This window comes from Cyclopterus lumpus, chromosome 15 (assembly GCF_009769545.1).
Source record: "Cyclopterus lumpus isolate fCycLum1 chromosome 15, fCycLum1.pri, whole genome shotgun sequence".
In the NCBI taxonomy this organism is placed as follows: domain Eukaryota; kingdom Metazoa; phylum Chordata; class Actinopteri; order Perciformes; family Cyclopteridae; genus Cyclopterus; species Cyclopterus lumpus.
This window is the reverse complement of record NC_046980.1, coordinates 13,373,779-13,516,857: the sequence shown is the minus strand read 5'-3', so window position 1 is coordinate 13,516,857 and position 143,079 is coordinate 13,373,779. Positions and strand designations below refer to the sequence as shown.

At 42.3% G+C, this 143,079-nt stretch overlaps 9 protein-coding genes across 10 annotated transcripts; 2 read left to right on the top strand and 7 right to left on the bottom strand.

The window, feature by feature from the left end:
* Nucleotides 1-6,506: 6,506 nt before the first annotated feature.
* crtac1b (cartilage acidic protein 1b) lies at nt 6,507-23,420 on the bottom strand. Its single transcript, XM_034552270.1, has 14 exons — nt 23,236-23,420; nt 20,760-20,956; nt 20,284-20,420; nt 17,716-17,872; nt 15,537-15,671; nt 15,268-15,410; nt 11,905-12,041; nt 10,614-10,696; nt 10,268-10,368; nt 10,005-10,173; nt 8,060-8,205; nt 7,191-7,233; nt 6,916-7,059; nt 6,507-6,634 (listed from the first exon to the last, which is right to left on the bottom strand). Exons 1-14 carry the CDS (start codon nt 23,418-23,420, stop codon nt 6,507-6,509), a joined length of 1,905 nt encoding a protein of 634 aa, XP_034408161.1.
* Nucleotides 23,421-38,505: 15,085 nt separating this feature from the next.
* On the bottom strand, nt 38,506-62,062 carry loxl4 (lysyl oxidase-like 4). Its single transcript, XM_034552794.1, has 15 exons — nt 62,037-62,062; nt 60,478-60,807; nt 59,244-59,542; nt 58,946-59,160; nt 52,129-52,167; nt 51,455-51,668; nt 51,196-51,373; nt 46,438-46,592; nt 46,180-46,347; nt 45,606-45,768; nt 45,266-45,509; nt 44,520-44,635; nt 44,068-44,204; nt 41,300-41,411; nt 38,506-41,207 (listed from the first exon to the last, which is right to left on the bottom strand). Exons 2-15 carry the CDS (start codon nt 60,785-60,787, stop codon nt 41,137-41,139), a joined length of 2,421 nt encoding a protein of 806 aa, XP_034408685.1. The 5' UTR covers nt 60,788-60,807; nt 62,037-62,062; the 3' UTR covers nt 38,506-41,136.
* Nucleotides 62,063-65,028: 2,966 nt separating this feature from the next.
* Nucleotides 65,029-73,100, bottom strand: zgc:123010 (uncharacterized protein LOC641500 homolog). Its single transcript, XM_034552559.1, has 16 exons — nt 72,894-73,100; nt 70,611-70,693; nt 70,449-70,529; nt 70,268-70,324; nt 69,973-70,179; nt 69,646-69,759; nt 69,377-69,422; nt 69,080-69,170; nt 68,850-68,991; nt 68,646-68,750; nt 68,404-68,497; nt 68,197-68,230; nt 67,999-68,076; nt 67,561-67,663; nt 67,344-67,465; nt 65,029-67,249 (listed from the first exon to the last, which is right to left on the bottom strand). Exons 1-16 carry the CDS (start codon nt 72,949-72,951, stop codon nt 67,114-67,116), a joined length of 1,551 nt encoding a protein of 516 aa, XP_034408450.1. The 5' UTR covers nt 72,952-73,100; the 3' UTR covers nt 65,029-67,113.
* A 537-nt stretch (nt 73,101-73,637) lies between these two features.
* On the bottom strand, nt 73,638-80,271 carry pyroxd2 (pyridine nucleotide-disulphide oxidoreductase domain 2). The gene is made up of 16 exons (XM_034552188.1): nt 80,008-80,271; nt 79,784-79,803; nt 79,497-79,590; nt 79,125-79,198; nt 78,857-79,012; nt 78,592-78,745; nt 78,402-78,463; nt 78,220-78,317; nt 77,988-78,129; nt 77,759-77,893; nt 77,608-77,680; nt 76,110-76,263; nt 75,616-75,767; nt 75,290-75,396; nt 74,830-74,950; nt 73,638-74,548 (listed from the first exon to the last, which is right to left on the bottom strand). Exons 1-16 carry the CDS (start codon nt 80,117-80,119, stop codon nt 74,478-74,480), a joined length of 1,725 nt encoding a protein of 574 aa, XP_034408079.1. The 5' UTR covers nt 80,120-80,271; the 3' UTR covers nt 73,638-74,477.
* Nucleotides 80,272-83,896: 3,625 nt separating this feature from the next.
* slc25a28 (solute carrier family 25 member 28) lies at nt 83,897-89,622 on the top strand. Its single transcript, XM_034552323.1, has 4 exons — nt 83,897-84,426; nt 86,138-86,366; nt 87,037-87,093; nt 87,560-89,622. Exons 1-4 carry the CDS (start codon nt 84,082-84,084, stop codon nt 88,126-88,128), a joined length of 1,200 nt encoding a protein of 399 aa, XP_034408214.1. The 5' UTR covers nt 83,897-84,081; the 3' UTR covers nt 88,129-89,622.
* Nucleotides 89,623-107,453: 17,831 nt separating this feature from the next.
* nkx3.3 (NK3 homeobox 3) lies at nt 107,454-109,355 on the bottom strand. 2 transcript variants are annotated; one of them, XM_034552326.1, is made up of 3 exons: nt 109,278-109,355; nt 108,926-109,150; nt 107,454-108,360 (listed from the first exon to the last, which is right to left on the bottom strand). In XM_034552326.1, the coding sequence occupies exons 2-3, from the start codon at nt 109,119-109,121 to the stop codon at nt 107,834-107,836; spliced, it is 723 nt and encodes a 240-aa protein (XP_034408217.1). In that variant the 5' UTR covers nt 109,122-109,150; nt 109,278-109,355; the 3' UTR covers nt 107,454-107,833. The 2 variants fall into 2 exon arrangements, with proteins under 2 accessions (XP_034408217.1, XP_034408216.1); XM_034552325.1 differs by having other exon boundaries at nt 108,926-109,340.
* Nucleotides 109,356-111,855: 2,500 nt separating this feature from the next.
* On the bottom strand, nt 111,856-114,825 carry nkx2.3 (NK2 homeobox 3). Its single transcript, XM_034552248.1, has 2 exons — nt 114,191-114,825; nt 111,856-113,182 (listed from the first exon to the last, which is right to left on the bottom strand). Exons 1-2 carry the CDS (start codon nt 114,582-114,584, stop codon nt 112,533-112,535), a joined length of 1,044 nt encoding a protein of 347 aa, XP_034408139.1. The 5' UTR covers nt 114,585-114,825; the 3' UTR covers nt 111,856-112,532.
* A 7,861-nt stretch (nt 114,826-122,686) lies between these two features.
* got1 (glutamic-oxaloacetic transaminase 1, soluble) lies at nt 122,687-128,125 on the top strand. The gene is made up of 9 exons (XM_034552707.1): nt 122,687-122,991; nt 124,092-124,273; nt 124,368-124,491; nt 124,773-124,885; nt 124,979-125,083; nt 125,213-125,363; nt 125,697-125,862; nt 125,967-126,109; nt 127,022-128,125. Exons 1-9 carry the CDS (start codon nt 122,883-122,885, stop codon nt 127,159-127,161), a joined length of 1,233 nt encoding a protein of 410 aa, XP_034408598.1. The 5' UTR covers nt 122,687-122,882; the 3' UTR covers nt 127,162-128,125.
* A 2,194-nt stretch (nt 128,126-130,319) lies between these two features.
* Nucleotides 130,320-141,650, bottom strand: LOC117744116 (metal transporter CNNM1). The gene is made up of 10 exons (XM_034552234.1): nt 140,186-141,650; nt 136,430-136,573; nt 135,222-135,362; nt 134,916-135,085; nt 134,595-134,694; nt 133,286-133,431; nt 132,617-132,860; nt 131,506-131,610; nt 130,795-130,896; nt 130,320-130,399 (listed from the first exon to the last, which is right to left on the bottom strand). The coding sequence occupies exons 1-10, from the start codon at nt 141,648-141,650 to the stop codon at nt 130,320-130,322; spliced, it is 2,697 nt and encodes an 898-aa protein (XP_034408125.1).
* Nucleotides 141,651-143,079: the final 1,429 nt, after the last annotated feature.

The following is a 143,079-nucleotide window of genomic DNA, read 5'->3' as shown; positions in this document are numbered from 1 at the left end:
TTTACAAATAAATACACAGCGATCAAAACATAACCTCCGCAAAAGTATTTTGCGAAGGTAATGAATTTGTATTATTACAAGCTACCAGCAGTATATATCTATATATATATAGAATATACAAGATAGCTTGTTTGTAATTTACTTTAATGCTGGAGAAAACCTAAAAACATGATGATTCTTTTTTTTCTGAGATTTCTGAGCACATATTTGGACGTATATTCAGGGGTCAATATTCTCGGAAAGTGACACATTGAATCTAAAAGTATGTGTAGGAGGTTTGTGTGTTCAGATTTGTCCGAGTTATGACTGAGACAAGTAGGATTTTTTATACTTATTGTGGCCCATACACCACATGTGGTCCTCCGCACTGCCTCACAGTTGGAGACCTCTGCTCTTTACGAGCAGCTCAGCACCAAACAGCAGACACACACAGTCACACACTAGCTGGTCAACGTAGCAGCTTATGAGCCACAAATGTCCCTCAAGAAATACGTATGCAGTTGGTGATATAGGCAAAATCTGACCAAGAATACAGTTTGCCACATTATTTATTTTTGGCCTGTATGCTGCCACTAATATTCACACCTTAAATGTTTCACAGCATTTCATCAATACACTAAATTAATGATGAAGGCAAGACAACTGCATCCTTCCCCTTTGGATTATGTGTTTATGCTGAAGTCCATTTTACCCCACTGGTATTGCAGCTAGTATAGCACACAGATTAGTCAATTGGTATTTATCACAGATAATGTTCAATCAATACAATTTCTGTTTCATTTGGCCAACAAACTGCAGTAATTTCCAAATGTACTTCATTGTGGGACAGTGTCAGGTAAAAGCCCAGCTATGTTGAACTTTCTTTGTAGTACACAACTCAGGTGGACAGAAACACAACTCAAAGTAAATAGTAATGTTGTTCCATATTTGCTCAATGTGTAATTGCAAATAACCCTACCACCCTATCAACTTTATAAGGTGATGATATGTTAATGTCACTGGCAGCACGTGGCCAACACATTATTTAATGTAGTTTGAGGTTAGACTCAGTTCATTGAAAAAATGTTTACAGCGGCAACCATCCAAACTGCTCCTTGTACATGTGTGCATGTATGAGCATGTGTGGATAAGAGGTGTACAGTCGATCCATCAGAGCCTGCTCATAAGGCCAAAAATTAGCGATAACATTCTGGCAGATATTGAAGCTTAGTGTTGATCACAGGAGTGGAGAGAGCAAAGTGATATTTTCTCAGCAGAGGAGTGAAGAAACACCTCAACACCTGTGGGGAAAAGGTCACTCTCACGCTAGGCTACTCTCTCCGTCTACACAGACCTCTTTTGTTGCTTAAAATATCCCCCCCCCCCCCCCCACACCTTCTGCTGCAGGTTGTTGCTGCAATTGTTTTGAGTTTCCAAGTTTGAAAAGTCCTAATTTCTTGGCCACACGGCACTTTCTCTGTCCATTCTACTTCCTCTACTCCCTCCCTGCTCTTTCATTCCTTGTTCTCAGGAAAAAAAGTGACCTGCTTTACCTTTTCCACAATTTCTTTTCAGTCTGAGTCACGGACACCCGGTAGGGAAAAAAATTCACTTTCTGTTATTGATTGATTCAAATGTTTATTCCTGCAAATGACAGAAAATCCGTATCCCACCGCTGCCTCTGTGTTCCTGAAATATTTTGACTGGCAGCGGTGCCTGGCAAACATAGAGCAGTCATTATAGGGAAATTTGCAATTGTGTGCTTGCATGTGATGCATTAAACAGGAAGGTCCGAGGGAGAAGCAGTTGGCCTCAGAGAAAGGTCAGGCCTGGAGTGGCCTCAGAGGAGGATGTTTACTCTCATATTCTGCTCTTGACACTCACCTGTGACTGGAATCACACTCGAATACGCATTTAGTTCACTGCCCTCAACAAACGCTAACAAAACAACAGCAATTCAGTCACATAGAGTGATTTGTTAACTACCGCAGAGTCTCATGAGGCATCGGCTCCGACTGCGCTCACTCAGGCCCACCAAACATTTATCAACATCTGCCCAAATTCGAGATCACGTTGAGTTATGATTGTGCATTAAACCACTGCTGTGCAACAAACAGAGAAATTCAGTGTCGCTGCTCCCTTTCAAACACACACACAACCCCCCCACCCCCACACACACAGGCATGTATATTTGTTGTATCGGATTTTCAGCATTTACAAAAAAAATCTTGGTGGAAACTGCATGATTTGTCTCCCATGTTTTGACCACACTTAATTTATTGTGCTAAGCTAAGTTTTGAGACTCCTTTAAACCACATTTTTCCGCTGCTTTACCGCTGCCCTGCCTATTGGCTTTGGCATTAAAATCCGCTCATTTTATTCAACCACTGTGTGACTGACAGCCCTTGTGTTTGCCACTGGACCTACTCAGTGCAGCCCAGAAATGTGCTCCATTAAAACACAATGTTAAGCATCCAGGGCTGGGAATGTGTGGTTCCAGTTCAAATGTCACTTCTGATCACCTTGTTAATTGTGAAACTGAGGTCATTGTGTGCCCTTCGTCTTAGATCTGTTGCTGAAGGCAAATAAATGGTGCTGTATCCCATCCGGACTGACCCATGTGCTCCATCTTGTGCAGAGTTTGCATGTTCATGGCTTTGTCAATCAGGTGGATTGGAGACTTCTTATTTTGTAGTTTAAAAAAGTAATAATCAGTAATAATAACATTAGAGTCACCCAGTTCATTGCTTCTATCTGGAAACACTGGAACATCTCTTAAGGGGCAGAAATATGAGGGCTCAGACAATACAGGTTTAAAACAATGACTTCCTGGTTTGACTCTGACTTTGCCACATTTGTGCTTACTCACAGCTTTTTTTGCAATAAGTAAGTGTTACCAACTTTTGAATGGTTTAGGTAAACGGCCAAACTGTTGGCTCGCATACATCTCTTGTTTCTAGCTCCTTTAAACTTTGTTAATTCAGACGATAATTTTCTTGTGTACAAAGTTGTTATAAGGGAAATAAATTATAGCTAGCAACAAAAATAAATTATACAAATCTGTATGCCTTCTGCTCATGCCATACTGAGATTTGTTCCCGCCTCTTGTGACCCCGGTAAAGAAAGGGAATAAATAGCAATGCATTTAATAATGCACTTTGACATGGAGAAAAAAAGGCTTGAAATTAGCAACAATTACAATAACCTAGAAACTACTTACCAGCCAACTGTTGTGTGGGATGCCTTTCATGCTCAAGTGAAGTGGCTTAATCTGTAATGTCATTGATTTGTTTCAGTTCTTGGGCACAATTAAATGAGTCAAATATAAATTGAAATCAAATTACTTGAGATGTGCTCAGGCAATTATAGGAAGCGTTCATTTGATCACAGGCTACAACAAAGCCCAATGCATCACCAGGACTATGCCTGCACTGGCCTGAAGGCACAGGAGAGTTTGCACACTGCACCACTCACGCCACTCATGAAGCTCAGAAAAGCCTGCTCGCTAGTTTGCATCAGGGACAAGCTCGTTTTCACAAAACTAAAGAGAAAGCAAACGTGCATACTCTTTGGCTGCAGTTAAAAGAAATGGCCACTACGGTGTATACATACAGATTTATACCGCTTTTTTTTCTCGTCTCCTTCCGCTCCTTTTATTCTGGTAATTTCCGTACAGGACACACATTTTCTTAACATGTATATCTGATCTTCTGCCATTTTCTGTGAACGCTTTGTGGCGTGTGTACATTGTGCAATTGCTGCTTGTGGGATATTTTGTGATTAGTGGTGTGAAGCATTTGGGTGATTTTTCCACATGGAGCACATGCTCACTTACAAACAGACTGCGTACACACACACACACACACACACACACACACACACACAGACACACACACACACACACACACACACACACACATACACACACACTAGTCCAAACCCCCCTGATGCACATTGAGCATTGTGTTCCAGCTTCATTTCAGCAGAAAGAAACACAGCTGGAGCCCTGTGGGACACACACATACACACACACACACACACACACACACACACACACACACACACACACACACACACACGCACGCCCACACAGATCATCCATCCTGCAGGGCGTTGGGCATCATCCAGTGACACTGTTCAGGTAAAAGTTATCTTTCTCTTAGTGATGTCTATTCTGTTATTGTAGTTTATAATAAACGTGTTTTTCTGCCTTTTTGTATTCACATACTACCACTCTATCCCAAACACATGGAACTCTACTTCTAGGCATGTCTAAAGTGGTTGAGCAAAATAATCCATCACTGAATATTGTTTTTTTCATTTATTTTCTTCAGCTTTGCTTCATATTTTTGAATAAACTGAATAAATTCACTGGACACAGAAAAGCTTCATATCTTGAATTGTATAATGGCCTGCGACTTCAGAGACCCCACGTTTGATTAGCCAGACAGTAAATACTGTAAACAGGTTGCATATGGCATGAACATGTACTTAAGAATTGTCTCCTTTTTCTGCTGGACGAACTTCAAATTAGCTGAAATGACTCAACCCATTTCAACACATGTATAGAAAAATGTACAAACTGGATTCACAAAACCATGTATTTGACAATAGATGACCACATTGCTATTTTGTTTGTGGAGATTAAGCAGGAGAATGTAAGCAATAGGGTGGAAAACACAGATATGTGCTTATAAAGCGTGCAATTTTGATAAACACTTGTCGATCGTACTGTTCATGCAAACTCAGAGTTTACATATAATAAGTTCAAGTCGGACCCAAGAGTGTGATTCAAACTACAAAAAATGTGCCCTCTCTTTACAGAAACATATTTACAGCCACCCCAGGTCAACCTCTTTGACAATTTTGTAGTGAACATTTCTCCGCAAACATTCAAATGAGAAATATTGGACATGTGATGTTGGTCTCTCTCTCCTTCACAGAGTCTTTGGCACAGAGAGCATGACAACATTGTCCATGTGAATCCAACACAGATCTGTGTTGAGTCATTTATTTGCTGTGACACGTCCATCATTGTTTGCTTATTAGTTTTTTCATGCTCGGATGCCTCTCGGTTTTCGTTAAAAAAACATCTCAGAGAGAATTAAATTCAGTCTCTAAATCTCAACTCTGTGGTTCAGGTCCAGCTCATTAGCAGCCTCGGGGACTGATGTCAGTCTGGTGCTGTTTCCTAAATGGAATGTGTGAGGTTTTTGGCCAAATATTTCCAAAATATATAACACTTGCCTCAGCGAGGGAGAAATCAATAAATCATCACACACAGTCAGTGCTCGGCCAACCCCAAGATGAATCTACACTCTGCTGTGACGGGGCTGCAGTCTAACTCTGGATAGGATGATTGTGTCGTGTAGTTTCTGCAGTGCGGCGAGGAGAGGTAAGGGTTGTCAAGTTAAGATATGTTTCCCTTAAAAATGAAATGAATTGACCCGTATTCCTCTTTGCCTCAGACCTTTGTTGTTGTCCATCAATTATTAAAAAAAATGTGTGACACGTTCCTTCATTACAATGAATTTGGTTACTTTTTCTGTACACTGCCATAAATAGCACACCAAATCTTCAGCAGTGTTTCCCAATTGAGTAACATTTGCACAAAAAAAATATAGTGCCCAGTTATAGGAAATAATGTATAAGACATTAAGGAAACTGGCAATAACCTAAGAGGGAATATCACCTGCCTTATCCTTTAAAGTTATAGTATTTATTTCAGAAAAAATCATGGTCCATTAAAATCCACATTTTCTTGCCCATGTCCCATTATATTTATTTGAATGTGGAAATAAGCAATAATACATTTGATACATGTGGGATTTATATGTGCTGTATATATTGTAAGCTGATGCTCATTTAAAATGTACAGTTGAGAAATGTGCTCACACACACATATTATATTCTTTAGTGTGCTGTATAGACAGATGGTCTGGCATATGTTCCTCTACCGACTGCCTCTTTCGGCACAGTACACTCACTCACGCACACACACAGAGCCTAAAGCTCGGAGTCCTGGTGTTCCTCCACATCCCAGAAAGCCCATCATAAGAAAGAGAGGGACATTGTAAGGATTAACATAATGTTATTGTGCAGATACAGATGAGGCCTCAGCGTGTCTCTAATGAATGTGGTCTGTGAGCCAGTAGGTTTGTCTGCTGTACTGTACATGCAGAGGTTTATACACACTCATTGACTTGGCCTTAGTTCAGGTCCCACTAAGATAAGTGCCAGGTGATGACGTGAGGGCTCTGCCAGTGTGACACAGATAGTTCTGAACCTCGTAGCTCCCAGCGAGCATGCTCCTTGTGTGCTTCTTTATAGTCCAGAGGGGGCCGGGAGCCAAGAGGTGACACATAGCAGCGGTGAGGAGGGGGTCCAGGCTGTAAATAACTGATGAAAAACAATACCAGAGATCCACAAAGGAGAAGAAAGAGTAAAGAGAAAAGTTTGCTCCGAGAGTTTCTGTACATCCCCGTTCAGCATTGGAGAGAGTTAGGAACGGGAGGTGAGAGTGACGGCTACAGTAGTCCAGTCAGGAGGTGGTTAGAGACGAATGGGAGCACAGAGACGGGGAGCATCCAGAAAGAAAGGCCTGAACACTGGCATTCCCCAGAGGACCGTGTCCCCCCAAAGTAAGCCACCTGGGCTGCGGAGAAAGAGGCAAAACAGAGGGCAGGGAAAAGTTAGCCAACATCTGCGTCTTTATAGCTGAAAGAGAGCGCATTCACATGGCGGAGTTAGTCATGCAAGACAGCGGGGTGCAGAGGGGGGGACACAGTCGGAGGAATGCTAGCACCTCTAAGCCTTTACTCAAAACCAGAGTAATTAAGGCAGCTTAAGGCATCTCATTCTCTGGCAGTGCTTGCTTTGTTCTCCTGATCTTTGTAATCCAGCTAAGTCTACCCCGACTCTGCCAGGACCACTCACCCACACAGGCTGACCCATCATCGTTGGGCTCAAAGCCCTGGTTGCATCTCCTCTTGGCGCGGCACTTATAGCTGCCATAGGTGTTGGTGCAGACAGGCCGATCAGAGGGGCACACAGTGGGGAACTGGGTACACTCATCTTTATCTGAGGGACGGGGAGGTGAGGGAGGGAGGGAGGGAGGGAGGGAGGAAGGGAGGGAAGGAAAGATGTTTTTTTGTCTTGATTTAAAATGAGGACACAAGCAAGTGGTCAACAGAAACATCTTTGTGTCTTACCTGTGCAACGGCCATTCTCATTCAGTGCAAACCCATGACCACACTGTAAGACACAGTCAGTCTAATTAGAAACAAGAATGTTTTTGAATAAAAACTAATTTATAAAACGGGTGGCAAATAAAGGGAAAAGCTGAAACATAACTAATGCAAATGCTTTCATTCAGATTAGGTGGCGTGGTTTGGATCCACTTATGCCCTTAAGGAGAAGGGTTATTTCTGATCAACAAAGTTATTCTGAGCGATCAAATTAATCCTACAATAAAATATGTCTGTGGTGAGAGGAGCGCTCGAATCATACAGTACGCCATGGCCTTCACAACTTACATGGACATTTTATATTGTTTTTTTCTTTACTTGTCACCCAACTGTAGCATATTTAAGTTATTGTGATGGCATATTTTTTTGGAGTGGGATAGACACACTGATCCCCATTAACCACGCAATCTCCACACTTTCTGTGCAATGTTTTCTGTCTTTCTATGCAATAATAATAATTCATAAATAAAAAATTGGCATAACACAATTTAATTGTGAAATATGCAACTTACTGTATGAGCACAACACTTAAATAATGAGGGTCTTGAAACTAAATGTTGAATTCTGTTTACTACAAGATTAGTAAATAAAGCAGCTAATGCACCATTTCAGTTAAAATTGTGCTTCAGTGGCGCTCCTGTTCTCAAAGACATTTTCAATATGATTGGCACAAACCAGGCAACGCACTGTAAGCCGGGAGTCTTCGAGTTCCTTTGAGCCCCCTCATCTCAGTGCCAAAGAAGTGTATTCTCTCCTCATCTGCACATCGTGGCTAAACCTACAAAACGATCTTTGAGATGATGAGAATCAGGTACCATGAATCACCGCTGTACCTCTATTTCCACAGTAGGAGTGACTTCTTCCTCATCTCTTGGATAGTGGATCTCCAGCACCGTGTTGGCATCTGAAGGCTCCAGGGGTCGCGCAGCTGAACGACCGTCTGGCCAGTACACCTCGACATTGGTGGCAACATCCTTACCTGGTCCGACAAACAGAACAGACGCAACACACACAGAGGAACATGCACGTGTCCTTAAGTCATTCTCAGGGGCTCATAAAGCCTCCTCTCTTTTTTACTGACACAAACCCAGTGAGAGACAGAGTGGCACTCTTCTCTCTCCATTAACTACTTTAATCAGGTATAGAGGCTCTCTAGAGGGCCTCTGCAGCACTTAATTAAAGTGGCATTTCCAAATATAAACCGATCTTTAGTTACCTTTGCCAGACAGTGATCTACTCAGCGGGTGTTCTGTCTGAGAGCCAAATAATATTTCACCAGTTCTGCACCAGCAGTGTGATACCCTTTAATTTAGTGGTGAGGAGTGTATCTACCAGGAGTGATGGTTTTTAGCACGTGTGGAGTTCTGTCCTGACGTCAAGAAGTGTAGAAAGTTTGCTCATTTGGTGTGTTGTGAGTAATCATCATGGCATTACAACTCCATCCCGTCAGCTCCGCTCCTCTGATGCCAATCTCCTGTCCATCCCACATAGGACCAAGCACCGGACGTGGGGGGACAGAGCCTTCTCCATATCTGCCCCCTCCCTTTGGAACTCTCTCCCCAAACTCATCCGAGACTGCACTGATCTTTCCTTATTCAAATCGCAAATCAAAACCCACCTGTTCAGAACTGCTTTTAATGTGTGATTGTTTGTTTTTGTTTTCTTTCTTATCAGGGTCCGAGCGACTCAAAAGTCCCTATTTGATTTGGTGATATTCCCTATTAGGTTATTGCCAGTCTCCTTAATGTCTTATACATTATTTCCTATAACTGGGCACTATATTTTTTTTGTGCAAATGTTACTCAATTGGGAAACACTGCTGAAGATTTGGTGTGCTATTTATGGCAGTGTACAGAAAAAGTAACCAAATTCATTGTAATGAAGGAACGTGTCACACATGTGTTTTTAATAATGTTTGGACAACAACAAAGGTCTGAGGCACAGAGGAATACGGGTCAATTCATTTCATTTTTAAGGGAAGCATATCTTATCTATTTTTAATGTGTGATTGTTTGTTTTTGTTTTCTTTCTTAATAGGGGCCGAGCGATTCAAAAGTCCCTATTTATTTGTTTTACCTGTATTTTAGCTATTCTTATTTATTTATTTTTAGCTTTTAGGATGTTTTAATCATGTGAAGTGTCTTTGAGTATTATGAAAAGCGCTATATAAATTAAATGCATTATTATTATTATTATTATTACAACTTAGGGCCTCCAATTGGACAGTTGTGATACAGAACAGGGACAGGAGAAAGCAGTGGCGGAGCTCCCAGGCCTGGCAGACTATCAGCTGAATCTTTTATGGGAGCTGAAGGAGACAGGGATCCGGGTTCTCACTAACCAGGGCGGCTTCCAGCTGCAGCACCTGTCCACCATCTCGTTGGTCCTCTGAGCTCGCTCCCACAGACAACTTAGTCTCCCATGGGTGTCCAGTCAGAGTTGAGGTATTAAAACAATGCTTTCCACAAGGTACTCTGTTCATTCTGTCCATTTCCCTTTTCTATCTATCCCAAACCTAGCTAAAACGAAGAGCATTGCTGAAATGGTAAGTTAATTGATCAATTAATCAAATCAACAGAGACCTAATCAACAACATTATGTATGTTGTGCAAACAGGTTCAAGCTGCTCAAATTCAATGTGTTGCTTTTTCCAGATGTATATTATTGTAAAGTGAATATCATTGAGCTTTAGGGTGTTCGTCAATAAGACATCCAATCGGAAGATGTCAGTAATTGGCCACAGTTTTGTGCCCTTTTATGGTTGAAATAAAAACGTACCAAGGCCAAAGTGGGCAACAGGCTCCATCTCACACAGGTACCCCGAGCCACCGTCGATGATCCGAGTGTGTGGACCACTCTTTTTAGTGTACAACACCACTTTAGCTCCTCTGGCGAAAGCACCAAACTTGGTCCTGGGAATCACTCGCAGCCAGGCGTTTGTTGTCCCCTGAGACGCAGACAGAATGAGAACAGGGAGGATTACAACTACGCTGAGAGTCACGCTTATTGTGAGGCTTTTAAAACGTCTCACAAACACTCACCTGGTTGACTTTGTAGACAGAGAGCGGCTGTGCTGCACTTTCACCATGAGAAATCAGCAGTTCCAGACGGCCATCGCCGTCAAAGTCTGTGGCTACAGCTCCTGTAACGATGCAGCTAAAGACTTCAGGAAATAGCCTACATAACATTTAATATCCTCATGGAGGGGAGCATAATGTTTCAAAGTCGTAGAACTAATTATGTGGAACACTTCTTTTTATGAAGCACACAAGGAGGCCCCAGTGGCGCTCTGCTGCCATCTATCGGTGAGATGTTGGAACAGCAGGTATGAGGTTGTTCTTCATTGCTTGTCATTGTTGTAAGACGCCTGTCTGCTCTGGCACTCACCGGTTCCTCGTCCTTCAGGCTCAGATGCATCTCCAATATTCAACTCTTCTATTTGGGGGTCTCCATGTTCTCTCCTGCTCACCCTATCAAATCAATATCACGGCAATTACTCATCAAAACACTTTAAAACATTAATACCAATGTCACTGTATCTTTATAAGCAGTGTTGGAAAGTACCTAAGTTCTGTTACATTTTTAAATACGCGCTTTAACAATGTTTGACAAATGTTGAGCCAATGAGTGCCAGATGTTCATTCAGAAACACCCCTTATTTTATGATTATGTGTTGATACATACTTAATAAAATATGCTATCTTAAATAACTATTGTTTTCGTTGTATTTATTTTTGACTATGTTTGTTGTTTTATTGGATTGTTATTGTCATTTTCCTGAAAAGCATTTGGTCAAAAGTAGTTCTTAAATACGCCCTTGGGCTAAAAGTCTTCAGAAAGACATTTGTTTGAGGAATTCATGCACATTGACTTTAGTAGCTTTACCTTCAGTGACGAAGCATTTCTATATCCAAGTTTCCTCAAGTTCTAATTTAATTTCACAGCGCATTAATGTGCTGATCCTGTCTGTTAAACCCCTCAGCCTGCTAAATATTGATTAGTCATATTGAATTAATTAGCTTTGGCACAATAGTTTGAGCAGCTTTTCAGTGCCAAAGAGCAGAGTTATATTAGCTGATTCATCTTCACACTATAGAGCTGCGGAGCAGTGACCCCTGACGGACATCCTCGTGTCCAGAAAGACAAATTCTCCTCCAGTGACCGGCAGGAATATTAAGATCCAGGAAACCTCTAGGGCTTACACTGATTATTGATATTCAGTATGAATTGACCCACCAGCTTATGGCAACTTTCATCATGACTTCTGCATCCTGTTCAGAAGAATATGCCAGATCAGATTTCTATTTCTCACACAGGATGGGTTTATTCTACTATTAAGACCTAACAATTTATATCTCACACGCGCTATTGCATTTTGAAGGCTGAGTTCATTAATATTATCTAGAGAGGAAGCCAAACCGTGATCCAAAAAGAGACCTAAAACTGTCTTAATGAAAGAGTCATTCATGTGTGCAGGAGGAGGCGGGATGCCAGACTAGATAAGTATCCTTGGCTGGGAATTTTAAAGTCTTCTCAGCTTCCAAGCCATGTTTTAGAATAATAAATCAAGACACAAGAGTAGTCCATTAAGCTCATGATCAACCAGCTATTAAACCTTAGTATCATACTTGTGGACATGTCTATATGTTTGTGTCTTGTGTTGTTTCCATGTGAGGACCTAAAGAGCCTGTTGGCGGAGGGGCCCCTGTAGGCGATGTTATTGAAGAAGACCTCCATCTCGTTGTCATTGTCAAAGTCAGCAACCATGACGGTGCGAACCGGGGACGGCATAGAAAACTTCTGGGATGCAATGTCCTGAGAAAGAAAGAAAAGACATGGTAAATCAGTGAAACACACACACACACACACACACACGTGCATTTACAGAAGCCAAACACATGCATGAAGGTTTTTTCATTCTTAAAATACCGTTTTAACAACCAAATTATAATCACAGACTTGACCATCCAGGTGTATGAATCATCAAAATGTTTCTTTATGGCGATGCTCTTCCCATATTTGTGCATGATAAATACCGACACTTACAGTAAGTCACACCTAAACTGCTTGGTTTCTCTGATTTCGTTTCTTTTTTTTTTTTTTCTTTTTGGATGAATTATTTAATATTATCGCTTTGGGGTTAGAGCAAGCTTTTGGGTTATTTAGTAATAATCCAACACTTTAGTAAAGACACTGTAAATGTCCTTTTTCTTAGCCTATATGCTGATTATTATTATTCTAAAATTCTAAAAAAAAAAAATTAATTTACCGGGGAAGATGAGGTTGACAGACAAAGTGTAGCGCAGGGTAAAGTGTGATTTATGCTTGCCACACATCCGCGAGTGTCGCAAGTGTCCACGCGGCCAACGTAACATCACTCCGTCAGACGCGGCCCTTTGCGAGGGTTCCTGGTGGTCTGTTATCGGCTGTCTTTGCGCATCCACCATTTTCTAACTTTGTGGATGTGGATGGGCAGAGACAAATAAAAACTTTGCGGAGAGGAGAAACCTACATGGAGTATAAAATATCCAAAAGTGTCCTGTTTTGGTTCCACATCAGCACATGTCCGTGTAGAAAATAGAAACCTGTTGTTATTACAGTTTGCGTCCAATACGTGTTCAGGCCAACATGTCATATAGGTGATGCTAGCTGAGAGCTGTGTTCACACCACAAACAACAAAAGCAACTACATCTGCCTGGTGTGAAAAATGGTGCTCAAGCGCTCGTTGATGTAGTTTTGTTGCACTGGGAACAGGCTGAAGGCATTTTTCAGACAGAATGGAACGGGGTGAAACAAAATCATATGATTGGTTGATGCTTCACGGCGTCATTGGAGCGCCAAAGAAAAGTTGAGACCAGCCCAACTTTGTTTTTGAAGCGAGTCACGCCGGTCTCCCGTTGGCTGTCAGCTTGAAGCTTCCATTGAAAATGACTTGTAGCTTGTTGCTATGTCGCCCGCAGTGTGAGCAAAGTAATGGTGGCTAGAGATATTGTTCCATGACATGAAGGTCACTAGTTCAATCTTCACAACATGTAAATCATAACCAGTCCTTGAGTTCGACGTGGACCTGTCATTTGCTCACTCACTCACTGTAAATTACTCTGGCTGATGAGCGTCATCTGAAGCCTAAAGATCAGAACAAAGTAGAGGAGTTTTTGCACAAGAAAGTAACGGATATCTCTCCGCTCCAGTGACACGGTGATAAGTCGGGGAAGAGTTATAGAGCAGCCCTTCACTCCCTCCAGTATTTACTCCCTGTTTTAATTATAAGGCTCATAAAGCCGGGGCTGGGGCGGGCTCACAATGACCTTTTTCTCAGGTGAAGGAGAGGGGATGGCCAGATGAGGGCCACGAGGGAGGCATTTCTACATTTACTATATTACAAGGTGGATGAAGAGATGTGCCATAAGGAATGAGAAAGGTATTCTCACCAAACAAATATAGAGCACAGAAACATGACATTTAAGGGACAAGAGGGGAGATGGTATGAGAAAACAATATTTGTTTTATATTAAATGAATAAATTATATTATAAATGTGTTTATTTGAAAGCATACCTTGTATAATATAGCACTTTATTACTGTTTGGCTATTTGGAATAATCTCTTTAAATACTTACTATATATGTGTGGGTGTGTTTTTGCATGTGTGTTAAACCTGCTGCAAGGAAAACCCCAGCAATAGATTTTAATTAAAGCAAAACAGGCCTAAGCACTTTCTACAGCCCAGGCAAGCTGCTGTTTCAGCCCAATTTAATTAGCGGTTTACTGGAGTGATACAGTAGCTTCATTATATATGCTAAAGGTCAACACGGCTGGTAGGAGTGTCAGCTTGTGTGTGTGTGTGTGTGTGTGTGTGTGTGTGTGTGTGTGTGTGTGTGTGTGTGTGTGTGTGTGTGTGTGTGTGTGTGTGTGGTTTAACAATCTTGGTTTAAAAAAAAAAAAAAAACATTGGCTAAATAATTCAATTAGTCTTTTGTGTGTTTGTGTGTGTATTAGAGTGCATTGTCTTTGAGTGTGTGCGTGTGTGCCATACTGATGGAATTGTCTCTGGGCTAAGCATCACACATTAACCCCTCATTTGACCCCTATAAAGATGTCTTGTGTGACGTTTATCTCTTTGGGAAAAGATGCAGTCGCAGCTGCTGATAGATAAATCCCCGGGCACGAAAACCTTCACAGATTTACACGCAGCAGGGCCCGTCTCCATGTTTGCCGCTATTAACCGTACTGCACGAGCACATGCACACTGCTGGCTGTCTCACAGGAGTTGTCTATAGTCGAGTTGATTGAGTAAATCACCGTCCGTCCGTCTTTAAATCCCACTCGATCTCAAAGTGAGCCAGCACTGACTCATGCTAATTCACGAGCCATCTGTTAGCATTGATAACTCTCGTGAGTCACAGACTTAATAGGTGAGACTTGCTGTCTATGCGCTGCTTGTTCATTCGACATTGATTCTGGACAGAGAAGAAGAGAGAGAACCACAAACTCACTCTAAAATGCTGCTGCCTGATACCCTGAGGGGGGAATCACTCGATGCAAAGACTGTAGACTCTAAATGAGTGCTGTTTAGTCTGAATTATCCACAGACAGACCTGTGAATAGTTTTCATTGGAAATACCTCAGAGCAAAGAAAAGCCCTACAAGGTGTGTAACAACACATTTGGTAATTTGATCCTTTGGGTTAACCGATGATATAGGCTTCAGTATGCTTCAAAAAACGTGCTTGTCAGTTTGTCTGGTTACTTTGAATTTTGTAACGCAAAACCAACAATGAGACAATCATGACTAATCTACTCAGCTACTGGCCTGGTGTCTGGAGGTGTGATAGTTATTACAGTTTTAACTCCCTCTAAACCCCCTCTTGTTCACTCTTCATACAACTACTTCCCTCACTTTTTTGCACAAGCAATTGAAATTGTGTGCCCATATCCTTTTTAATTTGTGTCTTGCCGGCAGCTGATATTGATTCAAGACATTTTTGGTTAACTTTTCACATTTTTGTGCATAACTAGTACCCAGGATTGACTGGACCCACCTTGAACTTCTGTTTGCGGTTATTGAGCTGCATATACAGGCGATGAGGTCCATTCCAGTTTCCATAGACGATGTCTGTCTTGCCGTCACGGTTGAAGTCTGCCAGAGCAACCCCTCTGCCATGCTGCATTGGGTCCTCCACGCCTACAGGGAAATGGTAAGACACACTATCAAACAATAACGCCTACCTTGTGTTCTGTTATTGCAGGATTTGTCTGTGATTAACTGATCCAAGGCCACGATCTGTTAAACTGTACATGTTCCGCTTACCAGCCTGCTGAGCCACATCAGTAAAGGTTCCATCTCCGTTGTTCCTGAACAGGAAGTTTGGACCGTACTCGTTGTCGCAAAACACATCGGACAGGGTTTGACTTACAATGGGTCCCACCACGACACCTCGTCCTCCTGCACCAATGGAGACAATGAGTCAGTTAAAAAAAGTGTGAAGACACAGTTTTAGTAAATTGAGACAGGATCGGTGAAACAATGGTGGGAACAGAGGGAGAGAGTTCAGCGCTACAACAAAAGTGAACGGCGAGAGATCATTACTGTCTTTCCAGGTCATTTCCTCTAAGCATGGCAGGTCTCTGCTGACACAGACACTGCCTCTGATAGGCCCCACACACACAAACACACACACACACACACACACACACACACACACACACACACAATTAAACACATCTAGGCACAAGCAGAAACAAATTAAAAAAATCCAACACACATGCTGAAAATCTTTTGTATTAAAGCTGACAGTAATTTGCTTATGAAAAGATCTTTGTGACTGTTCTGTACACTCAATATCACCCCAGGATTTTCTAATGACATTCTATGAAGTGAAGTGTCTCTCTAAAGTGTCTCATCTTGAGACTGGCGGAGTCTAATTATGGAGTTGAAAGGGCTTTGATTGCCCTTCCAGAGTCTGTGAGTCAGGACTCTCTACTGATTTACTGGCCCGCTCCATCAGCACAGACAAATATCACTCGCCCACTATGGCCATAAAGCACTGATGTCCCTCCAGAGATATGTAACCATTAGATATGCAACTTTGCTGCCTGTCCCTCTGCTCTGATTAACGGGGGTTTGATGACAAAGCCATCTATCGTACATCATTCACAGCAATTCTGGACTGGCTTACCCTGCCCCTGTGGTGACTTAGATGACATCTTGAATGAAGATTGAGTCTGTTATGCTCAAATACGAAGTTGTCTCACATTTCCAAAATTTACGTGAAGGACTTTTCAGGGTTTGGTAAGTATCATAGAGGCAGCGCTATTATCAAAGAAACAATTTGCAGTGAAATCATTAATTTTGGCATTTATTGTTCTCCTCTTTGATAGCAAAACAGGTATACATCACAGAGTTAAGTGAAATGTTAGTCCAAGTGAGCAGAGGTTATACATTTCAGTGCTACTTGTGAAGTAAAATAAAATCTATTTCAACGTCATCCATTCAGTTTCAAAAGGCTTTAAATGACAGTTCAGGTCTTTACTTTCTCACAAAAACAAGAGATTAAAAAACAATTCAAACACATTCAACATTTAAGACAAAAGGTAGCCGTTAGGTTGGTGATGACAATACACACAGTAAAAATACAACAAATGGTCAATGAGATTACAATTTAAGTGCTCGGCTTCGGTAGATGAGAAGCAGTTTATGGTATGTGTGCAAATGCCATAAATGATTAAAGAGAGGATTATGTGAAATTGCTCAAATGGATTTGGATTTTTGGGTGAATTGTCAACTAAAAATGTCTAAAAGGAAAGGATGTTTTTCACTGGCGACTCAAATCCCCTCACAAACTAATCAGTAGGAGGGTCAGGAGTGATTCTTTAACCAATCTGTGAAACAACATCAGCCACTTTCTGTCAACATTAAAAACATTTAACCTCTGCAGAAACACTTTCAAAGTGACGGAGCTGATAAAATGCACATAAAATGCTGCGCACTGTAGTGACGTACGTAGTTGTATCCACACCTTCAGAAGTCTGGGGTAACCACAGCAGGCCGTGATGAATGCCATCTCTAGGCCGTTGAGCTGGTCTGATGTATGCGTATGTCGCCCTTCGCCTTCGCTTCCCTGACTTTGGCTGGAGTAAACAGCTGACACGGCCAAAAGAGCCCACGAACACTTCTCTCTCTCTCTCCCTCCCTCTCTCTTTCTTTTCTCACGCTTACACTCATCTTGTTCTCTTTCATCTCTTGCTTCTTTCTTTTTTTCCTCACCTGGCACCCCTCCAGCACCCTCTCTGTCCTGAAGTCCTATATTTCAGACTCCATGGGTACAGCAAGCACATGCTCTTAACATCCTCTACAGATGTCTGTGTAAATCACACTGAAAGTCCAGTAGTGATGGATGAAGGTCTACGTCACACACACACACACACACACACACACACACACACACACACACACACACACACACACACAATAATTTCAGCATACCTACCAGTGAACTTATTGACTCCTGCTTGCTCTGCCACGTTGGAGAGGGCAATGACGCCCTGTGAAAGATCACTGGCTGCCTCATCCATTTCGATAAGAGCATGAGGACCCACGTTGCCACTCGCATAGTTGGCTATGTAGATGGCATATCGGCCCGTACCCTGGAGCACAAAAAAACAAAACGGTTTACATTTAGATTGAAGAAATTCCAGAATTTAAAAATACCTGCAGCTCTCTCCTCTCTGTCCTTAGCTCCTCCCACCAGACGAACAGCCAAATGTACACTCTTCATACAGTGTGTATACAAGTGCTAGTCATTCATTTCAAACATATGTAAATCTGCTCTTGAAGATATTGTTTCACTCAAAACCCCAATTCTGTCAAATCTGTCTGTTTGATACATTGACGGAAAATTGAATTATAGCTGATAAAAAAATAAAAAATCCAAATACAATACAGTAGTTTTGAGTAAACTAAAACAGCATTACGTTATTTAACATCTATTTATTTGCTATTTTTGTGAATAGTATGTAGTTTCACCTTCTCCCAATCAACCCTTTTCTTTCCCCTTTATCGCCCTTTACACTATACCTTTGTACACCCTTTCTCTCAGCCTCTCTCCCTACTCCTTCCTCTGCCTCCCTTTGGAGATTAATTTCACACTCCATTATCATTCAGAGTCCCTGCAGACACAAACTCACAGACGGAACCACACTAATAGACTACACACTGGATTCCAATGAGCTTTCTCACCGGGCCTAACATATTTCAATCAATATAAACACATGCACATGTGCAAACACACACATATACGTACACACCATTTCACTCATAACGTTACTATATTTTTAAAGGACAAGAAAAGTAAATGAGTCTAGTTGATGTAAATGTCATGAAGCGTCACATTATGGCCTGCTGAGGTGGGAGCACACACACACACAAACACACACACACACACACACACACGCACGCACACCCAGTCATGCTCTTGACAAAATGAGAACGAAATACAATGAAAGACCTGAAGGCCACTGGCAGTTACTTAACAAACTTAAAAGTCAATGATTTTTCAATAAGTCTTCACCCAAGGCTAATTTCTGTCACTGGAATTGGCATTGTGAATAGTGTGACATGCATGCCTGCAAAGTGCATGCAGGTGCAGGGATATGAGACTCAGTCGTTATGGCTATCACTGAAAAGGCTGAACAAGCAACTGCTAATGTAGCAATTCAATTATTTTTTATTTTTAATAGGTGCTTTTTTATCGAGCTCATTTCTATTATTCTGGCTTTTAAAATCCACTTATTATCAGAATCTCACCACTGCCTGCCAGTGCAAAGTGAACTGATCAATCAGTTCAAAGTGAGTCCCCTCGATATGTCACCTTCATCACTTTGTTGAAGACGAATGATGGGACGTCTCTTTCAAGGAGACTGGGAGTGATGAAACAGTTGGATGACCAATTATCCCTCTTCTTTCTGAATGATAACAGATTATTTATGAGCAAGACCAAACACATTCGCTACCTAACCGATTTCACAGCATGCTCTGGTTTTGGCCGATGCAACCCGTCGTCGTTCCAAATCAGTCGTAATAAAAACATGCTCAGCAATAGGAAAATGTATTCTCTCTCCGTCAGTCTGCATGGAAGAACACACATCAGTGTTTTGGCGTCCTCTAAAAGCATTATGCCATTAAAAGCAAATATCTTTCCAATCAGTCTGGCAGCTGCAAAACCTATTCGTGTTCAGTGAGATGGGACTGTGGTTTAAAAAAACTATTGTAATCCCTACTCTCCTCTTCCCATTATCACTTTCTTTATCCCGTCCTCTGATTGGAAGTGAGAACTGTATGCGTGTGTGTGTGAGATAAGAGACAAAGACAGAGAGTGTCAGTCACAGAGAGAAAAAAAAAGGGAGTAAAAGAGAGGGAAAGAGGGAAGAAAACAACGGGAAAGAGACTGAGAGAAAGTGCTACGGGCAGAAAGCAGTAGTGTGCAGTCATCACTCCTCCCCTCGTACGATGTTCTATAAAACAAACGAGCCCTGGCTTCTGTAATTACACTGGTGCGATGGACAGAAGAGAGAAAATGGCAAACCATTCCCCCAAATGAACTGTCATAGCACATGCAGAGAAGGGCGGCGTAGGCAGGGCATGAGTTATCACTGGTAAACAAACAGAAGCACCCATGCATGTAGGCAGAAGACACTCTGGGGAGTTTGTGTGCGTGTGTGCTTGTGTGCGTGCGTGCGTGTGCAAGTGCCTGTGTGTGTGTGGGGGGGGGGATTGGCATATACTCAACTTTTCTTGTGTGTGTGTGTGGTGTGTGTGTGTGTGTTTGTGTGCGTGTGTGCGTGTGCAAGTGCGTGTGTGTGCGTGTGTGCGTGTGTGTGTGCGTGCGTGTGCAAGTGCCTGTGTGTGTGTGTGTGTGTGTGTGGGGGGGGGGGGGGATCGGCATATACTCAACTTTTCTTGTGTGTTTGTGTGTGTGTGTGTGTGGTGTGTTTGTGTGTTTGTGTGCGTGTGTTTGTGTGCGTGTGTTTGTGTGTGTGTGTGTGTGTGCGTGTCCTACCTTTCTGTCCACACAGGCCACTGAGCGCCCGGCCATTCGGTTGGCCACATCTCTGTGTTCGTTAATGTCATCGTTCAGCAGATCTTCAAAGCGTCCATTACGGAACTTAAACAGCTTGTCAGAGTACGTTGCCCGACCTTGATGCGGAAGACGCAGAATTCAGGAGAGGCAAAGATTGTTGGGAGAGTAAAGAGGTGTTATGCAATAAAACAACAAGGTTGTTGTGGCTGAAAGTGACCTCTATAATTTTTATGTGAGGCGTTGTAGTTTTGACAGTGTCGCACTCTGTAGCTCTCCGATTGATTAATAGCAGCACAAAGCGTATCTGTTATCTCATGAAGATAAGCTTAATATCTGCATACTGATTCTCCTGCTTTGTCAACGTACAAGAAAAGACGCACAACCTTTGTGAGAGTGTGTGCACACACGTGCATTATTTTTGTGAAATTGTGTGTGTGAAAAAGCATGGACTGTACCAGAGAAGGCGTTATTGGTGTTGAGGACATAAATCTCCTCCCGACCGTCTCCATCGATGTCACATGCTGTCACTCCGATGGCGTTGCCTTGGCGGTCTCTCAGGGCGTAGAACGGGGAGCTGCGGTTGTCAACAGCGATGTTGACAAGCCTTTTCTGCTGCTTGTTGTATTTCAGTACCAGGTTTGGGCCGTTGTAGCTGTCAAAAAGCCCCAAATGGCACAGCTGTTACATTTACTTTACATAAGAGGAATTTTGAAGACTAAATCAGGGGGATAGTTCTACAAATCATACATAGTGACTACTGTTAGGTTGTAGTGGATTTTATATATATTTGCACATGTAGATAAGAGAAGTTTATGTTTTAAATTAATACATAAAGAAAGATATGATAATTAATTTGGGATATTATGAGGAATATTCTGGGGGAATGTATTGTGAAACATAAGAGAGGATCACTGTTTTATTATTCTGTTTTAATGACAAATGTAATGATTAACTGTATGATGCATGAAAATGAATGAATGTTTTATTGTTTAGACAATAGTTAAAATGGATGCTGATTGAAACCTAATGTGTTGCTTTTATTCTGAAGGCAGGATAATAGGGTTTTATTCTGATGGGGAACTTCCTGTCCTTGACCGGAAGTGTGAGCTTTGACCCCGTTACTTTATCAATTGGCTTAGCGAACAGAACTGCGGCATCCTTTGAACTGACCAATGGAACTAACCTTTAGGTGTGAATTCATTTGCATGACCATACTAATAGCCGAGCATTTGTTCTGGGGGACATGGTTCTACTGGTCTGGAGACTCGAGACAGCCCCGGTCTGTTGCTCCTTGGGAGCTGCAGTCCGTCTGTGGAGAGATTCTCCTTTCTGGCCCCACGATCGTGAACGCTACATGAGTATTATCTTTGCCATTAAATATTGTTAAACTTTAACTCGAATCCTGAATTTCCTGCGGCCACGGGACCCGGAGCTTTGAACACGAATCTTACACTAATGTTGCCTAAAAACCTTATAAACAAGGTTTCTGTTCTTTCGTTTGTAGGTGAGATGACCAGACTCTATAGCCTGATGGTCACTTCTGCTTGAGACGACACTAGCCACTACCGGCAATCAAACAGTCAGCATGTAATGGAAGTGGAATTGCATTATGGGTAGTGTTTTGTTTTGACAAGTAAATATGCATCAGATGAAACAGTTTATATCTCTGTTTCTGCTGCATCAATTTGAATTGTCCAGCATGAGTCCAACAATGTGAGTAATAGTTCGAGATGCACTTGTTGCAATTCTTTTGGCCGATTCAGATTTACAGTTGTCAGTCAGACCCGCAGATTCAGATTTTTGCTGATTCCAATTTTCTTTCCAAGAACTATAATTTAAAGTAGGGCCCCAAACTAACTTTTTTCACAAAAGTCCCAAACAACAGTTTCAGCTGTCCAGAAGTCACTGTAAACCATACAAATTCTAAATGTTATCTTTTTACTTTGTAAGTAATCAATTATTGGCATTAATAGTTGTATTTATTTATTTAGTTGATCATAACTCGTATAGCTGATTCTCTTTCAGGTACCAATTAAACCAGTCATCCTTTGATTGCACCGGGGTCATTACGGTGACACAGTGTGCAGCCTGTTGCATATCTCCATGCAAAAGGTTCACACAAGGTTGTGATTTAGGCAACATAACCACTTGGATAGGGTTAGAAAAAAGAGCATGGTTTGGGTTAAAATAATGTGCTTGAAGACAGACTGCCAAGCATATATGTTAACATAATCTGTTAGTGACAATGAGAGTGACAAAAAGGAGGACAACAATCTAAATCTTGAAACACTCTTCTCATTTCTGACTGTTAACAGTCTTATCGCGAGTGAATTGTCAAACAAAAGTGGAACCACAGTGACTTCACGTGGCTTGTCCCCTCCTTCATCTATGTAATACAAAGTGCAAAATAAAGTGAAACACTCGACCCTATGATTCTTCTAATCCCAATGAAATGACATTCTCGATGAGGTTTAGTGATGCCCTCCTGTCCAGGATACCTGCTGAATTGGGTTTCTGGGCTAAATTACATTTATTAAGCACGGTCATTTTGGTCCATCTATATTCTGTTAAGCATTGGGAAATTCATTGCCGCTTCACTGGATAGAGGCAGGCTTGCCAAACTGTTCCCATCAATGGCGCTCTATCCAATCACATCAATTTTCATCAGATGAGTGAGCCTCGGGGCACACTACCATCCCTTGTCTTTTAGTCTTTTGCCTTTGTCTTCAACCTTTAGCTTGGAACATGAGAATGCCCTTTTATTTCAGCCTTTGATTTAGAGTTAGATATCACTCATCACTTAATTAATTGCTATAATTGTGTGACATGAAAAAAGAATTGCACTTGTGATATTAAGGATTTAGGATGCATTAAGGTTGCATGAAAAGTAACGAAAGGCCGCTTTGCACAGCCCGCCTCCTCCTTGCTCACCCAGCTACAAACATCTCCAGGTCTCCGTCCCCGTCGACGTCGGTGACGGCCATGCCGTAGTTGAGCTGGGTGGGGTTGTTGTCATAGTCGGGAGGAAGGACGGTCTTGGTTATAGCTGAGAACATGGGCTCTGATCGCTGAGACGAGGAGATGGCAGGCAGGAACATAACCAGCCACGACAACATCCTCACCTTAAAGGGGAAACACAACGTTTTTTTTAACAGCTGACCTACAGGAGGGCTACTGACTGTCATGCACTTTGTCTATGTTGCTGCTTTAAAAACCTCCCAAATGCATTTTCCAAGGAGCAAAAGTGCAGCAATAATAGGTTTGAATTAAAAAATTAGAACAATGCTGCTGCTGTTCATCTGTAGAAAACACACACATGAGAGCATCACAATTCACATCCGACAAATTCACACTCTCGACTGAACGGCAGCGCACGGTTGTCCTGGCTGTTGAGGCAAATGAGAATCAAATCAAAACTGTAAGTCACACACTTGCAAACTGCAACACACGCTCTTGTTGCTAATTCTCCAAATCCATCGTGAGGCAAACATCAGCGGATAGTTGGCAGAGCTTCCTCCTCTACTCAGACATAAAGATGAAGATATACCACCACAATCAACGCTCTGCAGGGTTAGATCTGAACAACCCATCACAGGCAGACGGCTGAGGAATTACAGGACAGAAAATCTATACGTGGAGCAGGGCATTAGCCAGAGGCCAAGTGAACAACACAGAGGAAACCAATGATGTGATATAACAGAACTGAGGTGCTGTTTCCTCAGAGACGGTGACCAAGTCTAAACTGGGAAAGCTTTTTTTTTTTTGGATGAAAGGGCTGTGTGATGTATAAGTGTCCTTTTAGTGGTCAGCAGATAAAAGGTGAACATGGAGGAATTGATCCAATCGACTTGTGAAGTGCTGGCAGGTAGAGGTGAGCTTTCTGATGCTCAAACTGAAAAGAGAGAAGAGAAACTTGACTGAGGGGAGAAAGGAAAGAGAAAGGTCACGTCATTAAGGCTAAAATAAAACGCTCATCACCAACAGCGCTGCAAACCTTCACACACACACACACACTTAATTGCTGACTACTTGATGTGCTCCGCCAGTGGATTTATGTGCGCAGCCCTCACCATAGTGCTCATTCTATCTGTAATGCCATTGAGCCGTTCCCATCTTTGCTTCCACATATTTCCCATTTTCTTCTCCATGTGTCCAGGTGATGTATGGCTCTTTAACATCTCCCTCAACAATTCAATTTAAGATAAAACCGCATCGCCGTTTGAGTAATACTTTCAAAAGCGTGTCGGCAGAGAGAGGAAGCACCTCCGCTTACACCTGCATAAATATGGGCTAATGCTAGCTCTGTTGTCAGGCAGCGCAGTGATAACGCTGGCTGGAGAGCTGGTAGCGATGTGTAGACTGTGGCTGTTAGCAACAAGGGTTAATTAACAACACTGGTAGCTCAGGATGAGGCAGTTTCTCCCTATTAGAGCAGGATGTAATGACAAATGGGCTGGACGGTTCCCGACTACAGCAGGCAGCTTTACAGACAGTCTCCTACACTCCATGATAGATAGGGCCCGCAAGCTATAAATTAAAAGAGAAGGAAAGGGAAACTTGAAAAGTAAAAAGAAAAGTGTGGTGGAAAAGGGTTCACTCTTTAAGTACTTTTTGTATGTGAGGATGCACTTGGACAATCCTTTTAAGACCAAACTACTACTCTGAAATAATAATCACAGGTTGAACTTTAATGTCCATACAAATAAGGATATAGATAGATAGATGGATAGATAGATAGATAGATAGATAGATAGATAGATAGATAGATAGATAGATAGATAGATAGATAGATAGATAGATAGATAGATAGATAGATAGATAGATAGATAGATAGATAGATAGATAGATAGATAGATAGATAGATAGATAGATAGATAGATAGATTGATTGCTGGCTGGATGGATGGATGGATGGATGGATGGATAGGACATTTCCCTTGGACTCTACAGAGCTAGACCTGTCAATACATTTGGGCACCTAACACCAACACACAAAAGAAAATACATTATACAAATATAAACATCCACACCCTGAGGCATCAGTCAGTGTGTAGGTTTTGTACCCCAGTACAGCCGATCCACTTATTCTAGGCTTCTGTTTAAAGTTACAATTGATACAGGCACAAAGGAGCTCTTAAACCGATACAATTTGCAGCACTGAGCTCTGCATTGTCTGACTGGCAGTAGCTGCTGACACTGAGAGTACAGACTTCCCTGTACCTGGTTAACGACATACTTGTCATAGACAGACGGAGGATTATCATATTTCTTACCAAGGATTTTCACAGCAGTCTGAACCAAATGTGATAATTCTGATTTCAAGGATACATGAAGGATCGCAAACAATTAAGTTATCGCATTCCTGATTGCATTCTGCAGAACTGCTTGATAAAACAAAAACCTACGACTCTTCGTCACAAATACATTCTCTGAAGCAGAACATATCCAGTCAACATGAATATTCCAGTTTAAAGTGCTATCCACGTGGTCACTGATTTACTTATAGGACTAAATTTGTGTAATTGGCTGGTTATGTATAACCACCGGACTGTGATCACCAACTTCAACTGTAGCATATATCAGTTCAACCCCTGTCTGAAAGAGAAACAGTAAAATATTCCCAATAATTAAGCTGTAGCAGGTAATAATTGGAGAGAAGAGGGATGTAGAAAAAGGACAAATTGGAACCATTGAGAACCGTCCAGATAAAATGGTTGGGTACTAAATCATCCCTTCAAGGACACATAGTTGCTTTGCCCCACATTCCTGCAGTAAGGTAAGGACACCCCACTTGAGTCGCCAAGTTAAGTTGCAATGGGACTTTTCAACAATTGATGCACTCATATGATGTTATATATGCGGGATCAACAACAGTACCAAAATAAGAACAGGAAGCATCAAATAAAGTCATTTGTAGTAAAAAACCGCCATGAAATCGTTGTTTGAAGCAGAGAAATGTTTGCGATTTGGTTATTTATGTTGGCATTAAGAGGCCATTACCACAGCGTGCCACATCAGCATGTGCTTTCTGAAGCGTTCAAGCCCAGCTCTGATCCTGATAACACTGCGACAAAGAGACAGCAACATCTTCAGTTTTAAACACACACTTCCAGAGGCTCTTCTCTGTGAAGGACACCCTCACTGCAGGACACACACACACACACACACACACACACACACACACACACACACACACCACACACACACAAAATGCTACACCAGACTTGGTGAATTACACTTAGCAGTCACACCGAGCATCAACAATTGCCATTAATTTTAAGCTCCAATATCAGACAATTATAAACTCCTCATTCCAGCAAAGACAGTGCAACAACTCATAGAGCCTCAACTGCATCACGGCCAAACACAGATCACATCTTTTTAAACATGTTATATGTAATGGACAAATTATTCAGTTTTGATAGTTGTAGAAGTTTTTCTAAAAAGTTACACTCAATTTCTCACCAATGTGATACATGATACTGAATAACTTGTGAATGTAAGATGTGTAATAGTGTGCATAATAATAACAACAAAAATACAAAATATTATTATTACATCTATAATCTTTAGTATTTGTCAAATATTAAATAGATAAAATTCAATAGAAAAGTAAAAACTGTTCAAAGAAAATCCAGTGTGTGAAGCAGTAATTAATCCACGCAGGTGATATTAAAATCGTCTATTGCGAGCTATCTGAATGAAAACTGACAATCAAGCATTTTAATCTGTTGAATTAATATTTGCTGTGTGTAGAAAGTTGCAGCCTAATCCGAGACGGCGATCAACTTTCTACCGGCTCTCTCTGCAGCAGATCCCTGCGGAGCGCGACAGTCATCCTGAAGCCAGAGGAAGACAGCAGCTTCAGCAGCAAGCAGACTCAGGTACTCACAGATGCAGAGACGCTCGGAAACCCCGAACAATCCTCCTCGATTGACAGCAGCCAGGAGAGAGAGAACGAGAGAGAGAGAGAGAGAGGGAGAGAGAGAGAGAGAGAGAGAGAGAGAAAGACGGTATTATCTTCAGTTTATTTTGCAGTGGATGCCGCAGTTATCTCAGGGGTTTCCCACACTTATTCCCTTTACACAACTTCCAAAAGATTTGCTTTATGAAATTACTTGTGTGATATTTGAGCCAATCGCGGGACAGTTTGTGAAATATTTAAACACACAGCCAATAGCAGCGCTGGATAGCAGCGGATGGGCGTGTCCCCAGGTGCTCATTATAATGATGCCAGCGGGGCGCAGCTGGGATGGGGATGCAGCCCATACTGTTGTGTCTTTTCTTACTGAAAAGTATAATTACACGTGGACCAGCTACTGTAGATCAATTAGCTAATGACTATATTATGTATTCATATCTACTCAAATGATGACCACAACTTGATTAAACCCCTCTCTCTCTCTCTCTCTCTCTCTCTCTCTCTCTCTCTCTCTCTCTCTCTCTCTCTCTCTCACTCATTTTTTACAAAGATAGGGAATAATTAATACATTAATACAGTTTGACCAATCAAAGTGTAAGAAATAATGGATTGTGGGCTTATCACTGTAACTTTAGAATAAGTTATTAATGTTAATAAAGGGGAAAAAAAGAAGAACCAGAGATCTGTTTTAAAGAGTTAATGGAATAAAACAGTCCCACATTTGCATCGAGCAGAGCAAGCACCAATCGTAATGATCCTCAAAATAATAAATCATTATTTGTTGGACCAAAAAGTTAGTGTTCTGTATTATAACAGTCACAAGTGTGTGTGTGTGTGTGTGTGTGTGTGTGTGTGTGTGTGTGTGTGTGTGTGTGTGCGTGTGTGTGCGTGTGTGTGTGTGTGAGAGAGAGAGAGCGTTTGCAGGTTTACTGCTGCCAGATCCTTATGTCATGCTCCACTGAGTCCAGCCTCCCAGAGACCCCCAATGAAATGAGTTGTGTGTGTGAGAGAGAGAGAGTGAGTGTGTGTGTGTGTGTGTGTGTGTGTGCGTGTGTGTGTGTGTGTGTGTGTGTGTGTGTGTGTGTGTGTGTGTGTGTGTGTGTGGTTGTGCACAGCCTATGGTGAAATGAGATGTTCACATCCCAAGGACGTCTCCCACCATAATTTAAACTCACTGGTGCTGGAAGGCTTCAAACTAAAAGTGCTGAAGTCATAAACCAGTGCACTTCTGTCTTTACTGTTATTGTCTGTGATCTACTGGTGTAAATCCACAGGCAGGTGCTGTGACTCAAACAATGCAAATACTACAACAGACATGTTAAGCGTCTCCATGATGTGATTACTACATATTTGCTCTGGGCTATAAAATTAAGTTAATGACCCAAAGTGAACACTGCTTCTACTGGTTTTCATTGCTCTTGTTACAGTTTGTCACCAGGATTTACAGGTTGCACGTTGTTCTCTGACGCGGTCGCAAAATGTGAAGGGTTGGAGAAAAAGAAAACGCTCCGGGCTTGACGTACTGCAGCGCATGATACCTTCAGCTATTTACACCCTGATCTACAGTCTCTCACAGCAGAGACCAGAGTGTTTTTATTTATGAGGGGACAAAGAGACATCTATCAGCACTCAGCTGAAGCCAGTGACAGTGTATAGTGTGACTTTGAATTGTATTCCTTCCCCCGGGGCACACTGGGACAAATCCCAGACAAGATGTTGTGGTTTGTGACTCTACACACACTCATCCAGTGCTTCTCACCACCTTCTTTCACACTCACCCGTCGCCAAGGTCACGTCACCCCTCCTTCCTCACAAGCAATGATCTTAAAATAGAGCATCTTTAGGGGAAGATGAGGAATGTAGAGAGCTCAAGGAAAGAATGGGTAAGGGAGGTTTTTTTTCTTTTACTACAGCAGGGAAAAATGTCCCCTTTCTTCTTTAGGGGCTGTTGAAAGATGTATAGTGCTACAGCATCATGATGAATCTCCTCCGTGGTGGATAGGAGAACACTTCTCATATCATTAAGCTTTAGTAATGGTCCCACTGCCGTGTCCCCTCTGGCAGGGTTGCCCTGCATTCACTCCTCTGGCTAACAGGTCTGCTGGACACCAACAGGATACAGAGTCTGCTTCCTGGAGCAATGGTTAGCGAAGCTGCTCCATCCCTATTGTATGCTCGACAATTTGACATTTTATGTAAAACTTTAATTTACAAAAAAGAAAGTACGTTTTTTTGTTTTAGGTCTTTGAAATATATATCAACTTCTTTACTCTCAAATAGCAAGACATTGAAGTTGTACTACGTATAAAGAGCAGCGGAAGAACACACACACACACACACACACACACTATCAAAACCTAGTGAGGTATTTTATTCAGGGCTCTTTGGCAAAAGGGACATAACTCCTGAAAATCAGTCTTTCTTTCATTTTAGAGCGCTGTCTCTGTGTGAGATGTGATATTGGGGGAGCGCCCTTTAAATGTAAGATCTCTACAGTGAGCACGTTTAAGAAGTGGTATTGCTCTTTCTGGCTCTTTTAGGCTGTCAGAATGAAAAATATTGGTGAAGAAATTAGATTTTGTGAGCTGTTTGCTGTGGCAGAAATGGAAAGTGAGCCATTTCCTTTTGTATTAAATCTCTAAGTCTACTTTGTCTCAAAAGCAGCAAAGATGGAGTATGCCATTTGTTGTGATGGTTACATAATTATGTTTTATTAGTCATTTAGGAGTTTTGTTGTGGCGACAAATGTCTGATATCTGGTCCTGTAAAGTTATGTCATTAATGTTTACATTGATAACCCCACTGCTGAACTTTTCTGTATTCAATGTGTCATGCATACTTTCTGCATGACATAATAATGATACATATAACTTTTTATAATTTTTCCATTTTGGTTTGTTAAACAGTTCATCTCTTGTTACTCTGTTTCATTTCATGCTCAGAATATATTTGAAAACATTTGATTTTCCATTTGGATGATTTCCATCTCTGATCTTTGAACCTGTGCACAGAGACCACTCTACTATACTCACCCTCCGGGGCGTGAGCGCAGGTGTTACAGCTCACACACACACACACACACACACACACACACACACACACGTACCCTCACGCTGTGATATAGGTTTAGCCAACAGGGTCCTTCATAGATCAGCCTCCCCTGACAGCTCTTTTAAATGTCCTTGGCAGCCCCCCTACCCCCAGCTCTCGTCCCCTCTCTGTTCCTGCACCTTTTCCTCTCTGGTCGAACCTCTGATGGATGCTGCCATATTTCTCTGCCTCTCTCCTCGCGAATGCTCCCAGAACCACTGGGCCCTGTAATGCATGACACAATCTGTATATATCGCATTAAGTGTCACTTTGGGAATGAACCTGTTTCTCCACACACAGTTCTCCTTGCAGAACGACATGCGGAGGATAGAGGCTGGAACCGGACCAGCTCCTCTAAAGTCAAGATGAATGTCGCTCAGACCCGGAGTTAGCCGCTTAGCTCTTTTTACAGCTAATGTTTCTACTGTGCAAACTATTCAGTAGCACTGAGTTCATATTTGAGTTTATATGCTGATAATTATGTACATGATTTGCTTCTGTAGCTACATTTTTACCAAGTGTCAGTTTTAATTTTTCCTAAAACAACAACTCATCTCCTGAAACTCGACGTCCTGACAAGACTGTGAAGAATTACACTTTCCCTTCGCAGTCCCCGACTAATATGTGTTTGTTTTTTTACATCACAAGGTTTTGTACACAATCTCTGCTTTTCTATCAATCACATTTTTAATTTAATGTATGAATATGTGATTTATGTTGCTCAGGCAGAAGATATATATCTATTTTGCTGAGAGATGGGGGGGTGGGGGGGGGTAAGAGCGCTGATGTTCCCTTATTGATTGGCTGGCTTAATAGTGTTTGTTCTTTATAGCTGATCTCAGGAAATAAAGCAAATAAATAGTTGAGAATCAGTTCCGTCACTGCGATGCTCACGAGGACGGGAGAGAGACGCAGTGAGGAGGAAAGAACAGTAAGAGAATGAAACGGCAGCATGTCCTCATAAAATACAAAAGATAAATACTGCTGATTCATATGCATATTGTCACATTACAGACGCTTAATTCAATTAATTCACACAGTAATAATTCATTTCTAGAATTACCTTTTCTCTGTGGTATCCTTTGAATCTAACTAAAACCAGGGCACGCGTCACATTATGTTTTCATCACTTTTCCTTGAAGCTGGTGCATTGAGCTATAATACACGTTGCTTGCAGGTATGTTCCTTTGTGTGTTATTGACATCTCGCCACAATGTCATAAGTGACAGGACATGATGTTTCTCTGTAAACCCAGAAGCCACATGGTTAGATGTTAGTCTTGAGTCACATCTTTTCTGCTAATGAAGAGTGTCAGGCCATTATTTGCTCTAAGACTGCTTTACAATTCTCAAAGGATTTGTCAAATTGATGTGAAAACAGAACTGTGGTTATTGCCCAGTACCAGGCTCCTCGGGGGAGTGATGGATGGAATTTGTTTTGACATGTCAAGTTAGGGGGAAAGAATATATTAGTTTAGGTCAAGTACACTGGACCTTATGTTACATATTAAAGTCCTAACAGTGCATGGATTTAAGATCAGATTCAACATGTTATCATAGGAACAAATCATGATTTTAGTATTTTTCTGGAGCATACAATAGATTGTGCATCAGTTGTCTGTCTTCAAACCTTAACCATAACATATGGAAGAACACTCAGATCAGTGACCTTTTCCAACTTGGTCCACACGGAGAGGAGGAGAGGACAGCATAAATCCAGCCCATTAGCCCTGAGGTCTGTTGATGACAGTTCCCGCCCCATGGCTGATGTAAACTAAACTTCCTGTTTGGAGATGAAGAAGCCTGTCAAGCAGCTGCAGCCACCTCGACCCCTGTCACCCTCCCTCTGTGATGCCCTGGCAATAATAGTAAATCAATTCTAAATGAGGGACAGGGGAAACGAGAGAGAAACAAAAGGATGCGTCCATCTTCGGTGGAGGGATGTGCGGAGGCGAAGATGCTGGAAGGCAGGCTGGTTTAAGAGAGCTACACAAGGTATTTTAAAAGCATGAAAACACTTCCCCTGACATCCCTCTCTTCTCTCTCCTTATCTCTATGTCAGCTGCTCAGGATAAATAGCAAGTTCTGGTGTGGACAAGACACATCGCTTTAGTGAAAGTGGCTCCAGTGACATTCTCCAAAACAAAGAGAGCTGCAGGTTTCATATTGTGCTTGTTGCTTTCTAAAAAGGCTGCAGCTGTCAAGTAACTAGCTGAAAAATTGACCATGACATAACTTCACAGAATAAAAGAGGCACATCTTGATTGCACTTTTCTAACAAACTTTCTTTTCTACAACACTCTTCCTCATAATGTTTTTCAATTAGATTACTCACGTTTTCACAGAATGGTTTTGTAGTGTTTTTACATGACTGGAGCTTTTGTCATTTGACCAAAGTCTTCCAGTCTACAGGCTTCTCCAAATTACCTGATGGTAGGAGTAGAGAGTTATTTTTCGCCTCATCGTGCCTATTAGCGCATTGATCTCAGCCTAAAAGAAATGACTACAACATGTCCTTAGTTGGCCTGTGTCATCATGAACAACCCAGACACCTTACATTACGGACATTTAGTACTAAATACTGCACCTAGCCCCTTTCCCCTTTTGACGCTTTAACATATTCAATAATACCTATTATGATTAGATGGTCATATGAGGTCAACTTATCCTAGGATGAGAATACTGATGATCTTTCATTTAAATTGTTGTTGGGAGACTTGATTTTTAATAGACTTTCAACATATATATATATATATATATATATATATATATATATATATATATATATACGCCATGTGTTCTGTGGCCTGTAGTTGTGAAAAAAGAAAAGCTGTAAAATCGCCGCAGTCGAGCACTGGCCTTCCTCCGGTGATTCTGTCGCTGTCTCCTCAGTGGGATAATCAGCCATTCTTCTGCAAGGTAATTCCTGCTCAGGAGTGCATGTGGCCGACACTGCGGAAATTCATTTTTTGGTTTAATTTCAGGCCTATTGATCGTGGAGCGCTTTACGGCTGCATGACATCCATAATCACAACAATGGTCTGACAGCGGAGATAAATAATGTGGCAAATGCGCAGAGAGGAGGAGGGATGTAGGGATGAAAGGGAAGCAAATTGAAAAACAAGGAAGAGCCAGGTTCCATCTCTTGCTGCATTCTGTATTAATTACTGAACCCCACCCTATTACACCCTCCTAGCCTCAACCCCTTCACCTGATTGATCTCCTCTCAGAGGCCATAGATTAGTTTTCTTCCCAAACTTGTCTGAAATCTGTTTGTTTAAGCACCCATTAAAAGATAGGAGCCAGCGCTCTATGGTAATTACCAAGGATACTGTTATATCTATAATTATTATGATTAGTGGAGCAGAATTAAGTCACTCCTGTGGAAACCATAAGGGTCCAAAGCCACAGCATGATTATGAGGTTTTGCATATACTAATGCTTCACTTTAGTGTAAGCTGGAGCAATGTAGCTGAAATGGATACAAGTTGATCCTTGATCCAGGCAACAGTGGATGCATACTGAAAAGCAAAAACCATCACACCAAACATTTAAATTGTAGGAGCATGAAATTAATTTGTCCTGGTGGAGCATGTTGACCAATATACAACATGCCACTAGCTCTTGGGTTTAAAAATAGATACTTTCACATTATTTAACTTTGTATAAGATATTTGTGGAAATACGCACACATTCCTGACACACAATTGAGTCATTTTCTCCTCAGTAAGCATAAAGGCCTATATAGCCAATGTGGTCAGTGTGTGTGTGGGCAGACACGTTAAGAGCCCAGAGAGCTGGTTTATGCCGGCAGCAGAGGCCACAGTTGGTCTCCTGCTCCAACAGACCTCTGTTTATGTGTAACGTCACCAACATTGCTCAGTTATACCTGCAGCTTGAGAGCTACATTATAAATATGTCATGTAATGAGATGTGATAAACTAAAGACCAACATGTGACCTTTGCTAGTTTACATGCAGTTAAATGATGGCGGTGTTTCATAAACAGTGGTGCCGGTGATGCAGCAGTGCATACAGCATGTCTCTTCTTATTGTTGGAGTCTGAGGGGACTGAAGGCTCGCGCTCATAAAATGTCTCAAGTCAGAAAGGCGATAAGGATGCAGAGTTAATGTGACTTGGCACACAGTTTTATTTGTGCAGAGGTGGAGAAGTCCCACTTCTGGAGAGGCGTAGCTGAATGGACACTGTTGCAGGACAGCTGAGACAGAACAAGTAGTAGGAGAAAGACGAAGTGGCCATTTCTATTACGGCCTGAGGAGAAGTTCACAGGACTGAAAAGATGTATGACTTAACAATATCATATAATACTATATAACAAAAGAAATTCTCAATAAAAACTACCAAATCAGTTATTGAAGTTTTATTTTGATGTTTTATATAAGGATATCTGCTGAAGTGATTTTGTATGCGTTCATTGCAAGTCCCCGAATTCTATAGAATCCACCTCTAAATTACTGGAGTACATTGTGAAATTGATTTTTAAAATGTTGCCCAACTCTGATAAAACTGGACATACCAATGCTGCACAAAATGACAGAGCTCTTATTGGTTTAATGCAACAAAAAGCAGTGAGGAAGTGTCAAAGCAAGTATTGATTTCCAGCCATGTCGCATGAAGTCACTATAAAAAAAAAAAGACCATTGCTTGTTTTCTTTACGCTGAGCTGCAGGAATTCTCTGCTGCTATACATGCATACGTAATGAGACATGGCTTGGTAACCAAACTGTTTCTTGTTGGCGTTAGGGATGAGCGCCACTGGGAGGGAATTGTACAACAAGGCTCCACACCGCTGATCAGCTATAGCTATTTGTATGTGAGTCAACACCCAGGCTGCTGTCTTTTCAGGGAGTGCCAGTGACCCTATCATGGACACGACCTGTTAAGAGAAGCAGCCTTTTCTTATCTACATGCCCTTGGAGTACGCGCCCATTGATATGCCACCTTGACTCTATCTTCATGCCAAGATGCTTCCAATTATGCGAGCCGCTGGAGTGAGGCAGAGCATGGGGTTTCTGTACGATGGAAACTGGTCCATGGGTAATGTGATCCCGCTTCGTTCTCCCCACAGGGATGGTTGCTGCTCATGGAGGAGGGGCGGTAGAAAGAACAGCCAATTCTCAACTCAACACCTCCCAGTTCACCACTTTTCTCACAATCTCATGACCCCATTAAGTAGACTGATCTATTTAATAAATGGTTCATCACCGGGGCCAGAGCTCAGCAACAACCTGCGTCTATTATATACAGCAGTTCAATACATCACATGTGGGGATTTTTCGCTGTGACAACAGTTCATGTGTTATCAATCTCTTTTTAGATGCCTCTATTTTTTCATGTCACTGACACTCAGGGAAGCCCCGAGACTGACGTGAACGCTTCTTAAGATAAGATAAGATAAGATAAGATAATCCTTTATTAGTCCCTCAGTGGGGAAATTACAGGATTACAGCAGCATTGCTCACAGTAATAAGTAAAACAAGTAACAATAACAGAAATAAGATAAAAGAGTAAAAAACAAGAATATTATATATACAGACACCTACAGGATGTTTGTGTCAGACATTATTCTGTTCTTTCGTTGTTTGCTCTCTTATCTCAGTTTTCACTGTGGACAAGAAACTGATCTGCATTTATTTAAACATTGATTCTTTTGGTGAGAAACTTCTCCTCTTGTTCCCATTCATATTCCATTTAATTCCCTCACTTCCAGAAGAGGGCAGCACTTCTTTACCAAACGTCATAGTCGCCTCTGCCATCGCAGTATTCTGGCATTTGAAGCTCTCCTGTGTAATTTAGCAAGGAGAAGTATGCAGATAGAGGTCATCATCATCAAAGTCGAGAAGATGCTGCTCATTCCCTTCATGCTTCTCATCACTTTAATTGCATCTCTCCCACTTTGAGAAGGAAGCTATGCAGACTAAACTGTAGTGTGTCAAATACACTGTGATTTATGAAAAGTGCACAATGCAATTTACAGCAGACTTCAGTCACTTCCACTTGTATTGCCTGTCACCCTTCTTCTCTCACTCTCTCTCTCCTCTTCCCTCTCAACTCACCCCCCCCCCCCCCTCTTTGCCTTTTCTCCACCCTATAATCACGCCGGTCCATGGCTCTCATTTGGAGCGGTAAATATAGCAATAATTGTCAGGGTGCAGTGCAGAGACTGGGCCGGCCATGTGTACTCTCTCACATGGCTGTTTTGCAATAAATCTCATGGTGGAGAGGAGAGGATTGGGGTGGTACGTGCACAAGCACGTGCACACACACAAAGATACATTCAATGTAATGCTCAAGCAATATACAGTAAGCGCCGAGAAGTAGTTAACACGAGCATCTAGGGAATGGCATTGCGTTAATTTGCAAGTGTTCTCTCAGCGACTAGTCATTTACTCTCGCAATAGGCCTAACATGGAAAGTGAATGTGTCTCATAATGTGTTTTTCACTCAACAGGATGGGATAATTATGCTAATTAATTCTTTACTAATGAAAGCATCCCCATATCAGTATATATGAACAATCCCTGGTGATGAGTTAGGGCCCGTACATCAGATGGTCTGCGTATGATCCATGAGCACATTAAACTCACTCACATACTGTATACATGCAAAATGATAATTTGTGTATAAGAAAACATGAGCATTCATCAGTTTCTTAGATTATGCAGCAGCTCATCCCTTACAGGATAAAAAGAACATCTTAATGAAGGCGGCACAAAACCACAGATCCAACGACAATGTGGCTTTCAGACATTCCTGCTAAATAATCTAAAGTTTGATCCAAAAAAATCCCTCGCCATGTGTGCCTTATAAAACATGGAACACTGCTCTCAAAAGAGATGACGGCAAAAATCTGTTATGCACTCCAGTGTGTTTGCGTGTGTGTGTGTGTGTGTGTGTGTGTAGGGGTGGGAGGCTTGGTTCCTTGTAGCTTGTATGGACAGGTCTGTCATTCAGAAAGCGCACACAGTCTCCATTGTGGAGCCTGTCTGTGGTCCCCATCGGGTCAGGGTGGGGTGGCAAAGTGGGCCTCCCGAATAAAAACACGTGCAGCAAACAGGAAGTGGGCCTGTAAGGATAAAACGAGAACTGCGTGAGCGAGCGTTTATGAATGGAGGTTGGTCATGTCCTCAACTTTTTCACCTCAAATTATTTTCTTTCTCCTATTCCGATTCATCTTAGTGATTTGGTTGGTTCGGGTTTCACCTACGATGGTCCACATATGTCCAAGCTGCGCTGGAGATGTAATCAAAATTACAAAATCACATTCTCTTAAAGCAAGTCCTTGACACTTGGATACAGTGTCTGCCAATGTGATGAGATCATTGAGCTCTTTCCAGGGCCGTGACATGTTTCCACAAAACAAGTAAAACTGCACAAAGAGCAAATGGATTCATCTCCAACCTGCATCTTCTCCAGTTAAAATGTTCAACAGAAGAAAAAAAATTCAAGACCTTATATTATCTGTGATGTCCAAACGTGCTCACAGTATGTGTGTTTATAGGAATAGGTGATGCTGAAAGGATGCCTAACGTGTGTGAGTACATTCTGTGAACCCAGCTGCTCTGCCTTCAAATAGTCCTTTCCTGTTTGCCCAGCATCTGTTTCATCCCAGCAAGTGACCACTTCACAGCTCCACTGTTTTCTTTCTGGGTGGACTTGACAGCTGTGATCAAATTAGACTTTTGTTGAGAGTAAATTTGCTCTGCAGACATAGCTGATTACTCCACCCACCTTGATATGCTTGAAGTTGCTTCTCAATTCCTGGAAACTTTTGTGTATTTTTTGTCTTATATTTTCTCAGTTCCCATGAGGTGCAGTGTTTGCAAAAGATTAAGTCACAGAACATCTAACAGCTTGAAAGGGTTGAGGTTTGGGCAGCTTAATTATTTTGGGGGAAACCTTGTAAAATAAAGTTCCAGTATTCCTCCGGCCTTGAAGCGTCTAAAAACCTGAGAGCCCATTGCTTGAATAACCAGTTTTAACAGATTAGATCACAACCCACAAAATAGCTCACATGTATCAGAGCAGGTGGAAGGAAAATGCTTCATATAATAAAGCACCTTCTGTCTTCTTAATGCAGGGGTAACAATTCGAGCCACTTTCTCATCAACAAATATTCGGCAGCATCATGTTTTAGCAGCAAGAAGGAGACAGGAAGGAGCAGACAGCTTAGTATGTGATAACGTTTTATTGATTCACAGTAATGATGAATGAATGGATTGTGATTTGGTCTTTCACTGAAATTTGCCTCTGACTCAGCCAGTGTCTATCCACAGTTATCCTCACGCTCCTCCATACACATGTAGGCACAGATTACTTTTGAGCAACCTATATCACATCATATGAAATATTATTTGTGTTATCTTTTGATGAGGTTAAAGTCCCTGAGAGCACTGCTTTCTATAAATATGATTGTAGATAAGCACCTTGTAGCTCACACTCTCAGCTTTAATGAAAAAATAAAAAAGCATAACTGGCCATGGAAAACAATGTCCCAGTGCTATGCCTATAGCATGGATACAATACAGTAATATGATGAGAGTGGTTAATATGAACCAACTTAAGATATGGAATGGCATATAATGTTAAATAACACACAGAACAGACCGTAATATGTCAAGACCCACTGTACACAAGCAAACAAATGAAAAAAAGCATCTCAACAAACACTCATTTTAGAATTTCAGATGCATCTTCTCACATTAGTGTGTCCAACCGTTTGAAGTAATAGGACTGTGTTTGTGCATGATTATAACAAAATATTCTAAGAGTCATCAAGGCCAAGTGAGAAGGAAGACAATGTGCTAAAGTAATTTAGCCTGCAGTTGTCTTTATGACTTTGTGACTAGTCCTTTCCACAATGTGTCCTGGAAACTGTCCATTAGAAAACCATCTAAACGGGTTTAACCACTAAGACATTGAGCCAAACACATCAAACACATTAATGGGGTAAAACAACGTGATTAACACAAGTTCCATGTTGTAAAGACAACGGAGTCGCATCATTGTTTGGTGTGGAGCTAACGCGTTAGCAAAGTGTGGAGGGATGCAGTATATTTTAGCAGGCCCAGCTTTAGTAAAAATAAGGCCCCTCTTAACTGTGTTGGAGCGTGAATTTAGGAGTTTATTTTTTTCTCCCAGACAAACATGTTGTTCTCGTCGGGGAGCTGAAAATGTCGGCTTGTGGTCTCCGTACAGCTGCCTACAAAAAGGCAGCTCTGGTAGTAAAAAGTGTCTGTCTGCATAATTCTTTCTCCAAAGTTCATCCCTTTGTCTCTTTCTGTTTAACTATCTCAATCTTTCTTTCAATCACCGTCTCCCTCACTAAATCTCTCAGAATATTTATTGTAGTTTGTGTAAAGATGGAAATCCAGATTCTCGTTCTTTCTGAAGTAACCATTCCATAGTGTTTCTTTATGAAGCACATACTATAGTCTGAACCTTAACTGTAATCGTATGTCCAACCCAAACAGACGTAATAAAAAGTTTTTTTATATGTTCTCAAAGCCCAGCCCGCCACAATACTTTTGTTTTGTCACGCGGTTTTTTCCTCCCATCAAAGAGTCTGGAAGAGAAAAACTCTACAGTTACAGTTGTTTTAATAACAAAAATAAATTAACAAGTATTCATATGATTCGTGGGAACGTTATAATACTATGTCCTGTATGAAATCATCATAAAAAACTAATAATATTCAGTATTGTTAATTAAGCGCAAGCTGACAAACTCTTTACTGAGCATGCTGTGTATGTGTGAAACCATGAATAAATAAAGTTGCAGCATAAATAATACATTGGATATGAAAATAAAAAAAACTTGTATTTAACTTTCTGAAATGTGATAGTTTTTAGATAAACACCCTAAGAATTGATTTTGGTGGCTAATAAAAAATAAAAAAGATATATATAAATAAGAATATGGGGGCAAAACTAGAATACTGATGTTTAAAAGATAAAGTGCTCTGTACAAAACAATAATTTGATCTGTTCTAATCTAGATGAGAAGCAAAACATCGTAGCATAACTACACTTTCATAAAACAATGGTTTTGTTAAAACCAAAGCAATAATAAAATACCTAATTAACTGTGAAAGAAAACTACCTCAATGCATTGTACAACACTGTTCACCTGAAATGTAGTGAGGTTAATATAACAACATACACTATTGTTAAAGAGCAACAATATTGGAGTAATGTAAAAGGTCAACAGTTACAAAATTCAACAATTTGGGTAAATTAATGCCAACAGAGCAAATTATTAAATTATAGTACTTTTGCGTTGATGTGCATTAAATCAGCCTTTTGCAACTGAAATTACACAAACTCACAAAATTATAATTTTCTTTCTCAGATTTTCTTATCTTCTAGATTGGGAATAAGATTTCCCAATAGCACCGTCTTCCCCGTTGTCTTTGTGACAGATTAGTTATAGCGACATTAAGGTCATTAATGCGTAAATGTTTTGAATAACTAGTTAGTCGTCCACATTCACAAACATCTGTATAGTATGAATCAATATCCAAAATCTTCTTGCTTAACTAGAGTAAAAAGCATGTTGAGCCGTCTGGCAACTGTTCCCCTCTTGTTGTCAATGGAGTCTCTACAATGGTCGCTTGCTGTGATATGATGCGCTTATGAATATTGTATCCACATCTGCCGAGGAGGTGATCAGGCGCCATTTTGTATGTTGTCGGTATGTTGTGGGTCCTATGGTCCCAAGGGCCTGGGGCCATCGACCTCAGCCTACCCTGATTCGTCTCTGGGCCCCATTGGAAGGCCTCTGCACAGGGCCCCGGGGTCGGCTACACAAAGTTGTTGGTGATTTGCCTCTGGTGCTCAAACAGGTCCTCAATCTCTGCACTGTATGCATCACCTATTATGGAAAAAAGAACATAAGAGTGAGTGACAGAGGAGGGGAAAAGTTAAGATGACATGAGGAAGAGGAAAAGGCTTTTCTGTCCTCACCTGCATGACATCCATACATGTAAGCTCTGTGGCCATCGTATTTGCACCGACATCTCATGACATTGTTCATAAAGTCAGACTCCGCCATGTCCATCGAGGGGTTGACTTCCACCTGCAAGACGACAGGATACCAACGATTCAATGTCACAATGTTTCTGACCTCGTGACTTGCAGCTGCATACTTAATCAAAGAAACATTCATTAAGAAAAAGGGATAATGTTTCTCTTCAATGTCCTCACTTTCATCTATTACTGTATCAGCAGCAGGGGGACTAAGTCTCCCCTCACTGCACACGAGAAAGACATTTGAAATAAAGAGTAGTTGGACGTAAAATTGTTAGAGGGCCTCTTATTAAACAGCACTCGTGGTTGGTATTGTTGTTATAGTCAATCCCTTTCTCATCTATTTAAAGCTGGATGACTTTTCCGTACAGTATTTATTTTTGAAAGGATACTCGGAATGATGTTCACTTGGTTGCCACCAGCTAAGCATATGGACTGAATAACAAGTGGCGGTAAAACACTTGCTTTTTACCACGCAAAGCACGAAACATACTGGTAGATCTTTAAGGAAAGCTCATCGTAAAATACTTTATAACTTGTATGAAAACATGTAACAAAGACGCTTCTGCCTACACAAAACACGATAACTGGCTGCATAAGAGGTTATGAAACTTTACAGCTGAAGTCATGGAATGTGGTTGCTCGTCACAGCAACATAGGTATGCAATAAATAATAAGGACTGAATTGGACTGAAATTGAAGTCTGTTGCAATAGCGTAGTTATGCATAAGCATGTTTATATGTCTGATACAGTGTGAGTGCTGCCATACACCATACTAATAGTCTGTCATTTGCAGAGCAGCTCCATAACTGCTGATACAACCATTCTGTTAATGTGGTCTGGTGATAATACTGAGGAGCCATTTACTCTAATAGCTGCTCTGTAAACTGCTGCACCCACTTTAAGTACATGTTACAAACAGCTACAGGGAGAACGAAGGCGAACTACACCAAAAAAGGCAAAACAACTTAGTGAATGCACAAAAGCTGTCTCTTAATTGTTCAAGGTAAATTACAGTGTTGGACTCCGCTGAGTTCTCTGGTGAGAAGAGGACCGGTTCAGTGGTAGAATGTGTTGCTCAGTGAGAAAGTGGCAATAAAAATAAAAAACAGGGCAGGAGGAAATTCCTTGGTGGCAAATTAGCCGTTGCTAATGGAAGGGGGGACTTTGACTAAAGGGAAGCAATAGTTAATTTGGGTAATTGGTGTGTTTCATTAGCAGTGGGTGGTTCAAGGGTAGGTCTGCTGAATCCTTCTGAAGCTCAGGATCAGATAAGTCAGGCATCATATGCATTTTAAGAGACAAATGAAAGAACCCAGTAGAGAGGAAAGCTGTTCCAAAAGATGTTTATATTTTTCCAATTTTGCAGCCTTGTTGAATAACTAACTCTCTGCTTGGCTTTCTTTGCGTTTTCTCCTTTTTTTCCCCACTCTTGTCCTTCTCAGTTAAATTAGTTTTTTCTCCTCAAATGACCATGACCTTTTCACCTTCAGTAGTTCTTCCAATTTTGTTCTCCCATTCTGTTCCCTATCATTCATTCCTTATTTCCTCCGCCTCAACATTGTGCTGGAGCAATGTACGACTTTATAATTATACCCCGCTCAACATGCTTAAAATACATAGTCAGCACGTACATTTATGCCTCTGTATGTGTTTCCTGTGTGTTACGAGTAAATTAAATAAATCCATCTTCAATAGAGAGTAGAGAAGTGTAATTACATAGACAGGGTGACCTCTCAGACTACCAGGGTGACAGCAGTAATTATCAGACAGCCAGTTACACTGTAACCAATCTGCCACAGCTGGGAGGTAATTGGCAGCATGCGATCTGAGAGCTGCTGCATACATGGTGGGATCAGTAGTCTGAACTGGAAATGGATGATAATGGGAAAGTGAGTCCTTGATGTGTTTGAGCCTAGCAGCCACAATGACTTGACTGAATGACCTGGGTCAAAGTAATGACAGACAGAGGCATGTTGAGGTGATGACTGTGATAATTGAGGTTTTACTGAAATAGACGGAGGTCCACCTTAAGATCCTGTGAACCTTTTTCTCATTACCTGCAGCTTTCATCGCAAATATAATGATTGGACGGGATTACAGTCTCCCAACAAGCAAGCCAGTCTTTTTATTTTTAATAATTGATTGCTGAATCTGAATCTTTGAAAATATGTCATATATCAATTGTGTATTTGATTTTTTGAAAGTTAGAGGAGAAGATTGATATCACTCTCATACCTATATGCTAAATATGAATGAATATCAGCATATAATATCTTGTTTGCTTAATGCGTATGAAAACATAAGGGTAAAGACTTCCCGCCATTGTTTAATGAGGGATTATGTGTCGGACTATTTCTTGGCTTGGTGCAGTTAGAGTCTTATCATCCCCATAGTTACAAGTAACCAGTGGAAACTCCAAAAGAAAAGACAGAACACCACTCCTCACTGCACCGAAGCTGCTTGGAAGTTGTTTGTAGTGCGAAGCGAGGCTCACTGGCTTCTGGCAGTAGTTTCATATTTACTGTACAAACATAAGGGCGGCATATATCTTCTCATCTGACTCTTTGCAAGAGAAAGAAATGTGCATATTTCACACAATGTTAATGGTACTTGATTTACATGACGTGAAACAAATATATATCTTAAAATGTACCCAAACGGGCAAAAGGGGAGAGGAGGGAAATATAAATTGACTTGTGACCTGGAAGATGTAGTCTCCTGGTCGTACATCCGTTACGTCGACCCACTGACAGTCGATATCATGGCGATACGTATCCCAGCATCCCACAGAGATACCCTGATCACCCATATTATAGCAGGAGAACCGCTTCTGGAGTCCTAATACACACACACCAATAGCATTATCAATCACAGCATCAAAGCTCATTTAATGCCCAGCACTCCCTGTCATTTCTAAGAGCCTTTAGCTTTCTGAATTGCATCAGACTACATATGAACTCCGTTTCTTCAAATGTGCTATTTCATCCATGATATAACAAGTAAATGGAGAGTGAACAAACAACAACAGCAGTGATATAAAACATTAACCACAAAATACAAATCTAAATAGCACAAGCTGAACTATTAATATTAATTTCCTGTTACTAATGGGAGAGTATTTCACTGGGACTCATGAATAGTGGTGAATATTACCGTCAGGGCAATACGTGTCCTCGAGACAGAAACTGGCCTTGTGTCCCTCTGCAACTCTCGTTCCATTCAGAGTCAGCAGGTCGTAATGTGTGAACACCTCGATGCTGTGGTAGTGCCTGGGATGACAGAAAGGAAAGTCCAGGTGAGAGTGTGTGTGTGTGCGTGTGTGTGTGAGTGTGTGAGTGTGTGTGTGTGTGTGTGTGTGTCTGCACGTCTATGAGTGTGTGCATTTACGCTAACTGAACACTGGCTCCCTATGGCTCGTATCCTAGTGACCTCACTGCTTGAACATGAGCGTGGGTGTCACCGTAAAAACCTCTCACAGAAGCTTGTTTTAGCCCCAGCTTCGTTGGGCTGTTTATTCGTTCTGAGTGAATAGAGGGCTTTGAAACACACATCTATAGCTCTGATGTGTTGTTGTAACAAACTGAAATGGACCTGATTGTGCATGGGCTAGCCTGTGCTTTGTATTACACAGACATTAAATATAACTAAGTACTAAACGTGGAGAGATTTATGTCATTAATGCCCCTAAAAGCATTTTTTGTACGAGGAACAGGTGTTTTTGACAGCCTAAAAAAAACACAGCTCACCTGTATCCAGGACTCAAAACTAGTGTTCCCAAAAAACACGTTTTACCACAAGGGCAACCACAACATCCCACTTATACTAAGTACTAAAACAGTTCTTTCCATTGCAACAACCTAAGCACTGTAACACTCATGAACTCCTGTGGGATGCTCTACCTGTGACACTGGTGCCATGTCCAGCTCTCTCTTGTTGATTTTGGTCTGAAATCGGATCGACCCAAGTTCATAATGCGGGAGGAGAAGCGCAGCAGGCGTCTGTGACCGTAAGGCCAGTTCATCCTGGCAGCAGACGAGGACAGACAGTTCTCCTCATTGGCACAGCTCAGCAGGTGGAGGGGTCGGTCCTCCAGGTAGGCTGTCTCCTGGACCAGCTGGGCGTCCAGAACGAGGTCAGGTGCCGCTGAAGCAGGTCAGATGCGAGGGGTTACGTTAGGACTCAACTAGATATAGAACCGTGGGAGAATACGGGGAGCTTCAGGAAGATGGCTCGACTTACTGTCTGAACAGCTGACTCCGGCGGCCTTAGTTCCACCTCCTCGAGGACAATGAACGTGGTTGTTGCGGCGACACTGTTGAATAGAAAGCTCTGTGCCCACACAGTGAGTCCCACTGAGAATCACTTCAGCTGCATTTGGGTCACCGGGCCAGTACCAGGTCTCCTATCAGAGGAAGGGCGTGGGACATAGACAGCTTGTCAATGAGCCGTATCATAGTTCATTGTCCATCCCAGTGAATACAGGGGCTGTGACTATGGATTGGCCTCCATGTGTTCATCTGTGTGTTTCATCAATACCTCTGACACTGATGATGGGATTTTGACACATTTTGGAGGAATGATACCTCGGAACACTCTAGTTCGACATTTTCAAAATTAGTTTAGAAATGGGAGTATTACATTGTTTGTTCATTCAGAACATCATGACCATCCATTTAAATACTGATTTTCAGACTGATAAAAGTTATTAAAAATGAGCCAGATTAAGGAGTGGCATTGCAGTCAGAGATCAAAAAGGCATGCTTGCTGCCACCTTGTCAGTTATGAATTTGGCGTCGGTCAGGGAGGTTGTTACCTGATGAGCACTGGCAGCAAAGCCCAGGCCGAGCTGTCTGCATAACACCATGGCCTCGTTGATGCCCCAGTTCTCACTGCAGACAGAGCCCCAGCGCTTACGACCCCCAACCTCCATCAACACCTCCACATGGCCTTCTGATGGGACTCTACCTCCAACAAGTCGCACCTGGAAATCCATTAAGGATTAAATGGGTGATGCTTTATCGGGGAAAGCTGATGAGTGTATGTCACGTGATATTATTAGTAGTTTTCATACCGTGTTCTCCATTCCGGTTTTAGGAATGTTACAGCGCACTGAGGCGTCCTGGCTGTGTTTGAATGTCCACGGTTGGACTTCCTGGAAGTAGCAGTCTAGGATGGAGCTCTCTGACCCCATGCACTGGACACTGTTCATATGGATAGGTCCGGTACCTGAAGAGGGAGGAGGAGAGGTAGTTTTAAATAAACCAGAGAAATACAGAAGCCAGAAGAGCATGGTCATAACTGAAGGTAATATTTCTTGTGCACAGTTTGAGGTCACCCAACGTAGACACAAAGGCATTAGCAGACTTTATCTCACAAAGAAGCACACACACACACATGCAAGGCTCTGTATGTCTTTCACATGAATGTGCTTTCTCTATAGCGTCATACTAACAATGAATAGATCCTATCTCTCTTGACACAATGCTCCTACAAGCCAAGCAGCAACACCATCATCTACTTTAGGGATCGGTCACACCTCATTACCACCATTCTGTTGCTTCATGCACAACAACAACAACATCAACAACACGGTGTGTAGACCAGCCTGGGTGAGCAAAATTGGCGAAATATGTGGCAACAAAAAAAAAGACTTTCACGAGTAGTCGCTTGCCATTTAAAACCAGATAATCTCCAAACACCAGAGAAGACGGTGGAAACAAAAAGCAAACAGCTGCTGCCATAATGACAGCAGGAAATTAAAACCAACTGTGGCTTCATTGTTTTCTAAAAAACAAAAGTCACAAACTGAAAACTTGGACCGAGGCAGCATTGAAATAAATACAACCAAAACCACAAAAACCAGGGGGAAGAGAGAAAACCCAAGAAAGAAGGGCGAGAAGGGAGATGACAGAAATGGTAGTGACCAGATTGCAGCTTAACCCAATCTGTCTCTGTGTTGGTTTTGGTAGATTGCAGGCCTGCTTCCATACTGGTCACCATGGCTGGGTGCATACGTATGAAGCAGACACAGCTAAACCACTTCCGTCTATCTGCATCGTGAAGGCTACAATCTAGATCCAAACTCCCACCGTTTAACGCATCAAGACAAACACAGGGCCCAGTGGTAGATCCTCAAATGAGCAGTGAGCAGTTAAGTTTGGGAAATCCATGAAAAAATAGAAATAAATTCCAAGAACCAGGTCACACACTCTTTATACACACACACACACACACACACGCGCGCGCGCACACACAGTCAGGATGTTTTACTCCCTTGTGTATGTATAGTACTCTATATACGTGTCCTTCACGGGCAAAATTACACAGTAAAATAACAATGTTGAAGTCCCTGTGATGTAACTCACTGATGGTGAGCGTACATTTAATTCTCCCTGACATCAATTTCCTAAATGATCAAATAATGAACGTCATCATAAAATGTAAAAGATGGACAGACAGATACAGCTATGTGAGCAACATTCAGACCTAAAATAAATGCGGTAGCTTAAATTGAGTATTTACAAGAAACAGATTGAACTTAATTACCATATAATTTAAATTGGCAGATGCCAAAGATCATTTGGACAGATTAGAAAATTGACTGAAGAGGATGGAAACAGGCTAACATAGGTCACATTCTTGTTGAGAATAGTATAAATAGTTGGTTGGTGGTTACAAGGGAAACCCTGTTCTTTTCCCCTCTGAAATTATCCTCAGTTTTAGGCACATTAATGTTGTGTGTGAAGTTTTTCTTTCCATGAAACGCCTCTTTCTATGCCTCTAACAAAATCTCTCTGTCATCTATGTCTTAGCCGAGAGCTAAAATCATGTAAGTTTGTAAATAGATCCTCCTGCCTGTGGGCTTTTAGATGGCAGAAGCCAACCAACATCAACACAATGTTTCTTTTTCCTCTGTTTACACCACCTGTTGTGTTTCAAGTGTTTCAGGAAATCTGATAAGAGAGACCACATTCGAAGCAAGAGTCTCTGACTGGCAGACTGTTAACCTCCATCTTCAGAAACACAGCCAGTCGCCCAGGACCTCTATCACATTTGGTCATCATAGATAATCCAACGAGCCTCTGTGGGGTCTGGTTGCCATGCTGACTGAAGAAAAGATTGTTTTTCTCACATACTGAGAGAAATCCATTGTACTTGAGTGTTATTCAGTGTGATGTGAAGAATACATTAAAGTCAATTATCTTTTAGATTAAACTATATTTTAAACAATTAATTCCTTCGAGAAGTCTCTCAGTGAGGGTGTGTTCTATCAAAGAGTTTATTTTAGACCTTTTCCAACGACATATAGCCCTGTGTTTATGTGGCCTTCGAGCACATGGAAAATTATATGTCAGTAAAATGTCTAACAGGCTCCATGTTATAGAAAGGATGCTTTGAAGTCCAATCCTCCTGCAATAACAGTGTATATGTAAGTGTGAGACAGAGACGGATGAAAAGGGAGATTTCTGTGTGTGTGCGTGTGTGCGTGTGTGCATGTGCGTGTGCGTGTGTGTGCGAGTGCGTGTGCGTGTGTGTGTGTGTGTGTGCGTGTGCACTTTGTGTCTGAGAAAAACGAGAGCATGTACGTATATGTATGTGAAGTTGGGCCGTTTTATTGCGCAAGCACAACGAGAAACGCAAAGTGGTTGGTCGTGGGCGCAGAGGCTGTGTGGCCGTCTCCAAGTTCACCTGCTATTTTGGTGGGCTGGGTGAGGTTGAATATAGATCAGAGAGTGTGGTGATTCTGAAATACAATCTCAGCCAGTCATATCACTGGCCTCATCACTGGGAAGCAGCTCTGCAAGTCACAGCCACACTGTGAACATACAGCACCACAAATCTGCAGCCAAAGGCGGGTCGTGTGGTTTTTTTAAAACACTTAATTAGTATAATAATGATAGAAGCAAATAATAAAACAATATTAGGTGAAGCGGTTTATAAGATTGCGTCAAACCGATGCTATTTCAGTCACGATTCGACTGGAGGTGAGGTTGTGACGTGCAGGATTAATGAAACCCAGTAATTATACTAAGCTATATCCGACCAGTCTGAAGTGTGTAGAGGTGTGTGTGTGTGTGTGGGTGTGTGTTTATTCTGTTGTCGTTTACATGTAATTTTATCGAGGTGAACAAAGTGGACGTTGTTGATAATGCCCTCTGGCACAGCAAGATTTATGAACATATGTCTTGATGCCTTCATATATCTGCAGGGATTTAATGAACTGAAAGAGCAGCTTTTCATACAGTACAAATTAATATGTAATACTCTTTTAATGAATAGATAAATGCAGATGATTTGTTGATGTTCCTGATTTATCCATATTAAACGTAATTTATCCAATGATTTAAATACATCTATTAGTTCAAGTCATTTTCCACCAAAAACTTGTTTTGCCCACCTCTAAGTGCCTTTCCACCCACCTGTGCACCGTGAGCTCTACACTAGGCACCAAAACACCACACAGAAGGGCATTGACAATTTCAAGATCATAAAAATACCTATATCAGTTGTTGGCAGGCTAAAATAGGGTGTGAGTGAGTGAAACACCAACTCAGGAAACATGGTATAGAAAACCTGCATTTCCAGGAGCAAGACAGGAAGAATATGAGGTAAAAGTAGAGCGTAAACCTGTCGTTTGTCAAACCACATCTTATTAGAGTTCTGAGACTAATTTTACATACACACAACCATGCAAGATATACATGCCAGGTATTGCACATACAGAAGTGTAGCTTCCTGATTAGATCAGGGAAACCTTTTTTTAGGCCTAAAATGTTAAGCTTTTTGGCCCCTCCTGACAATTAAACACCTCTCTGCCTCAGACTGCTGGAAACATGAATCGGAAGTCTGGCCCACCGACTAACAGTGGTGATTGAAACCAGACGGCAAGAGGTGTGAAGCCTGATGTAATATAAGTATCCTAAAAGGAGCCAACTAAACCAGATTTTAGTCTTGTTAGACTCATCAAAAAGAAAGGTAGCATGACAGACATCATCTACAGAAAATCCAATTCAAGAGGTTGAAAGGTAACGGGACTAATCCAACACGTACACAAATACCCTTTGATCAACTGAACAGCTAAACCAGCAGACTGTCACCCACATTTCATCTCAATCAGCATGATTAGAGACTACACCCAAGCCTGAAGCATGGGGAAGCTGTTCTCACATCTCATATGGGTGGGGACACCACTGGCACAGCTGGATACTGACTTCAGTCCGTGCATCACCAAAGCCGAAAAATTGAAATCGAAGGGAAAAGACCACAGAACTTAGTGAGTGAATAAAAAGCTTGCTTCTGTGGCTTTAGTGACCAAATGCCAACGGAAACCACCATAGCTTATAGTGTTACATTGTGTGTGTGTGTGTGTGTGTGTGTGTGTGTGTGTGTGTGTGCTTGTGTGTGTGTGTGCGTGTGTGTGTGCGTGTGTGTGCGTGTGTGTGCGTGTGTGTGTGCGTGTGTGTGTGTTTACATGGGCATGGTGTTTGGGCAGCTGGTAGCCCTGGCACAGGACTCATTTAAATCACAGCTGGAGATACTGAAGTTAACACATTTGCGGCTTCACAAGGTAACATATATACACGCACACACAAACACAGACGCCCATGCATTATCTGATCAGTGAGGGCAGACGGGTGCGGCGTCTCAGATAAGCAAAAGACTGAAAAAATCTCCCTCTCTTCTCTGGAATGCCGTGACGCATGATAAACACATTCAAACATCTAAATTGCAGACTTTAAAACGTCGAGATTAAATGTGGAATTTTCCAGAATTTCCGGTCTGTTTAATGTGAAAGCATTTGCTCTGAGCAACAGCGGTTCTCTCTCACCTTGACCCATGAAGGCTCCATGCAGGGCATCCTTTGCAGTACCAAAGCCCAGTTCTCTGCACACCACACTGGCTGCAGGTCTTTCCCACATGTGGTCCACGATGGTCCCCCACTTCCCGTCTCGGAGCACCTCCACGCGACCCTCGCCCAGCCTGGGGCCGGCCTTCAGACGCACGGGCTGTACAGGGCAGCAAAGGGAATGAATATAACTCGTCTTATCCTGATGTGAAGTTCATGAACTTGACTGTATTCATCTTACCACAACTGGATAGGGGGCCTGGGGTCTTCCTGAGGAGATGCGAGCAAACTGGGGTCCTGGCACACACTTCACCACTGCATGTCTCCCGTTCTTACAAGGACTGGGACTACGGGGGATGGACAGCTGAGCGAGGCACTCCGACAGGGTGTTCTCAGTACCCAGACAGTGAACCTTTTCTACCCAGAATCCCTTCTTCTTTGACATGATGCTCAATCTAGAAAGAATAGAAAGTTTGTGGTCATATATTCTTAAAGCTCCTGACAATCTTTTGTAACTCTCAATAACATTTAATATTCATTACTTAGAAACAATCAAAGTTAAAGTTCAGAGAAAAACATTCTTAATAATGTTTAATTAAGAATATAACATTCAAAAAGTAATAAAGGTGAATCTGTTTAATCACAACTGTGTGAGTTTGGTTTGATCAGACTTGTTTTACCATGTTATGGCAACATAACAACAACCAACATTTTAATCACATTTGAATTCAACTCTGATTAGTGCACACAAAGTTGTGTTTATGTAGGACCTCATCATATATTGTAAGAAATTGAGGTTTTCGGGGGCTTTAAATGAAGTTCAACTCGGGATTGCGGACAGTATCTCACAGAGTTATAAAATGAGTGATGTCAAATATAGCTCAGAAACATGAGGAATGGTTGTCTTTTTATTACCTTGTTGAAGGATCTGCAACCTTGGTATCCCATATTTTCCTGTAAAGGAACCAAAGAACAGATGTTAGTTCTGTATATTTGCTAAGGTTACAAACACATCTCTCCCTGTGAGGTGACCTGGTCACTGGTTTCTTGTGCAAAGTGGTAATGACTGTGGGATATACTGTAACATCTGCTGTTTGTTTTATATGTAACCAGGCCACACAGGGATTGATGCCGCAACGAGTAGCGGCACAAACACATACACACCAACTTGCCTATTACGAGAAGGGCCTTCTTGCTGGGGCACTTGGTGATGACTTTAAATAGTTACAGCTCAGACAAAGGCCTTATCAAAAGGATGAATCATACAGCTCCATTTATATTGTGTGTATATAGAACCAGGATGAGCTATGCGTGCGGCTTCGTGGTGAGTGTAAAGTTAGATATATTGATGCAGATGACTGGTTAGTTCAAGGAAGAATACGTTGTTCATGTTCTCTTTCAGCAACTTCACTTTCCGTCTCCCTTTCTTGCTTCATAGGTTCAGTAGCATATACTTCCTTCTGGAATGTGGGATGCTTGCTTTTTACTCTATTCATGTTGAGAGTAAGTGGCCGGTGTATCATATGTTCCGAAGGCAACAGTACTTCCTGTCACCAACTCCAGGAATGTGCTGCTGGTTTTATCTAAATTACCCAGAATTACATAAAATAAAAAGGAACTTGCCTTTTAAACCAAACATTGACCCTTTTAAATCAGTAGCTGCAGCATTCCATGTTGCAATATTCCAGAGCTTTGTACTAACTACAGGATGTAGGAACTAAAAAAGGATTAACATTTATTTATTTCGCTAACCTCTAAAGGCTGCAACATTTCTGGTAAAACACACAGGGTTTGACCGAGCATGATATACAAACAAAAACTCTGGCAGCATGTTGCACATCCGAGAAAATGCCAGAACCAAATAGAGATGTATGCATCAAGTGCACTGGCTGACTTGGCAGAGCGGTGGAGAGAAAAGCCTTCTGTTCTCTTGGCAGACACGCAGAGCAGACATGCCACACAGACCGAGCCAGTTCATCCTCAAACCACTGCAAAGGGCAGGCACCATCACAGACATTAAAAAAACACCACACAGGAAACACATAGCACACTGAATGATGTTTTAAAGGGGCCATTATTGGTATACATCACAGATACACAAATGATTTAAAAATGTAAGTTCATACTTTAGAGACTAACATTTAGGGCTGACTTCGACCAAATAAATTCTTATTCGACTACCACTTGTTTGTGTCAGCCGCCATATTGTCCAACCATTGTGCAGAATATCTAGCCTATAATATTTACTCCAAAGACACTCATCAAAATGAGCCGGTGAGGTGGAGTTCCCATTAGAATACCTTGTACAGTGAATCAAGCACATATTTTCCATCTCTGTAGAGCTGTATATCAGCATGGCATCACAGGTGGGGGAGGCTTAACTGGTTTTCATTTTGTTGTGGTAAGTAAAAAATAAAAATATAATTAAAAATACTCCCATGCTGATTCTAGTGCCATTCCTCTTTAAGGAAACAGACATGTCTAAGAATATTTGTATGAAAGCACAGGTAGATAAATATTTGATTTTCAAAACATGAACTCTACACATTCCCGTGCTAAAGCAAAAAAAAAACTTAAAAACAAACTGAGGATGTTAAGAATCAAAAGCAGCATTGTCTTTCACATGATGTTATGTGAATGGTTGTGTGAAGACTGCTGACTGAACACTTTTCCAAAATCACATAACAACCTTTTCCCTGATGCTGTTGGTGAGCTCAAAGAGACCTCTTATCAAAAATATTAATATTTGGTGAGGAAAAATACTTTAATAAATATAAATGTGCGTTCTTTCATGTCAGCAATCATTTAACAAATAGAGATGTTTTGCAAATTATGCTATTTTGGAACAACCCTTTTCAAATGGTCTTCAGGTTGTTTTCAGCCCCATTTGGGGTACAAATATTACAAACATCTGTAAATAAAATCCCCTAATTTTAAATCACATGCAGGGCTCTAAGTATGTAGGGTCACAAGATTTGCTGACACGTATAGCATTTCACACTTATTCTAGAATTATACTAAAATATCTTCAATGTGTCTACCATGTGGCTCTGCAGCACGCACACACACAGCACACACACACAGCACGCACACACACAGCACGCACGCACACAGTTTCCCAGGAGGCAAACATGTCTGCGACTTGTTTGTGACCTCACCACAGACCAATCAGCTAACCATTTTTCCTCTTCAGAGACCAACAAGACGACAACAAGCTGTAAATCATATCTTCAGCTTCCAGGTCTTTTATTTGACGGAAGCACTGTTTGCTAATGTTGAACTTCATTCAAGGGAGATACAACTATGGTTAAATGCCACCTTTTTAATGTATGTAATAAAAATAATTACATAACTTCTCTTAGTTATGAACTAATTCTATACAAACGCATGCAGCGGTAACAGGTAGTATGAGCCACACTGCTGTATGCTGATGCAATGAACTGACAGCCTCTGTATTAGTTTGTGTTCCACCTCCATAGCATTCATCAGCCTTGTTTAAGAATGCAAACAGTGTTTCCAGCACTTGTTGTTGAGCCAAGAGAACAGCGGCTAATGATAGGGAGTCCCACCCGCCTGTTAAAAGACTTACACCACTGTTTGGGTTGCATCACCCTCACAGGCTGTATTTCTGGTTTTATTGTAAAAGATCAAATCTGCCAAAATATATATATATTTTTTTTAATTAAAAAAACACTTAAAAATCTGTGCTAAAAATCAATAATATATAAAACATATCAGATTTAAATCAGGGTAACTATAATAGTATCTACAACGTTTAGGTGCCTGGGAACATTATATCACATTATAGTACTTTAGTTTAGTTTGATGTTCTTGCTAATTTATAGCTGAGAAAATTGGCATAAACTAAAAACATTGACCCTTTTATACACTATGCCAGGAGTACTAACTACAATATATGACCATCATGCCATGGTTAGGTATTAAGACACTTGAAAACATTGTTTGCAGTACAAGACATATCTTAACAGTGGACATAACACTATAAAAAAAATGAAAAAAGGGTCAAGATGAAACATTTTTCTTTGACAGAGAACATTATTGCCAAGAAATATGTCAAAAGATAAATTTTGCCTACTTGAAGTATATTGGATTGGATCTCACATCTCAAATAGTTGCCATGCAGACCAGAGTGAGCTAGGAACTACGTATGCTTCAACTCAGTTTTGAAAGCCGATTTCTGAGTCTGTTCCAGATCACAAAAATAGCCACCGGCCTGCATTCAGAAATTAAAAGTTGGTGAAATAAATTAGAGAGAAGGTCATTGAGGAAGATCACATAAACATCAGACAGGAAAGCCAGACTCGGTCACTCAAAAGCCTGAAAATGATACCCTCAAGAACATTTCAGCTGAAATATAATTAAAAATAAAATGCCGGTTAAGTCCCCAAATCACTACGGTGACAGACGAAGACAGACAGCTGCTGACACAGCGGACTGCGCTGCAAACTGCAGCTGTAATTGGACATATTTCACACGAGCCAGCGAAAATCTGGTTGGTCTGACTGCTGCCCCTGTGCTTTCTCTCCATCTCCTCTTTCTCTTGGTACTCTCTTCCTCCTCCTTCGTCAACTATGTCTCACACACACACACACACACACACACGGCTATAATTGGGGGTGTATTTTTTTTCACTCTCAGCAGAAACCCATGAGAGCCTGGTCCTGACCAACCTGTAATTACAGCATCTTCAGAGTCTCATCTAAGAGACACGCGGAGGCGAGAGGCATGGCATGGTCCGCGATTTCTAAGAATGGACTGTGAGACTCGGAGTAGGAGGAGAAACAGGGGGGAGTGTCACTGGCTAAATATGGTCAAACCATGCAATACAAGCCTAAGCTTTTCTGGCAACCGTTTCAGTGGACTATGTCACATGAAAACTGAACATCAAATTGTCTCGCACCCAATCGTTTCTCTTTAACTCTGCTGACATTTTGTACATTATAATTACAGTGGCAATTTCAGTTAGAGGGCAATCCTTACAATTACCCCATAAGTAAAGGCTAAAACAGCTTCACCTGTATTCCAAGTATTCTTCTGGTTGTGACTGTACGTTGTACATAAACATCCCGATAAAATAACAAAGATACGGTTTCATCCTGAAAAACAAGTACTGAGATAATTTGAGTTATCACTAAAAAACATGTTTGCATCCGTGGAGATAGAAAACAGGTACAGATTTGGAAACAGGCACATCATCGTGGTTCCAACCAGCACAGCATCTGAGGCTACAGCTAAAGACCAGGTCATACCCAGGACAGGCAGACCAAGATGTATCAAGTCACAACCGCTTCCAAGCCAGAGCCTTATACTTCACACACACACACACACACACACACACACACACACACACACACACACACACACACACACACACACACACACACACACACACACACACACACACACACACACACACACACACACACACACACACACACACACACACACACACACACACACACACACACACACACACACACACACACACACACACACACACACACACACACACACACACACACACACAATGAAAAAGGCCTCATAACGGCATACGCCCGTCCAAACTGTTCACTGTACATTTAGAAGCACATATGTTGGATAAGAACTTTCTTGTGGCTTCGGTTGGAGACTAAAAGAGCCCAAGTTGTGCTATTGTTTAAGTTGCTTTTCCTTTAGCTTAAGGAGGAGATTTAAAAACAACACTGAGCAGATTCCCCGCAGGCTTCAGGCCAAGTCCGTCAAGCTACAGCAGCCCTGTCCTCCTCTGTCATATCTCCCTTCTTGGTGAGCTGCCAAATCTCGTATGTGACATCCATATAAATGCACTCATCTTATTCCTCACGCAACTATTACTTGTAATTCTCATCTCCCATTGTTGGCATTAAGTGGGGAATCTGTACTGCGATAGAAAATCAAAGAGAGGCATAAAAAGCACCACACCCGCAATGCGGGAAAGCTATGGTCTAATAAATGATCCTGTACAGAGTCTGGCCAGGTTGATTCACCACAGCTCATACCGAGGATCTTTTATTACGGAAGATATGATTCCTGATGATGCCCTCCTCCAACAATGGAATCCAGTTATAGCGTCGCTGGGTTCCAAATAACAGAGTCCAGCGTAGATGGTTTAATTCAAGGGCAAAGCAGAAATCCTTTCAATGATTCCAATAGGGATGTTTGTAAAGTCAGTAAAATATTAGGAACGCCTATAAAACAACTTTGTTACCCCCTAAACGGCTACATCTTTTCAGTCCAAAGAGGAATCTAGCACCTACAGAACCAAGCAGATGTTGCGGCGTGTCGCCAGTTGAGTCAGAATAACCCCGGCCAAAAGAGGGAAGGAATAGTTTTGCTGTGAATCACCACGCCGGCAGCGCTCCAGGAACCAGATCCAACTGGGTCCCCCCTTCCACTGAGGAAAGCAAATGGTCAGACACTATTCATTCTTATAATAGCAATGGAGTAAGTATCTGCTAATGTGTGGTCCTCCTGTGGTAGAAAAGCGGAACCTTTCCAAAATCCACCGTCAGTGGGGTTTTTTTTAGCATAAAGAGAGGAAATATAGAATGTAGACAAGGCATTTAAGTACATGTCTCATTGGAGAAGTGTTTCCATGAGAGAAGACACGTATCCATGCTGGGGCTGGGTAACACTTTAAAGGAGGAATGGTTTGACATTTTGGGGAAACCGTTGTCTTGTGAAGAGTTAGAGAAGATTGATAGCACTCATCTTTCAGTCAAATACGGAGCTGGCGATTAGCTTCGCTTCACCTAGAGACGGAAAACGTCTGCCGACCAAACCCCTCTGTAAAATTAAAGACTAATCATTTTACTTCTCATTTAACTCTTGACAAAGCAAAAGAGTGTATTTTTCAAAGTGTCAAACTATTTCTTGAAGTGTCTTGAGAATCAGAATGTGCCAGAAGCTTGCTCATTGTTGTTTAATTATCCTTTAATAAGTTACTTCTTGGTTTTGGATATACTTTTACTAACTATTTAGGAAAGTTCTCCTTTGGTTTCTTTATTTTAAGGCCAAATTAAACACTGATGAATTGAGAAACTGAGCAGTTAAGCTTGTGTTGTTAAATACACAATGAACACATTGCTATGTTCGTATTGAAAGAGGTATTGTTATAGTATTGCTACCAAGACTTAAGTATTAGATTAGCGACACTATTTCAAACATTTAAAACACACACACACACACACACACGCACACACACACACTGGAAGCCTGTCACAGAGGGATGTAAAAGTGAAGAGATGTGTGGCTGATTCAATCCTGCAGAGGATGCCCTGCCAATGAGATGAGTCGCTTCACAAAGATCCTCATCCCACTTTACAATAGCCACCTCTGTCCCACACGTGGTATCGATGGGACAGTTAAAGCACAATCAGCTGTGATATTACACCACAGCGTGGGAATCTAAAAGTTAAAGTGGGTCTGAGAGCTGCAAGCTCAGACAAAGATAGCATCAGAGAGAGCATCAGAGAGAGAGAGAGAGAGAGGCTGAGGGGAGTGAATGGGGACACAGGGCAGAAGTGTCTGGGAGAGGAAGATAAGCCCAACAAAAGGCTTTTACTCAAAGTGGATAAATGGCAAGCATATTGCCCTTCTGAACTACAATCAATAGTGTAATCTAATAACCTGAGTTCATAGAGATGACATGTGTTGCTCTCAGTGCAGCTGACAGTAAAATAATCATACTCACTTGTATGTTTTTAAATTGTGCTGAGTAGCCTCTGGAAAGCCGAGCATCCCACACACAACTCGGCTGCTGTTGAGACTCCAACCCAGGTCGCAAACCTGCCTCCATCTCCCAGCATGCTTCACTTCCACCACACCCTCTGCGATTAGGCTCTTCCTCTTGGTAGCCATGAGGATGGGACGGAGACGGACCTCCTCGATTTGCACCTTACTGTGACCCTTTGGGCAGATGCACATCACAACTATTGTTACATGTCTTATTGAGAATAACATAGAGATGTACTCGAATTAAACTGCTGTACCTGGTGGTGTCTTTGGAACCTGGGGATCTCAGATTGATGTCCATTTCCATGATAGCCATATCCTGGATGCCTACGGGTAGCCACAGCGCCCTGCCACTGAGCAGCAGGGCTGCCGTGGGGCCTGGCAGCAGAAGGGGCGTGGCCTCTACTGGCTGTCAGGTTCAGCCATCGCTCGGGGGTGCACACCACCCCCAAGTCCTCAGAGTGTTTACAGTCATTCACCCCCCAACCGTTGTGTTTGCAGTCCTTCAAGGACTTCTCTGAGCCATCACAGCGTACATTATCCATCCATATTGGGCCTTGAGAGGATAAACAATTATTACTTTATTCAGTGTGACTTTCATTGATTGTTCAATAGACAGACGGGGCATTGCATCTACACAAGGGCTGCTCAGTTCCTAAACACCTAATACTTGACTTTTACTGGCACGCTGATTTAAGGTTGCACCTTAGCGGCGTGTTTAGCGGTAGATACACAGTATTTTACAAGGCAGGGTGGTGTAGATCCTGCTGCTTGAATGCATTCAACCTTCTCTTTAATTTGGATTTAAAAGCAGCAGTAAAGAATGTCCATAAACCACAGCAAGTGTTGCACAACTCTGGCAAGCGAATGCTGTCATTATTCTAAAGCAAATGCCCCCTTTTGGCCCATATATTTGCTCTGCCAGCCTGCCAGGCGACCTTAACGAGATGTAGACTCCAATCCCACAACAAGTTATCTTTGTCACTTTATGATGTTAGTTATTTTGGATGTCTTAATTGGTGGTCTTTTCATGAAGCCTTACATTTAGTGTGTTGTCTGGGAAACACACTGGAGCATTGAAGTTTTGCACGAGACAGGTTGCGATAAACTGGTTTAATAGGAAATCCTGTGAGAGTCTAAGCCATCTTAAGTCTAATAAATGACGATGATAATACAACAGGCCTTCTTCAGAGCAGCATTTTGACTTGAGGTGACAGGTAGAGCACAGGTGTAATTCATACCATTATTGATGGCTCTGTTGTGATCAAGTTTGTCAGTAAGCATTGTCCATGATCCAGCATGCACAGTGCAGAGCTCTTACTAACATCTTTAATTACACCTGTGGTTTCCCATGTCAAAGGTCTGTCATAGCTTGTTTTACACTCACAAGATCGGTTTGGCTTTGGCCAACTGTAAAATGGTGACATCTGACCTTTTTTCAATAAAATGTCTCCTGGCTTAATTATCGTTTGCTACAGGAAGAGCTCTCACCTGCTCCTTCTCCATACTTGGCGCTGTGTGCCCACGTTACACCACTCTGGAAACCCAGCTCTCGGCACACCACGTTGGCCATCTTGATGTCCACTTCATCGTCGCAGACGGTCCCCCAGGTGTTGTTGTGCAGCACCTCCACGCGCCCTTCGTACGGTTCTCGCGCAGAGTTGCCCGCCAAACGCACCTTGGCGGCTGGTGCACGAGCCGTCCTGCGCTGAGGGGACGCGGCCCGCCGAGGTTCAGCACCAGTGGGACAGGAGAGGGCCAGCAGCAGAAGGAGGACGCTCAAGCAAAGGGTGCGGGTCATCGTGACCGAGAGGAGGGGGTCTGCCGAATGGAAACACTGCATGATTCAGTTAGGGGTTTATGTTCTATTTAATTAGACAATATCATTTAACTTGCTTGTCAATTAAGCAGTCAGTTTAAAGTTACATGCTAATTTTCTCTGTAATAAGAAACATCTATCACCACTGGGAATTACGCTGGGTAGTTTAAGTTTAAATATATATATATATATATATATATATATATATATATATATATATATATATATATATATATATATATGTTTATATATATATATATATATATATATATATATAAACTTAAACTACCATATCCTATATTACTCTTTATGCTCGGTAGTTATATATATATATATATATAAACTTAAACTACCGAGTATAAAGAGTAATTCCCTTTAGGTTAAACAGCCAGAAGGGATCTTGTCAGGCCTGGTTTTTAAACGGACTAATGGTGACATCCTCTGGACAAAACAGTTCAGGTAAAGTATTCAATGGCAGAATACAGCCAGCTTATCTTTTCACTGTCAGAGAGATGAAACTTGAGTTGTTTTGTAGTCCCACATCAGATTTAACTGAGCCAAACTTCCAGCCAAAACGCATAAAATGAAAAGGCTTACTCTTCCCTCATGTCAAACATAGGCATATAATTACAGATACACCAACGCACTTGTATGTATTGCAATTTACGTGAATAAACATCCCCTGAGAGTTACTAACCAGACAGAAACTGAGGCAGGTTTTAACTGGAGGTTAACAAGAGTCACAAATGAAAACGCAGTGGTGGTAACAGGCTGAAACATTAAATCACTGCATGCCGCATAACAACACTGAGCACAAAATACACAAATACTGTGACGAACAAAACAACAACGAATAAAAAAAAAAAACAGACTTTGCAGACTGGCCTTAGTAAATCTTTTTTTTTTTTAAAGCAGCTTTGAATTGTATGTCTCACTGCTTAATTCAATGTAACAACACAATTCTAAACAACAAATATTTCCTCTAAATGTTTGAATATTGGCAGTACTATATAGCGAGCTGATTTTTAAAAAATCAATCCAGCTAAAGTAAAGAATCCAGAAAGGAAAAAAAGCATCTCAACTCTGTTACACCTGTTACACTACAGATGCACATCTGTTACAATTATTTAACAATACATGAAAATAACTAATAAATCAAGTGAAAATAAAATAATATTCTTTACCAGGAAAAAGAACGTAAAAGGAGAAGGTAAGGTGAAAGTTCCCTCACCTGGCAGGCAGCAAATGTGTGCAGTGGTGGACGTCACTTTCAGGAGAGAGACTGAGTGAAGGAGTGTGTCGACTAAATGCTCTCCCTAGTCAATCCTCCCTTCTGCCCTCCTTCTCCCTATATCCCTCCCTCCCGCATGTGCTCTCTTTCCCTCAAGGTATATTGCTCCCATAAAGAAGTGTTGACGTAATTCAAGTGCTAAAATGTAAAGCTAATTTAGTAGATTGTAACCTACGTGTCTGCACAATGCTCAAACACTTTTCCTATGAAATCTAAAAATATCAAAGTATTGTGTTCCCCTTCACTGATGGAGGATTGTTCTTTTTTTGTATAATTTTGGGTGAATACTTTAAAGCACCCGCTGAATGATCTCAGCCGTTCCTCACAGATAAATTAATCTGACGGAGAATGTTTGAGAAATGAGTCTCCGACAACCACAAGACGAATCAGTTTCAGGATGGGGTGTATAGCACCTTTGCAGAAATTGACAACATACATTATGAAACTGTGTGTTTTTAATGGCCTCTCTACACCTCTCTTCTCAAATATGGCTGCCGATGCTTTACACAACTGCACAGCGTTACAAAACCTTCGGGTAAGCGTGCGTAAATGTACCCAACAGAAAGAACTCTGGTTCCAGAATAGTTTCAAACATCAAGCTCCGAGTGTCTTAAAGAAGCTCCCGATACCACAGGGTAGATATTTCCTTGTTGAGATGGCCGCAAACCACAAACTCTAAAATAGGCCCAGCCTCACCGTAGCCATGGTGCATGTGACTGATGAGAATATGCCAAACACCACCCCTAGTATGTTACTATAGGCTAACCTATCATCATGGCACAGAAAGGATAAAGATTTGAGTCATTAGAGTAGATCCAGATACAAAATGAGGAAAAACGTCCTGTGTTTATGTCTTTCTAACCGGGATCACTTCAGTGCTTAGTCTTATTCCGATTTAGGTGTCCTCAAGATGTGTTCTAAGGTCTTTCAACACGTTTGAATCTTGTTTATTTATTTTTTGAGTCGTTTCGGGAAGATTTGGGACAAATTTAGCTACACGGACATTTTTGGCCTCAGGGTGTAGTGTTGATAAACTGTGTTACAGTTTTCAAGTAAACCTCAGTGGGCACCTCTTTGAGGCAGCACAGTTTATTCATAGCCATGAAAAATTACAATCATGACAGGGGAGGTAGGAACCGAAAAACATCAACCGAGACTGTAATAGCACTTCCGTAGTGTTTCTACAGGGTGAAAGAAAGAAGAAAAAAAACCATACGTTACATATATGTGTATTTGTGTGCACATGTGTTAACTTTGAAGCCGTAATTGAGATATTTGTGTGTGCGACTGATGGTGCGACTGGGTGGCAGGATGATGGTCCCTCCCTGACTGGTAAACCCAAACAGGAAGAGCAGACCCCCTATTAGCGGCTCCAAATCAGAGGGATCACCGAGGCCGAGAGGGAAGACAGATGTAAAATAAAAGAAATAATAAAAAACGAAAGGTTAAAAATATAACTCATTGCTATGTGTGATATTCCTCCAATAGAACTTGTGATGCACTGTTGCGTATCAGACTAATTAAACTAGACCAGACAGGTGTCCCTGCCTGTGTGCCAATACTTAAACGCTCAGTGTGTGTGCTAGTGAGAGTGCACTTCAGGGCCCTCGGAGGGCGAAAAGTATCTGAGCGAAGCGGCTCTCTGTGGCAAAACCCTCACTCCCTCTCTCTCGCTCTCTCTCCACCTCTCTAATTACGCCGACCGAGTCGGCTCTGCCCTTACCCACAATCTGTGGAGGCATGAAATAAATACATGTTCTCCAACAATAAACAAGTGCCTTTTCAAACGACAGCACCTCCTCATGCTCACCCCCACTGCCGTCTCCCCAGGCTTTCATAAGACTTTTCCTTGGAGCATGTCGGCCCATACTGTACAGAGGAGAGGTTGTACAGGTTAGAGGGCTGAGAGTGCAGAAAGCTACATCGAGCTTGACCTCCTTGGCTCAAGCATCAGAGGCCGTCTTTGCCAGAACCTCCACGGTGTGCTCAATCACGTCAACTTTATATAAAATGAGGTTGCAATTTAGAGTGTTAGCAGTGCATACCTTCACACGCTCACTTGAATGATTGTTTTTGGAAATACTTAGAAGATATCAATTGTTCCCTTTTTTAAATTGTTTTTATTTAAAGGATATATATATATGCATATAATTTCAAAAGGGCACCAATTTATTTAGTATTGTTTTGTGTCGTAGTCAGAAGAGGGGTGAAAGCATCAGAGCCCAAAATATCCATATTTTAATTCCTAGAATGAATCAAGCTTTAAAGGCTCAATTGCAACCCAACCGCCCAGCCGCCTTTGTAAATGCCCATTTTATTTCAAACCAAAAACCTATAGTTGTTAATGTAGGCTTTATGTTATTGCATTATTTATACATTTTGGAAGGCATTACACAATTATTTTCTCAGCTAAACTTCATGTGAAGATCTGTGGAGTGCTGCTTTAATTTTGCAGCATTTTGAACTCTCACTTGCATGGACTACACATGCATTAGCCTTTAGTAACTCTCAATTCAAAATTTCATGTGGTTGTCAATGGTTGCTTTTGCCACACATTTTCCAGTGTTAGTGACGTCTCTATCTCGCACTGGTCTGGGTTACAGAGTCCCGTATGCATCTTCCATGCTGGTGTCTCCGACTAGTGATGAGGTACCAGATCCCTCCCCACACCAGCCAGGCCTGCTTTGATTTATAGCTTCTGGGTTTTCGAGTACCAGGAATTACTTAAGAGGAATAACTAGGTTCCTGGAGAACACAAATTATCACATATTTCAGTGCAAACCTTTCAAGTACAACACCGCCACCTTGTGGAAGGCAGGAAAACCACATGCATACCCAGATAACTCCTGCTTATGACACATTAGTAAAATAACTACATTACTCAGACATTTCTTCCCCAGTTAGTGCCATTACTCATGTAGGGACTCAGAAATAGGTTGTTCAAATACATTTATTAAATATAAAAGACTCGTTTTGCAGTGCAGTAACGATAATACAAAATATTTGGAAGATTAACAGGGTTGCAGTGCTCTGGTTATCGACGTGTACACCATAGTTAAAAATGGCTTTTCCTAAAAAAAAGTTTCAAACAAGGTCAAAATATTAAAAAGATACCAAATAGTTAAAATTAAACCTAGGGAATTTGTATGTCCAATTCTCGAATATTCATGTTATGGTAACATTCAAGGCATTGTATTAGTCTGCCAAACGAAATGCACTGCCAGTTAACATCACCAGTCAAAAGAGAAACAAGCAAGTTCAACAACTAGTCATAAGGTTTGGTGTCTAATTCCTTTAGTTTTAGCCACAAAGCGGAAAGTTAATACGAGAAAAGCAGAAGTGCAGGATGTGACCGCGTTTGCACCAAATGGCTCTCAATGATGCTTTCCTCTGAAAGCCAGAAAGAAACCCAAGAGGGGATTTACCGAAACAATAAAAAGGCAAGTAAGTGTAAGTTATGTTGTTAAAAAAAATTTTAAAAAATGAAAAAGAAAGTCTGCATAAATAAGGAAATAAATACTCTCACTATGCTGTGCATAGTTTACTAGTGAATGTAGTGTGGACCCAAACCAGGTGTTGTTGCCTAGTGTTGAAACGTATTAAAAAACAAGGCTCTTTATGGTGCAGCCATCAGATGAAGCATTCTTTGGTTCACTGAAATACTGAAATGGAGGCCCAAAGGTTAAAAACACTGCTTTTTAAGATTAAAAAGTTCTGTGAGTGGATTATGTTACACATGTGGCCATGAATGTGTGTGTGCACATGGCTGAACATGGTTTTAAGTAAGGCACAGTCCTGTAGTATGAACTTGTTTCGATCCATGTCACAGGCATTAAGTGGGTGTGTGCATGTCTGACACAGAGTTGTCACTTTCCTTTTGCATAGCCATAAAGCAGGTCAGATATTTCTATTACTTCTTCCATGCCGCACAAATGTGGCTATGAAGGACAATGAGTCCTACATAACTTGTCAGGACAACTGAACAGGCATGCAGTGTGGGTCTATTCATCTTTCAACAAAGGGGCAGCCAATAAATACAGTGATATATATATATATATATATATATACACACACAAAGTCCATCCATTAATACTTACAATTTTAAATCCTCGAGACAACTGTGTAGGTCTTATGTCCATTTACCCATGTATGATCATCTTAACAAAGGCTATGTAGCACAGTATAAAGGCATCGCTCTGGGCCTGTATAGCTTATTGGCTAAAATAACCTAATTTACTCAGGGGAGCAACTAAAATGCCGTGGAGGTCTGTCTGTTGGTAAGTCTTTGATCTGGCGGACAATGCGTTAATATTGGAACAGGAACAACCAGTGGGATATTGAGTACCAGACTGAACCGCAGACTGCTGAGCAGTTGTGGTCCGTGGATAAACCGTGACTGTTCAAAATCAGGTACACAGACTGCAAGTTGAAGTATTGGTCGAGCTACTGTAATTGGAAAATAGGGAGGAACACTGATTTGTGATGGAATTTCTAACGAAGGAAGGTCCCCAGGATCATCACTGAAGAACCTGAAAAAATCCATACTGAGTCCTTTCATTACTGCGGTACATGACAGAGCCATTATTTTCCACCCCAAGCCACCCCCACCCCCATAGTGGACCAAGCAGTTCCTCCTTATGTTGCACATCTGTGAGGTTAGGTTGTGTCCCCTAAAGCTGGAATAGGTCACCATGTGCCATGGAAGGCTGCGAATGTGAAGGTTTTCATTCAAAACAAGGACTACACCAGGTCATTCTGTTGTACTACTGAGCAACATTGTTGAGTAAAGGCGTAAGTTGAAATAAAAATCTTCATGCTCCCAATCCTTTGTGGCACATGTGTGACTATCCCTGCCTTAGAGCCTGAGTGCTGGCTCTGATCCTTTGACTATTCCAGTCCATTCTGCAACAGTAAATGTACAATAGCTCAGAGAACCTGGTCCAGTAAGTACCGGCTCCTTTGGCACACTGTGCATCCCAGTTTCCTGCACACTACTGAGGCAGAGAGTTAACCGAGTTCAGGGCTGCCAGGGCTTCCTGTCCTTGCTTTTCTGATCAGGAATGTGTTTGTAGCGACACTTGTCCCCAAAATGGCAGCCGGTGGTTCTCCAGAAGTAACACTCGTCTCCATTCACTGGGCCACGCCTTCGTGGTCTTGAAAGAGAGGAAGATAACAATTAAAACTGCATTCCTATTGTTTGACTTCAGAGACAGGGAGTTTCTAAAGTGAGGCTGAAGTGCTTCTCACCCAGCAGCTGCCCCGGCCTGCTCTGAGACAGGGACACAGGTCTTCAGAGGGGTGGGCAGGACCTTCTGCGTGTGGCGGTCAGGATAGCGCACCACTAAACGCGTGTTTTCTATACAATAACCCTGTGATAGGAAGCATACACACAACTCGAAGTCCATTGGAATACTCTTTAAAAATAGACAGAGAATTGAAAGAGGAGGGCCAAATGAGTACTCACATTTACTTTCTCCATGGCACGAGCAGCCATGTTCGCATTCTTGAAGTTGACAAAGGCACAGAATCTCTCGTGCAGAACACGGACACTCTCGATCTCACCATGCCTAAAATACAAATCAAATAACTTAATGTCTTTCCAATTATTGACTGTGACTTCATGTCACAACCATAATTGCATATCTGCAACACTTTATACACTGTGAAACTGAAACCTCCTTTTTTTTGTATTTTAAATTACATTTTGGACCTTTAATTGTAATTCTGTGTTGAAGGAGGAACTAGCAAAGTAAGATTTTCATTGTACGAAGTAACTGTTAACTGTTCATATGACAATACAAATATCTTGAATCTTGAGTTAGGAATAGGACGCTGTGTTTATATAGACCCATTTCAAGTCATGAATTAGGTTAGTTAGTATTGTAATGGACTAGAGTCTTACAATTTAAAAATCTCCCATAGGTGTTTCTCAGTTAACTCAGTGGTCACATTTCCCACCCAAAGCGATGGGCAAGGGCTTCTGTAGGAGAGACGAAGAGAAAGAATGTGACTGAAAGCAATTAAATCACAGCTCAAATAGTTAATTTGTGGAAACCCTTCTGACCTTTGGCTTTGATTGGACAAACAAATCGTCACCTACCCTGGTTGCACAACTGACGGATCGAGGCTCCCAGCTGCAGAACAAAAAGAGCTTCGTCAGCAGAGGAAGAAAGGCTACAGCCTTTCTTCCTCTGCTGACGAAGCTACAGTGTAGGATCTTAACATATAGCGGCGAGCATATTACTGCTTACATTCCTCTTCAGTGTCACAGAGAAGGGCCCTTTTTAATATGTACTTGTGATCTTACCCCTGGCAGCATCAGAACAAGATGCCAGAACTGCCTGCACAGTTGAACATTTCTCCAGCAGTAGGACACTCTGCACTTCTTCAAAACCAAGCTCCTGAGAAAAGAATAGAAACAAAGTAATGACCGTAAAATAAAAAGGGATTAAATTGTATAGTAAAGTTTAGAGGAAGCTCTGGTTAATTTAATTTACAGCCACGCAAGCTTACAGGAAACAACTTGCCACTTTGTCTGAGTGTATTTACCATTAACTGCAGCACTTTGCAGTTGAAGAGGTCATTGACAGCCTCCTCACAGTCTGGGTCAAATTTTAGCACCTGCTCCATGGCCTTCTCGGCCTCGCTGTACCGCTACAATGCACATAAAGACCCAAAACAATGAGTTAGTAAAGGCTCATCTTATCACACCACAAGTGTATATATGTCTTTGAATATATTCTAAATACCAACCTTCATGCCCATGAGAGCGCTACCCTTGCGAAAGTGTCCTTTGGGCCAGTCTGGGGACAGCTGAATGGAGCGTTCAGCATCCGCCAGGGCCTGAGGATACTGCTCCAAACAGTAATAGCAATAGGAACGATTCCCAAAGAACCTACAGGACCCAGTTTATTGCAATGGGAAAATCTTACATGTGCCTAAAATGTATGCATTTCCTTAGTGATAAAATAGTCATGACGCACCTGTAATCCTTTGGATCACATTTGATAGCTTCGGTAAACATACTGGCAGCGTGTGCGTACTGCCCCTCTTGCACCAGCGTTATGCCTTTTTCTGTTGAAAAGAAAAATATGCTTGTAAATCATTCTCTGGTGAGTCGGCAGCCTGAGAGCTCAACTGACTGCAGGGCTGCATGCTGAGATGCTTGCACAAATAAAATGTGAAATCAATAATTTGCCTCAGGCTATGGTTCTTTGTCAATGAATAACCTATTAAAAAGACTGTTTTTGTGCCCCGTTAACGTAAAGACCAATTCGTACCTGTCAGTGATGCGCTTTTCTTGGTCATGGTGTCAGTTCCATTTGTCTGTAAAAAAAAAGAAAGGTCACAGTGTAGTGCTCAAGTATTGAGATTTTCCTTTCAAATCAGATATAATTTGCATAAATACTATGAACTGCTAACAAAAGAATGCACAAGTACATTTCAAACAGCAGAAACATCTTTTAGATGTGCGTTTGGTTTTATGCATCTATTTTGTTTTGTCATTAATATACTTGCTCTAACTTCTCATATTATCTCATTCAGTCACCTCTCTCCTGGCCTCGTTCTCCTTGTTTTCTTTGGACTTGCGACTTGATCCTTTGGGTTTGATATGGCTAGCAGCATTAGCAAAGAAGGCACTGCTCACATCCCACTCTGGCTCCTGTGGGACACAGAAAGTTTTGCCATCCAGGCCTACATGCATGCATACGACCCCAACTGATTCACTAGAGACAAGGGAATTATTGGTGATATTTTCTACTGGGGCGTTTGGAGCCTGCATACTGAGTCTTAAGCATCAATGCTGTATAACTACACATTATAGAAGTAGAAGACTCATACAGGCATAGTAGTCGGCATAGTATACTTCTTCTACCTCTTCAGTGGATCTGGCTTGGGATTTCTGATGTCCTTTGATTCCTGCAGGAGCCATGGCTGGAGTGGTGACGTAGTTGGAAGAGGCAGCTGCCTCCTTTTTCTGCTCTTTCTGCACTCCTTGTTTCTCCTCTTCGGCACCGACTTCTGCTTCTGACTCACTATCATCCAGTTCAGACTCTGCACCCCCATCCTCGTCTTCATCATCCTAATGTGTAGGACCATATACATAACCAGTTATTCAGAGTAAGGGCAAATGTAGAGTGCATTCCTCGAAGGAATAATGTGATTATTACCCGTTCGACACTCTCATTTTGCTTAACCTGCTCCTGCTTTTTACGTTTTCGACGGCGCTGAAACAGATGCAGTGCTCGACACATCAGAAAATGCATAACTTTAACCTTCATGGATAGCATAATAGACGTTACTTTAAAAGAATAAAACAAGTAGGATCTTTATAGGGATTTGTGTGCTAACCTTCCTCTTGGCTTTGCGTCGCTCTGCCCTTCTTCTGACCTTCTCCTCTTCACTCAGATCATCCTCTCCATTTAATGCATCCTGAACAAACAGACAGAATTGAACATTGTACCTTCACACTTGCCCAGACAGTGCCCTGTCAGTCTGACAAGATTTGTTTACCTGTGACAAAGTGGCATCATCGCTTGGGTCAAGGTTTGCGGCACCACAATCTATCTGCTCCTCCGGCTGCTGGACTGGCGGGCCTGATGGGAAACACACAGCACATCAGCTGTTAATAAGCGGATTATACTGTTATCATTTTTGTTACATTGAGAAACCAGAAATTCAGTTCTCATCAAGTAAATGTTTATTCTTAACATGATGCAAGGTACATCCGCACAGCATATTAACTGCACATTATGCTCTATCAAACAGTTACACATACTTTACTAATAACAATGAAAGCTTTGCAATAATGTTGCTCTGTACACGATGTAAGTGACTGTATATTTCATAGATGTGCACATCTACAAGCATCATGAACTTTGTATGTGTCCTCAATGACAACCAGTAGAAATGGGTCATCTGGATGGCAAACATGTGTCATTCTACCTCAATGACATTCAAGTCTAACCACAATAACTTTTGATAACCAAAGGAATAACTCCAAATGACAATGGGTGGCGACAGGAAAGTGAGGTAATGTAAGGAAATGTAAACATGAGAAAAGAATGCACACAGAGTTGTTGATTCGAGTTGGTCTTAAGAAATTTCCACTGCAACGTGCTCAAAGCGCAGGCACAGCTGTTGGGAACATGGTATCTTTTCTCTGTAACTTGGTTGAAATACGAGGAACAACACTTCCTTGAATGTTGAACGTGTGTGAATGTGTGTGTGTGTGCTTTGGGGGCATAGATCAGATCAAACCAGAACCCATGAGCTGATATTGGCCCAATGAGAGCAGATGAATGTAAAGACAAGAGGAAGCAAAACACTGGACCCTGCAGGGTTCTATGTGGGGTCAGATTCCCATTTGCTTAGGAGTAACAAAGTCATTCTTGGTCTGTGACTCATGTTATGAGAAGGGAAGCTCTTTAATAAGCATACTACATTTCATAAGTGCAAAATAAACCAAGCAACCACTTGACTTCCTCATTCTCTCCATATTTTATTATGTTGTGCTCTGGCACATGTTAAACAGTGCCAACAACTGCAACAAATCAAAAGACTGTCTAAAGCAAGTCTCATTAGCTTTAGTAGAGAGTTAGTCCACCATTTCATTAACTGAATCCTGCGTTTTGTTAAATCCTCACTATAATGGAACGTCCTCCTAATAAATGCATGATCCAAGATCAATGGACAAAAGCAAAAAGAGGGTCTTTGTTCTTCCCCTTCAAGGAGATTGCTTAAATTATTGTTGGGTTGAAAGGTGAGCTCTGTTCAACAGGAATGTAAAATAACAGCATCATCGTGGACTGGAGCTTTAATCAATCTCTACTCAGCATTCCTGAGAAAGGAGACAGATAAGGGGAACATGACTATATCATTAACAACAGTCTTGACTACATCACAAGTCTGGTCTTGGGTGATTTTAAAAATGATGAACTGAGCTAGTAACAGCCTCGGTGAATCAGCAATGAAGTGCATGCATCTTTACAAAGTTACCATGGACAGCTTGAGACATAACAGCGCCTCATTGCAAAGAACCACCAACAGATTCAGGGTTAGTCAGAACAATTAGAACAATCTGAAATGTGACATCTGAAGATCCAGATGCACATTTCAAGGGTGATATGAGCATGTCATCATGAATGGAACACCAGTGGATGCTGAGCCGCCCCTGGTTAGCAGCGAGCCACAGTGGACTAGCCTACACAGCTAGCACACTTTAAGAGGAACAACGTGCGGGCACATGACATGTTTACAGATACAACGTGACGCTAATATAACTACAGTACACGTATCACTGCGCAGGTTGTGGGCTCCAGCGCTGCCGCTGCCCCCTATGCGAGGCATCGTTATCAGACCCAACATGCACCGGGGAATGCGCTACTCGTCTGTCTGTACATTAGTTTGAGCCTCAACTCCTATGTACAGCATACTTTATCATTGTAAGTTACGTCATTACCGTCGTCGTGAATGTAAAAGTATGTCGAAGTGTGTTTTAAATAAGTTATTGGACAAACTTTATGGCACGGACTGCGCAAACTTGGGAGGTGGTGCAAGCAAGGGTGTAGCTGGCAAGAGGGTAACTTTCATTGTTCGACCGAGAACTTAGTTTGAACTCACCGACAAGAGACAACCGCACAACACTATCATAAATAAACTGCTTAATTGGATCGAACCGCGTGTTCGATCCAATCCACGATGTGATTGTCACACGCGCCTTATTGTCGCAGACGGGATCAATTTAACTTGTGGTTGAGTTTTTAGAAAGTTTCGGAAAAGTGGGACGTTTCTTACCGCTCCCGAGTCCCAACAGCCTGCATATATCTCTGGTGAATTTCATGAGTGCAACCATCCAGCATTATCGTCTCCAATATACCACCAAAAAAAAGTATTTAGACAAATGTTTAGGTCAGTGTTAACACGTTTGTAACATTGGGACAATCGATACAGAATCTGCGGGAATCTTTGATGGTTTCGTCCACTTCCTGAGCGTCAAACGCAGACGCTGGGTCCACCCTGAGCAGCGGCGTCTTAAAGGCACAGAGCACCGTTATCGATCAGACCAACGGTTCAGATCTTATTATATGAATGACATTTATTTATGCCCGGCATGAATACGATTTATAATAATATCAGTAAATATACAAATATAATAGCTTCTATTGACATACGGTTTGTTTTTAAGAAATGTATATGACATTAATAATGTACAACTCTATGTACCACTTATATATGTATGATACCGGATGTTTTAGACATCTTACATCTGCCAATTGAGTCTTAATGTTACCATGTTTCCCTTAGAAAATATTTTTGAATTAACACATTACAAACTAAAACGGATCTAAAAATCCATTAAAATGTTTGTGAACACATTCCAACAAGAACATCACACAAAGATGGAAAATACTTCGGTACATTTATTACAATTTGCACATGGAGTTTGACAACCAATTCTTATCTGACTGGATTTCTTCTCCAGCTTTCAGTCAGATCTCAATGTAAGAAATCTATAGGTGAATTTGGTTTTAAAGATTAATTTGGTCATACTACAAACATAATACTGTCAAAAATGAAGCTTTAAGCTTATTCTTTAGGGTCCTCCAGAGTTAGAGGAGAACCCTGTTTGGTAGCTTGTGCATCATTATATTATATTATTATAGGATAATAATGTATCAGATTAAACCAACACTATCTTCTATTCTAATGTGTGGATATGGTGTTTTTCACAGAGGGACATTTTGTTATAGTAGGAAGAGCACAGGTGTACATAATAAAGTTAATTATTGCTGGATTTAATTTCACTGATTCATATTTAAGGTCCCTACACCTACTGGGACATTTGAATATAACACATTGTTAATCTTATTTCTAGCACCTATGTTTTCCTCCCATGACAAAATAATGTTAGTTGTGAAGAGGTATATTTCCACCCGGATATCAACACGTCAATAATCATTATACATAGTTTCAAGAAAATCAAATACATAAGCTTGAATTCATTTTCATTTATTCATACAAAGTTGTTGAAAGTCCCAAGTTTCAATTATTATAAAAATGCATTTGTCAACATTAATTTTGTGCTGGTAATAGTGATGTTCTGCTGACTCAGTTAGAATGTATAAGTGGTTTAGTGCAGCAGTATTGCACTAGTGTTTACAACCAGGAGTGATTCACTGGTGGACTTTTGACAAGGACGGCCTATAAAGAGGCTAAAACCATCTTTCATTCAGCCCTTGAGTTCCATAGCATGATGGAGAGACAGCTGATCAGATTGATAGTTGGAAATGAATTGATCAGATCAGTCAAATTCACACAAATAAGACAAAAAAAAGGTTGAACCCTGATGAGCGGAACACACACCGATGCTCTCATGTTTCAGTGGCGTTTCAAGTCACCCAAGACAGTTAACGCTGCATTCCAGCCGGGAGAACCCATCACACCACCACCTAAAGAAAACATTAAACATATAAAAAGGACAAGGAATAATCAGTCTCGTTCAGTGTGAGGAATTCAGAACCCCTTTACTCAGCCACCTGACATCATTAAGTGACTTTACCATCAGCAGTGAGGATAATATTTCATCCAAAGTTTTAAAGGTTTATTAACTGTGCTCCACTAACACAGGACAACATAACGTGTGTATTATTGTTATACTACAATTTCCACACAACAAACAGTCACATTTGCAATTTAATATTTAGCTACGGGTTCAGCATTACAAACAAACCTGGATGAGAGCCACTGCCACACAGATACAGCCCTTTTATTGGTGTTCGGTAGTCGGAGAGAGAGGGCAAAGGTCGTGCTAGGTAGAGCTGGTCCAGCGACATTGATCCATGGAAGATATTCTGATGAGAAACAAAATATTTACTTTTCTTTTTTTGTTTCTGGATATGATATATTTTCGTCATTATGATAAAAGTAGTCTGGCATTGGTAAAACGACAGCCTCGTAAAGTTGTGTGCAATAGTCACAGTGAGTCTGTGTCACTTTACACAACGGATGTGAACTTTGATTCTTCCTCATGGGTTGTGGTAAAACTGTCTGTAACCATTAACTGCTTAAACAACAAGTCTCTAAGGCTAGTGACAGAACACTGCAGAGTACGCAAACTACTTCCTCATCCGGTAGATCAACATTCAAATTGTTGCTCAGCTTTAAAATGTCTACAGTGTATATGTACATACTCCTCCAGTGAGCCCAAATATCCTCTCCAGGTCCGGTGGAGCCAGGATGTCGCTGCCCACAACCGACTTTTTAAACCCAGGGGCGTATTTCTCCACCCAGTCAAATGCTGAAGAGACAGACAAATACAGGCTTTCATTGAAAATGATTATTAATCAGTATCAACATCAAACAGTGTTTATCCATTTTGGTAGTTCAACATTTAAATGTGGATGTCTCATGTTGGTATAAACCCTTTCCTGTCTATATCTGCAATCATTTAATAACATATATGTATCAGCTTTAAGCACAGCATGCTAGAACTCCTGGATTATTTTGTGTTTCGAACCAGTGTCTAAATAGGCCTCCCTGTCCTCGTTCGTCCACTCCCTGCCCTCGATGTGGTAAGGGGTGAATTGGGTGAACAGTGACACCACGTGGCAGCCAGGGGGGGCCAGAGTAGGATCCAACACAGAGGGGATGGTCATTTCCAGCATGGGTCTAAAGGCACAGATGGCATGATGAGACAAGACGATGGGTGATTTGTTGATGGAAATTCAGCATAAAAGGATGTTTTTAAAGATATATTGTGGCTGCTAGACCTCATGTTTAGGGAACAGAAGCCTATTTCATTCAATGCAAAGTGGTATCTACCAGATAAGGATATGTGAACATCCTAAACCCAGTCTAAATCATGTTGACATAAATGTGTGGAGAAAATATCTACTGCAAGGCTCATAATGTTATAGATTGAGGACATGTACAATATAAAGGGGATGATTTAGTTGCTAAAGAGTTTCATGCGTTTTAGTGTTGACTCTCAGAGTGCAAAGGAACATGTACCTTGTTGAGGGACGTCCATTGATGGACTCTTTGTATGCCGTCTCCAGTAGCTCGACACTTTCACAGTTGAGATGAATGGAGCACTGGTGGTGGGGTCCTGGTTTATCATCTTGTGTGGGAGATGCTAGGAAGTTTGGTAGCTTGTCCACTGCCACTATAAAAAGAACAAAACTGCATTTTATAAATTACATTATGTGTCGTTCTTATGTACGTACATTTCTATATCTTTAAAGTGTGTGCTTCAAGTTACAATGTTTCTGTTTCGTTCTCTTTGGCACTATGGCAACAAGCAGTAATTGTCGGAGTGTATTTGGATCTTGTGATTTATCACAGGAATGCTGCCACTGACTCACAGTTTGTAATATTGAAAATGCAAGGGCTTTCATCCGTGGGTGATAGGCTCAATTTCCATTGTGTTACCCCATACAGCAACAGATAAGGACTTTACAGACATGTATTTAAATGACAATGTTCTAGGTTATTATTATTATTATTATTATGTTTCAGCTTACTTGGTATTTAAATTATAATTAGGGCGACTGTCAGTGCAAGGAATACGTTGTGCTCACTGCTAAATTCCATCACCATGAAGCTAAGACTGTGAAAATATTTTTTTCAAAACAGAGTATACTATCATTAAGTCAATGTACTGTAAAGGATCAGTAGGGAGTAAAGACTTCCTGAGTAATAAAGCCCTACAGCTCAGGCCCGACTGTATTTAACAAGCGGGAGCTACAAATGGCACCACACAGGAAGCTAAAGAACTGAAAACATTGTGTTAGTTTTGTGTGCTTTACACTATTTTATAATACCCCAAACCTTCTAAACTGTGTATAGAGCACCAAAATCTGTGCAACAGCATGCAACAGTGGAGGACTAAGAGCAGATCCCTCCCGAATCACTACATTTGTTTTGCCTTATCGCCAAGTACAACTTCACACTGATTGGCGCTGTGTAAGTAGTGGTTAAACACAAACAAAAACAGACCAGTAGTTTGAGTTAAATTTGACTAAAGAATGCAGTGTTTAATCTAAACATCATAAACATATGGCTGGATAACTAACACGTGAGACAGTGGGCCTAGCAGCTATGTGGACTCTTGTTTTAAAGAGGAACTGCACACTTAAACATGTTTTATAAGCCGTAAACTAAATTATGTCAGGCCGTTATCTTGCAAAGTCAATTCTGAGATAGATTCAACCATTTGGGACTAATCTACACCATAAAATAATAGAAACCTATGTTGAAGAAAATCCTTCAAGTCTAGCTCAGAAGTTGCTGTGTGAGTTTAATGAAGCATGCCGGCACACTGGGGATCCCACAGAGCAGATCTGAGCCTGTGAGTTGACCCAGAGCAAATGAAAATGAAGCCTTTTATACTGTAAGCCAAAGCAGTGATTAGGCAACTTTAAAGAAAAAGGGTCTTTTTTTTTAGCAGCAGCCAACCGAACCACTACTAGCCAATGAAACAATAGCTCAATTAGCATGACAGATTTACCATTGATCTTGGTCACAGGTGAGGTGTAGTCTATCTGATCTACAGCTTTGATGAACTCTGGAGAAAGGGCAGCCTACAATGAAAACAGTTATATTGTCAATAATATTGTCTGCTGCCATGGTTACATGTGTTGTGTATGTATTAATAATACCTGAGGTGTGAGGTTCTTGAAGGTAACATATGGGGTAGCGTTTGATAAAACAACTTTACTATGGATCTCTGTGCCATCCTTTAGCACCACTCCCTTGGCAGCACCATCTGAACCAACCAGGACCTGTCCTACATCCTGCCGAGGATACATATTGTACATGCATAAAGACCAAAATACAGATACTAACAAACTGCATCAAAATCTGTATAATTATTCAAAACCATATTACCTTCTCAGTGAAAATGTCCACACCATAGGATCGAGCAGAGCTCGCGATAGCCAGAGACACGCCTCCCATGCCTCCCTCCACATAACCCCATGACCCTTTCTCCTTCTCCAACTCTCCCATCACATGGTGCAAGAGCACATATCTTCAAGGCAAGGTCGGTGTTTAATTCAATGTAGTTAAACCTGTAGTTATGAATGTTTGTGTGCCAGAGGGTGTCTAAAGTATGTCTCACCCACTACCAGGATTACTTGGACTGGTCATGGCTCCTATCACAGCATCAGTAGCCAGTGTTGCTCTCAGTGGCTCCGACTCAAACCAACGATTGAGAATCTACAATACAAAGATCAAGATACTCACAATGCAGACGACTCAAAAGAGAAATTTATACCAAAGTTAGTGTATGCTGTAACGAACCTTCATTATTGGTGCAGTTATAATCTCATAAAAGTCTGGAATGTTTCTTCCCAGTTTCAAACCTTTAAATTCAGAAGCGTAACATTATGACTCAGTTACTAAAAAACAGAATGAGTAAATGGTGAATCATTTCTTATTCTGGCATCAACATATCACGGTTTTTAGATCAGGCCTGCATCCACCAACGCACCACATTTGACAATAGGCATCAGTGTTTTAGCTGCAGCAAGCCTCTTCATGGGCGATCCAGAGGTAAGACCTGGGATGTCTACAGGAGGAGCATCCAAAAGAGGGTGAATAGCTCCTGCTAGCTTCTCAAGGTATGCATTGAAATCTGGAAAAGCCTTGATATATTGTTTCAGTTATTGTAACATTAATTAATACATCTGCACTAAAGTGTAATGCAGAAACATGCACAATACAGTCAACCATGGCTGTCATAATGCTTAAACCACCTTGGCGTCCTTCTTTGAGAACTTGCCGATCTCCATCTGATTCATGGCCAGATCGGAGCCCAGGGTGAGAGACCTTGGCGGGGCACCGTTTACCCCCTCCTCCAGCATGGGGGTGAAGGCATGGGGGTCCCTCTTATACACCTTTAGCCCATGTTTCTGAAGATATATGCACACAAAAATGGAACGCAGCAAACAATAACACCCAAATGTTGTATTTTTCCCCTCAAAATTAGCTTCATTACTAGGTTTCACACGTTTCTATATTTACCTTGAGCTCTAAATCGGTGTATATGTGCGGCCTTAATAAACTGAGCAAATAGGAACACCTGGAGAAGTGGAAACCTGGACACAAAAGAGTATTGTTATTCTAACAAGGACAAACTACAAACTACAAACAAAGTATATTTATTTTAAACGTGACTTAATAACACAGTGTAAACTAGTATAAACAAACAAACCTGCTGATAATTCAACATATATTCAACCCCTAATAACACATTTGTTTGTCGTCTCCAAAAGTCAAACCTGCTCCACAACAGTATCCAGTGACGTCAGAACACAGACATAAGTAGTTACATTTAAGTAAATCGACCCTTTAGGTGGAGCCAGGATTGTATATGACAGCTAGAGGCCACCATACCGGGAAAGAGTTCTTCTGAAACAGCTGCTCCTCCCAGAACATGTCTGCGCTCCAGCACCGCTGTCTTCAGTCCTCCCTTCTGGAGATACGTAGCCTATACACACGCACACACACACGCACACACACGCACACACGCACACACGCACACACACACGCACACACGCACACACGCACACACACACACACACACGCACACACACACACACACACACACACCTTGACCCTGTTTCTGAACCATAAAAGGTACAGCATACCGTAGGTGTTGGAAAACAAACGCATTAACTCACTGCCACCATTCCATTGTGTCCTGCAATGAAATAAAACATGTCAGATAACTTTCCCGAAAAAGTTAGTTTCCTCAGAGAAATGACTTAACAATTCTAAAAATAATCACTTTTGCAAACTTAGCTGAAACGTTGTATACATGTTGCAGAGTTGCACGTCATTGTTATACTGTAGCGTAGAAGCTGTGTTTTCTGCACTTATATTGCTACCGTTTCACAGATCTCACCTCCTCCGATTACGAGTGCATCATACTGGGATTTTAAAGCGGTGGCACTGGATCTGGATCTCGTCACAGTGCCAACAATAGCCACAGCCCTCGGTCCCCGACCAGTCCACATCGCTGCAGCTATGGTAAAGTTTTGAGAGGTTGTTTTTTAATACGCGCATACACTAGGTATTACGGTAAGAGCGCGGAGGAATTTACTTCAAACTACTGGCACGGTGAGCGTGATAGGACACATCACATGAGTGCATCCCATGGGACTGCGGAATAGGCATTTTTGGTTAGGAAGGTTCCTAACTGAGTGAAATGACCCAGAAGTACTAAGTGGCCGCCATAATAAGAGCTGTTCGAATTCTCTAGCTCCCAATCCCAATGTCCCACTTAAAGCCTCTAATCCTGAACCCTCCCGGACTTTAGTGTGAAAGACTGTAAGGGCTTGACATGGTGTGAATACGAATGGGACAGCACTTTGCTGCAACATATCACGTTATCGTGATAACGTCAAAAAAATGTCATTGTAATGGACATTTTAAATTAGAGTTAGATCATGAATAATATTTTAAAGGGCTTTTATTCTGAAATTCCACATAAGAATGTCCTGATATACTCTGAGGTAGTAGTTTGTTATCAATCCCAAGTGAAACAAGTACCTTAGTGTAACCTTGAAGTTTCTGAATTTGATGAAGTGTACTGTCTAAGTATTATAATATTTGAGCAAATATTCACACAATTGGAACTGCATTTTTCCTTAAAATACAGTTTCCATAATGTAATTATTGGTGTTACATTATCATTCATTCAATGTATTTTTTGTGTGTGTGTTTTTAGGTTTTTAACAATGTGTCTATTATTTTACAGATTGAATAAATGTGACGTGTGCTATCACGTTCACCGGAACGTTGCACTTATTTTGAGGTCAGTTCTTACAAGCGTTTACCGTAATGCCGAGTATACGCCAAACAATGTGGGGGCTGGCTTGACTGTTTTTTCGAAGTTGGAGGCTGGACTCAGTTTTCTACTGGACTTGCGTTACGTAGGTCCGGGCTTTCAGTTGAGATCAAGACGGTGAACCACTACACTCGTTAAAGTGGCCGTATTTGGGATGGGAAGTCGACTTGTAGTTATGAGTTGTTATTAGGATTTAGATTGAGTGTAGCCCACATGTGGAGTTGGTATGCGACTGAACTGACCATTTGAAAGCACAAATGGGAATTTTTTTGCTAATAGGATTAGGCATCAGCGATTAGGACAAGGCATACAGAATTAGATCCAATTCCTGTCTACACCTGCCAACTCCACCTTCCCTTTTTCTTTACCCGTTCATCCTTAACTTATTTCCTCTGTGTGTATTGTTGAAATTAATAAACCAGAGGAACTGTTTCCATTTTCTTCCTTTTTCAGAAACAGGAGGCCCTCAGTGACGTTTTACAATGTCACATTTGTTGGATTAGCATGTTATCAGGAGGTTGTTGTTATTGTGGTTGTGCAACTATCTATCTACCTATATATCTATATATCTATATGTATCCATCTATCTATCTATGTATCTATATATCTATCTACCAACCAACCAATCAATCAATCAATCCATCTATCATCCATCTATACGCCTGTCATCATCCAGCTGTCCACTTGGTGGCATAGTTGTTCTATTCCATCCAGCTCCAGATCCCCGTCATGGTTTTCCACAAATAGCTCATACACTTTCAGTAATTTCATTACACATTTCAGTAAATGCGGATTTACTCATTTCACATTACATTTGTATGTTGTGTGTACGTGTAGTGTAAAATATGGGTGAAGAGATGGGAAATCAATGTATAAACAAAAATACCTCAATAACTGTAATAGCTTTCAGACTTTCTTATCTTACTCTTTTTAGATCTTGAGGATGTAAACATATGTAATATAAGAGGTCAGAATACAATGGGACCACAATGTTTGCATGTGAAACTCTACAGAATACATGTGACTTTCTTGAGAAGGTGTTTGTTGATAATTTACATATATCAAAGTATATGAACAAATTATAATAATCAAAAGGTGCCGTTCGAGATGTTCTCTCTCCGCTTGGGGTAGTCTATCTGAGGAGTTGGGCTCAGGTCATCTCACAGTAAGGGCCCACCTTAAGAGTTTTAAGATGAGCTCTTAACCAAGAATGGTTTCTTAGTGCTGCTTTTGAAGATGTCATATTAGCCTAGTGGTTCACTTTCCATGCATTAATAAGGCCATATATCATCTGTGGGCCTGAGCAGCAGTCCAGGGAGTATACAGAGAAGGAGATTGACTATTGGGATCTAAGGAAAGACGGTATTAATTGGCACAAAAATGACCAAACAGCAGAACCGAATCCAGTTATCGTCTCATCTCGTCTATATAATGTGGATTTTTGACTATATTTTGCTTAGACAGTGTAAAATAATTCCCGAGGCCTATATGGATTGTGCACTCTATTGGCGGAGGGAATGAAATGAGGTGTTATGGTGATCTAGAGTTTCCTGCTAGACCTAACAGGCCTCTCTCCCTTGGTGAATTAGAGTAGCATTAGTTTCAGGGAAGAGAAATTATCCTGATATGCTGTCTGCTTGGTTTTCCTTTAAGGAACGTCTGCGGACAACAGCCAATCAACCATAACTAGATCAGAAGCAGGAGATTTTGTTCTTGTAAGCAGAAATTAACACTTCATTCCCCTTTGTCGGCAGAAATTCAACACTACAGCCCTTGAAGGCTCTCCCAGGCAATAAATGAAACAATTAAATTATGTATAACAGTCCTGCACCAAAACACAATTACCTAATTTTCTGAAGAAAAAAAACATCTTTCTCCTCCAGACAGAGAGGTTCACTGGTTTAGATGTTAGCCCTGGAGCTTATATATGAGCTACTGTCTCATAACAGATCATAAAAGGTGGAGAGAAAAAATTGTTGAGTGTCTTCCTACACTGAGGACATCATGTGCGTTTAGCTTGTACACGTGATAAGTACATATATTAGTCAAGGGGATCTGACCCTGATAAAGGCCTTAAGCCAACATGTGTTGGTTTTACAATAAAGTTGTTATATACAAGTGTTGTTGGAGTTTAACCTCTTAAGACTTTTTCCCGCGGACCTTGAAGTACAGTCGGTGAAGTTGTGCCTTGAATACCCCACTCTGTGCTAGTATCCATTTGCTCAGGGAGGAAACAAAATAATATAGAATGACACTGTACATACTTTGAAGAATTGATTGTGTCATATTTCCTGAAGAAAATGTACCATTACAAATAAGAGAACATTATTTTAGTTGCGATGTGCTTGTAATAATTTTGTGTCCATGTGTAATAATACTTTGGTTTGGAGGGAATCTATTTGAAGGTCTGCAGCACTGGAATTCATGATTAATGTGATGTGGAGAAATGTCTGTCTAATAATGTATAGTGAAGACTGTGTTGACACAATTAGTCTTTTAATCACTTCAATGGCACATTCATCAGTTAAATAATTAAATAATGTATATCAAACAGTTTTCTGTGGTCACTCGCATTTCTTTATAGTAAGTTACACATGCACAGGCTTTTCTTGTGCATATTTCAGTTTGGCTTTCTTTGGAGCTCCATTATGTGAACTAAAAATGTAACAATGGCTTAAAGCAGTACTCAACAACACTGTAAATGAGACTAGAAAAGCCGCACTAAGTGACAACTCAGGTGTAAACGAATGTAACTGCAGGCTTGTAGAATCCCCTGCAGTGGCCCACAGGTATGATAGCTTTCACAGACATACTCAACGCGTACCCCATGTCAACTTCCACATTACAGGGTTCAATCATGAGTGGCATGTCTTTCACCCAATAGCAGAAGTAAGACTTCTTTATAGTGGCCAATCAGAGACCACTTCCTCATCGTGGCCTGTTGTGCATCTATGTGTGTATTTGTCCGCCACGGCCTCCCTTGCTCGGCCCTGGCTGGGAAGTAAAGAGGCGGGGAGGGAATGGTGTAGCGGGCAGGACGCTGTGATACCACCCCACGGGAATGTGAAACTGTAGGACCGACATCACCCACCGTCTGCTTGCCTTGATACTTTTTTGACCTGGTTTCTCATGGAAGCCGATGGATTTGTAAGGAGGCGTCGGATGACAGCGGAGACTACAGGCAGTGATCCCGGGGTTGCTGGTGCATCTGCCGGGTCAGAAGTTCGATGGCTGGGGGGCAGATTCTGGGGAGTTTCGGAAAGTATCGTGGGCAGCCTGACACCCCGGATCGGAGGGGAAACGGAGCTACAGACTGTTGATTTCATCCGTAGCGCACAAGACGCACAAACAGAGGACACTGAGCCAGACTATGAGGGTCTGCCGCAGGGAGCCTCCACCAGCACCCACATGTTGGCTGGAGCCGTGGCCGGGATCATGGAGCATTGCATCATGTTCCCCATCGACTGTGTCAAGGTAGCGTTGCTCGGCGGCTAACACGCTGACCCGCGGACGCCGCATGCACGCTCCGCTCCGCGCTGCTCGGCTCTCGGTTGTGTGTCTGCGTGTGCTGTTCGTGCAGCCAACGTGTTTGTTAGCATAGCTCACTAGCTCGCTAATCCAAACGCGCTGCAGTGTTGCCGGCTGTGAGGACAAGGTCAGCGGCTCGCGTCCCCGTTAGCTAACCCGGTAGCATGCTGGTACCCGTCCAGCGCCACTGACGTTAGCGGTTACGACAACATGGAGCCGGGTCAAACGTAGGAGCCCATTTGGCTCACTTAGCGTGAAGCTAACGTCTCCCCCCCCCCCCAAACAAAAATCAATCCGCTGTCACGGATGTGATAGTACGCAGTTCATTTATGTGTGTGTGGTGTTTGAAGCATATGGTTTACTATTTCAACTGACATTGTTCTGGGAGACCAAATCCATAGTTGCTATTCACACGGATACATGTTGTTGTTTTTAGTAACATAGCCTGACACACCGAAATGAATTGCACTGTAGTTTTAAGACCATTTGGCCCTTGAAGTCCAGCATCTTGTGACTCAGCAATATGTAGTTTACTGCTCATAAACAGCCACATACTGATGCAGAGAAAAAGATGATCTAACGTATTCCTTTTTTATTTAGGTTTCCTATTTAGCTGTTTTCCCCCTACACCAAATAAAGCCTTTTTATCCTGTACGATAAGCCTCTCACTTAAGAGACTGTTGTGTAATTATAGTTTTAGATAAGGCTGTCATCCGGCCTTAATGTTTCTTAAATCCCAGTCATTAGTTGTGGATTTCAAAAAGCGTGTTGCATTTGTCGGTCTGCCAGAGAACTGTACAGCGCACATGACTGGAATTTCAAGTGTATTGACATTTTCATTGAAAGAAAGCAAGAAGTCTTCAGTACTTCCTCCAAATAGTGATGGTTGTAGTGTTTCCAAGAAGCACAAAGGCCATTGCTTTTCTAGTAAACTGTAAACCAATCTGACCAATAGCTGTCACATGCAAGACGTCTTTGCACGCATTTTTGGGGGTACCAATTAAGAAGGAAGCCAGCATTCTAATAACCTTCTCTTTACCATTATGCAACAAGACATGCATATGCATAGGCTCGTACAGCTGTTAGCTCACTCTCTTTGGGCCTTGCATTCCACAGCTGTAGTATAGAGTGACATGAGGCCTCCGCTGTGATAGAGCCCTCCATGCATGCACATACACTGTGGGGTCGAAGTTTGTCCATTCAGCTGGAAGTTTGGTATTCTGAGATTGTGTCGCTGCCAGTTCCTCAGACACTGACACTCACCCAGTTTAACCCCAGCCAACTCTCTAAATACCGAATGGCAGGGGACTGAAACCTGGATTCCTTGCACTTGATGTTATCATTAATCTCAGTGTGCATGTGTCTGTGTTAAGAGGAAGAGAGAAAGGTGTGCCTCAGGGTCAGTAGCAAAGGAGGCTTACAGGAAGTCAGTTTATGACCTTGGAGTTGTAACTCCATACTTCCTTCTATTCAATTATCCATGTACACCACACACATTGTTGAATTTCCCTTATTTGACCCCTTCATTCACACTGCAATTTATTCAGGACTGTTTTTACATTGCTGTGCTATTCTTAACAATAGCACAGCAATGTATAGGCATATGATAAGACTTAACTTTGAACGTGGCTATATTCCACCTTTTTACTATTTTCAGACACGCATGCAGAGCCTCCAGCCCGACCCCGCAGCCCGCTACAGGAACGTGATGGATGCTCTTCGCCGAATTGTTGCCACAGAGGGAGTCTGGCGACCAATGAGGGGGCTGAATGCAACCGCAGTTGGGGCAGGACCTGCTCATGCCCTCTATTTTGCCAGCTATGAGAAACTCAAAAAGACTCTAAGTGATGTCATTCACCCAGGGGCTAACAGTCATTTGGCTAATGGTACCATAAAACATACATATACACACATGGCATGGACCGTAGATGTACAGATCATGTATGGCTATCTTAGCTTTGGGAACCCTAATGCCAGGCACTGTCAGTCTGAGCTCTATAAAGCTGCTGACTCAGCCTAATCCGTGTATAGGGCAGACATGTCCTAACCAGTTCTAAAAAAACCCTGACAGGCCGTCACATTGAATAGAGCCTTTTCTTAAACCTAGCTTTGAATGTCAATCATTACCGTATTCCTTGTTCTCCCTACTCTCTCTCCCTCTCTCTTCTTTTCCAGTTCAGTGGGAGGCTGGGTAAGTCCCCTTTCTCCCATCTCATCTTCTCTCTCTCCTCTGTTGGTCCCGTCTTTAAAAGCTTTTTGAAAAAGGGAAAAAAAAAAAAAATCTTTAAAAGAGCAATGAACTGCCTTGTCCACCAGGTGTCTCTCTTTGCTCAGGTTTGGCAACGTGATATCAGTCAGGCTGTTCTCTAGTTTACACCTGTGCAAATTGCTGAATATGCACCAATGCTGCGATGATATCTTGTTTTGAGCATGATATCCACAGCTTTTAGGAATAATAGAGTGAAGGCTTCTCATTTCTATGCCTCTTCACTGCAGTGTAGTCTCCTCTATTTTCCTTGACGATGTGTATTCATTTCCGCTGTCTATTTGTTTCAGGAACAGCTGGGTGTGTGGCCACACTGCTTCACGATGCAGTCATGAACCCAACTGAAGGTACGGGCAACATTTTACAGTACGCAGTCATTTGACTTTAACCCCAGAATTAGGATGATTATTACGACATTTTCTCTCTCTCAAACCAAAAGTACCTACCGACAGTGAAGACACTTACAGGTGCCACGCCTGGGCCAACCATCTTCACATGTCAACCTTAACCATGCAGTCTCACATATTGACTTTCACAGCTGCCTGTAGTCCACCTGCCCAAACATTTCAGTAGAAGGACACTGGTCAGAGTCCTGGTGTGCAGCTGTTAGATGGGGTGCAGCTGTCTAAGCAAATGACACACTACATTTGTGTGTGTGTGTGTGTGTGTGTGTGTGTGTGTGTGTGTTTATTGAAACCTTAGTAGGCAGTAGCGCACTAATTTCTTCCTTTCTTTTTCTTCCTTTGCCATCTATGTTCTGCCATCTCTGGACACCCTTCTCCTCCATCAATACATTGACCCGTCTGTCCCTAGTTGTGAAGCAGCGCATGCAGATGTATAATTCGCCTTACCGAGGCGTGATGGACTGTGTACGTGCTGTGTGGCAGAAAGAGGGCCCTGCTGCGTTCTACCGCAGCTACACCACCCAGCTCACCATGAACGTGCCCTTCCAGGCGCTCCACTTCATGACTTATGAATATCTTCAGGAGCTGCTCAACCCCCACAGACAATACAATCCCTCATCCCACATGTTGTCCGGAGCTTTGGCTGGTGCCATCGCGGCTTCGACCACCACACCTCTGGACGTCTGCAAGACCCTGCTCAACACCCAGGAGTCTCTAGCCCTCAGCTCCCTGTCTTCCGGCCAAGGCCCCGGCCAGAGCCAAGGAGCCCACAGACACATCTCAGGCCTGGCCCACGCCTTCAGGACTGTTTACAGGCTGGGCGGCCTGAAGGGCTTCTTCAAGGGAGTCCAGGCGAGGATCATCTACCAGATGCCCTCCACAGCCATCAGCTGGTCGGTCTATGAGTTCTTCAAGTATGGACTCACCAAGCACCAGCACAATAAGAGGAGAACGCAGCACATGGAGGCTGAGATCTAAATTTCTCCCTGGTTCATGCTCCTCTAATATTTGTTCTGTCCTCCCTGTGAGGAGAAGATGAAGTCAATACGCACATAGAATCTGACTAAAATTCACCTCAGTTGTCCTATGCTTTTCAGACATAGCAGATAAGAAAGACCCCTTCAAAGACTGCTTGACTAGTTACATTGCTGCCAAGATAATTCAAGACTAAGTGTGGTTTGAGATTTGTTGTTTCTCCCCCCTAGAATAAAACATTTACACAGTATTATAGAAGTAGTTAATCTTTTAAGATTTATACTTTCAAGCTATTCTAGTGACCACTACGTTTGGCCAAAGCTGAGGATAAATGTCAAGAACGCACATGTTTTTAGTTGGAAAGGTAGTCAGCAGAGGGCAGTAGTGTTACTTTGTTCATTCTCTTGTAGATTCATAGGCTTTGCTGTATAGGTCCAGTGTGTCCCAGCCCCCTCCCCCCTCCCCATCCATCCATCCATCCAAGCCTTGAGTTTGCAAAAATAATTAAACTATGTCCTGATCAGGACCCCTCTCTGGATTAATCATTAAACACTTTTAAAAATATAATCCAAGACAATTTAATTTACTAGTTTTGGCAGGCATTCCCTCTTTTATGAAATGTATCTTCGATTTGATCCAAGGAAAAAATATTTAAGCCATTTAGAATCAAAAGCAAATTGACCCTGACTGACAACATGTTGTTGCTGACATGGATCAGTTTCCTGATACCTCTTTTGAGGTGCAATGAAACCCTTTTAACATGGTAAAAGATAACACCATATTTTATGTCTTGATTACTTGAACTGTGTCATTTGAAATGTAGTTCAGTAGTTTTTGATGATTTCAATGATTACCTAAAAAGATTATCGACCAGATGTGGGGTTCCCTTTTTTCTTTTGCTAATGGCAGTAAAGGGAATAATTATCATATTTGTCTCCCTTTCAAAAGTCCAAGATTGTTCCTTTTATAATATATTTGGGCAGAAAATACAAATATTCAGTACCTCTGGGGTATCAAATGAGTGTTTAATTTATTTTTAATGATTTTGATTTCTTAAATTGTATTTTATTTCCAGCAAATACATTGCTTTAAACTTTCCTTTTAGTTCACCCCACCCCCCCACCCATTTATGGTTTAATCCACCCTTGGATCATCCAAATACACACCATTAATGCCTTGTGTAAATGTTTGGCAGAACAAACCAGGGCGGCATTAAAACAGCCATTTCTGTGCATTAACTGAAGCTATCAGCTTGTTTTCAGCTTGTGAACTACTGACTTTCAATATCTGTGCTTGGCAGCAAAGGTTGTCTTCATTGTACTGTGCCCAAAAAGAGTTCAGTATACCACGAGATATGTACATGTACCCCCTTTGAGTACACATAAATGGAAGCTGTCATTCTTATTGATTGATGTCTGATTGTTTCTGACACTGAATTGCACTCGTTGAATAAAGACTGAGCAGTGGGGCTCTACTCACTGCTCATAAATGATGGGAGCCATGTTTTAAGTGTCTGTGAATACTTTCCTGTGGGAAGTTGACTGAGACAATGTTTGCCTATTCACCAGTCATTGCAGAAACAACAAGTCCTTATGGTCATAATCTGTGTGTGTGTACAAGTTCTTAAGTCTTTGTTTTTCTATTGAATGGAAACCAACAGGATGGATGCCCTAAGCCACATCTGTACTGCCAGAAACACAAGGTGAGTTTGTCTGTGTTGTCAGGTACTCATTTTTAGTTTAGGGCAGGTACAGTTGTTTAGTCTTGAACACAGGTGCAGATTTCAACTTTGACCCTGAAGACTGAAAACACAATGTGAACTTGTGGACACATAGCCTGCATTCAGACAGAAGAGTGAAGCTTTAGCTTTCAGCAAATGATGCATGATAAATTAAACTTTGATAGCCTTAGAAAGTAAGAAATGGACTGAAAGATTTAAAAACTTCATTTGTATCGGAAAAGATAGGAAATTCAAACCAAGGTCTATCCTCCTCTTCTGTCAGGACATCTGGAGCTAGCAGGCCTCTATAACTTCAGGTCAGTTGAAAGAGGAGCTTTTAGACTTAACGTGATCTAAGATTAAAGAACAGGTGTTTGGAATTTGAATACAAATTGTGTTTGAGTCATACATTTCCCTTACTTAAAATGTAAGGACTCTTGATTGTCATGCTATATATTCATGATCCATGCTGAAAGAAAGCTTGATGGATGACATATGCATGCAGACACAAATATGATTCATACATTTTCAGAATTTACCTCCAAATGCCATGAGTGCACAACATCATTTGAGTCAATCCTATTGGTAATAATTATCCTTATACTGCATAATGTTTTCGTCTTCGTACAAAATTACTTTACATTACATGTCTGGAAATAAAAATCCACTGCATATGACAGAGTTGGACGACTGCAGGTGGAAGTTGTGAACTAATTAACTGATTGTTTTGTGTATGGAACATTTGTATAAAAAAAGAAAAAATACAAAAACACAAAAAATATTTTGGAATCTGTGGAGGCATCAGTTACAGATGGTGAGTTTTGAGGTGGTGAGGAGTGACAGCTCCACCACCTCAGCCTCTACAAATACACACTCACACCCATGCGTGTCAGGAAAACACCTGTTCAAACAGGGAGTGTTAAAGAACCGTGCCAGTTGCTCTCTCTCCTACTATCTGTGCATGTACAATATGTGTGTCCTGTCATGTTAGAGTGGTGTATTTGTGTGTCCCTTTTTGCTGACCAAAGCATGCCCAGTGTGTCTCCAGTAAGGAAACTCACGAGAGGCTGATTGAAAGGCTTTACATGAGTAGGAAAGGTACTGGTTGAAATAGCATGCGTAGAAATACTGTGATACAGATTCAGAGGTGCAACAAGTAGAAACTGGATGTCACATGTCTTTCTAAGGTGAGTTTCATCTGCTTTTTATTTTTCTGTCTGTCTGTGTGGGAGACTGGGACTGAGCCTGTCTGGTCTAAATCTCAGCAGTCGGAGAGAAGTAAACTATTGAGTCTGGTCATTTGCCCCTTTCTGTCTCACTCTGTTTGTGTAAGAGCGTCTGTGTGTGTATGTGTCTGTATGTGTGTGTGTATCTGTGTGTCAGGCCTGTAGCCAAGGCCTTGCCAGATTGACCACAGGCCCAATCAAATAGGGATTTGTTAGTGGTGCAAAAAGTACTATGATCTTTTAGTTAATGATACTACAGAGTAAAAGTAAAAGTCCTGCATTCAAAGTTCAAAGCTTCAAAATATAGCCCACCTAGCTTCCCAAAGGTAAAAGTAGTAATTAAGCAGAATGGCCCTTTTAAGAATCGTTATTATAGGGCAAGCCAACTGGATTACTGATATTCATGCTTTAGTGTGTCACTTTAATTCTGCAGCTAGTTTCTCTTTTTTTCCATTTATTGGTTATTTAAATGTTGTATTAATTATATGAAGATGCAAAGTATTAACGTTATCAATTAAATGTAGTGGAGAAGAAGTATAAAGAAGCTTAAAATGGAAATACTAAAGAAACTTTAGGCTACAGTCGGCCTACAAGTAAGTGTAGCCTACAGGAAATGTACTTTGTTACTTTACACTACTTTCTATGTTTGTATATTTTGAATGATTTTGATAATGATTGTTTTTCTGAAGATGTATCTAGCCAATTAAAAGACTGGCGGATCAGTGTGAGCGGGGTTGACCTTTGAAATGTGTTGAGAGGAATTCAGGTTTTTAAGTATTACGACTTTGCGGTGAATAAATGGAATCTACCCAGTTATATAATTAACATGTTGAACAAGATATCCCCAGGATGGAGGAGGATGAAAGAGGCTCCATGGAACAAGCGAGGATTAGGCTAACTAGCTTAAATCAAGCTAGCTAAAGGAACTGCAGAGTTCTCTGTTCACTGTCACATTGTCACATGAATGTAATGTTACTTTACCCCCCCAAGATATCAATTCACTCCAAGGGTCATTGCCAAACGTCCAATGATATCTTGTTGACAGAGAGACCTTTTTATGTATTTGTTTATTTACAAAAAACAGGATCAAGGATCAAGAATGAAAAAAAAGTGACTTCACTGTGACTGTCAGTAGATTTATTAGTTTAAATCATCTCCAACTCCAAGCCATGAGGCCAGCGCCTTGTGATGATGGCAGCCTCTTAGCAAGGCACCCATGGTTGTAGTATTTCTAATGGTAACCCAAACATATGCCCGTCGTGGCCGTTAAACGAGAATAAATATCGTGGTAATTTCAACCACGTATTGTTTTCATCAACGGATGGAGCTAGCTCAGGTGCCATTACTTGACTTTAAGTGTGGTACTAACTTGGTAGTGTGCTATCCTTTCTGTGTGGAGATCATAACCCCTTTATGTGTGTTCAAGAGTGGTCTCTGGTGTCAGGTGTGGGTGCTTTGTTCTTCCTCGCTCACAGACTCCTGGTCGATGGATTTGACCTGTTCCAAATCAATTGTGTGACCAGCTTTGGTGTGATTTTCACAGACGGCTGACGTTTTCTGTTTCAGGGGTTCATTGAGCCTCCTGACCAGAGTTCACCGATGTGGTGGTTGCATTGGGTGTTGCATTGAATGTTGAAAAGTTGGGTTGGGAAGCCGTTCTCAGGGCAATCCTTTAAAAACGGTTTCTTTAGTTTGATTGCAAAAATTCTATTGTGCATACAATTATAGTGTTATTGCACAACTCTAACAGTTTGTTGTGTGTCTTTGTCGGGCCGTCCCTCCTTTCTTTCATCGAGACAAAAGCGCTTCCTCTTTGGCAGATGAAACCGGCGATGCCTTAGTTTCTGCAGATGTCAACACATTTGTTTGTTGTTCGTTCACATTTTAACATGCCATAGCAGGATGTAATTATTAACATGATTAATAGCCGCTCTCATGTATGTGTGCCAATTCTAGAGCCAGTTGGCTGAAATGCTTCATTGGAATTGAGCCATCAATTACAGTCATAAGTGAAACCTGTGCTTGTGCATGCTGTTACAGGTCAAAATGTCTCTGGTATGTTATTATAATATTGTGTTTATTCACAAGGCTTGTAGTGAATCTACACAAAAAAATAAACACGAGTACACAAACATGCTCAATCCTTCACAGATACCACTGCAACGCTGTATAGCTGTGTGTACCTTGGAGAAAGCTAATTAAAACAAATAAATATATATATATTTTTTCCATATCCAAATGTTTCTTGTTAAAACAGGCCAATCTCACATACATTGTCTATGTTACATTTTACAACATTTAGTTGTCTGCATTGGAGATCTTTCCTGCTTACTAACCTCCCTGTTTTCCCTCGTGAATATTTTCTTGAAGTTGGTGTTGGCAGGTAACTTGATCAGAAGTCAGAAGTCATTTAAGAGAGAGAGATTTGCCTGTGAAGAGCTACTGTATGTACTCAGTAAATACTTGTTTGGTGATTAATTGAAACCACTTCAGCCCTCACAGACGTCTGCCCTTATGATAACAGTGCCTTTACAAAGGTGATTAACACACTTTTCAACATTTAAACCTTTTAAAAACAACAATTGATGTTTTTAATTCCATACACATAATGAGAGGATAGTTATTGGCACACTTTAACTCATAATTACTCAAGTAATTAATAATATTTGTATTACTTGAGTATTATGCACACGTGTGATGGAGTTGCTCTGTGGCTGCTGCCCTCTGAGCAAATATGGAACCCTTTCTCTTTTCAACTGAATTTTATTGTTATTTCAAGGCCATCTTGTCTGACTTTATTTGACAGTAACACAAACACACACACACACACACACACACACACACACACACACTCACGCACACACAGCATACATCCTTTCTGGTAAAAAGACTTTTACAAGTTGATGAAGGGCTGGCAGAAACACATGCATATACACTCCCTTGTGTATTGGTGTAAGCTCATGTTTTGGAAACTCAAGCCTCCGGTCAAAGCCCCTTACAGCAAGCACCTGTGGAAGGGTGTATTTCACACACAAACACACACACAGTCACAAACACACACACTCCAAGGGTACTTAGGAATGTGAACGCCTGAAGGACTCAGGTCCTCGACAACAGCTCTCCCTCCGTCGCTCGCCTTCTCTTACTCTCTCCATATTTATGGTTCTTTTGTAGCGTCTCTTGTCAGATCTCTCTCCATACATTAAGCCAAATCATGACTGGACCACTCAGCATGAATTACAGAGTGATTCAGGATTATGCCATAACGTCCACTTTATTCCATCCTTGCCAGCAGCTAATGGATGAGGTGTGATTACAGGCTCTTCGTCTGAGATACACACACGCAGACACATACAGGTTGTGATCTCACGCTCCTTTTGCGTGCTGCTGGATAAAGGAGCTGTTGTTGTAATCCCTTTGGCTGCTGCAGTCTCTCCCACTCTGGGCAAATACAGCAGGTTTGAGAGGAGGAGAGGAGTGAAGCCAAGACAAGAGGAGGGATCTGAAACTAAAGCCGAAAGGCTGCAGTGAGAGGAGAGCACACACACACTCTTTGCTACATAGTACACGGAAGTACACAATAGTACATACAACACATTTGTTGCTGCTGTAATTTGTTTAGATTTAGTTATTTCCTGGCAACTCAACCCTGTACAACAATCTGCAGACAAGATAACTATGACTTGAGATATTATCTCTGATTTTCACCATGTTTCGTTTCCATTATTATAAGTGCTAAATGGATTCATGCCATCTGATATGAATTGTGTATTTCTGAGAAATGGAAAGTGGGCCCTTGACACCCCCTTAGTTTGGTATTTTAAGTGATTAAACACAAATGTGTACATTAGGGATGCTAATTTATTTTCTGACGGCAGCTGACCCTCGTTAACTGATCATTAACCGGTAACCAACCAGATGAGTGCCTCGCATTAAGGGGTGCTGTGGTTGTAACAAGCTGCCCAGCTGCAGCCAACATGTGTGTGCATTGTTGTGGACTAATGCAGCCGAGTAAGTCTCCTCGTTTAGCTGGAAGGTTGTCAGCTGTGTGGCGGTGCTTGGTAAACTCTGTCAAGGTTCCCATCAGTATGTTGCAAGTGTTGTCAGCGAGTGTTCGGTTGGTAGAGAGAGCGAGTGCGGGATGATGAGAATAAAGTCATGCAGCAACGTTATAGCTGTGAATGCAGCAGTGCAGTGTTTACGTACGGCTTAGTTGTCGGTGAATAAACGCTACAACTCCCCAAGATCCAAGCAAAGTTCCCCTGTGAAAAGGGAAGGGGGGAAGCAGCTGTTGTTGGGCTGTCGGCTGCCGGTTGGACAGTTTGAACATATTGCTCAACCCTACGCTGGAAACATCATACCAATTGGAATATTGAAGTACTAAAACTTAATTTTCACACTCCACAAAGACAGGCACAAGATTAAAGTTCAAGTGTGGGAACTGTCCAAGGCCAATTTTAGTAGTGCATGTTACTGACCTAATTGGCAAACTCATATTACCACAAAATAGATGCATAGCTGTCTTGGGAATCTTTGTGCCCTTGAGGATCTAGTATTGGTTGTAAATCTGTATTTGAGTCAGTTCTTTGAGGCCACTAGCTGGGTTCAAACTAGGGAGATACTATATGAGCTTGCAAATTAAAACTTAAGAAATGTCCCAGCTAGTAAAGACTTTAGTTATGTGTAAATTGGAAGTTAATGTCTGTATCTATCTATCTCAAATTGCTATACATCATTGTGCCAGTCCTTTGTAAATGTTACTTTGTTTACTCTACGCAGACATGGAACACTTTGTGTTTTGTAGTTATTCATACAGAATGAGTTTAGAATATGTGAATATGCTAACAGGCTATAAAGTCATTTATTCTGACGTTGCCAGCGTGGCGTTTCTTCCCAGTTCACATCATTATTAGACATTATTTGAAGTCTGAAGTGTCGGATCAGAAATGTTGATTGCATTGTCCTTATCTCTTTAACTCTTCGTGCTTAATAGGTCATATGTGAGAGAGCTTATACTAGCCTTATCAGTGAAATCTACAATGAGTGCAGTTGACTGATTTACGCATTGAATTTATACTGATCTTGTGCAACTGTGTCCTGCATGGGGCAGTTGTCAGCTTTGTTAGTAATGCAGTCTCACAATTCATGTCTACTCATGCCCACTTTTTAAATTCTCCTAAAAAGGACAAATGGCCGTACTGTAATCAAATTTAGAAACAAGTGAAAAATGCTTCCTGGCTCGATGATTGTGATCTTTTTATTCCTCGTTCACATTGACAGGACTCCAAAGATGGCTCCATCAGACTGAATTATGAAGCATAGCAAAATGTAAAATCTGGATGACGGACAATCTGCCAACATAGCAGAAAGATTATCAGCCCACTGTGCCAGTTGTGGCTTGAATGTTTCCCATCGTGCCGTGATGTGGAGAATTAGGATGCGGGGGAGATATGGCTCCTGTCATCACTTAAGAGAACAAGTTGGGGAGGAGAAATTCTTCCCACTACCACCAAGGATACAAGATGATTGCTGAAACACACACACACACACACACACACACACACACACACACACACACACACACACACACACACACACACACACACATACATATACACATACACATACTCAAGCACGCAGCAATTCCTCTGTGGCAGAAAGCTGCAACAGAAGAGAAAACGGCTGTTTTGATTATGAGCATTTATATGTGATGTGAAGCCAGCAGAGAATGTAGGACAACATGAAAATGTTAAGTGGCTATGGCGTGAGTGTGAGTTTGAAACAGGATCCTTCTCACTTCTGGTACAATAAAAGAATAACATGCATGACTTGCAATGAATGGAAAGCTCCTCGATAAATCCAAGTGTTTATAGTAAAATGCCATTGCTAATGGGCCAGAATATGGAGACGGGGAGAGAGGGGGAAACATGCTGCTAGGGCAGGGAAACTTTTCATATGAGCAAAGTGTGATGATGAAAAGAAAAACATAAAATCAGTGGAGGCTAAAACGAGTTGTAGTACAAAGTTGTGTACAACATGTAGACAGTTTGTGTAGTGGGAATATTTCAACTGCTTGTGTTGCCAAAGCAGGGATCCTATGCCACATTGCTTTAATGATCAAAGCAAAAAGCAAAAGGCACATATGCACACGCACACACATCGTCCCTTGGGCTATTGGGAGCGAAGCCTTGGCAGTGATCAACTGCAGCATTGTTACAGATGACTGCAGGTGCACTTTCTCTCCTCTGTCCTTCCCTCAGTCTCAAATATTGTGACAATTTTTTTGAAAAGGTAAGCAAGGTCATAAAATCTTCTTTCAAGCACTTCAGAGAGCTGCAACCGCAACTTAACACACACATGCACACACACACACACACACACACACACACACACACACACACACACAACCTCGGTATACATCCAGCATGTGTGCGAGTGCAAAAACACCCTTGCAGTTTACACTCACGGCCTGAGACCAAAACTTAAGTTGTCTGTAAGTGGAGTAGAAGCAGTGTGGAGATTCCTTCCGTGTGTGTGTGTGTGTGTGTGTGTGTGTGTGTGTGTGTGTGTGTGTGTGTGTGTGTGTGTGTGTGTGTGTGTGTGTGTGTGTGTGTGTGTGTGTGTGTGTGTGTGTGTGTGTGTGTGTGTGTCGAAGCAACACAGGTGCAGTCAGGGACACTGAGGAAGAAACAGACCTCCTGCTCTTTGAACTTGATCTTGAAAAGAAAGCTGTCTTCTCTTCCTGTCAAATAAGCTTAACTGCTATGCCTTCGAGCTCCAGTCAGCACAAGCTGGTCTGGTGAAAACCGTGAGCCATTTGTATATTAAATGAAAGCATTCACACCAATTCAAAAGTTTTCATGACACATGTCTGAAATATGTTAAGTGACAGAGGTTTACAACAGTGAACTGGAGCCAATGTTTTATTAATGTCAATAATTTATTTTAATGCATTGTATTTTTGCTGTGCAAAGTTGCTGAAAGTCCAGGTGAAGATTGTAAATTTGTTATCAACACACATGTTCAAAAATATTTTTCTCTGGCTAACAGCTTCAGGGAGGATCTGATACATTGTATCCTTCCGTGTGTATCAGGTATACTCGGGCGTGTGTGTCCAGACCTCCAGAGATAGAGCCTTGGTTCAAGGTTAGGACATGTTTTTTGCTCTGCGTCTAACCCCTTGTGAAATATATCCTCTTGCTGTTCAGTTAATGATGTGGTCTAGAGAGCAGAACATAATGGGGCTCGAAAGACTAAAAACACGGCACAGATGAGTACAACTACTGCACAGATAAAGGTGGGAAACCAAAACAGAGTGAAAGTTATTTTTAATTGGGGTTGTGATGACAAGACAACAAGCTGACCTCATAAAAGACTTTGGATACTCTGTTTCACGCAGCAGGGATGAGAGTCCTTCTCGTTGGAGGTGTGGAGAGAGAGCTCAGAGAGGAGAGGGACGAGGGAAGCTTGAGAGGCCGTAAGTGGGCCTGAGGAGTTTCTTTATCAACCCACTGATAGGAGTCGTCTCTCTGTGTGTCAGAGCTGCTCAATGCTCTCCTTGTCTCCGCTTATCACCACTAATTAAAACATTTGGATTCCTGCGGCCGGCTCTGGAGGAGTGTGTCTGTCTGAGCATGTGTGTGGGAGACATGAGAGCGAAGAGGAGTCGGAGGAAGGAAATGAAGCAGCTTGGAAGACTTCCTGTCCATCTATGGACAGAGGAGCTCAGCGCATACTCACCCTCAACCAGTGAAAGAATCACTGTTTCTACAGATGCAGACACAGACACATTACACTCCATACAACCTTTTAAATTGTGTTTCCTGTGCTACATGTATTTTACAATCTTCATAGTTTAAATTCAATAATCATTTAATGTTTCTATTTGTAATAGTGCAAACATATAAACTGTGCATACATACATATAATGAAGTGTTTGGCAAGGGGATCTATGATACTTGTGGGTTTACTTTCCCTTGTGAGCTTTGCCTTAATCTGCCTTTTGCCTTAATCTGCCTCCTCTCAGCCCTGAATATCTGCTTCTAATGGACTAACGCACACACACACACACACACACACACACACACACACACACACACACACACACACACACACACACACACACAGACTAGACGTGTGCTACTTCCTTCAAATGAGTCTGTTTTTTTAAAAGTTCTGGGTGGGCTCATCTTTCTATTCTTTCTAATCTGCAGTCTAACTGCCCCTGCTCCTGCCCCTGCTCATGCTCCTGCTCCAGCTCCTGCTCCTGCTCCTGCCCCTGCCCCTGCTCCTACTCCTGCTCCTGCTCCGTGCCCCTGCTCCTGCCCCTGCCCCTGCCCCTGCCCCTGCCCCTGCTCCTGCTCCTGCTCCTGCTCCTGCTCCTGTCCCTGCTCCTGCCCCTGCCCCTGTCCCTGCTCCTGCTCCTGCCCCTGCCCCTGCTCCTGCTCCTGATCCTGCCCCTGCCCCTGCTCCTGCTCCTGCTCCAGCTCCTGCTCCTGCTCCTGCTCCTGCCCCTGCCCCTGCCCCTGCTCCTACTCCTGCTCCTGCTCCTGCTCCCTGCCCCTGCTCCTACTCCTGCTCCCTGCCCCTGCTCCTGCTCCTGCTCCTGCTCCTGCTCCTGCCCCTGCCCCTGCTCCTACTCCTGCTCCTGCTCCCTGCCCCTGCCCCTGCCCCTGCCCCTGCTCCTGCTCCTGCTCCTGATCCTGCCCCTGCCCCTGCTCCTGCTCATGCTCCTGCCCCTGCCCCTGCTCCTGCTCCTGCTCCTGCTCCCTGCCCCTGCTCCTACTCCTGCTCCCTGCCCCTGCTCCTGCTCCTGCTCCTGCTCCTGCTCCTGCTCCTGCCCCTGCTCCTGCTCCTGATCCTGCTCCTGATCCTGACCCTGCTCCTGCTCATGCTCCAGCTCCTGCTCCTGCTCCTGCCCCTGCTCCTGCTCCTGCCCCTGCCCCTGCCCCTGCTCCTGCTCCTGCTCCTGCCCCTGCCCCTGCCACTGCCCCTGCTCCTACTCCTGCTCCTGCTCCCTGCCCCTGCTCCTACTCCTGCTCCCTGCCCCTGCTCCTGCCCCTGCCCCTGCTCCTGCTCCTGCTCCTGCTCCTGCTCCTGCCCCTGCCCCTGCTCCTACTCCTGCTCCTGCTCCCTGCCCCTGCCCCTGCCCCTGCTCCTGCTCCTGCTCCTGATCCTGCCCCTGCCCCTGCTCCTGCTCATGCTCCTGCCCCTGCCCCTGCTCCTGCTCCTGCTCCCTGCCCCTGCTCCTACTCCTGCTCCCTGCCCCTGCTCCTGCTCCTGCTCCTGCTCCTGCTCCTGCCCCTGCCCCTGCTCCTGCTCCTGCCCCTGCCCCTGCTCCTGCTCCTGCTCCTGCTCCTGATCCTGCCCCTGCCCCTGCTCCTGCTCATGCTCCAGCTCCTGCTCCTGCTCCTGCCCCTGCCCCTGCCCATGCCCCTGCTCATGCTCCAGCTCCTGCTTCTGCTCCTGCCCCTGCCCCTGCCCCTGCCCCTGCCCATGCCCCTGCTCCTGCTCCCTGCCCCTGCTCCTGCTCCTGCCCCTGCTCCCTGCTCCTGCTCCTGCTCCTGCTCTTGCCCCTGCGCCTGCTCCTGCCCCTGCCCCTGCCCCTGCTCCTGCTCCTGATCCTGCCCCTGCCCCTGCTCCTGCTCATGCTACTTCCTTCAAATGAGTCTGTTTTTTTAAAAGTTCTGGGTGGGCTCATCTTTCTATTCTTTCTAATCTGCAGTCTAACTGCCCCTGCTCCTGCCCCTGCTCATGCTCCTGCTCCAGCTCCTGCTCCTGCTCCTGCCCCTGCCCCTGCCCCTGCCCCTGCTCCTGCTCCTGCTCCTGCTCCTGATCCTGATCCTGCCCCTGCCCCTGCTCCTGCTCCTGATCCTGCTCCTGCTCCTGCCCCTGCCCCTGCTCCTGCTCCTGCTCCTGCTCCTGCTCCTGCTCCTGCTCCTGCCCCTGCTCCTGCTCCTGCTCTTGCCCCTGCTCCTGCTCTTGCTCCTGCTCCTGCCCCAGCTCCTGCTCCTGCTCCTGTCACTGCCCCTGCTCCTGCTCCTGCACCTGCCCCTGCTCCTGCTCCTGCTCCTGCTCCTGCCCCTGCTCCTGCTCCTGCTCCTGCCCCTGCTTCTGCTCCTGCTCCTGCCCCTGCTCCTGCTCCTGCCCCTGCCCCTGCTCCTGCTCCTGCCCCTGTCCCTACCCCTGCCCCTGTCCCTGTCCCTGCCCCTGCTCCTGCCCCTGCCCCTGCTCCTGCTCCTGCTCCTGCCCCTGCCCCTGCCCCTGCTCCTACTCCTGCTCCTGCTCCTGCCCCTGCCCCTGCTCCTGCTCATGCTCCAGCTCCTGCCCCTGCCCCTGCTCCTGCTCCTGCCCCTGCTCCTGCCCCTGCCCCTGCTCCTGCTCCTGCCCCTGCTCCTGCTCCTGCCACTGCCCCTACTCCTGCCCCTGCTCCTGCTCCTGCTCCAGCTCCAGCTTCTGCTCCTGCCCCTGCCCCTGCTCCTGCCACTGCCCCTACTCCTGCCCCTGCTCCTGCTCCTGCTCCTGCTCCAGCTCCAGCTCCTGCTCCTGCTCCTGCTCCTGCCCCCGCTCCTGCTCCTGCCATTGCCCCTGCCCCTGCTCCTGGTCCTGGTCCTGCCCCTGCCCCTGCCCCTGCCCCTGCCCCTGCTCCTGCTCCTGCTCCTGCTCCTGTCCCTGCTCCTGCCCCTGCCCCTGCCCCTGCCCCTGCTCCTGCTCCTGCCCCTGCTCCTGCTCCTGCTCTTGCTCCTGCCCCTGCTCCTGCTCCCTGCCCCTGCTCCTGCCCCTGCTCCTGCTTCTGCTCCTGCCCCTGTCCCTGCCCCTGCTCCTGCTCCTGCTCCTGCCCCTGTCCCTGCTCCTGTCCCTGCCCCTGCCCCTGCCCCTGCCCCTGCTCCTGCTCCTCCTCCTGCTCTTGCTCCTGCTCCTGCCCCTTCCCCTGCTCCTGCTCCTGCTCCTGCTCCTGCTCCTGCTCCTGCCCCTGCTCCTGCTTCTGCTCTTGCTCCTGCTCCTGCTCCTGCTCCTACTCCTGCTCCTGCCCCCGCTCCTGCTCCTGCCATTGCCCCTGCCCCTGCTCCTGGTCCTGGTCCTGCCCCTGCCCCTGCCCCTGCCCCTGCCCCTGCCCCTGCCCCTGCCCCTGCTCCAGCTCCTGCTCCTGCTCCTGTCCCTGCTCCTGCCCCTGCCCCTGTCCCTGCTCCTGCTCCTGCCCCTGCCCCTGCTCCTGCTCCTGATCCTGCCCCTGCCCCTGCTCCTGCTCCTGCTCCAGCTCCTGCTCCTGCTCCTGCTCCTGCCCCTGCCCCTGCCCCTGCTCCTACTCCTGCTCCTGCTCCTGCTCCCTGCCCCTGCTCCTACTCCTGCTCCCTGCCCCTGCTCCTGCCCCTGCTCCTGCTCCTGCTCTTGCTCCTGCTCCTGCTCCTGCCCCTGCCCCTGCCCCTGCTCCTACTCCTGCTTCTGCTCCCTGCCCCTGCCCCTGCCCCTGCTCCTGCTCCTGCTCCTGCTCCTGCTCCTGCCCCTGCCCCTGCCCCTGCCCCTGCTCCTACTCCTGCTCCTGCTCCCTGCTCCTGCTCCTGCTCCTGCCCTGCCCCTGCCCCTGCTCCTGCCCCTGCCCCTGCCCCTGCTCCTGCTCCTGCTCCTGCTCCTGATCCTGCCCCTGCCCCTGCTCCTGCTCCTGCCCCTGCCCCTGCCCCTGCCCCTGTTCCTGGTCCTGCCCCTGCTCCTGCCCCTGCCCCTGCCCCTGCTCCTGGTCCTGACAAACACAGAGCTGTGATCAGTGCATTTCTTTAGGCACAATGACCAGTTGACCACAACAACTGCTGGGTTCTTTACTTCTCAGCCTCAAATTTCACACAAGATTTGTCACAAGATGTAAACCAGATTTCATACAATTATTTTGCTTTGGTAAATGAAAATATTAATGAAATTTGCAGTAACTTTGTAGACTGCGGCATTCCACCGGTAAAGTTGCCAACTTCACAGACACATTAATGTTTGCTGATCGTCAAAATCAGTTTCAATTGTGCACAAAGGTGTGATAGCTAATTCCTTTTAAAACCAGGGGGGCTTGTGAGTGCTGATGTGGTTGGCGTGATGAATGTGTCTTCCCCAGGGGGAGTTGATGTCTTTTTAGCTTTACTGTAAATGTTTACATTCCTACATACACTGATGCTATCTGCTAATAGTTTTCTGGAACAGGCCCGAAGAGTCCTCTGGGTGGGATTATTTGCAGCGTGTGTGTGTGTGTCTGTGTGTGTGTGTGTGTGTGTGTGTGTGTGTGTGTGTGTGTGTGTGTGTGTTTGTGTGTGTGTGTGTGTGTGTTTGTGTGTGTGTGTGTGACCAGGTCAAAGGGAAGCAGATCTGTCTTTAAACAGAGGTATTAACAATGACCCCTCTCCTTCCTGAGTCCTGCCCCTGTGTCTGCCGAGGGCCAACGCATTAAGACACGGGGCAAAACACACACTACTGCTCCGTCTTTTAAATATTTAGCGCTTGTCCTAACTGTTTCTGATACTACCATCAACAACTGAATCATAAGAGGGAACGCTTTCCCAGTCTTGCTTTTGTGTGAGCTCTAAATCTGTCCATATTGCCCGTCGCCGTCTCAGCTCCAGCAGCAGTTATGTAAAGATGATATTGTCTAAATCAACAAGGCCCTTGAGAAAACAATTCCTCTTACAATAGGTGCATCTGAAGTGCATGTCTAATTGCTGTTCAGGAGCCCTGTGAGAATTGTCCATCAATAGATCTGGATCTTAAAAGCAAGCCGAGCGTGGATTAGGTGAGGACTGTCATTCCTGTTTTTCTCACTTTAACTCGGCCCCACCCTCAACACATTCCTCCCAGCTGAGATATCTGCAACAAAAAGACAACAGGAAGTTACCTGTTTCTACTGGCATTAATAAGTCATATAGATCTGCTCTGTAATGCTTAGCTGTTGAATCTGGCGCTGATCGTTTGAAGAGGCAGAAGAACATGTTCTTCGGGCTCCTTTTCAATCTCTCTGTCTCTGGCGCTCTCTGCGCTGAGCCTATTCATGGGGAGGCACACTAATAAAGCATGACTGCAAGTATTTACATACTTGAGCATTACATATTTATACATGTAGCATATACTGAAGGATCAGTGGACTACTGGAGCAGCACACAATGGATGAGATCTGGGAATGTAGCAAAGACATCTAATGAAGGGCAAAGAAACACAAGCAGTCAGACAATAGCCTCGTTTGCATTCACATATTCTTCTGCACAGATAGAAGTGGTGTGGAAATGGATATTCAATAAAACATATTTTATTACGCAAAAACAGTTTTTACGCTTGCTTGAGAATAAGTGTTCTGTGTCATACATTTAACTCATGACTGATCTGCTGTTTCCACTGTTGCCTTCTTGCCAGATATATATTGTCCTTGGAGAGTATGAAACATGGCTAATTTTAGCTGACTTGAGAGAACAATTCAAACTTGACCATTTGAAACAAATTCCTGAAAACCTCTCCATGTTTCTCTCATACATGGTTTAGATCTGTTAGGTGAAGGCCACTTGTGTTGTTTCCGGTTTGAGATCCCTACTTCTTCTTCTGGATTGAGAAGGGTCTATCTGCAGTCTTGCAGGCTACACATCACATCCCAATATGACACGCCCCCTGAGAGAAATTATGGGATTAACATAACCCAAACCATGATCTTTTCATTTAAACCAAGTAGTTTTGGTCCCTAAACCAACCCAACTGGTGCGTCCTGTTGTACCGTGTACATGCAGATAGACTTGGGCACATTACAGCCAACTTCTGACAAAACGATACGCTTTGTGTACAACTTATTTATTCACTCCAAAACAGTTGGACAGAAACTCACTAAATTCACAATGTTTCCAGAGTTTTCTTGAAATTAGCTTGACATGTAAACAGCAAGAGGAAACCGAGGCAGACAACATACAAACTGGTTCAACTTTGAACAACTGCCAAAGAATTAAAACAACATCCATATATATTTTGACAGCGCTCACATTTAGATGTACCTTCAAAGAATATGTTTGGCTTGATTTTGAACCTCTGTGATCATTATCCCAGATTTCAGCAATTATCTACTTGGTGATTATAATTTTAGCATTACTGATAAGAATAAAGGTCAAAACACGTGAACATAAATCTGATTGGAAATCAATCGGAATGACCATTTAAGTGGAGATCATGGATGACGTGCATAGTGATCAAGATCTGGGTTGTGTTTCTCACTTTCTTTCAGTGCCTTACTTCTTCTCAATAGAAATATACATCAGTATGTAGTGTAGTCACGGTAGACGACAATGAGTGAAGCAACTCTTCACCAGCACAATGGGACTAATCAGAGCGCATAGAAAGTAGCATACCTCTGAGCCACAATGCTATGCCATGACCTTTGCTGTTGCATAGTCTGTTGTAACATCAATGAAGATAATTAGGCTGAATGTAGGCCTGGTGATTTGCAGTTGCACAGTCAATATGAGTGTTATGTGCAGTACTCCTCCCTCCTAGAAACATATTGTGTCAACCACTTAGGATAGTTTGAAGTGGTGTTTTGATATAAGAGATAAATGGGGTTTGGTCTGGTGCCAGCACAGCCGATGGCACAAGGTGATTCTCTCCGCCAAAGCAGCTTGCCGTGGGAAAATGAACGTTGAAGTACTTATTTTACGTCACAGTTCTTCTCTTTTTTATGTTGTAATAATATTGTTAGGATAATTATTGCTCAGCTTTACTAAACATGATATCTTGCTGATACCATGCAAACACATGGCAAACATGCTGTACATGAGCACACAATGTACCTTGTAGTGTCAAAGTGAATGTCAGTCAACGTAAATTTATTTTTTATATTTCTGTCCACTAGACATAATGCCACACAAAAGTACCAGCAGAGGCCAAAGCCTGAGTTTTTATTTTCAAATAAAGTATGGCCATGCATCATGTAAAGATATCTATGGGATGAGTGTCTAGTCTTTTCAGAAAGACGTGATCAATGCGCCGTCTGCTGCACCCTGCACCCCACCCTCTTTGACACATGCAGAACAGTAAAGCACTCACACACACACACACACACACACTCACACATACACACACACACACACACACACACACACACACACACACACACACACACACACACACACACACACACACACATATTCTCAAACATAACAGTAAATATGTAAATATTCTTAATTTCATCTGGTTTAGTGTGTCATTGTAATACTAAAATCTGAACTAAATTAGGTGCAGCCTGCATTTCTTTGCATGGAATTTTTTTGTTATATTTCCATGCTCACACATCCACACTCTCCAAAAGGTTCCTAAAGGTCCATTAGCCTTGTATAAAGAACATCTGCAGGTGTTATGTTGAGTTCCACGATCAATAAAGATGTCCCATAAATATAATAAATGTCTACTTAAAATGTCAGTCTCTGTGCTTCTCTCACGTTGAGATAAGCTACTTTCTCTCATTGGCTTTGTATAACTTTAGGATTCCTTTCTGCTCCGTCTGGTGGACTGTTATTGGCTGTCATTAAGGAGGGAGAAAGCATCATATGGGCCGGTCACTGCCTTATTTGATATACTGTATTTACACATCATGTGTGAATCATTTATAAGTATAAACATGTCAGACCCACTGGAGTTATTTTAAATATGTGTATATATTTTCCAATAAAGAGAATAACACTGTATCAAGTGTGCTGAATTGTGGGAGATTATTTAGATTACCCACTTAATACCACTTTCAAGCTATTTTACTTTCTTATTTTTCATTATTCAGATATTCAGGGATTGTATGAAAAATTCTGGGATTAAATTTCAGTTTTTAAATTGAAACTCTTACACGCATTGTTAATATGGAAGCAGCCCATGACCAGAAACTGTAATCCCCTATATCTTTAACAGGTCTGTGACATTCGACTAATCAAAATACAAAAAAGAAAAGCATAAATCATTTAAGATGGTGTAACCTTAATATATTTATGGAATTATATTGTGTATCATTATAAATAAGCAGATTTTGAGGCAGAATTTGTGATAATTTACTCTTTGTTATGCAGAAGGAGCTAACTGCTTTGTGTAAAACATTTAGTGTGTTGAGAAAAATAAATCTCCGAAACAGAGACAGGACTGTTGTCTTCTAGAACAAACCTTTATGACTCACACTAACACTTAACCAATATTGAATCTTGTTTAAAAATGTATCTATATATTAATCAATGCTCAAATATGATATTAGGGTGTTAGACATTTTAAAAAGACCTTTCTCTATTTCATCAGATATGTCAGACCCCGTACAGTAGCCTGCACTGTCTACAACAAATAAAATATTCCCGGAAGATCAGAATTTTTTTTTCTTGTAAATCATACCAAAATAATAACCACACTCAAATATTGGCCGTAAATGTAGAACTTTTCTTCTCACAATAATAATCTGATCAATTTGGCAGATGTGTTAATATGCGAACAAATCGTTACTGCAGACTAACGTACCGCTAATATTGTAATATTATTATTTCATTTTATTGATTAAAGACTTACAGAATATCTCTAAACGTAGCTCATTGTGAGAGGCATTTGCGTGTTTTGAACCCTAAACCGCTGTACGACATGTCAAACTGGGTTCAGGTTCTAAGACACAAAATAACTCTAATATAAAAGAAACATTCAACACAAAAACAACGTGTACAATCTCAGTCACCATGACCAGATTGAGTGTACAAAAAGCTGCCAACACCTTGGGTTTGGAGACACACTTTGTCCCAAGTCATGTGAGCATCCCTCCACAGGACATGCTGCTCATGCTCCAGGGCGGGCAGTAGTAGTGCAGGTAGGGGTGGTACTGGTGGTACAGCGGCACCGTCATTGGGATGTGTACTCCATTCGCCTGCTGGTACTGCTTGAGATTGTCCCTCACCAGCACTTTCACTGCAACTGTCTTTGGGGAGCCGTACGGCACCAGCTCGGCCGCCATCTGGCGCCGTTTGGTTTTATATCTCCGGTTCTGAAACCAGATTTTCACCTGGGTCTCGGTGAGTTTCAGAGCTTCTGCCAGATCGGCCCGTTCAGGGCCTGAGAGATACCGCTGCACGTTGAACCGGCGCTCGAGCTCGTAGACCTGCGCGTGAGAGAAGGCCGCCCTGGAGCGCTTCTTCGTTCCGGGTCTGCACCGCTGCTCATCGGACGAACTGCTAACCGTCTCACCGCTGTGGGGGCATCCCTCCTCCTCTGCCTCTGCCTCCTCTTTCTGCTGTTCATCCCGCTCCACAGAGTGTGGCTGCTGGTATGCAGCGCCTATAAAGACAAACGAGATGACTTCAGTGGTTTTTTTCTGTCAAAGTAGTCTAAAGCGTCTCTCTCTCTCTCTCTCTCTCTCTCTCTCTCTCTCTCTCTCTCTCTCTCTCTCTCTCTCTCTCTCTCTCTCTCTCTCTCTCTTTCTCTCTATCTCTCTCTCTCTTATCTCTTTCAGAAAAGCAGGAGATATCATGGAATTAGATGAAAACACTTTTTACGAATAAAAATCCTCGGAGACAATCTTTTGGTGCCATGCTTATGTTTTCAGCCATGTCCCACACGAGATCTTTGGGTCTATTCAAATACTTTTTTTTGTTATTGGGAAAGATGCATAACTCGACGACTCTAAATACTGCATACACACAATTTATCAAGCCCAAATTGTATCTCAAAAAGATGCGACGAGCATGCCACTGAGGTGAGAGTTTCAAAAGCAGGGTTTCATTTTCTTCCTCAATTTGGTGACGTTGCCAGTCAAATCTAAATGTGAAAAAAAACAACGAAATTGTAATATGTGTTGCAGTCAATACAATTCCTTACTGTCGACTGGAGAAAAACTGCTCACCTCTGAGCCCAGTCTCCTTTCCTGCGGCTTCGTCGATGTCGGTATCGGATCGGAGGTTTCCAACAGACAGCCTGAGATCAGTAGGAAGTCTCTCCGGGAGGATGCGGGTGTCATCCGCGTCTTCAGGAGACAGATTGACTCTCGTAGCGTGCCCGGTGCAGATGTTGCGCTCTGCTGTAAACCTGGTACCGAGCATCTCTCGGGCATCACGTCCTGTGAGGATGTCTTTGATGGAGAAGGACGAAAAACTTAATGTCATGATTAAAATAAGCGCACGGATATTTCCTCACGCTCGCATGCGAGTTATTTGGAGGCATCAAGAGATCAGCTGCACGAAAGCAAAAGTCCTTACTGATTAGATCTTTTCTCCGTTCTAATTTGATTGTGGTGATCTAAGTCCGGTCTGCTGAGCAGCCTCCAGGAGCTGTCAAGTCTTCGACAATAGTTTCAGCAGCAGCGCCAGTTAACCCTCGATAGTCTGATTTCTGTGCCTGGTCCCTCCTCCGCACCGCCCAGATCCATGCTGGTCTCGGCGCTCTTTTGAGGACGATGGACACTGATTTTGCAGGCAATGTATTCCAATTTGGTGACGTGGGATTTGTATTATCTTATTATCTTATCTTATATAGAAATATATAAAAAAGAGCTCCATATGACTAAAATGTGTCAAATCTTGTTTAAGAACATTAATTGACACTGTTGGTCCTTTCATTTACCTTGAATGTTGGACACGAATAAGACACTCAGAGCGAATTTGATCCACTCTTTTTACAAAGTGGATTGTTTTCAACCACTGTTGGTGTAAAACAAACATGTATATGTAAACAGTATTAAGAACATGTGGTGCGTAAAGTTCGCTAAGCGTGCGTAAAATGTAGCTCAGCAAAGGCTTTCGTATGTGGGAAAGGTTCCACAATACAATAGCCTAATATAAAGTATTTTACAACCTTAATTTGAGCTTCCACTCAATTATACTATATGACAGTACCCTTCTAATATAAACTGGCTACATGTTCTCCAATCCAATATGTGAATGTAACATGCACAACATTTTGGATAGTATGTGTTATGTTTACCAAGTTGATATTTTGGAGACCATGGTGTTTATAACGTGTGTTAACAAAACCCAGGACAGAAATGCCACTGAATATCGGAGATTGACCATTGAGAAGAGAGGACTTCCAGCCTTGTCGCTCAAACAGGTGAGTAGCGCCGCCATGTGGTCATAATGCATATATTTACAATGTTTAGAACCTCGCATAAAAAGAAAAGATGGTAACTTGGCATACCAGCCCTTCTCCTTCCCCCCGCTCTCCCTCTCTCTCCCACGCACACGTGCGCGCACGCGTTACACAATCAGCAGGCCTACTCTTCATCGAGGAGACGCGATGACAGATGCAGTGATCTGCCAGGTCCTCAGTGTTGTTTTGTTTTCTTCCTCTGACTAAACAGAGACATATTTCTGTTTGCCACAGAGCGCAAATTGGCTCCAGAGTGTCACAACATGTTCGGATGGGAAACTTATGGTTCGTTTATCATCACACTTACAACAATGTAACGTTTTAATTCAGCAAAGCATGTTCAAATGCAGCTATATACTAATATATGCTTGCTGTAATAAATGGTGTGACCGTGGATTTTAAGCCATTTATTAAGCAAAAGCCCTGTCTGTTTCCAAATGCACTTATATCTTCAGCCTCCTAATTTATAGAAATATATACACACATAAAGCACACATTCACGCCCATTTTTTGTTGTTACAATCTCATACAACACGAGCATCCACGTTTATTTTAAATGTTACTAGTATTATTTTTTTTGAATGAGTGTAGCCGAGAGCCTTTTCATCAGGGTCTCCAAACACTTTTCCTTATTTGGGCCCTGCTTCCTTTGTGAGCTCCTTGAGTGGTTGCCATTGGAGACTTTGTTTTGGGGAAACTCCACGCCTAGCGCGGCGTTGATCCTCGCTGCTATCTTTGGAAGCACAAGATAGCGATCGCAGCGCCTGTCAGAGCAGCCATGGCCAGGCCGCGTCCTCAGGCATCGCCGTCCTGTCGCCAGCTCTATTTACACGAGTGACTCTGCAGCACTTAGAGCTGACACCAGGTATGTCCTACCGGCAGTGCAGTAGCCAGGGGAAGTGGCCAGTGAGGCTATCAGAGGAGACAAACACTCTGTTTACGTTGCCATTCATCTCCATTAATAGTGTCTGCGTATTCGACCATGCCTATAGGAGGTGAAGGTGTTTGCTTAAGTCCATCTCCAAATGACAGCCTGTGTGTGCCCTCGAGTGTGAGTGAAAATGTGGGTCATTTTTATTATGGTATAATAATTGTAAACGTACCGGTGCTATATGATTAAAACATTATTATCAGTATGTTTTATTAAAAAGTCATATTTTAATATAAATATAAATTTTTGACTTATGTATGTGTCATGCCTAAATGATTTTTTTTTTTGTATCAACAATATTTATCATCCGAAGTTCTGTGAGTGCATTCGCTCTGTGGGTCCCGAGGATGTTGGCTGTCTGGTTAATGTCCATCTCTGAATCCCGACCGGACATTAGCTCGCCTCTAAATTCTCTCGGTTTCTGTTTCTTGTCTCAGACCAAAGTCTAACACAAGCTTTCTCACAGGAAAAAAAAGGTTGAGAAACGACTTTAGACCATGAGAAATTACGCAGAATAAGTTCAACTCAACATGAATTTATTTGAGTTTCTTATATCCTGATTGATACGAATGTTGAAATGCAATAACACCTGCTTTCAAGCTAAATCCGAAAATATATTAGGCATACAAGTGTACATTTTTACATTAATGTATAGGATACTCGGTCGTTTCAAACACACACACGCGCGCACACACACACACACACACACATACATACACACGCACACACATACACACACACACAAAGCACAACACGGTTTGTCATTATGTTTGTTGTATCATTTACTTTCATCATCAGTGACAATCATCGTCTTTGTAACTTGAGGCCGTTTTAATCAACAGAGCCTGTTGAGTCTCATGTATTTTGAGTCTGCTGCCAAAAAGAAATCACACTCAAAGGGTAAAAAAGCACAATACGTAATAAGATTGCATCACCTACCATTGTAGTCCATTTAGTTATTTCTTGCAATTCATTTTAAAGGTCTAATTGAATATGGGCCTTTTAGGGCAATACTGGATGCATTATGGGCTATATCATACGCATAGAAACTTGTTTATATGTTAATGTACAATTTCACATTATTTTTTGTCGCACATTACATCCATTTTGAACAAAGAGGCCACATTGTACAGCGCACAGTCTTTGCTCAGCGGCGATATTTAATCTGACAATCAAATGTATCCACAGCAGGTTTAATTCGTGTTTTAAACATTGTGGCTCAGAGAAAAATGCACATACTGTATATGGTTTGTATCTCAGTCATTGGGTTCCTCGTCGGCCTGCCTTGAGTTACAGCCGACTGGCCTATATTTCTTGTGTTTCAGAGTTTTGAATTGTGCTTTTGTTGCATTAGTTGACCAGCTTTACATGCTTGAGTCCATTTAGCCATCGCAAATTAGTCTCTCCCGGCTATCATTGTGCGTAAAGACTTGCGCTACCATGCCCGGATGCCCTGCAGAGCTCCCTGGCAGGGTGTGACGAGTGGTCCTTGGGTCGCTTGGCTTTGCGTCTGTGCACCGAGGTTTCCCAAATTCATGTTCATAAAAGCATTAGCAGGAGTGTTGTTCGGCGGCAGAGCAGGTAAACTGGAATAAGTACAAGAGTAAGTGTTAGTATACACCGAGTTGTTGTAGCTGTAGGCCGGATAGCCATTGTAGCTGTACGGGTTTGGAGCTCCGACTGTGTAAGAAGTGTTATAGTTCTGAGATCCAGTCAGGCAAGGCCGCCCGTCCCGCACCAGCACCGGTACAGCCACCCTGCGGGGCGGCGGCGGCGGGTGGTGATGGTGGTGGTGATGGTGATGACCTGCCATCTCCAGGCTCTTGTCCTGCCGCTGCCTCTTGCATTTGTACCTCCGGTTCTGAAACCAGATCTTGACCTGAGTGGAGGTGAGTTTCAGCGAGCTGGCCAAGTGCTCTCTCTCCGGGGCGGACAGGTAACGCTGCTGCTTGAAACGCCGTTCCAGCTCAAACACCTGAGCCTGGGAGAAAAGCACGCGGGGTTTCCTCCTGGTCCTCTGCTGCTTGGTGACGGGCTTCTCTGAGTCTGGGTCCTCACTCTCACCCCGCAGCGCATCGCAGCTCTCTGCGTGGAGGAGACACCGTACAATGTTAATCAGAGCTCAATAAGAGGAGTTAATTATGCATATAGATATTATTATCCAACACTCTAATATTTCCAATCATACTGATATACACATCGATTAATTCATTTTAAAAATGTACTTCCTTTAAATGTAAAAAAAAAGAAAAGAAATTTATCCCGTAGTAATTTTGGGGGGATTTTGAAAATATATTACCGATAATTTACATAATTTCCTCACAATATTGAGTTTAGTATATTCATTTATATATATATATATATATATATATATATATATATATATATATATATATATATATAGTATATTAAAGTGTAGATTGGAAATGTCTTGGTTTCAAAGAGGAATAAATGAAAGCGTGAACATGATTTCTTAATTCATTAGTGAACATATAGATCTTGGAAATTAAAGTTGAAGGTAAATATATATTGATTGTATTATTTCTGTGACGCTTAAATGCACATTTATTTGGCAACAATTATAAATTGTTGTTTATGGATTCATATGGGTTTATTATTTCAGAATACTAATCACTTCATATGTAAACAACACTTAAATGCGGCTTTAATCTTCATGCACAGCCCTGCAGCGAATGAATAGTATTATGCAACAATGGGCGTCCATCGTGTAAGGTTGCTAAAGGATTATATTCTGTATAGTATATTCACAAAAAAAATATTCAATTTAATCCAATTCTGATACATTTTTTTAAATTTAATTTTCATTTGATATTATTAGTAAATCTCATTACAGTTGAGCAGATATTCACTCATTTGGTAAACTTAGCGATCGTCATTTATACATTAATCAACAAATGATAACTTGTCAGTTAGCGGTAATTATTTCTCCAGCAATATATATTACAGTGTATTTAGAAAATTAGATGAACGTATGAATCTGTCCGTGCTATTATTTATACAATGACTTATAACAACGAAAGGTATCCTCCTCATCCTCCTCGCTCAGTTTTGGATGAACATCGTTGTACTCACTGCTGTCTCGGTCCTCCTGCTCGGTCTCCAGCCGGAGGTCTGCAGAGTGGCTCTGCGCCGGGTTGCCGAACACCTCCCCCGGCAGACCGGACTCTGCCAGTCGGTCCTGAGCCGTGAGCGTGTTGAGGTACGACATCCTCTCCTCGCCCTCCGAGAGACCGGAGCTGAGGGGACTTGGACTGTCCCTTCCGGCCAACATGCAGGAGGGCGGCGAGTGAGAGCGGAACGGTTTATTTGGGAAAGCTCCCGGCGGTGACCGCGCACCGGAGAAACCGAAGCACGAGATAAACTGGAGCTGCTGCTGCTGCTGGGATTGTTGCTGCAACTCTAACTTCAGAATGTCCTTCACAGAGAAAGGCGTGGTGGAAGAAGTTACGAGCGGGCTGGGGAGCATTATTACCACCAAGAGAGAGATGACAGATAACAGATAGTCAACAGGCCCAGAATTGGCCCAATTTGTCTCGGAGCGGCGCGTAAAAGAATTAAATACCGCGTGCGTCGGCGTGAAGGATGGTCGCGCACTGCTTGTTTTTCATGCAGACGGAGGAGGACTGATTTTCTTTCAGCTGTGACATCCCTCTCCTGTTGGCTGCGTGGTTACGGCTGGAGGGCTGAGAGAAAAAGAGAGGTCGATCCTGTTTGGTTGGCTGAATTCAGTTATCTAGAGAAAGAGCTGGGTCAGCCAAGATGCTGTCCTCTCCCTTTCAGTGACGTCCTGAAGCGGGGGAGGGACCGATATAGGCAGCCTCTCGCTTTGTCGGTGTGTGTGTGTGTGTGCGTGTGTGTGTGTGTGCGTGTGTCAGCAAGACACATTGTCTAATTTGTGAAATAATATCACTATTGATTCCCCTCAGACTGTTTAAGGTGTTAAAGGTAAGGACGTTTTTATTAATTTTCATTTTCTCAACAGAAAACACTGAAACCGAAAAGGCATCACATGAGCTTTTTTCATGTTGTGGTTTTTTAACTTTTAAATCCATTAAGTCCTTTTGGTAAGTAGCTTAATTCTTTAAGTTTGTAAACTCGAGTAGCATGTATTCATCCCCTGGTCTGCGTTGAATGGTCCCACGACATCACAGTTCTCCCCATCATCACTACGGTGCTTGTGAGATTAGACATGTCTTCGTTTCCTGTCCCGGCAATCCAAAGATAAGATAATATGCCGAAACTGTGGGAAATTACAATTGGCATCCGAAGGAGATATGAGGAAAATGCATAGTGCTTCATTTAATTCTCGTTAATTTTAGAAAGTTTTAGGTCCCCCCCCCCACCCCACCCCACCCCCACCCCCACCAACATTTGGCCACGATGCTTTCCCTTGACCTTAGGTCATTATTTCTGGTAACAAGCCATGGGTAAAACGTTTAGGACAGTTTCCTCATTTGATTGTATTCGTTTCATTTTCGACAACGAGAAAAGACGCGTGCTGTCGCTACAAAATAGTTTTATTATTCAATAGATTGTTTAAAAATGTATTTGAATAGGGTAATAATAATAGTAATAATAATATTAAAAATGTCACCTTTTAAGAAGTTCTAGTTTTAAAAAAGAAATCTTTATTTTGGGCATCGACTTTAGCAGAAAAACAGTATTCTCAACACGTGTTGTCGTTTTTAATACATTATTAATAGATGAAGAAAATATGTGACATTTGTCTTTCCGAATTGTACCGTGCGCGTCAAAGGGCCAGCGCGCTGTAACGGGACACCTCTCTGCTGGTCGCCTATCTGTGGCCAAGTGCAGGCGCCAGGCTCTGAAGGCCCATTGCTCCTAAACCGTGTGGAAAGAAAAGGAGGGCATGCCGACATAATCTCATCCGCTCACCATCAACAAGGCGCTGTTTAGATTAGGGCCGCGTCTTCCCCTCTTCAGGAGATATATGTCTTTAAAATGCTCCGTTTAAGTGGAGAAGCCGTTAAAGGCATTCGCTCTGCGGACAAAACAGGAGTAAGTGTCCACAAGGTTTGAGCTCTATGGCTCCAAATGCCCTCCCGAAAGAGAGAAGTGGAGATGTCGGATGGTCAGTTGAGATGGCGCCCTGGGAAACTACTTAAAAAGCTATAAGATTATAGTCTTTGTTGAGATTCACTTATAAAGACAAACGTGATAATCTTCACAATCTCGAAGGTTATTTTGCGCGTTTTACTAATTTATGAGGATTTGAGTGGAATGTATTGGGCTCGTAAAATACCCCAAAAAGCAATAAATCTGTTCCAATTTGTTTCCCAAATATTTACCCAGTCCTGTTTATTGGGTGCAATGATTCAAAGAGACAACAGACCAAACACAGGAATCAGTGTCCGTTGAACACAGATAACGACAAAAAGAGAGTTTATGTGTAAATCATTTTAAGACTGAGCGGATTTAACAGAAAGGAGAAAAGGCTGCAGTGCATGTCTCAAACTGTTCCGCCTTTAAGAGAGAGCAGGCCGCCGGAGCCTTTATTCATGCGTCAGGGGTCAGAGACGCGGGTTACCGAGCTAATGGCGCAATTAGCGTTTCAACCCTAAACATGTGCACGCACGCGCACACGGCCTCGAGAGTCCTCCGCTGACCATCATCAGGGGTCTTCGCGTGCCACCGGCAGCCCGAGAGTGGCCGAGCAGAGAAGCGTGTTTACTGAGCGGAAGAGTCTGTTTCCTGCCTGTAACAAAACCCAGACTCTCAGAGAGTGTCAAGGAGCTGCTCCGGTGCTGAATGCGACCCTCCAATACATCATCTTCATTTTTCAGAATTATCGTGATAAGCCGGGCAAGGTCAGGCTCACAGCAAGGGTCAGCCCGGATATGCTGAAGAGCAATAAACACATGTGTTGGACTCCAAACAAAGAGAAAACCAAACAACTAAATACAAATAAAAACTATACGTTCCACTTCTTTAGCAGACAGACATTTCAATCATTCCTCCACAATGCACTTTCTGGTGGCTCCTTTAAAGTCCATGGCTTGCCAGGCAAAGCTGAACATGTTACATCTTGTTCCGCCACCATCTCTCCATGACACCAGCAGGCTAACCTGAAGCGGAGTCTTCAGAGTGGCAGGTGTCTTATCAGTGCGGTTGTAGGGCCACCACACCGATGCATGTGGAGATGTAGAGCCGAATGTTCTCTGAAGACCGCAGCTCCCTGAACACAGAATGAAGGTTTAATGACTCGGTAATGATTGCAATTATCTTTTCACCTGTGGTTTCTGCTGCTGTAAAGCAGAGAGCCGATTGGTCTCTGAGGGTTTTAGCGTACTCTGCATAAGAAAAGCATCATCACCTCCAGTGTCAGGGTGCACGTGTGCACGTGTGTATGTGTGTGTGTGTGTGTGTGTGTGTGTGTGTGTGTGTGTGTGTGTGTGTGTGTGAACGTGTGTAAGAAGATGTGTTTTAGGACTTGACAGAGCTTTGTAGAGTAGCACTTAACATCTTTCTACAAAGGAGCTGTGGTTGTTTACAGGTGTCACTATGGCAGCCTGGATGTGTGATGAGGAACTGAAGTATGACTATCCATTTGTCTTATGTAAGCCAATAACAAGAATTGATTGCTACATTTGGAAAATAGATTAGCTCAAGTGTGTCTGCAAGATCTGTCTTGTTGTGCGTGAAGGGGTGATCTAATAGGGTGTGGAAGCTTTTCCCCACCATTTTGCATTCGGAGAGCATGTTGCAATATGGAAGGCATGAAGCCACAGACCTTAGAGGATCATGACACTATAGAAAAAAACACAATTACATGCAGAGTTTACGTTTACTTCTGTATCCTTTCATTTCATGGTCAACTGTAGGACCAAACTGTTGAGTGTCAGTAATGGCTCAGCTCTCCTGGGTCCCGGAAGGCGAGTCTTATCAGCAGCGCATGCAATGGTGTCAGTAGCCAGGACCCAGACTGTGCTATTGTGCCCCTGCCTGGGTCCGTGTGACGGATGACAGCACCTTCTCTCTGGAGGAAATGAGGAGGCCAGAGGCGAGCCTGGGACCAGAGTTTTAGCAAAACCCTGTTCTCGCCCACTTACCTCCGGCTCCGAAAGTGCCAAATATTCCACAATTGCGGCTGAGCCTAAGGTGCCAGCTGACTTGCATGTTACAACAGTCCCTCTGGGCTTATTGTGTTAGGGTTAGGAAAAAGATTCCCTAATTAGATTGTTTGTTTGAAAGACAGGGTGTGACAGGGTGATGTGTTTGAGAACCGAAGTCCTGTTCAGGTCTAACTTGGAGACCATGAAAGGAGGAAGTGAGGTCAGGCCAGTCTGGGTCCCCTGCCCTTTGCCCTCCCTTGGGTCTCATAAATTAGCCTGCTGTAATTCTCTCCCAGACGGCCTTGCCCCAGCAGGTGTGTGTTTGTATATATGAGCGCTAACAGGGGGATGTGAGGGCTGTAATGTCTGTGATCTACGGTGTTGGGAATGGAGGAAACATGCAACCTAAATATGTTTATCCTCTCTGCTTTTACACAGGCCATGGAGATAATGACACTGTAGGGAGGCGGGATTAACTGAATAGGATACGTGAGCCTTGAACGTTCCCTTTAGCTGCTTGTATGTTCTGTCCTATTTGGCATTGGAAAAATATATCCAAAGTATCACAAGGTTGAATCAAGTTCAGCCTTTACTTGAGGGGTAGTAATGGCTCTCTTGGGAAAGACAATGTTTCCATTAAATAAAAGCTTGCATGCATTTTGGCTTCAAACGGTAAACATCCTTGAAAGAAAATGCTACTGTCTCTCCAGCAACTATGGGGGGCATCTTTATCAAAGTGACAGTTTGTTTTGGCAAAACTAGGCCTACTTATGTATAAAATTCATTTTTTGTAAATAATTACTGTATAAAACAACAAGCAAGGCAGTGTAATTCTCTGTGAATGTGAGACTTAAATCCCCGTGACAATCTCCCCATGTGGATTAATAACATATCACATCTTTAGAGGTCATTATAGACATAGTCAGGTTATTTTGTCCCTTATCATTTTTGTGGCTTTAAGCAGACAATAAGCACTGAGGGTGAAAATTAAGACATGAGTCTTCCACTTCCTGTCTTTGTTTCTTTGCATGCATATTTGTATAAAGCTGAGGCCCTGAGTTTGCCAAAAGACAACATCAATCAATTTGAATAGCACACTGTAGACCTTGTGTTTGGGTTCCACCCAGCCTTATAGGGTAAAGGCCATATCAGTGACAAGCAGAGTGACAAGCATATTAGCAGCTCTTTATAGACATTAACATACATGTCAAATATGGTGATCAAAGTCAAAACTTAAATCAAATATGTAAACGGTTAGTTTGAACCTTGTTGAAAAATGTTTTACATCAATAAAATGTATTATTATTATTATTATTATTATTATTATTATTTAAAGGAATTGCTTGACGTTTTGGGAACTAACTAATTCACTTTCTTGCCGAGAGTTAGATGAGAGGATTGATACTCTCAAAACCTGAACATGCTTGGAAATTATATCAATCTTCTCTTCCAACTCAAGGCAAGAAGGCAAATAACCGTATTTGTAAATGTTGAACTGTTCCTTTATTCTGCGTGAGTGGCACATGGAGGGACATTGTCAGGATTTCTATCAGAAGACCATCTCAGATGGGGAATGGCCTTTTTCTCAGCGAGTCTAAACACAAATGAACCCGCTGCACTTATTCCTTCATGTTGTTTTCATTGGAAACAGTTGCGACTCTGACAATCATGTAGTTGCACTTGTGAAAAGTAAATAGCCAGGGGGGGGAGTGTACTGCTGCTGGGAGCTCTGACAATTTGCACTTTACAGCACTATTATTGTATTATTTGGAAAATGTTATTCAAATTGAATGAGAATGCACTAATCCCAAGTACATTCCTGTCCCTCAGGTGTGCACATCTCTTGTCAGATGTACAAAGAGAGCAGTGTAAATAATGTCTGCATGCTCGAGGAAAAAAAAAGGTTCATGTCATGATATCAAATAAAGTACACAAAGCCATGTACATGCAAATACACTAGTCGGAATGTAGTCGGACGCACACAGCACTGATGTCTGTTATTGCATGCGTGCTCCATTAGTCATCGGACTACACAGGGAGCAACAGGGAGGTCCTGTGCTCCTTGTTGTTGCTGTGTCTAGTCCCTTGTTAGAGAATTGATGACACTGTCTTTGGAAAACAAACAAGGCGGGAAGCTAAAAAGGTGGTCACTCACCACAGCTCTCTGACCCAGAGACAGGGGCCATCGCAACATGTGAGCAGCGTTGCAGCGCCCCCCTCGGAATGTGCTCCAGTGTGTGTGTGTGTGTGTGTGTGTGTGTGTGTGTGTGTGTGCACACACGCTCCTGTTTGTGTTTCAGTGATACCGTAGCTGGAATGTGACTGTCTTGTGCCTGAATGTGTGCCTTTGTGTGTTTTAGTGTCAGCATCCCACAGCAATAATGCGTGCAAAATGAAAACACGTTGATAAAAGGAACCTCGTTGGCACCACTCTTTTTTTGTGTGTTTGTGTCATATTTGCATTTCATTGCTAGATTCCAAAATAAATGTTCCACATATCAATGTCAAGGAAATGCAGAGAAGGGGCCTGTGAATGTTTGGCTTACTAACTCATTGATGTGGATGTGACATACTGGCCCTGTGGGCACTGTCCTGCCAGAGGCTGCTCCTGTCACTTCTTGCTCTGACTCACACTTCACATCACAGCCCAGACCGGGGTCCCGGGGCCTCCCCGGTACGAACACACCTCACCCTGCACTGGGCCCCCGAGCCTTGTTCTGGGAGCTCAAATCCCATAATTGCAGGCCTGACAGTGATAGCTAACATACGAGACACCCTCACCTGGTCGGAAAGAATGAAAACATCTACTGTCAAAGTGAAGCGAGGAGATGTGTGGGGGTGGTACCAGGAAAGTCAGTAACATCTGGGACACACAGGACGGGGAAATAGTAACTCAGTGTTCGGTGATAGTATTTGGATGAATTTAACTACATACAGTATGCGCTATGACGAGTGATTCATGCTTTATAAATGCTTAATAGATCATTTATTCATGGTTTATAAATCAGAAATATGCCATTTGTAAGGACAACCTTTGGGTTACATTGCAAAAAAAGCATAACTTTTTTGTTAGCTTGCTTAAATTTATCAGGAAGATAACACATTTTCTTGAATAAAGCTTCAGGGTATCAGGATCAAGATCAGTTTATTAACAGCAGAATTACAAGCCAAATAGATTTTTCTCAACATAAAAAGACACACACCAAAAGTGTCCCAGCCCACATGGGCTTACGAGGGCCCGCAAAACAAACATGAGCAATTACATAATGAGAGCATACACCACCATGTATATCAAGAAATTAGAAAATCGCAGCTATAAAACATAACTAAAACACATCTGAGGCACCAATTGTGCGTCCAACACATACAACTTTAAATGACCTATTACACTATTAGTCGGACACAATTAATTATGGATTAATTAACCATTGATGCATTCCACAATTGCTGAGTTTAAATAAATATTAATTGTATGCACATTTGGGAGCAAAGGGACAAGATGTAAAGACAACAAGTAACCATCAGCCTATTTATTGATAGTGTAAGAGCGAGCATTGTATTAAAAGGAAAAGTACTTGTTTTACAGAATGGCCCCTCCAGAGTGTGATATTACTAAGTGTGTCACGCTAGTGGCTTATTATTACCGAATTATGAACAAGTGAGCAGCATAATATTGTTGAAGCTGGTGGAAGTGGAACTAACTTCAACTACTTTGTCTTCCGTTCAGTCGACTCACCAGTCGTTCATAACAATGCATCAATGCAAGTTTTATTATACGATCCCTTATTAGGAGATGGTGCTATCTTACTGTGTTGCAACATCACTGGCTAACAGCCCCCACATTACCAGACAGAAATAATAAAAGACAGCACTGAGGCCTCAAAATGGGCTGAGTGCGGCCTCCACTATTCAACAGTCATGCTCCTGGTAGGGGAGAGCAGAGAGCGGGAGTGGCCCTCATTTATCAACCACTTCAGCTCCTGCAGACAGCTGTGGGGAGAGCACCGTGGAGCCTGCGTGTTTACAGCATAGCTCAAACGAGGCCCTCAGGACAGAACAGATAAAAATGCTTGCACATACTCATTTACACATCCTTACATGCACACTTACTCAATGCGTGTCAAGCCCAAGCATAATAGCTGTCTGTTCAGTTAGTCTATAATCTATAATGGGATGTACGGCCTTGCTTTCCACACTGTCTGGCAGATATCTTGCCTGTGAGTCATTTGACCTCGATATGTTTGATATTACCTATAAAATGGTAGACGTTGCTATAGAGAGGAAGAAAAAAAACCTCATGTTGTGGTCAGTTCGATCAATGAGGCTGTTGCTCCATCTAGTGGCAATTTATATTATTGCAGTAAAATCCCAACCAACCCACTTTCAACCTTAGACATTTGGTGTTCTATGTGTCCGTCACGCTACAGGGGTATTCATTGGTCAACAGCGCGTGTTCTCTTGAACTTTGACCTGAACGGAAACAGTGCTGGGATTGGCTCCGCACATACATCTAGATTTCTATTGGTCAATCCTCTCACGCCCACTTCACCTCCCCTAAATCCAAGTTGAAGGTGAAAGTCCTCTTTTCATCCTGCGCTTTCATCCCGTTAGCTGTCCCGGTGAGAGCTTGTTGCTTGTTGTCTCCACAATCTTCAGTAAAATACATAACAACAACAACAACAACAGCAGCCATGTCGGTGTTTTTTGAGGTCCCACAAGCAGCCCCGGTAGCTGTCTTCAAGCTATCGCAGGATTTCAATAACGACCAGTTTCCCAATAAGGTGAACCTCGGAGTGGGAGGTAAGTTGTTTGAGTGACAGCTTGGTAGTCAGTGAAACGCAGCTTTAGGGAAATATAATGTATTTGATGTCTTCCATGTTTGTATGATGGTTGCCAGGTATTTGATAGCAGATTATACTGTCTTTATACTAATGCCACATCTACTCAAATCGTGCCACACATTCTGGTGAGTTACTCATACAGAATTCTATACAGTATTCAGATAGGTAATTATGTCACCATCACATTTTAACACATGCTTTAATATCTCTGACAGCATAGATCTGTGGTGGTCTGACGGCTCATAGATGTAGCAGTTGATAATGTATTCTTGTTATGTAATCATGTGGCACAAAGAGTGGACTCGTCCCTTTCCTCTCTGGTTTCCTCACTTTCTCCCTCCTGCTGCAGCTTTGCACACGACCCTCTAACCCTGGACTCAGGACACTATTGGATTACAGTTGCCTCGTGCTGCCACAAAAACACTTGCAGGAGTTATTTGGCTGCACACTGCGTCTCTTCTAAAGCAAGAAAAAGGCACATTTTCCCTCCCCAGTAGGCCACAACCGTTTTCAGGTTTAATCTTATTAAACGTAGTAATCTTTGCTACTCATCATAGCAAAGGAGCCGCGTGAGAAACATTACCTCGCTCTGTCATGCCGGTGTATTAATGGCACCGCTCAGCATGACGTGGCTGCCTGAGTCCCATGATTAGTGCAGGAGGCTGAGGCCTTAAAATCCCCTTCACAGAGCTGCAGATGGCCATCGGCTACTAGGCACCTGGGAAATGTAGGCAACACAATGTTGAGCATCTAAAAAGTCTGTTCTGAAGATAAAAAGTCTGTTGTATACTTTAGTCCTTATCAGGTGGTGACATGGAGTTCAGTTGGCTAAAACAGTCAACAGGGAAATGATAGTGCACGCCTGTTTCTGTATCCAAGTGGTCCTTCCTGCGCCAGTGGGACATTTCGGTTATACCGGTAGTTTCCTCAGAAGAGAGTCCTTACCCATCTTTAAACTTATACTAGGTGTTATCTAAAATGTAATCAATAAGCAAAATATCAAGCCTCTTCCCTCCATTATATTAACCAACATAATTGTCCTTAAATCATTTGTTGCAGCCTACCGGACAGATGAGGGCCAGCCGTGGGTTTTGCCAGTGGTTAAAAAAGTAGAAAAGGTAATTGTGCATGATGACAGCCTAAACCACGAGTACCTGCCCATCCTGGGCCTGCCTGACTTCAGATCCTCGGCTTCTAAGATTGCGCTGGGAGATGACAGCCCTGCCATCCAGGAGAACAGAGTAGGTGTAGTAAAAAAAACAGACACACAATGTTTCTATTATTAATTTTCTTTCCATTTAAACCATTTAAATTGTCTGTTTCTGTCACTGCCAGGTGGGAGCTGTCCAATGTCTGGGGGGTACAGGTGCTTTGAAGATGGGCGCAGAATTTCTCAGTCGTTTCTACAATAGAAACAAAAACACCAAAACACCCGTCTATGTGTCCGCGCCTACCTGGGGTATGTCCGCTCATACACATGAGCAACCAGTGTGGTAGTATGGAGTGGAAATGAACATACTCCTTATTCATGGACTTTGACCTGTTCATCATTTACAGAGACTTTTTATAGACTCAATATAGATTATAGACTCAAGATGTAGAGGGTTCTATTCATAAATGTAATATTTTATCAGTGATCTTGCTTTATTTTCAGTTCCTACGTGAGAACAGGTTGATAAAACAACATTTACCTTTGCATCTTGAGGTAATATACAGAGTTTGTCTTACTGTTCGTTTCAGAAAATCACAATGCTGTGTTCGCTAATGCTGGCTTTGAGGATGTCCGTCCATACAAGTACTGGGATGCAGAGAAGAGGGGCCTTGATTTTGCTGGTTTCCTTGGAGACCTGGAGGTAAGGTGTGATAGGGACTTTTGTACTACTTCATTTTGTTCTCCATTTTCATTCGGAGTTTACAGTACTTCTTCTCCTCTCTGTTTGCCACAGAGTTGTCCAGAGCACTCTGTCTTTGTCCTGCATGCTTGTGCCCATAATCCAACTGGCACAGACCCCACACAAGAGCAATGGATGCAGATTGCAGAAGTTATGATGGTATTACACACATATATACACACAAATACAAGCTTTATTTTGCCACTAAGACAAGTGGCAGTTTAAGCAGTCACATTGTTTTGCATGCTGAATGTTTATCATAGTATTGTTCATCCTCTTCTTTTTTAGAGGAGGAAGCTGTTTGTGTTCTTTGACTCTGCCTATCAGGGATTCGCCTCAGGCAATCTGGATAAAGATGCCTGGGCGGTCCGCTACTTTGTCTCCTTGGGCTTTGAAATGTTCTGTGCCCAGTCATTCTCCAAGAACTTTGGCCTCTACAGTGAGTGACGCTCGGGTGCATTAAGTTGTAGCTCACTAGCTTGCAAGAGAGCCATTAAAGAGTGACATTCTTTGTGCTGTTCCTAATCTTAATGGCAGTCCTGCTTTGTGTTGCAACATTTAATAGTAGAAAAAAGGATAAGCCCCCAATTTAGATTGCTGTAATCTTTGTCCACACCCGTCTTATTTTCAAACATGACAAAAAGGTGTATGACCACCAGCATAGTGCTATTCTTAGCACTATGCTGGTGGTCTGTCAGTGGTTCCACCTACGGATTAAAGAATGTAATAGCTACAATATTGTTTTGTTATTGACTTGTGTTTGTCCCATCAGATGAGCGTGTGGGCAACCTGACCATTGTGGCTCATGATGCAGACAACCTGAAGCGAGTTCTGTCCCAGATGGAGAAGATTGTCAGGACCACTTGGTCAAACCCACCGTCTCAGGGAGCTCGCATTGTTGCCATCACTCTCAATTCACCTGAGCTCTTTACTGAATGGTCAGCACAGAATATAACACTCAAAGCGCTGTCAGATGTATGCAGGCATAAAGATAATATTGTTTTTAAGACGTAGAGTTCTTTTCTGTTTCTGTTGCCTCAAGGAAGGACAATGTGAAGACCATGGCGGGCAGGGTTTTGTTGATGAGGGCTCAGCTGAAGACTAAGCTCCAAGCTCTGGGGACACCGGGCACCTGGGACCACATCACAGAGCAGATTGGCATGTTCAGCTTTACAGGCCTCAACCGTGAGTCCAAACATAACCAGAAAGCAAATAGTTCTTTAACTTTTAGAGATGCTCCGATCATGTTCAACTGTTCAGCTGCTGTCAGGCTACACAACAAGCTGAGCTCCCAGTAGGCCACAAACACTTGAACACTTTGGACTTCGCACTGAACAGCACTTTAGCCCAGTTGTGCAATACTAATACGTTTAAGTACTTTTTAAATTTATTTTATACACTTTATCCACTTTATTCTATTTCTACTCCGTCTGTATATATAATATTCTTCTTGTTTTTTACTCTTATCTTAATTCTGTTATTATACTACTTGTTTTTTACTTATTACTGTGAGCAATGCTGCTGTAGTCCTTTAATTTCCCCACTGAGGGACTAATAAAGGATTATCTTATCTTATCTTATCTTATGTTTTGTTTTTGACAGATTGCTGATGATATAACCAGAACTATGTTAATACATAAAACAACAATGTGTGCATGCATATTTTCTCTGTTTTAACCTTACATTTTAAATAACTATTGTTATTTTTCTGAAGGCTTCTTTCTGATTTGTGTGTTTGCTTCTCTCACTCACACATAGTTTAGATTAATGTCAGTGCTCTAACTGTTCAGCATGAAATATGCTGAACAGAATGACACAAGAAGATGCAAAGATAGTTTAGATAGAGTTTGTTGTCGTTTTGTCTTATTATAGCTGCTGGTATATGGACAATAAGAATGTATATTTATTGATAAAAACACAATACATATTTTAGTCTTATGCCAAACCGCGAGGGGGATCCCTATGAATCACAAATCCACTACAGTCCGTTACACTACTGTTTCCCTTTATTGCACACAAATATCTTTACAGGATGTGTAAAGTATAACGTGGATAATCAATGAATAATTCAATCTGGTTCTGCTGTATTTCCTCCAGCCAATCAAGTGGAGTATATGGTGAAGGAGAGACACATCTACTTAATGGCCAGTGGTCGCATCAATATGTGCGGTCTGAACAGCAAGAATATTGAATACGTGGCTGAGTCCATCCATGAGGCTGTCACCAAGGTCCAGTAGAAGACTACACTACCCACAGTTCTCAGTTCTTCCTCCTGCCCGTCCCTGAGTCACCTGGTTCCAGGCAACATGTTTCTATGCAGTATATTTCCTGGAGAAAACATAAACGGTTATTTGCACAAACATAGCCAGCTTTAAGCCCACTGGCCTTGTTTCCCCTTCCTTTCAGTGTTTATGCTAAGCTAGGCTAAACACGCACAAATGGGAATTATTCCTTCTAGTAATTGTGTTAATAATTTGTCCCTGTTTTCTTTGTGTTGGTCTTCCATTTATATTGTGTACTTTGTGTGACATCACAGATGTTCTACATGTAGTGTACTTGTGTGTGTCATCACCAGGACCGTTGCGTGGGTTTAGTACATCTGTGACTGTGTTACACTTACCCCAGCAGAGCTGACTCAACTGTCTAACATTTTTTAATGTCATACTGTTAGGATTCATCCATTCCAAGTGTTAGAAACACATTTCCAATTTTAATAAACCTGCAGTAATTGGCACATATGATGAACAGCTGTTAATGGGAAATGACCAAAGTCATAACCTCCTCTGTCATGAGAGAAGTAACAGTATTATGTTGACTGCTGTTTGCAACGTGAACAAGAGATGAGTGTTCTCAGGAAGATATTTTTACCGTGAACTTTGTAATTTATAAATGATACTGACTGAGTGTTTTCCTTTCTAGTTTGTCTTGAGTGGCACAGAACTATTCTAACGCGTGTCGTGACTCCAGAGTTATCTCTGTTTTCACAGCTGAAGGTTTTTTTATGGTTGCGTCGAGCCCCTGCTGAATTAATGTTGAGTTGGCTCACAGATTGTCTGTTCGGAGCACTAGTGCACTATTATGCAAAACACATTAATGATCAACCAGTTTGCTGTCGTATCACTGTGCACAGTACACCGATAAAGCAGTCATGATGAAGCTAATGTGAAGATGAACTACTCTAATAAAGAACTATAAATAGAATGTTTGTGGTGTTGTCACATATGTTGGAACGGATTTAGAAGTGAAAGTAATTAGAAGTGAGTGATCTTCACACAACATAATACAGTGTACACACTTTATAGTAGTTTGAATTTGGCAAATATAAGTGACAGAAACAAAACAAATTAGACCAGAGTAATATAATTGGTTCAGTCAATTTATTAATAATTGAATAAATCCTTGTTTAGAACATATAGTCTTTCTTTTGATATCTTTGGGTAACTTATATAATCATTTAAATTTGACATTACAAAATGTGGGTATATTTTTTTATCGCAAACAAACCGTATATCAGTCCTCACAAATGTAAATCTGTGTTAACCAACTGCAAAACATTTCAAAGCCATTCAGCTGAGAGACTTTAGGATTCACACAAAATCTCGTGCTCAGCGTCTGTTGTCGGATCAAAAGATTGTTGGATGCTCTGAGTACACAGAGGGGTCAATGCGAATGGCTTAGCAGGATAAAGTGTGTGTGTGCGTGTGTTTGTGCGTGTGTGTTATAAGGGAGGTGATAGAGTGTTTGTTTGCGTCATATTGCTTTCCTCTTTCATATATTTCTCTACCTGTTATGTTGGCAATGTATCTGCCAATATTTCACAATGCAGAGCAGCTACCACTTCCTTTAAAAAAAAGGATCAAATGGTTATTTCATTATTTCAATAATAGATGATTTCTAGAACTATTGCTTCATTATTCCCGTCTTATTGACTCCTCCAAGAAAACCGCCGCCTTGTTCCAGTACTTATTGCACTTGTCGCTTAAACACTTTTGATTACTCACTCACTAAATCTTTGTATGGGGAAGTTACTGCAGATCTTCCTATTCATGCATTCCTCTACTTAAGCATGCATATGGAAAAACAGGGCTTTCTACAGGGGGTAATTCGACAGTAAAAGCAGCATAAACAAACATGCAAGTTGCAACTACTCTTTCCTTGAGAATGCTCATAATGTCCATCTGGATCCACAGACCCTAAAACCCTAAAACCCCTAGCTTATTTTTAATTGGTGTATACAGTTTTAATAAGATGAACTGTACATAGAAAAGTGGCTAATGTAGCAGCTAATGGTGTGAAGTTGATCGCCTTCACGCTCTCTTCTGGATGAAAACAAACAATAGGCAAATCATTTTTTTTCAGAGGTCGTAACTTAAAAGGAAAAAGTAGATAAGTGAGTTGCTTTACTAGAAACACTAAAAGTATCCATACTGCTACATATGCAGTGAGAAGGGAATGTTTAAATGGAAAGACGTACCATACGTATGTAGGACAAATGCATTAATGTGGGAAGGACACATTGACTGAATGTTTGCGTGTTATGTGGTGGCCATTTACACTATGTAAGATGACTTATATTGCTATCTTCTGACACTTTCATATAAAAATCAGCTAAGAAATTGTGTTATTTCAAGCACAGGTATTTTCAAAATGAACACACCCCTCTGAACTTGCTGAGAGATCAGTTATTGTGTACAATAAGTAGTCATTCAAGCTGAGAATTAATGTATGGCTTTTTCATAATTGTGTTCTTATAACATGGCGTAAAAAGTGTGCTCTTGTCTTGTGGCTTTTTGTTCTTAGCCGATGGCTAGTGTGTCTGGTACTGTTGACGGTAGGTGGCATCCTTATGGCAACATTAGGACGGTTCCCTGTGCAAATAACATTTTCATTATGTGGGAACTGCCTCATAATAACAAATAATAATAAAAAAGCTCCTGTATTCACTGTTTGATTTCGTAAAATTTCAAAACTGGCTTAGAAATTATCCATAATGTCCATATTGAGAGATCTTATCAAGTCCAGAGCTGCTTCAACGTCAATTATGGATAAAGCAATATTTCAACATTTACTACGAAACATGTGATTAAAACCTACCAACCAGTGTAAGGCTGGATACATCTAAGACCATGTTGTTTAGATTTGTCCAATCAAGTTTCTCTCAGATCTGTCCCAATTATTATCAGCAATCACTTTACGGGTGTGAAGTCCGGCAGAGGTGGGAAAGAGTGTGCCAGTGGGGACCTGAGTGTTGGTGGCTACATCACGTGAGATGTGAGAGCTGTATCAGAGCATGAAGGGAGTCTGTGGGGGGGGGGGGAGGGGGGCTGCTTAATAAGGAGAACCAGTGAGTGATGGAGAGTAAGGAGCTTTATCCCTCCTCATCAGTGTCACTTTGCTAGCTCGTCACTGCTGGTTGATCTGAACCTTCCTCCAAACTCTTTTCTCCATCCCAAGACTTTTTCCTCCTCTTGTTACCTAGAAACAGAGGAGAGATTTAGGCCATCACTGGTTAATAAAACACCTGTCATAACCTGTTGCTGCATCCGTTTTATCCTCATAATCTCATCCTTAAATTTGCTTTTCTTGTGATTCTCTTTGAACTACCTCACATTTGCTGTTAACTGAAGTAACGTAGCATCAAGCAGCAGAGCTGCTAAATTAAAGTCAATGAGTCATATCCTCTCTGAGCCAACAGTTGCAGCTGGAGAATCTGCTCTGCTGAAAAGGAGTAGGATGCAGCGAGGGTCACGACACATCACCTGTTGCTAAGATACGCTCGGCACTGTTTCCTATGTCTGACAGAAGTTAGGGCCCATGGGACGGTGTGTGGGGGTGTGCTGTTGCGTCTGTGTTCGTGACAGATTGCTCACTCAATTTACGCAACAGCTTCTTCCCAATGTTCTCATCCGAGCTGGATAGAGACAGAGAGCTGATGAAGGGAGAGGTGGAGGGTTGAGACTCCATAGGCACGTCTGAGGAGAAGGTTTACAAAAGAGTTAGACAGCGGCGATACAGCAGTGTAGAAGGAGGGACATAACCCCCAGACCTACGCTGATATGTACTGTAAACAGACGACAAGATAGTTGCTTTAGAGACTTTATTATTAGGAAAACTGACTCGAGCTAAATGAAGGAAGGAATTAACAAACATCTCCTGATGGGGACCACTGTGTTCATACTTAATGTAATATAACCCCTTAAATATGACACTACAATGTTGTGTAACAATATATTCATAAACTGAGCAATATGTAGTGAGTTACACAGCAATCTATATCCAAAGTGTATATTATGTTATCATAATTTCAGCTGACATGAGCCACCACAAGCTAAGTAAAGCGGGAGCAGCAACATTCTTGAGTATATCGAATGCTCATCGCATTTGGAATAAACTGTTCTTTCAAGAGGAATAGTTTAGTTAGTTATTTGTTCTTTAAATGTTACATACTTTCTGGATATTGTGTGCATTTGCAGAGGAACTATAGATCTTGAACACAAATCCCTGTTAAATTTGAACTGAGACACGATTCTATAGGATTCGTGAGTCTTTTCTCCAGTCAGGATGCATGGAGCAGCACTCACCATTCTCTCCATAACTTTCTGGCCGGTCCTCACGGATGTAGGGAATCTCATCCAGGCGGAGGAACACTGTATCATTTGGACTCCTCTGCCCATCAGATTTGCTGCCTGTGAAGAGGGAGATAGACCAATCAGCCTGAAACCAAGTGCGAGCCACACAGCAGCAGCTTGTTTGTAGTTCTGCCTGTAGAGGGAGGTAAAGAACTTTCTATTTGTTCGGGCAATGGGTTTTTGAGGGTCTGGTAAATTTAAAAAGACAGTCGATTAAAAGTATGAGGTTTAAATTCAAACTAAAGATGAGCTACAACCGGGTGAGATTTAATTGGTGAAATCTGTTGTGTTGTGATCAAACACAAAACCTGGCGGTATACGTATATAACTGGATGCTACTCTTTTATTGACAACCAGCAGAACCATCTGTCCAGTGATGTTTCCTAATGACACTCACACTCACACACACAAACTGGGTGGCGTGTTGCACACAGCAACAGATGGTATGTGGGAAAATCCTTTAAGCCTTGAACCCAGTACAGATTGGATGATGCCATGTTTGCACCAGTTTTGTGAGTCACTGTGGGTGTTTAAATTAGAGGATGCATTCATGACTGATATAATAAATCGAAAGAAAATAGGTTAAACTTGCATTTCGGAAACTATCCTGGGTGAAGCATCACAAGTAATTTCATTACTTTTTTTCATTTAATTATGTTATTTGGATTGGTATGAATGGCTTTTTTTCATGTATCTCTCCTGTCAGGTTTTTATCCCTAAACGCATTTGATTATTTTAACCTCCTCTTTCTTCCTCTTTAAAAGAAATATTACTTCTCCAGTGAATCAGGACATTTATGTTGAGTCTCATGGAGCTAGATCAGCATTGACTTATCAGGGCTTTGGTGTTGCTCTTACCAGAGCAGGAGAAATGTTCAAATGAATGGATGTATTTCAGAGGAAATGGAGGAAACATTGTATGTATTTGCCTATACATATGGTCAAAGGCCAGATTTAAATTTTGTAACAGATTATTCTTTTATGAATTAATTGATGAATAATTTTAGCACTTAAACCAACTCACCATAATTACACTTTGCACAGTGAACATCTACACTACTTACGGACAATACGGTTTCTTTCATTGAGCTGGGAGGTGTTGCGAAGGCCACCGTGGGGATGGAGACGTGCAAGGCGTGCCAGCCCCAGACGAGTGTGTGTGTGTGTGAGGGGGAGGGCGATGCTGTGTGAGCGGGTCTCTGGGACCCCAGGCCTCCCTTTAGCATCAGGATCCACCGGGTCTGGTGTCTGAGGGGAGCTGTCCAACCTGGTGGCTATGAGGGCGTTCTGGTAGTGGATCCTGCTGATCTGTGGGCACATAGAAAGCAAGTTTAAGACCTGCGCAAGCATGGCCGCCTGTCTAACCCCAGAGCATGTGGAGAAGAGGTGAAGGGACATCCATCATTTAAGTTTAAAATATTCATGGTTGAAATGGAGCTCAAATCATCCTTAGTAATTAAAGGAGAGAAGGTGTATGGAGAAACAGGGAGAACATATCAGAGGCAAATGCTGCAGCAGAGGACGAGTTGGCATTTTGGGGAATTTTGAAAATGTTTTGAAAATTAAAAATGTAAAAAAATGGAGGGAGTTTAAAAGTATTTTTGCCTGCTTGTGCTCACAATTTTCTTCCATTTCACTGTGCAGGAAATTATACATTTATTTGAGATTATAAACGTTGGTTGCTGATTTTTTCATACGATTCAGTGGTGTGTGTAAGCACTCATGTGTGTAACCTTAATGATCTGCAGGTCTGTGAGCTGTCGGACGGAGTAGTCTGGTAAGTAGACGCCTCCTCCTCCAGTGAGCTGTCCCACGCTGCCTCCACTCAGTAATGAATCTGATTGGTTCAGACCACTGCCTCGGGAACTATACCTCGGACCTGAGCAGATCAGAAGAAGAAAACATACTTTTAGCTGTGTATTTCTTACAGACATTATCGCTCTTGGGTAAATAACTGTTTAATTATTTAACACACCCGAATCTATCAAAATACTCAAATTATATTTTTTTTAATTTTTTATGTTCAGCACTCTGAGGTGAAATAGATGTGTTTGGCTCTGCCCTATTTATGGTGCACTAATGCAAATTCAGTCATACTTTAACTATAGTTGCGTGCACTACAGTTCTGTTGTTGTCATTTTCCAATTTTGTTTACATTTATGAAGATGTATGTTGTTGTATTTCTCTTTTCCAGTTCTCTTCATTACTTTTAACAGATTTGAATTGTGCCAATCTTGACATTACTTCAATACTGACCAGTCTAGGCAGTTAACGCTGACTTTGAAAAGAAAGTCATATTTTTTAACACAAACAGTTCCTTGAAAAAACCACACATTTAACTGTACTTGTCAAATATATTCTTATATTATATATTCAGTTTGGTGCCATACCTTAAGAGATGTTGTAATGTTTTACTTACTTTTAATTTAAGCTACAAGAGAGCAGTTCAGCACTTATGATCATACTTTTAAAAGTACTTTGTGTGCATTTTGTTGTGTAGGGCTTTTCCATTGACCTACATTTTACATGGTTTTGAGCATTTGAGCACGGCCTAGCTAAATGTTGGAGAGCAATAACAGCACAGAGAGAGAGAGACAGTAAAAAGAAGAAGTCAGTAAAAAAGCCGCTCTTGAGATGTAATACGTCTGTCCAAAGAAGGGATTTTCAAATATTTAAAAAGGGCTTCCATTTGATTTGGCTCACCCAGAACATCACATATGCAAAACATGTAACCACCAAACAGAGAGAGAGAGAGAGAGAGAGAGAGATGCTTTCTGCTTGCTCTGCAGTCTTAGATGGATTTCATATAATCCTGTGCAGGTCATGTCCTTCCACTGGGAAATTCTCTGAAATCACTTCTTTTAATTACTCACTTCCCACGGCTGTGGCTGCTTTTGCAGGCTGGGTGGGATTTAGACATCAAAAACACATCCAGCACTGCACAATTTACGATTATTGGTGCTGAACTGTCCCTGTTGTCATCATCCTCAACATCAGCCTCATTGTCATATTGATCTATATTGCTTCATGTGTGCTACTTACCAATTGGCAAGGGCGTGATGAGTGCTGGCATGCCATAATAGGAAAACGCTCCATTTTCAAAGCGAAGCGCCTCCTTTCCTATCTCTACCTCCACCCGTCCCTGCAACGACAAAACAGCCATTTACAAACATTAGCTATATGCAAATTAAGTGATACTACTTGATTACTCATCTAATGGAGCCTGCCACACAGTAAATATGCAGCAAAACACTGTAATCATAACAACTACAAGCACAGAAGGGATTTAGCTACATAATTCATCTGCAACTTCGGTCACTTGTATTACTGTCTGGTTTCAAAAGCAGCAGAAGAGGGATTCACCTGCAGAACGAGGACAAAGTAGTCCACAGGTCTGTTTCTCTGGAAGAGGTAGTGTTGAGGAGCGTGTTTGTTCTTGGGGTTGAACTTGAGTTCCTGCACAATGCTGGGATGTTTGATGAGACGCAGTAAGATCTTCTCTGACAGGTGGCATTGCCTAAAAGGCTCCACCTCTAAAAGATAAACGCATATAGACACAAATGTAGAATTACACACGTCCTTGTCCTGGTTTTTAACCTGCAATACATTGCGTGCACCCATAAATACTCCGCATGCACGCTTATTAAACACACATATATACGATGCTACCTGTTGCCAAGAAGCGGTGTGTTGCGAGCAGCAACTGGGGCGAGATTTTCACCTTCAGCTCATTTTCTGCCAGTTTGAAGATAGAGAAATCCTGCTGTTTCCTCTCGTGGTTGGACACACGTCGCTTGTTTCTATTATCAGCTATGAACACACACAGATTGCTAATCATACAAGTGCATGGAAGCCAGTGCTAATTTCATATTTCATATATGCTCTGTTACTCTTTCACTGATTATTAGTTTGTGTTAGGTACAGTAGCCTATTCTTAGTAACACTGAGGTGTCACTGAGCTCATTAGTTGATGCTAACAAACACTACATGTATTAGTAAGTTTATCTCTAGCAGCAGATAGCGTGGGATTATCCCCCTCTGATTGATCAATTGACTTATCCTCTGCGGACACGAGGAGCATGCATTACATCCCATTAAATACATCGTAGCTGCAGCAGGAACAGCTGGTGCTATAATTGCCTGAAGTGCACATTCTGGAGAGATTAGATCCCCTGTGCTATATATACACACATCATTACGCACAAGCAGACACACAAAGAAACCTGAGTTTATGAACTCCCACGCAAGTGCACCAATGACTGCTTCAGACTCTCTGCATGTAATTAAAATTGTAGCACACTTCAAAGTTTTATGTTCATGGCTTATGGGATTGTTTTTGGAAGTTACTTTCCCAATTGTGTGCAAATACTGTGGTCAAATCCAGTGAGAGAAATGAAAGCACAGACCAGATTAAATATGAAATGAAGGGAGTTTGGCATTTGACTTCCTTTCTGTGGAGAGCCTTTCCAGCCAATTAAATATGAGCGGATTATGGTGATTATCTGTGAGACTGGGCCATTAATTTACATTATTTAATTAGGCATCAGCAAGGAGCTGGTAGCAAAAGAGAGGAGAGAGCGTGAGATCAATAGTTTAATGAGAAAACAGGAGAGGAGATAGTGGAACGGAAAATCAATTGTTCTATAAATGCTAAACTGCTACTTATAACAGCCCTAAATATTACGATATTCTGTATTTGTTGTTGAATTGAGTGTTTCTCTGTGATGTTGTGGACCCCACAGAGCTGAACAAACTCAGCTGTGAAAATATATTGAGTGTGGCAGCTGGAAATGTAATCAAATTGATTCACAGCTAATGCAACAGTGACTTTGAAAACTCAGTGTTTCATAATCAGCTTGTTTATGCATCATACGTACTAAACAGGTCTGTCTCATCCACAATCTCAGACTTGATGATCTCTTCTATGACGTCCTCCAGTGTGACGATGCCCATCACTTCATAGAAGGGGTCTCCGTCACCTTCGCTGTTCACCCTCTGCACCACAGCCAGGTGGGACTTGCCTGCGTTCATCCCAAAACATAAAGGGTGAGTTCACAATGCCACTTTGTGCTCAAATCTGTCCATGAAAATGGGTTGAGAGGCAACGTCACCGGATAAAAATAACACGAGTCAACAGCCTCCAACTGGATCTGTGCAGAGATGAAAATCAGCATTAATACACCAGCTGGAGCTGAGAGGGCATAAACACAGGAGAACACTGACTGAGAGCTTGAATATTGCATTATTCCAATGTCAGGATGGCCCTTGCGTGTGTGTGTGTGTGTGTGTGTGTGTGTGCGTGTGTGTGTGTGTGTGTGTGTGTGACTCAGACGAGAAGAAAGTGGGCACATTGGGGGATTAGCCTGGAGACACTTGACAGTTTGGAAGACTTGGGCCCTTACGTAAACACTGGGATTATGCAATCAGTCTGGGGATGTCTGCATCTGCCGACGAAAACTGCCCATGCTACTGCGTGCACCTCTGTAAACACATACATACGCATGCATACACACTTTACACATTCATGAGCAGACGCAGCGCTCCTTTTCAGTAACCGTTAGGCTGAACATGACATGCCTGCCAGGTACAATGACACGGGGCGCCAGCAGGATCTCCGGAATGAGTCAATAAAGCAATTGTGACAAGAAGTTAAAGTTGCCACCACAGTCGAACATCACCGGGAAAGCAGAACAAACTACCCTGAACACATCATCACTTTCAACTCCCCAAAAACACAGATATATGAAAAACATTTACATTATTATGTATTCATTGTACATTCAAGTGAGTTATCTAACCAAACGTACGACGTCACTAGAACACAGATTTCAACAGTCTGCGACTTTACTTGAACAGAATCAGTGGCTCGTATGAGACGGGCCGATTTAGGGGATCACTGCCAGGGGATAAAATGGATCAAATACTTTAATCCACCGCAACAAGACAAAACAAAAACCTGATTGCCTGACAGGCAGCCATCTCCGAACAGGAAACACTGGCTGAGATGACGAGGTCTTGCTCAGCGCTCAGGTCAGCTTGTCTGAAGAGCTGAGGTGAGTCAGAGAGTCAGATTTGCCATCAGCTGGTGATGTGCCCAGGCACTGCATTACATCATTCATATGTTACATAATACTCTTGCAGATGACACACACACTCACACACACTCACACACAGACACACATGCCCGCGGCAAAACTGAATCTACCGTGGATGTCCTCTTTGAAAATGTTTCTGCTCCGCCGGTTTCCCAGCCTCCTTGTTGTTTTAGATTGTGATGTTTGCATATGATCTTGCATTACGTGTTTGTTTCATGTCTGTCTCTGCAAACATTACAGCCATACTATACTACATGAGCAAATAATGTATTGGTTATATTTCTATTTTTTTCTCTCTCCCTGTTTTACACACACAAGCCCACACAACAACTTATGCATACATTTAGTTTATAAAGAACATAATGGCTGCCTTCTATAATGTGCTATTAACTACAAGTTTGGATTTATTGTGTGTATTGTTAAGTGTACTACATAGTTTCTTTAGTAAGTTTGTACAGCACATTTGAGGGAGACATATTGTACATTTTACTCCACTACATATATTTAACTCCCGCAGGTATGTACTTTTCAGATTAAGATTTTACATACAAAACACATGATCAGTTTATACAATATGAAGCATATTGTTATTGAATAAGCTTTCCAGCAGTGTATGTAGCAGTTAAAAGGATCTACACCTTAACCAACTACAAAATTAAATCATCACTTAGATGCTAATGCCCTAATAAATATGATTAATGTATACTAATGGCATACTGACACAGGCCATTCTGCATCACTTTTTATATGTTGATGTTGTGTATAATAATTGTAAAGTTTAGATTGCAATACTTTTACTTGTAATGGAGTGTTTTAAACATGTTGTGTTACTACTTTGAATTAAGAAAATGCCATTGTTATGCTACGTTATGTATTATTATTTTTTTTATTTTTTTATTGTCGCGTTTGAGGAAATGTGTAACCTGATTAAACCGAAAATAAAATGATTGAAAGTAAGGAGAAGCTCACCCCCAATAAATCTAAATATTTACAGAGAATTGTGTGTTGCTCATGATGCCATGAAAGCACATCTGCATCATTTAATGAGCATTGCCTTCGGTATGACATTATATAAATGTACATTCCATTGAACAGCATGTTTGCAGTGCTTTCTTTCTTTTATTACATAACTGGTGACATTTCCTTCCTTTTCTCCAACACAGACCTCCCCCCAGCCCATCACCCTTCCCAGTGAGACGTCTCCACAGCTCCCAGCAGGCTTCCTGGGCAGAAGGAGACTCTAATCCATGCGAGCAGGAGGTGAGAGGGGAAGGGAAAAGGTTGGAGCTGAATTTTTCATGGTTGCTCTGCAGGTTTGGATGCCGACGACCCACAGAGAGAAGCTTCAAAGTCACCGCGGGCTAACAATTAGGTGCACACACACACAATCGAAAGGTGACCTTTTCACCCAACCGTATCTATAAATAACACACAATAAGGAAACACGCTGGGTTAGACTGGGCCTGTGGATCACAAGTGTCAGACCAAAGCTATCCTTCATAATCCTGAACAAAATTAAGCTGTAGACCTCGTAACCTGTAAGTGGCAATCTAATTTATAACCCTGCCGAGGTCTCCTCAGTGTCCACTTTCACATTCTAATCAAAACCACAGCGGCCTCTGGCCGACATATTGAGCTCTCTCTCTGTCAATGAAACAGGTTTACATCCTAATCCCCCCAACATAAGCCAATGTCAATGAATATCTTACATAACAGCCGTTCCAGTAGCCTCTCATATGTCTCCATTTTAGCGTGTGACACCATCAGGGGACTAGTTTGAGCTGTTTGCTGCTCAGAATCATATTCAACGTTATCATCCAGACTGAATGGATTCCCTGGGGAGAAGCGACACACTTTTTTTTGTGGTAGTGAACGGATGCCTTCTATCACTGCATGTGCATGATGTAATACTGTGAATGCACTTATCAGCAAAGATGCTTATCAGACAAAAGATGTGTGAGTCAGAGAGCGATAGAGATGATATTCATTAAGTCTACTGATATTCCAGTGAGAGCTAAAGCCTGCACTCTCGCTAAATTCCTTTTTGACATTAGATAAAAGTGCAAATCCGATAACCGGTGCACAACATATTGAAAGGGGAAACAAGCAGGGGCCAAGGGGGCATACAAAGTTCACTGTGTTGTTGTCATGGGGAAATTACTTTTACTACATGCATTTTGAAGGTATAACCCCATTCTGATCCTTGGTAGCCTCTAACTTCTGGCTGAACCAGACTCCCTGTGTGACACTGTATCAGATTTCACATATGGCTCCCACTGCTCGTGAGTTCAAAGGGCTTTGCTGGCAGGCCCACTGTGAGCCAATGGACTGATGACATTTACTTCTGCACTGAAAACTTTTTAAAGTCACATTTAACTCCTAGGTGGTGGGAGGGGACTTTGAGATTGTTCCAAGACATATATATGGCCTCACACACTGACTTCTTACTCAGACGTTCCAAAAACAAAAGACCCACCTCCCTCCTGCAGAGTACTTCTGAGAGCTGACCTCTGATATGATTTTAAAGTGAAGAGTTACCTCTCTTAAATTCCTCCAGCATCACATCCAGCTTGGTGTCATTGAACACGCAGTGCATGGGATGCTTGTAAAACTGAGTAATTGTTTTTAGGGGAGTGCAATCGTCAGGATCCACGAAGGCCAAGTCTTTGACAAACAGGATGTCCACGATGTTGGACCTCTCGTTCTCGTAGACCGGAATCCGGGTGAAACCGCTCTGCATCATGTCCGACATGGTGCAGAAATCCAGCGTGGCGTCCGAGCACACCATGTAGCAGTCTGACAGCGGAGTCAGCACATCGTCAACGGTCTTGGTCCTCAGCTCCAGGGCTCCCTGGATGATGTTGAGCTCCTCTTTGACCAGGTCGTGGTACGGATCAGTGACACGTAGCATGGCCACCAACTTCTCCCTGGTGTAGAAGCTGCTGATCTCTTGGTGCAGCAGGATGTCCAGAATCTTTGAGACCGGGTAGGCGATGGGGAAGAACACCAGCATCAGCAGGCGGGTCGCGCCGAGGGTCTTGGAGGCGATGGCGAGACTGTGCCTGGACGCCAGGGAGTGAGGTAAGATCTCGCCAATGAAGAATATCCCCAAAGTACAAGAGGCAGTTGAGAGAGCAGTCATTCCTAAAATCTGGCACATCCACACCACAAAGCATGTATTTGTCAGCACGTTGCCAAGCACCACAGTGCAGAGGATGTAGTTTCCATGTTTACGCACCGACTCTATCTTCTGTGCGTATTTCTGCTCCTTCTCTGTGCCACTGTTTTGCAGCACCCGCAGCTCCACAGGGTCCAGAGCCAGCATGCTTATGTTCAGACCGCTGCAGAGTGCAGACAGTCCTAACAAGAGCACCGAAACACCTGCCTGGAGCCAAACATCTGCCTCTGGAGGTCTCTCTGCCACCGCCAACCAGAAGTCTTTGGTGCTGAAGTGTTCCCACTTCACTCCATCAAACGCGCACATGGAGTAGTATTTGATCACCTCGCCTCTGCGCAGGTCTTTCGCGAGCAGCTCCACCAGAACGGAGTTGTGACTTGAGGCCGATCTGAAAGAGCCCAGCAGCTCGATGTCGGAGCTCCGGGCATTCTCTTCTTCGCAGGGATTCCCTGTGGACGAGAGCCGCCCCTCCGTGGCCCCGCTGTCCTCGCTGTCCCCACCCGGTTCCTCAATAAACGCGATCCACGGCGGGGGTCTGCCGCTCATGTTCCGGCTGTTGGGATGCTCCGTAGCAGGAGATGCGGAGTAGTACACCCTCAGTATGAAGCGGGTGCCCTCGGTCGCCCGCAGTACTCCATCCTGCACGGACAGCTCTCCGCTCTGGGTGTCTTCCGGCCGGACGCCGAGCAGTGCTGCTGTCGGGGCAGGCAGAGAGGAGAGGGTGACGGTGAGAACGAGAAGAGAAAGCTGGTGCGGATGCAGCATGCAGCAGAGAGCATCCACAGCATCAGCAGCCATCATGCTGAATGAACTACTGAAGGACATGGGAGAACTGGGTCACGTGGTCTGCGGATGGGATAGATGGAGCAGCTGGGTGGCCATATCCACGCAGAAGAGAATGTGTACGGGAGAGAGAGAGAGAGAGAGAGAGAGAGAGAGAGAGAGAGAGAAAAGAGAGGCACCACAACCACATGACAAATCATGACGTAGCCTGTCTTATTTTCTTTTGCCACATTCTAAAAATAGAAGGCAGGAAATGCCCAACCATAAATTATTAATTTGATACACGGGATCAAACAACACGTGCAGCTATGTTTTAGAAACCCCTAAAAAAGGCTAGAATAAATTTAAAGCACATATGTAACCATTATGATAAGGAAAGAAATACATATACATGCATGATTGAGAGGGTCACCAAAAAAACAATTGAGATCATAACCGAGTTTCAAGGAACAAAACCGTAGAGCTTTTATTTGTGCGGCAATATTAGTTGGGATCAACACATATTACACAGCTAAAATGTGTTTTTACTGTCTCCACTAGATGGCAGCATTATCATCTGTTTCTGAAAGTCTACTTCATATCAGACTTGTTACACGGGATAGTGTGTGTGGATTTATTTCTTTGTTATAAGTTATCAATTTGTTTTTCAGAATTCGCACCCCGTAAAAAATTGAATAATTGTCATAGTCTCTCAACACATTTTAGAAGGATACTTTTGGATCCTGCAACTTTATAATTATAACACTTATACCATGAAATGCATTATACATATAGACCGACCTATTAAAGATGAATAGGCATGTTAATATTAAGAACATGAAAAATGAATTCAGATTCATGAAAATAAATTTCCGATATTGTTAGTTATTGCACATTGATCCGCCTGTCAGACTGAACTGAAGGTGAGAACTGAGTGCTGCCAGGTCTTCAACACTACACACGGTCTCTCTGCTCTCCATCAGCCACACATCCACAACATTTGGAGTGAAATACTTTGCACACAAGAACAAAACAATGTGGCTACTTTAAACGTGTCTTGTCTGCACCACTTCTGCAACAACAGTATCATCCAATTTGAACATCTTCGGTATACCTTCGGAATACATTTTCTCTATCCGAAAACAAAAGTTGTATTTTCTGTTGTATTTAACATTAGTTATGTCGATATTTAAACGTTGTCGTTGACAGATAAAAAGAAAAAAAAACGTTGTTTCAAAACGAAAATCAACGAAAATCCATAACAGAACATTCCTCTGTGTTTGGCTAAATATATATGTTATTATGAACGTATTAGAAGTTGTAATCTTCTATATGCCGGTTGATCAGTAATTTTGAGTTAATACTTTTGTCCACAGTGAAAGCCTGCTATTCTTACAGTGTCCAAATTATGTAATATAATTATTTTAAATACGCGTAGTGTACTAACGTAAAAATAAAGTAGAATCAAATTCCAGAATAAATACTCAATGTT

Bases quoted from the DNA above. Each gene is read 5' to 3' on its own strand.
- crtac1b (XM_034552270.1), bottom strand. From the start codon at position 23,420: ATGTTGTCGTGGCTGGTTATGTTCCTGCCTGCCATCTCCTCGTCTCAG. The intron at 20,957-23,235 runs GTGAGCAAGGAG...GCTTTTTGACAG, and splicing joins CTGGAGATGTTTGTAGCTGG to CTACAACGGCCCAAACCTGG. The intron at 12,042-15,267 runs GTGGGTCCAGTC...TTTCTTTCTCAG, and splicing joins ACCGCAAACAGAAGTTCAAG to GACATTGCATCCCAGAAGTT.
- loxl4 (XM_034552794.1), bottom strand. From the start codon at position 60,787: ATGACCCGCACCCTTTGCTTGAGCGTCCTCCTTCTGCTGCTGGCCCTC. The intron at 59,161-59,243 runs GTACAGCAGTTT...ATCTGCCCAAAG, and splicing joins GGTTCCAAAGACACCACCAG to GGTCACAGTAAGGTGCAAAT. The intron at 44,205-44,519 runs GTAATATTCACC...TGTGTGTATTAG, and splicing joins GGACACGTATTGCCCTGACG to GACTCCAGAAGCGGTTCTCC.
- zgc:123010 (XM_034552559.1), bottom strand. From the start codon at position 72,951: ATGGTTGCACTCATGAAATTCACCAGAGATATATGCAGGCTGTTGGGA. The intron at 69,760-69,972 runs GTAGAAGAAGTA...TGTGTCCCACAG, and splicing joins AAGCCAGATCCACTGAAGAG to GAGCCAGAGTGGGATGTGAG. The intron at 69,423-69,645 runs GTGACTGAATGA...TTTTTTTTACAG, and splicing joins AGAACGAGGCCAGGAGAGAG to ACAAATGGAACTGACACCAT.
- pyroxd2 (XM_034552188.1), bottom strand. From the start codon at position 80,119: ATGTGGACTGGTCGGGGACCGAGGGCTGTGGCTATTGTTGGCACTGTG. The intron at 77,681-77,758 runs GTATTATTAATA...TTTTCATTGTAG, and splicing joins TCAAGAACCTCACACCTCAG to GCTGCCCTTTCTCCAGAGTT. The intron at 75,397-75,615 runs GTTCGAAACACA...CTGTCTCTTCAG, and splicing joins GGAGGCCTATTTAGACACTG to CATTTGACTGGGTGGAGAAA.
- slc25a28 (XM_034552323.1), top strand. From the start codon at position 84,082: ATGGAAGCCGATGGATTTGTAAGGAGGCGTCGGATGACAGCGGAGACT. The intron at 84,427-86,137 runs GTAGCGTTGCTC...TACTATTTTCAG, and splicing joins TCCCCATCGACTGTGTCAAG to ACACGCATGCAGAGCCTCCA. The intron at 86,367-87,036 runs GTACCATAAAAC...TATTTGTTTCAG, and splicing joins TAACAGTCATTTGGCTAATG to GAACAGCTGGGTGTGTGGCC.
- nkx3.3 (XM_034552325.1), bottom strand. From the start codon at position 109,184: ATGACATTAAGTTTTTCGTCCTTCTCCATCAAAGACATCCTCACAGGA. The intron at 108,361-108,925 runs GTGAGCAGTTTT...TTGTCTTTATAG, and splicing joins AAAGGAGACTGGGCTCAGAG to GCGCTGCATACCAGCAGCCA.
- nkx2.3 (XM_034552248.1), bottom strand. From the start codon at position 114,584: ATGCTCCCCAGCCCGCTCGTAACTTCTTCCACCACGCCTTTCTCTGTG. The intron at 113,183-114,190 runs GTGAGTACAACG...TCCTCCACGCAG, and splicing joins GCAGGAGGACCGAGACAGCA to AGAGCTGCGATGCGCTGCGG.
- got1 (XM_034552707.1), top strand. From the start codon at position 122,883: ATGTCGGTGTTTTTTGAGGTCCCACAAGCAGCCCCGGTAGCTGTCTTC. The intron at 124,274-124,367 runs GTAGGTGTAGTA...TGTCACTGCCAG, and splicing joins CTGCCATCCAGGAGAACAGA to GTGGGAGCTGTCCAATGTCT. The intron at 125,084-125,212 runs GTATTACACACA...CTTCTTTTTTAG, and splicing joins AGATTGCAGAAGTTATGATG to AGGAGGAAGCTGTTTGTGTT.
- LOC117744116 (XM_034552234.1), bottom strand. From the start codon at position 141,650: ATGTCCTTCAGTAGTTCATTCAGCATGATGGCTGCTGATGCTGTGGAT. The intron at 136,574-140,185 runs GTAACTCTTCAC...GGATGAACGCAG, and splicing joins GCTGGAGGAATTTAAGAGAG to GCAAGTCCCACCTGGCTGTG. The intron at 134,695-134,915 runs GTGAATCCCTCT...TTGTCGTTGCAG, and splicing joins ACTTTGTCCTCGTTCTGCAG to GGACGGGTGGAGGTAGAGAT.